The sequence below is a fragment of the Theobroma cacao genome, chromosome 3, assembly GCF_053813885.1.
Source record: "Theobroma cacao isolate CCN51 chromosome 3, ASM5381388v1, whole genome shotgun sequence".
Taxonomy (NCBI): Eukaryota; Viridiplantae; Streptophyta; class Magnoliopsida; order Malvales; family Malvaceae; genus Theobroma; species Theobroma cacao.
The window spans coordinates 36499546-36642232 of NC_142641.1; the positions used below are offsets into that span (position 1 = coordinate 36499546).

Consider the following 142687-nt stretch of genomic DNA (forward strand, 5'->3'; position numbering starts at 1 on the left):
CAAATACATAGTTATTGAAGTAAAATTTTTTTAAAGTTTAAATATGTTTTCCTTTGAGTAATTTTGTATAATTGATTTTAACTTGAATGAATCAAACAATATTGATTAATAATACCAAATTAGGGTAATGTTATATTATTCCAAAATTGAAAAAAATAATAATGTAAAATTTTATATTTTATAAAAAACCATGATAAGATATAAAAATCATATAAAAAATATATATTACTTTATTTACGTTTTAATTGTAATTAGCTAATATATGTAAATTAAGATTGAAGTTTTATATTAAACTTATTAATATTTGTGCTTAAAAAATATCATTTTATTATATCTATGTATTCATGCAAATCTGACTGAGAGCTATAGAAAATCTATATAAATTTATATATATATAACAAGTATGATTTAAGAATAAAATCAATATCAAATTGTATTAAAAATAAAGTACAAGTTATATTTTTTAATTGATATAACTTTATAACTGAATATATATATATATATGAGATATATTAAATAAGGGTCTGCATAAATATATTAATATATAATTTATGTAAGATTATAATAAATTTTATTTAGATGATTATAATTATTAATATAATAGGATCCAAATCATACATATATATATATACACACACTTTACAGTTACTATAACTTGTAATGTCTTTTAACACTTTCTATTATATATTATGTTTATTTATAAAGAATATAATTACTAGTATATAAATGAATTACTAAATAATATATATACCTTTGTTTATATAAATTTACAATATATGAAGTTAATTATCTAAAAAGAAGTTGTGATATTAGAATAGTGGAGAAATTTAGTTATTTTTTTTAAATTCCTTGTAACTAAGGCAAATAATTATAAATAATTAAATTAATTAATAAAATTATGATTATTAATTAAATTGTAATGTCTTTTAATTTTTGTACTGTCTTTATATACATTGGGTTCATTTATAAAGAATATAATTACTATTTTGTATATACACTATAATACTTTTAATATACATACTTTAAATATAAATATATTTATATTTTATTTTGTGTTAATATTATAAATATTATAACTTATAAAATTGTTAATTGCAATATATATATATATATATATATATATATATATATATATATATACACTTTTATAGTATATAACTTGTAATGTCTTTTAACACATATACTTTATATTATATATTATGTTTATTTATAAAGAATATAATTACTATTGTATAAGTTAATTACTAAATAATATATTTTGAAACTTAGCTATTTTTTTAAATTTCATGTAACTAAGGACAAATTCATATAATCAATACAATTATGATTATTAATTAAATTATAAGGTCTTTTAATAACTATGTTTTATATAAATTCGATTTATTTAAAAAAAATTACTATTTTGTATATTATAACTTATAATATAAATATATAATTACTACAATACTTTTAATTACTATAATACTTATAGTTACTATAATTATATTACTATAACTTATAATTACTATAATACTTTTAATATACATACTTTAAATATAAATATATTTATATTTTATTTTGTGTTAATATTATAAATATTATAACTTATAAAATTATTAATTGCAATATATATATATATATATATACACTTTTATAGTATATAACTTGTAATGTCTTTTAACACATATACTTTATATTATATATTATGTTTATTTATAAAGAATATAATTACTATTGTATAAATTAATTACTAAATAATATATTTTGAAACTTAGCTATTTTTTTAAATTTCATGTAACTAAGGACAAATTCATATAATCAATACAATTATGATTATTAATTAAATTATAAGGTCTTTTAATAACTATGTTTTATATAAATTTGATTTATTTAAAAAAATATAATTACTATTTTGTATATACACTATAATACTTTTAATAGATATTTATTTTTTATTTTATATTAATATTATAAAAATGATAATTTATAAACTTATAAAATTTATATAACAAAATGTGTTTTTTGCACATTAATCTAAATGTGAAATGTTTATGTAATAGTAATTGATGTTAAAAAAAAGAAAAAATGAATAAAAAAAAACCCTAGCCACCCCTGACCGCTCTTTTTTCTTTCTTTCTTCTCTTTTAATCGGTGGTCGCTCTTTGCCTCCCTCAGTCGACTCCTTCTTTTTCCCCTACCCTAGTTGTCGGCCTACCATGCCACGCTCGTCAACTGCCGACCTACCACGCCAAGCTCGGCTCCTTCATCGGTTCAGCTTTCTTTTCTCTCCAACCGCCTAGCCACAGCCACAGCCACGCCCTGCCGACTGCCTCGTTGTCACCCCAAGCCCCACGCCCTTGTTCTTCCTTACCTACCGGCCTACTGTAGACACTCAAATAAAATAAAAAATTTAAATTAAATTAAATAAATAAATAAAATAACAATAAATAAAAAAAATAAAAAAATCGGGATGGCTGGGCGTACGCCCAGCCATCCCGTCACCGTCCCATCCCCCACCCACATTACGCGGGATGGGGGGTTCTGGCCACCAACTCCAGGGGGTGCCAGAACTCCCCCTCGCCGGGTTGTCCAAAAAATTGGACAACCCGGCTCTTAAAAACCCTGCAAAAACAAAGAAGCCAGGAGTTAGACACACAACAAAAAAAAAACACAAAAGAAAAAGAAACAAAAAAGAAAAACAAGGAGAGGTGAGAGGTCGACGGGAGACTGAGATCTGGGAGGAGAGAGGTCGATCGGAAGGGAAGAGGTGCAAGGAAGCCGGTGAGATCTGGGAGGAGAGAGACCGACGGAAGGGAGAGATTTGAGAGGAGTGAGACCGCCGGCGAAGAGAGAAGAAGAAGATTTTTAGAGAGAAGGGAGAGGGCGCCGCGGCTAGAGAGAGAAAGTGAGGAGTGAAACTGAAGAGAGAAAGAGAGAAAAGGGGATTAAATACCTAGGGTTCGTGGGCAAAACGGCGTCGTTTCGGAGAGGCAAACAGAAGCTGGAAGGATCAGGCAAAACGGCGTCGTTTTGAGCGGCTTCGCAGGCATCAAAACGGTGCGTTTTGGACTTCACCGTGCGGGCTTCCTGAAACAGGCCGGGGTGCTGGATTTGGGCTCCCACGGGTCGCCGAGTTGGGCCAATTGCAGCCCAACAAGGTATAACCCTTTTTGTTTTGCTTGGGTCTAGCCCATTTTTAATTTAAATGCATTTATTTTTTTTTAGGGAATAAATATTTGTATAATATGGACACTTATATTTAATATTAAAAATCTAAAAATAAAATAAATAATAATAATAGTAATTTATGATGCAAATATATATATATATATATATTATATAATATTAAGATAAAAAAATAAAAAAATATAAAATATGAAAATTAAAAGATAATAAAAAAATAAAAAAATAAATAAATAATAATAATAAATAATATAATTGGAAGAAAATATTTGAGTATTACCGCCAAAAAGGGGGCAAAGAGTTGCCTCTTTCGGGCGGATGTTTTCCGAGTACGAAATTCGAGACGGATTTTCACCGAAGCGTCGGGATAAATCTGAACTCTAAATTTCAAAACCCATTAAGTCAAATAGTCATTATTAAAAAATAATATATGTAGAAAGATTTTGTTAATTCAAATAAATATTACTAAACAAAGTTAAATTAATCGTTTAAAAGTTAATTAATTAATTATTTAGATAAGCTTTGTAAACAAGTAAAAAAATTGACCAACAACAAACATGGATTTAAATAACCAAAAAATAAAGTATATATAAAAATATAAATAATAAATAAAAAATAATAAATAAATAACCAAAATTTTTTAAACAATCAATAAACGCGTGCATATAGATACCATTATTTTATACTGTCATTGCATGCCACTCATATTTTGCAAATGGCGCGGGAATCCCGATGATGGGATTTCCCCGAGGAGCTCGTAGAGACGAGTTCTTCCGGGGATATCTCTAGGTGAGGAGAATTTCGAGACTTCACCAAAGCGTTGGGATAGTCTTCGAATAATTTTCCAATAAAAGATTACCGACTCCATCATTTAAAATAAACAAGTCACGACATCATTCTACGCTTGCATCATATGCATACGTAAGACCAAGAGAATAACTCAGTCTGACAATCCAATAAAAATTTTTAATAAAATAGGGATTAAACTAAGAAAAGGCTATATTAAGATAACTTAAGATTAAATGGTACCGTTCGTAGAACGGGCGTCACGGAGGTGCTAACCCTTCTCCGTGCGTAACCGCACTCCCGAACCCATCTCTAAAAAAACGTGGACCAGTTCTCGTTCTTTCGACGGACCTAAAATTAATTTAGGACTTCGTCGATTAAGAATCGGGTTAATAGGTGACCAATCACACCTAGATAAAAAAAGATTGGTGGCGACTCCCACACTTTGCGATTTTAATTTTCGCCTCGCGTCTGGCGGACGGGTTCCCGGACCCGCACGTCACGACACCTACCACACCACGCTCGGCTCCTTCCTCGGTTCAGCTTTCTTTTCTCTCCATCCGCCTAGCCACAACCACGCCTTGCCGGCTGCCTCAGTGTCGCCCCAAACCCCACACCCTTGTTCTTCCGTAGCTGCCAGCCTACCACGCCATGCTCGTCTCCTTCCTTGGTTCAGCTTTCTTTTCTCTCCAACTGCCTAGCCACAACCACAGCCACACCATGCCAGTTGCCTTGGTGTCGCCCCAAGCCCCACGGCCTTGTTATTCCTTAGTTGCCGACCTACCACGCCACGCTTGGCTCCTTCATCGGTTCAGCTTTCTTTTCTCTCCAACCACCTAGCCACAGCGACAGCCACACCCTGCCGGCTACCTCAATGTCGCCTTAAGCCTCATGCTCTTGTTCTTCCCCAATTGAGATTTTGGTATAGGATTTTGTTAAACTAGGTTCATTCTTAATAATTGTTATGCAAACAAGATTTTCTGCTTCAATTAGTGCTGTCTGTTATTGAAAAATGATATTAGTTTATTAAGTGCTTCAGACAGTTTTTTGGAGTTGATGTGTTACTATTGTTGTCTATTAATATCTTAATGATATTAGTATTGTCTGTTACTAAAATATGATACCTAAAGAATTATTCAAACATGCCAATGTCAATGTTGTCATCAGTTTACTCGAGAGTTTTCCATTACCTTATATTACAATTAGTACTTTCAAACTTAATTTTTGGTGAAAATGTTGATTTTTGGTTCCCCAGATGTTTGTTTTTAGTTATTTAAGTTCATGTTTAAGATTTTTGTTTTCATATATTTCTTTTTAAATTTTATTATTTTTATTTTTATTAATTTAATTAGTAGTTAATTTTATGAAATACGTAGACACATATTATTGTATATGTATACGAATTCGAGTATACATTGAGAAATTTTATGAAGAAGATTTTAATAATATGTATACGAAATTCTAATTAGATGTTAGGACTTGAATTTCAATTTTGTAATGTGTTTTTCTTTTATATATTTTACAGTTCGAAATGCGGAATTAAATTTGGTGTTGGAATGAAAACTGATAATTTTTTTTGAAAATTTATTATAAAAATAATAAGTCAAAATATTTCCAACGAAAAATTCTATTGGAAATGTCAAAATATTTTTCCGTTGGAAATAATTTTTCCAACAAAAAAAATTCCAACAGATTTTTCCATTGGAAATAGGATTTCCAAAGGAAATGTCCATTGGAAAATTTTTGTTGGAATTTCCTTTTCCAACGGAATTTTCATTGAAAATTAATTGGAAATTTCCAACGAATTTTTTAAAAAAATTGACAAAATTTCAAATTTACAACGAATTTCCAACGGAAAGTATTACCCATAGAGCTTGTACCGACGAAATTTTCAACGGACTTTTTCGTTGAAAATCCGTTATAAATAAACATTTTCAACGAAAAAAAGTCTATTTTCAACAAAAAATTTCGTTGAAAATAACCAAATTTTTTGTAGTGAACCCTTTTCTTCAAGGTTCTAACGTTAATGAGATTTTAATATAGCAATAGTAGACAATTATCAATTATACCTGAATTATGCATTATATGTCAAATTCTTCTTCTTCTTATTATTATTCATTAAATACAAAATATTTCTTTAATCCTCGTTCTAACACAAATTTCGTGAGTGAATAAACTTAAAATTTTGCTTGCCCTTAATCTTGCACAAATTAAGTGGTATAGACTTCAACTATCTTGCCCAAGCCCAAGGTTGTCTGGTTTTGTTAATGGAGCTTATCAGTTTGGCTACAAAAGGCCGTAAATGAGTTCACAGAATGTGAGAATCAAATAGGAAATAGCTAGCCAGAGCCAAAGAAAATCCATAAGAAAACATAAAAGCTAGCTACAACTTGTGCTTGTAATTGCCTTTCATTTTGTCCTTACCATTACAGGAGGAATCAATGCACAGCCGATGGAGCAAGAACATGATCAGAAGGGATCACTTGGAGTGATAAAATTACCTTGGTATAACTACATATCTAGAATAATTTTGATTTTAAGTGGCATATGGTAAAAGTTGAGAATTGTTCAATTTTTATGTTGCTCTTCGTATGCAATGATGCATTTCATTACCAACCAATATCTTTTTGCCGTCCACGTCTCAAAGTTCTCACAATTTCAACAGGCACACCACATTGCTACCTTGCCATAAACAGGCTCTTGCTTAATTATTGTTAAACTAAGAAAATTTAATGATTTTAGGACGCTTGAAAGAAAATGTTGTATTAGGTAGTTGTGGTAGGTGCAGGGATAATGAAAACAATTAGCCAGCCATCTTTCTTGTTTTCTTGATTGATTATTGCCCACTAACATTTTGAGGTTGCTTTTTATTGTGGGGGGGGTTTAATGTATATATAATAATAAGTAATAAACCTAAATTCTAGAGATTCTTGAATATTATTTTGAGAGAAATTAATATGTATATTTGTAGATAGTAATGTGTGTTGGTATGATGTATTTATAGAAAGCCATTTCTACAATTAGTGCCTGATCATTAATTAATTGTCATAATGTGAGTTCAACTTTTCCACGTGTTATTGAGAAAATGACGGCCAACTTCTCCACTTAGGTTGCTTTGGAAAAAGAAGTAGCTCTCCGATTTTTATGAAGTACCGGACATTTTTTTTTTTTTGTTCCAAATTGTAGGTGTGTATTGAATATTACTCTGTTAAGCATTACTTATAATTTCTGATTGGAAGCTATATGAGCCCCATCACCATCAACGGGTTCCATGGTGTAGTGGTTAGCACTCTGGACTTTGAATCCAGCGACCTGGGTTCGACTCCCGGTGGGACCTGTGCAATTCTCCTTTTCAAGTTCTCAAAGAGTACTGGACCAGGGTTCCAGTAATGGATCTCATTTGCCTCTTTTTTATGGCCCAGAAAGGTAAAACATTTGCCCAGTTCAAGGCCCAATCATGCGAGAAGTTCAACTTATGGTCCACTCCTTAATAGAATCCGTACTCTCTTTTTTGATAAAAGAATCTGTGCTCTCTTGAGCTTGCCAGCCAACCCTTGCAACACCTCGTTGCTGGCCATAAAATGCCCACCAACTGTTTTCCATTGATTTCTTAAGTTCGGAGATTCATTTAGATTAGTTACATAATAAAAGATATACAATGATTTTTTTTTATTTCATATGTCCTTAATTTGAAAATTCAAAGTTGTAATCATTGGGTACTTTCCCACCTTTTCACATGTTGTACGAAAACATTCGGCTAACAAAAGCATTAATCATATCAGTTTTTTTTTATCTATTAATCATATCAAATTAAGTACGGATTAAGTAATGGTATTGAAAAACTCGTTATCGAACGCATAATTTTAGTTTGCAAAATTTTATATCTTACTTGTTGAAATATTTATATTACTAAACATTTTTATTGATTTAATTTTGATGAATGCAAAACACAAAGTTTACTTTAATCTAATTTTGTTATGGCTTTTGAGCGGGTCGTGCTCCTAAATTACCAACTAGTACTAAGTTATGGTTTGACTAAAATTGAAGCCACTTATACGAGTCAGAGCTGAGTAATTCAAAGTTAGCAAGTATCCTACCTATTACCATAGCCATAGGTATTGGTACTGGGATTGTACCTGTCAGCTCTCATTTCTTAGTATGAATATTGTGGGATAATATGTGGATTCCATATTTGTATAGATTCTCCCCCTTTGTTGAACTTGCTACCTCTACCTGTCTTGTTCCCTAAGGTCAACGGTATATTTTATAACACAGACAAAAACTTATTACTCTTAGAATACACAAATGAAAAAAAAAGAAAAAGAAAATAAAATATGTCATCATTCTGTGTTCGAATTTGTTGCTTAGAATGCCAAAGCCGTAATCATGCCTTGGTGCAAGTGGCATCGAATCCTCCCCTTGGGTGGGCCTTGACTCCCTACCATCAGTTTCCCTCCCTTAATTGTTTCCATTTTTTTCAAAGAAAAGAATATTGCTTTTTTATTTAGTAAAAAGAGGGACCCATTATTAAGGCCACGTCATGAAGCACGGGGGAGAATCATTGGAATCAGCCGCGGGACAGTAACTGACCCTGTCGGAAACAGGAATTTACGTACAGTATCCATCAATCTTAATCTGCGCTTGTGTTTTTTTAATTGTGATGGCACTAGCTAAATAAAATGAATTTTTGAAGCAATTTTGAAATTGTTGACTGGCTCGACGGTGGACCATTATTAGCCAACTAGACGGCGGTGGCTGATTGGCTAAGTTATAGGGGGAGAGAGACGATCATGAAAGTAGAGAAAAGTCAATGCCTACTGCTGCCTCCAATATCAAAATAAATAATAAAGTAAGAAAGTGAGAAGGAGAACCCACAAAAAAGAGCCGCCTTTTCTCATTTCCTGGCTGCTTTAGCCAAAAAAACGAACTTGTTTTTTCACTACTAATAATTCTTCAATTCTCTGTACCCAATTGTGAGAGAGAAAAGTAAAAAAAAAAAGATTGAATTTTTAGAAGATGAATGGTTTGCAGCCTCCTCCACCAGATTTGGCCAATGAAGCCAACCATGGTGATGGTTTCATTCAAACTTATAAAGCTTGGAAGGGCAGCAATGTAAGCAAAAAGGCTTCTTTTCTTTTATCTGTTTTTTGTTTGGATTGTTGATCCAAGATCTGAATCTTAGGGTTTATTTGATGGGGTTCAGAAGTGTATGCTTATGGGTTTTTGTTTCTGTAGTATGGGAAAGTTTTCGTTTGTAATTAAAAAAATGGTGTTTGGCTTATTGGGTCATTTTCGTTTTAGGTTTTTGTTGCTTTAATGCTGGTCCAATTATCTTGGGAGTTCAACAGGTTGATTAACATTTGCCAATAGGTGAATAGGGATCAGTTTGCTAGTGAGGGAATTGATTAAGCCTGACCTGTATCTGTAGTTCAATTTGGTGAATTAATTGAGATGTTGTAGTCTGACCCAACTTTAAGCATATGGAAGATCACTTAAATCACAGTCTAAATCGATTTTGTGAAAAGAATTGTGGGAGAATTGACCTGTAATATTAGTAATGCATTTTTTGTATCTATGGTTATGCCAATAATTTCTGGGTGCTCTTTCTTTTTGCAGGTATTTGTTTTGGGGGGAAGGCTTATATTTGGACCTGATGTGAGATCCCTTTTCTTCACCATCTTCTTAATTGCTGCTCCTGTTGCTGTCTTCTGTGTCTTTGTAGCAAGAAAGTTGATGGATGATTTTCCTCATCACTTGGGAGTTTCCATAATGGCTGTTGCTGTGGCTCTCACTTTATGTGTGAGTTCCTTTCCCTCCTGAAACCATTATTTTTATCAGGCATGCTTCTTGTCACTGATGTTCTGCATCTGCCCATCCTTTCAGTATTATTTAAGGTGATTTTACTATCTTCTCCAAGTCTGTAAAAGTGATATTAAAAGTCAGTGCTAGCTTGCCTGTGAATATGAATTCTACCATCGTATGACAGATATCATGAATCATTTGGAGTTGCTATTAAATATTGTATACATTTGGAGTGCTTTCCTCTAGTTTTCAGATCGACATTCAATTTTATTCTCTTTATATATAATATGTGGAAGAATTACATAAGTAAGAAGTTCATTTTGTCTTTTCAATTCATATTTTGATCTTCAAACTTTTTCCGCGACAATTGGTTTTATTAATTAATGTAAAGAATAAAGTGCTGAAATAAATTTCATAATCACTGCAAATCTAATGAATAATGGATGCACTTTGTTTCCCCAGGATATAGTTCTTCTTCTCCTAACCTCAGGAAGAGATCCTGGTATAATTCCACGAAACTCTCACCCTCCTGAGCCAGAAGGTTATGAAGGAATTTCTGAATTTCGGCCTGGCCAAACTCCACCATTACGTTTACCCCGTACGAAGGATGTGGTTGTCAATGGTATAAGTGTAAAGATCAAGTATTGTGATACTTGTATGCTGTATAGACCTCCCCGATGTTCCCATTGTTCAATATGCAATAATTGTGTGGACAGATTTGACCACCACTGCCCTTGGGTTGGTCAGTGTATTGGACTGGTAATACAAATTGTTTTACATTATATTTTCTGCTCTCTTCATCCAAACTTGTGGTAACAGCAGTGCTATGTTTTTCCAAAACATTTTTTGGTCTATTTGTTTATTTCTTTCTCTATCTGTTAAAAGCCCTTCCTCTTCCAGTCATTTTGATATGTGCTATTGGCTTTTCCCAGCATGTTCTAGAAGGGCCAATTCTGTGGTGAATAGCGATAGAGATTCTTTGCACCTTAAGAATAGTTCAAGCTAATTATCAAAAAGAAAAAGAATAGTTCAATTTTAGCTAGTACTTGCTTCATACATTCACATGGGAGATGTATGAAGATGATGTCTCTGAATTCCTTTTCTTGGTTGGTGCAGCGGAATTACAGGTTCTTCTTCATGTTTGTCTTCTCTGCAACTCTTCTTTGCTTATATGTGCATGGATTTTGCTGGGTGTATATCAGGAGAATCATGGATGGCGAGGAGACAACAATATGGAAAGCAATGACTAAAACTCCTGCCTCCATTGTGCTACTAGTCTACACCTTCATTTCAGTCTGGTTTGTTGGTGGACTAACTGTCTTCCATTTGTATCTAATCAGTACAAACCAGGTAACATTTTTGCTGGGTCATTATAGCTTTGTGATGATAGCTAATTCTGGCACTTTGAATCTGCGTAGACTTGCATTATTTTTCTGGCAAATGAGGGAGACTACTTCCTCACATGTGACATGTAGTGATAAATTTATGCTTGAATCTTTTATTCTTTTTTTCTTAAGTGTTCTGTTTCTTCTTATGCTTCTAACAGCAGAGCTTCTTTTCCGTTCTTTGGCAGTCTACTTACGAAAACTTTAGATACCGGTATGATTGTCGTGAGAATCCATATAACAAAGGGGTAATTGAGAACTTCACGGAGATATTCTGCACCAGTATTCCTCCATCCAAGACAAATTTCAGGGCAAAGATTCCAAAAGAACCTGCAATCTCACCTAGAACAGTGAGTGGAGGTTTCATCAGTCCAAACAAGGGGAAAGCCGTTGGTGACATAGAAATGGGGAGGAAGCCAGTTTGGGATGAAGCTTTAGGAGAGGCAGGTGATCATGAAGGACAACTTAGTGGTGATGGTATGGACAAAGACAGTGGATTGCCTGATGTGTCTCCCGACTTAAGCAGGATCCTTCCCCCAGAGAGCATAGAGGGACGTGGTGTCATGAATCATCCTAGGCGTTCTAGTTGGGGAAGAAATAGTGAAAAATGGGAAATATCACCTGAGATTCTTCCTTTATCCAGAGTTGGAGAGTCGAAGAGGATGAATGGTAGGAGCAATGCTGAATCCACGAATGGGAATCAACAATTTGAAACAAAATCCTGAAATGTAAATTAAACAGGAGGAAAATATTATAAAAGGTTCCTTTTTTTTTTTTTTCGTTTTTGTCTCTGAAAGAAGACGAAAATGAAAAAGAAGGGGAAAACGTGGTGTGGGTTTGGGTGGGATGTTGATTGGAGACTAATGCTTTTAGGTTGTTAATCTTTCAATTTGCTAAACTGTGTTTGTAGTGTGCCATTTGTTTTGTTAACACGAGTTTCTGGGGCAGTTTTATTCCTCCCCTAAGAAAGAAGAATCCCTGCACGAGTTTTTCTTTTATCCCCATTTCTATGTTTTCCTCTCTTTTGGGCTTGCAATATTCAGCCACGGCTTGTTGCTTTTCTTTTTCTGGCTACATAAGGCTTTACCTATACAAGGATCGTTGCTATACGTACAATTGATTAACAAAGATACATGCTTCACTCCTTGCATTAGGAAGTGGCTGCGGTGACCGTGATTTGTGAAAGCCCTTACAAACCTGCTGAGGATTCTCAAATCAGCAGTAAAATTATGCTTAAATCGATGTTGCTCGTGGTTTTACGACAGAACCATGGGGATGTCACTCAGGGTGGGGGTTAATTCTTGCTAAATCCTTGAGTTTATAGCCTCTTGTTGAGGTACTTGATGCTACAAAAGAAGGAAAGTGCTGCCAGTCATTGACCTGGCGTTTAGCAGTAGTAGTTAAAGTAGACCTTACATTGGCAAAAATGCACACGAATAACTGTTCCTGGAACCTACCTGTTTATAGACATCATCGGTAATTAAGCCATTGCTACAGCCTCAAGGGGTTTTCAGGATTCACAATACCACCCAAACCTTGATAGATTCACAACAACGCCCAAACCTTGGATAAGTTTTAGAGCAAATTCTGCTTACATTCTGTGATTTGAACTTTCCTCACATAACAATTTGTGGTTTGTTTTCTCATTTAGCATATTTGTAGATATCTACTAATTTTCTACTTTTTTTTTTTTTTCAATAAGCACCCCGTAAATAATTTTATTTTTGCAAGATGCTAAGCTGTTAATCAAAATCAACTTATTTGTTCACATTGAAAAGTATTTTGTAATTTTACTAGACAATTAACAGCTTAAACTTTTATGAAAATATAAGTTATCTACAATATAGTAATTGAAAATATATATATATATATATATATATATATATATATGTATATATCCACAAAGTACCATATGAGAAAAGTCAAAATTAAAAAAAATATAAGTGAAATTTACCTTTAATCTTAAGAACCAAATAAGCACTTGCATGAGCCCTTGGCGCTTACTATTGACTAATTATCACCATACCCTGGCGCTATAGGCACCCTGGCATGAAAACTAGTAATATTGGCAGAATAAAATGCTTTTAGATTGATCAGTCATCATTAACAACAACCGTCTGGCTCCAAGCATGCTAAAAGAATTGCAAAGACCAAGAGCCTGATGCCAAAGCATATATTATTTTCTAATCAAATGAAACTCAAATGATTGACTTGTAGAATACTCAACTTACAAAAGCCTTCCTGGTATAGGAGTTTTAACAGAATTAAAACGAGTATCGGTTAAAAAAAATACAGCAAATTTTCAGTCAATAATTAACTGTTGAGATGCAAGGAAAGGTCACAGCTTGTAACCAGGACTGCAGGCAACGTCTCCTTAAGCTTACTGCATGGACTGAAAGCGTTTCATGATGATAAGGCTCATATCCATGTATCGCTGAGCACAATGAGAAAGGCAAGCTGATTCACTCGAGCTGAATTTGCTCCCAGGAGTACTTGTGATACACTTGTCCCAGCACACACTGGTAAGCTTTGCCACCATTTCATTTACCATGGCTTTTTCCTTCTCTTGCTGCATAGCCACAACAAAGTAATCAGGAACCAAAAGATGCAAAGATTCTAAGCTTCTCAAGGTGATGGAAAGGCCACATACTACTATTACAATAACAATAATTGAAGCGAAGGTTGTCAAATATATAACCAAAGATCCTCTCATTTATTTTTCTCGGTTTCTTTAAATGCTCCTTGCTGTGCTATATGCTAAACTCTCATTCACACAACATATTGGTATATAACAATAACATTAGTACAAAATCTCCCACTGCAATTTAAATGGTTCGACCTAGACAATCATACACACAGTTATGATACAAAATGCTGAAATTATTCTATAAAATGGATAAAAAAGAGAAAACCTTTTACCAAAAAAGGGAATTCTTCAGACTATTAACTTCTGATAGAGAATTTGTAACTAGAAACATCTTTTAAAGCAAAGGAATGGGATGAACCCATTAGCCTAATTTACCACCATGATTTTGTTTCAAACTTTCTTTGATCCTAAAGACTCTACACAGGAAAAACGCAAAAGCCTAACAGTGTACCACCCATCAACTCGTCAAACCAAAAGAAGTGAATGCACGATGAATGAATAAAATCCAGAGCAATTTACAGATTGCTACTTGTTTATATTCTCAGAAATGAAGCAAAAGAGAGAAAGCATACATTGAGGAATCGTTGCAATTCAGCAGAGTTGAGAGATGGATCCATTTGGAGAAGATTGAATCTTAGCACTGCTTCGCAAATGGCAGCGAAAACAAAGTCTAAAACCCTCTTTCAACCCCCAAAAACTTATTATCGAAGTCCCACCCCCCCAAACAAAAACCCTAAGGCAACCCTGCCCTTACAAAACGCAGAGCAGAGGAGCAAGAAAATCATAGCAAGGCACACCAAAGGACCATAAGGCCCCAGCATACCTACGGTAAAAAAGATGGATTGGACTATTGGATGACCAGTTTAGGGCCATCAATCCTTCATCATGGGCTAGGTTTTTTCTTCTTTGAGCCCAAACAACGGTTACCCTATTGCAGAATTAAAATTTCTATTCAAGGACAATACTAGCACGTTTGGTTCAAAAAATAAATATGAATGAAAAAAAATAATTATTACGTGATAATAGAATAAGATAAAAATAAAATAAAATATGTATTACGTAATTTAGTATGACGAATGAAATAGAGAATGAATGATTATTATGATTTATTGCAGTGTTTGGTTGATAACAATAATTTTAGAATAAGAAAGAAATAAAAATAAAAAGATAAAAATACCCCTTATTATATATATGATTATTTTATTTTATTTTATTTTTAAATATTAATATTTTATTTATAATCTAATCATTAACATTATAAAATACTAATATTTTATTTATAATTTAAATGTTATTATGATTATTTATTTTTAAATTATTTTATTTTTAAACATTAATAATGTATAATTTATTTAAAATATTAAAAATTGATAGTTTAGATATTAATATTTTATTTATACTTTAATCATTAATATTAAATGTTATTATGATTATCTATTTTTATTTTATTTTATTTTTAAATATTAATAATTTATATTTTATTTATAATATTAATAATATATCATTGAAATATTAATATTTTATTTATAAAGGAATGATTAATTTTTTAAATATAAATATTTTATTTATAATTTAAATTTTATTATGATTATTTATTTTTATTAAATTTTATCTTTTAAATATTAATCATTTATATTTTTTTAAATATTAATAGTTGATTATTTAAGTATTAATATTTTATTTATAATTTAATTATTAATATTATAAAATACTACTATTTTATTTATAATTTAAATGTTATTATGATTATTTGTTTTTATTTTATTTTTTAAATATTAATAATTTATAATTGATTGAAAATATTAATAATTGGTAATTTAATTTATAATTTAAATATTATTTTGATTAAAATATTAATACTTTTAATTAATTTTTAAATTCAAAATATTTTATAATATATAATTAATAACTTAACCTTTTTATTATAATAAGATTTATTTTTCTCTATTTGTATTTTTCATTTTTAATTTAAATTTCACTTAATAATTTAAAAAATAATATTTTAAAATATTAATTTTTTATTTATAATTTAAAAATATGAAAATATTAATATTTTTTAATTTAAATTTAAAATATTAATTTTATAAGTTTAAATCTGTAATTTTTAAAAATAAATAAAGATATTTTAATTCAAAATATTTAAATTTTATTTTTATAGGTGTGGAATAGCTAATACCATAAGAGAATGTGGTATTAGCTATTCCAAGCTTTTACCCAATTTTAAAGAATAGTCATTCCTTTTGAAATGGCTATTCCTTCTCCAAGAGTAAACCATATAAGAGAATAAAATTTTGTAAAGAATAGAGGGAGAATGGCTTAATCATTCTCTTAATCAAACATAAACCATTTCCCCAACCAAACATGACCTACCACTCTTATTAAAGGTTTTGCGTGATGAAAGCAGGTCGTAAAAATCATGCAACTTTTGTTGCTGTGGTCGAGTCGAGCAGTAATGAGTTTCGATGGCTATCTTTAATGTAAAGTAGGGAGGGAGGGGGCTGAGTTCCTGATCTTCGGAATCAACATTGCGTGGAAAGAACAAAAGGAACATCTTCACTATGAAGAAAAGCACCAAAGTCCACGTCCATCATGGGAAACCTTGTGCTTTGACAATTTTGCTTTTGTTATCCCAATAAAGCATAACTTTCTGTTCGTTTATTTTTCCAACTCAACGAATCTTCAAACCAAAGATACAAAGTTTCCCCCCAAAACAACTTTGGTACTAGTATTTCATTTTTCTCAATTCAACAAATTAGTAGGATAATTTATCTTGGAGCTGTGACAAATTTCTATTTTATATCTCCACATTTTTATGTACTTTTTTTAAAAAAAAAAAAATTCAAATCCTAACTCAAGTCAATGATTGTTAAAATTTATATAAAAATTTAAGTTAATTATTACTAATAACTTGAATTTAAATTTATGAAAATCATATGATTTAAATTTCAAAAAATTACATTACGTGAACCTTATAAAAATGACTTGCTTTACTAATTTTGGTCTTGTAGGTTTTGGTGAGATCTTAATTTCAAGTAAGTCTTATTTGTAATTTGATTTGTAGTCCTATGATAGTGTATTTTAATTCAGATGTAAATGTGATTATTAAAATTGATATAAAAATTTGAATTAATTATTACTAATAATTTGAATTTAATTTTTTGACAATCACGTGATTTAATGAAGTGAACAGAGCATCAGTTAAAAAATAAAAATAAAGCTTTGCTCTGCTCCTAATTAATTAAACATATTCCTAAGTACATATGTTAAAGGAAAGCCGCATACCATTTTTAATCTGTTCATATAATTCAAATTAGGCCACCCTGGAAAAGTTGAAAAGCTTAAAATGCTGACCATGGAGTTGATATTTTTTACAACAAAAAGATGGCTGAAAGCCTGACCGAACCACTAAAGAAGAGAAGGCGGAGAGATTAAAAAGAAGAAAATATAAAGAAATATAGAGACCACTGCAGTTTGAAACTTACACATTAAGTAACTATTTTAATCTCACCTGCTGCCCTGCCATTGGTGTGTGCCATGGATATTAATTATTAGCACACAGCAATAATGTTTGGAACTTGTCAATTCAAATTATACCCAGGAAGCGACCTGGATGAAATTAAGACCTCGCAAAAAAACATGACCAAAATAACTTTCCCATTCACAAAGGGCGGGTCTTTCCTTGCATATTTTTTCTTTTGGCATGTAATTTTAGTATAAATTTAAATTTTTGAATAAAGATAATAAAAAATAATTATATTATATATATAGATATTAAGTTTTATATTTATAATAATAATAAAATTAAAATTTGAGGAGTGATGACCGTCACCTCTGTGGCTCGGCCTCTACATGTAAATCAATTAATTATGGATTTCACTTTCTTATATGATAATTAATATTTGCACGGAAAAAAACAAACTATATGTTTGGAAATAGGCCAAACATATATAAAGTTAATATTTCATTATTTAATAAAAAATAATGATTCAAAGGACAAATCTGGTCTGCTTTAAAAATGAGAGGCCAATAGATCCCGACCCGAGCTCTTGTCCAGCTTGGCCATGGGCACCTCTTGATCTTATGATAGGATTGCAATTATTTGATTAATATATATTGAAAATTATTAAGTATATATATATATATATATATATATATATATAGATGTAAAATTAATCATTTGCTATTTATCAAAGAACTAAAATATAATTAATAATGTTCACTCTGAAATTTTATCAAATAGTTGCCCCCATCTCAATTATTAACTATGTATGTATTTCACAGGGTAAGATAGACTATGGGGTATTAGTGAAAAAACTATGTATCAGGTTTTGCTCTGCAATAATATATATATATATATTTGAAAATTCACAGTTAATAAAATATTGTTTAGTGTTTAAAAAGGTGAAACCTCCATGACATCATTAAATTATACAGGAGTCGTGTACTCAAAGAACATTCTAGCAAACTTAAAATGAGATAAATAACACAGCAATTGTAAGTAATAGTTTTGACGATTGCTATAGAGGGCATAATATAACTATTAAAATCTAAGATTTCATTTTTTTTTTTAAGTTTTAGGTTCGTATTTTAGGAGGAATTTATTAACGAGAGAAGGTTTATCTCTTTTTAATTAAAAATCTCAATAAATTTTTACATGAGCATTAAATTACACAAATGACAATTTTTGTGAAGAAAAAAAGATATATAGAATTATCAATGTGAGAATAAAGAATACAAATCAAGGTTTCAAAAAGATCAGATATATTGTTGCAAATTAATTCATAATTTCAAAAAAGTATAATTCATATTGCATACTGAAATCATTGAATAATCAAAATTTTAGTTTCGATAAAATCAAAGTTATTTGTGTGTTGCAGGATCAATCTTGTTATGCAAGGCAATTGTTAATTTGTTTATCATTAAGAAATCATTCAAGAGATAAAGCTAGTGTAATTTAGCTAGGCAATGGATGGTCCAATGACGTTAATGTTATAAGTCTTTTTAAGTTAAAAAAATAATTTGAATTTTACTCTTTAGATAAAAAATTATGCATTAATCAATAAATTAAATATTTGAATGTCATTAATATCATAAATTTATTTAAATTAATTTTTTTATTAAGAAATCGTGAGAAAATAATGAGTGATTGTTTCCAACTTATATCCAACTGGATCTTAAACAGAGATGGGGGGCCATGCTATCAAATTTAGGTGGGACCAAAAAGTGTGAATTTGCATCACAATGGTAAAAATGCCATTGGAGAGCAGCCCTCTTGTCAGCCCCAAGCTTCACCCCTGCCAAAGGTAGGGCGTCCTTAACCTTTTTCTCTTTTTGGTTAATAGTAATAGGGTAGGTGTAGTACCACATATTTCGCTGTAAACTTCGTCCATGTAACCCTTATCTACAAAGATGCCAACGTATTGAATTCGTCTACCCTTAGCTTAACCTCTTGGTTTGTTTTCTATCCCATGTTCAAACGTTTAATTCAGCAATTTCCCTTTAGCTTCAATTAATCACAAAATGCAGTTAATGTTTGACTTGTTTTATTACATTTTTTTCGTCCTATGACATTGTCAATATTACCCTAAATTAATTGTATCTTAATAATCGAAACATGAAAAAAAAAAAAAAAAAACAACCAATTTGGCTTTTACTTTTCTTTAATTTTAATCTGTAAATGGTCGATTATCAACGTTGACACACCTATGGAATCCTCCTCTCTCTTGTTATCCTCTTTTGCCTTTTTATCTTTCGCTCTCTCTTTTTCAAACCCTTCGTTTCTTCCTCCCATCTCACAAATCTATTCGTCTTTTTATCTCTTCTTCGTCACAGTAAGATTGCAAGTACGAATAAAACTAAACTCAATTTAACTTCTAAAAAAATAAAACTAAACTCAAGATGCTCCGAATCTTGATTTGATGTTTTTCTTTAATTCCCGACTACACAACCCACTCACGCAAAGTAAGATATGTAGTTCTCTCTGTCACTCGTGTACACATACTTTATATTGATTTTTAACAAGGGAAAAAAATAATCTTTTAAACTTTTTAAAAAATTATAATTTTGCATGAATACTTGAATGCATATCTTTTTTGTTATTTTACGATAATCATTTAAAGACGAAAGATCCATTTATATGTAAAATTAATTAAATTTTATATCCTCTGGTGTTTTGTAATATAATTTACATTTTGTTATTCTAACTATTAGAAATCATGCTCAATTCATGTAAATCATGAATGTTAAATTTTAAATTAATTTAAAATATTTAACTATTTGTTTGGTAATAATAAAATTTCAATCCTTAAATATATGTATTAAATTTTCAATCAATATGATATGAATATAAATATCAATTTAACTTAAAATTTTACATATATGACAGGTGCAAGTAAATATGCGACAAAATTTCTTAGAATATTGATCATGATATAAAATTTAATTAATTTTACCTTAATATAGTTTGATCTCTTCTGGTTATTGATATTTGATAAAGCAAGCAAATCTCTTTGTTACCTGCAAGCAAACAAAATAGTAAAAGCAACAATTATAAAGAAATAATTATTTTAAAGGAGGGGGCGCCAGCACCGTTACAGTAAAAAGCATGGATGGTTAATAGCACTTAAAAGATATTATAATAGATTATTTGTTACCTGCAATCTCTTTTAAGTTTCCATCAAAAAACGAAAATCTCTTCATGAAAGTTTATTTGTTTAATTAATTATTCATTAATTTGATTGGATATACTTTAAGAATCCGTCATAGCGGCCCCTAATACGAGTGACCGATTTCTTTCTTCTTTTGCCCCTATAAATACTTTAGAGGGCATTTCCTTGACTTTTGCCTCATCAACTGATCTCAAGTCTCAGCCTTTCAGGGAGAAAGACATTATCAGAATGAACAAGCTCAATTTTGTTAGAGAGGGAATGACCAAATTGCCGCCTGGCTTCCGTTTCCAGCCAACAGATGAAGAGCTTGTTTTTCAGTATTTGAAATGCAAGGTCTTTTCCTTCCCTTTGCCTGCTTCAATCATTCCCGAGATCAATGTTTGCAAGTATGATCCCTGGGATTTGCCAGGTTAGTAGAAATTTGTTCTGAACCGGTAGACTTTTTGTTTAATATTAGCTCTTGCTGGCATGCATTGTCACTGCAAAGTTGCAACTTAAACTAGGGATATGGTTAAGAAATAATATTATCTGTATATAGTATACGCATATGGATTTATGGATTACGGTTTTGGAGTAGGAGATACCTGGTTCATAATTGGGCTGCAAAATGGGCTAGTTTTGTAAAGTTTTAATGATCCCTACTTATTTCTCTCTAGGTGAGTCGGAGCAAGAGAGGTATTTTTTCAGCAGTAAAGAAGCCAAGTATAGAATCGGGAACCGAATCAACAGAGCGACTGCTTCTGGTTATTGGAAGGCAACCGGCTTAGATAAACAAATTACATCGAGGAGATATCAAATAGCAGGGATGAGAAAAACTCTAGTTTTTCACATGGGGAAGCCTCCTCATGGGTCTAGAACTGATTGGATCATGCATGAATATCGTCTAGTTACTGTAGCAAGCAAAGATTGCAACTCTCCACTGTCAAAGAACCCAATAATCCAGGCAAGTATAGATATATTTATACCCTCGCTAGCTGCATGTATTCAATTCTGAATAATTAATGTTGTTTTCCAGTTTTTGACATAATTTAATTCGATATTCCGCAGAATTATTTAAATCATCATATGGAAAAGTGGGTTGTCTGTCGTATATTTTTGAAGAAAAGAAGTGAGGACGAGACTATTCAGAGTTTTTGCAACAATAACCACGAGGAGAAAAAATATATGGCAGTTCCTCATGAGCCTAAATTCTTTTATTTTATGAGAGAAAAAACTGGAATAACTCCTGCGTCTTCTTCCTCATCTTCTTCAAGTTCGAGCAGTATCACAGAGGTTTCTTCAAGTGGAGCAGACCTTGAAGAAAGCAGTAGCCACAATATTGTGCGTTGAACTTGTTGAGCACAGAGCGCTAATTAAGCAGGTGTTAATCCTTCCCTGCTTGCAGTTGGTTAATTATATATCTTGTCTAGCTTTCCCTTTTGTTTTGCTGTTGATATAATAGTAGTTTATTGTTATTTAACCAAGTAGTCATGCAACTCTATTGCAGCCGTATTGACTTCTGAAAAAATTCCATATGTTTATATAATATATATTGATCTTGAACAAGAAGGAGAAATTAGTCCTTCCAAACAACCTTTTATGAAAAGGCATATCATTTTCCCAGAGAAAACGAAATGAGAAGGGAATAAAAAGAAGCATAGCGTACGTCAACTTTGCGCAAAAGAAAAAAAAAATCTTTGGGCCAAAGCACCAGTAAATAAAAAGAAAGAATATCTGCACATGGGATTCACTTGATCGGCTTTTTCCCTGGTCCTGTGTAAAGTGGAATGTCTTAGAAAGAACAAATGCCCATCAACCCTTTTGCACTTCTTTACTTGTGAAAGTGGATTCGGAGCCCAAAAGTACCGGGTTCAGGTTAATTTATAGTAAAATTAATGTAGTCCCATATGTATATATATATACAAACACATCACTTGTAAGTGAAGAAATCGGTTTATGAAATAATATTAATTTAGATATTGCCTTCATAGAGTGGAAGTGAGAGGGAGGGTGTAAAGAACATTTTTTTAAATATTATATATATTATGCATATCGAAAATGTAATTAAAAATATTTACATTATCTTATGCACCATGCATTCTGACTTTTCATTGTCAAGAACTGTTGACTTACGCACCATTTTGTTGTAAATTTGCATTATCTTAATTGCTTGCAATTATGCACCAAGAGATCACTCTCAAATCTTGTATCAACTATTGAAAGTTGCACAACCAATCAAGATAATCAAAATCAGAACCAGCAGTAGTAGTGAAAAGAATAATGCATGGAGGGTAGCCAAGTTCAACCCTCGATTTATAATTTGCAAACTGATAAGAGAATTCGAAATAACTGAGCTGATATCAGCTGTAGCACCATCTTTCAACGTCGAATGGCAGTGGTGTTTCTGTTATATACAACCTCTTTTCACATTGTGATCAAGTCTGGTCATTTCTTGAAATTAGTACAATACTTGTTATTGATTTAGAGGATATTTGAGAAAGGAAAATGCATGTTTCTTAGAGAGAGAGAAAGTTGTATTGATCATAATAAGTTTTACACGTGTAAGCTAGCAATTGATGTTTGATAGACATAGTTGTTATTATTCCACGGCAGATGCTTGTCCAATTGAGTAAAGATTTCTGAAGTCCATTAGGGCCCTAGCTAGAGACTGAATTGCATGTGTTGTTCATGGTGGCGTACGTTTCTAACTTAAAATGTAATTAGATATGGGGCATCCCAGTCCAGGAGAGCTAATTTTAGAATGAAAAACTATTATTGTTGTGCATGCGGTGTGCTTGGCAGCTATCTAGAAGACTAGATAATAATCTGGATTTTGACCTCTAAATGTAGAATGATCAGGTTGAAATACCAAACATTTCATGATATATTATTTGAAAACAGCTTGACTCTTAACGAATCGACAACTTATCAGCATACCTGCTTGATAAAAGAGAAATAGTAAATTTTCACAAGATGATGTGGCCAAGCTATGAAACAAATAATCAAATGTATGCATGTATATCTGTAATGTGCCAGAGTTAATTACCTATGCAAGCCAATTTTTCATGGTGTTCGCCTAACCACCCTTGAACCCTTTGGTTAAAATCCTCGCCTTCCTAACTATTAAATCCCAATTTATCTTTGGAATCCTTCCTTCCCTAACCATCCATTTGGCTCCCTGTCCCCATCTCTCTCTCAGCTTGTTATTTTCCCATCTTTCTCTTTAATTAATTAATGGGGCGTGGGGCGTCGAAACTAGACCACCGAAAAGGGGAGATGCTGCCTAAACTGCCTCCTATCCTCGGCCGAAAGCTCGAGGAGATTAGGAGACGCAGGGCAGGGGCAACTCTTTCCAAAAAACAGCTCCTCAAGGATGGCGATGAGGATGAATGTGCATCCATTCATCACAATGAACGCAAAAGCTTATCATCTTTATCATCTCCGGAGCCTGATGAGGATAGCATAGGGTCCGCCAAGGTAGCACCAGAGCCAACCGAGCCCAAGGAAATCTTTTCTGATCAGGAGGTTATAGACCAAGAAAAAAGCACAGAACAAAATAATAATAAAGATAATAACAATGCTGAAGAGGAAGATAAAGAGAAGGTAGAAGAGTTGGCCTTGGAAGAAACAGAAGATGAAGAATATGGCAGGTTCAGCAATGTAGAAGGCTCTCTTATCTGTCCAGGATCACCAAGTTTCAGAGTATATTACATTGAATCACTACAGAATAAGGAGGATAATGGTGAGTACTTTCACTTTTCAGGAAGCATTATGAATTGTTTTTATCTAGTATATTTTTCATTCTATCAAACAATACAATAACTACAGCAGTACCACAGCTCCGAAGTGTCACGTAATTTATTAACCTGCCAAGTACCAAATAAGATATGTAAATTCCTCTTTTTTTGGTCCTTCACAAGCCATAAATTGTTTGTTTGGATGCATCCAGGCAAGGATGATTACATGAACAAAGGCTCGCTGAGTGATACCGATGTAGATGCTGTTGAGACTGTTGAATCCGGGAAGTCCACCGAGGTAATTGGCTTAACAATGCTTCGGAACAAATAGTTGATTCCGATTCAATTTCTTTTTAAAAAATGCAAAGTAATTAATCAAGTACATAGAAACATATATAGAGCATGAAGAGTATTAGTAATAATTTTGCCAAACAAAAGGCTGATATCTGAAATTCTCTCTTATTCTCTTCGTTCAGGAATCGGTAGCCAAGATAAAGAAGAGAGGAAGGAAAGGAATGAAGTTTAGGAGGGTTGGTAGACCTGTCAAAAACTTCCTGAACGTCAAGTCGTGCTACTATCCGTCTTGTGGTGGTCTCGAGATATCCCGTTTGATTGCTGCAAAACCGGCAACAACGTAGGCTGTTCTGCTATTGTTAAAGAGCGCTTATCCCTCTCTTTCTTTACTTTTATGACTTGTGTAATTCTATTCTTTGCAAAGATAGGAACCGAATGCATCAAATATTGTACCATATGTAATAGATAAAAGAATTTGATAGCTAAAAGCAAAGTTATTTTATCTAACCGGTACTGACACAAAATAAGCCGAAATACTATGATTAAATCCATTGGTCTATTAATTAGTACCAGTACTAGTTCTATTTTTCACGTCAAGGGAAAATGCTTCAATAGCTGAATGCTTTTACATGTTGATATTAGACAGAGATACGACGTAGATTGAAATTAACTACCCTTGCCATTAAAATATTTGAAACCATGCATCAAAGTCCATATCATGTCTTTTGAGAACATCATTTGTTATGAAACTAACTCAGAAGTAACTAGTAAGCCTGTATTTTGCGTTTGAAATACATGGCGGCTAGCTCTGACCTCTGGGTTAAACACTGCACCAGTTCTAAAGGCATTAAACGTAGCAATAGTCCCTCCTCAACCCCTGAATGGATAACAACTTGAAAGTTCATCGTGCAAAAGAAAGAACATGAGTTCATTATCCAAATCATGCCTTCCATTTGAGTATACTTTATCCCACGAAGCAGATGAAATTTGGGTCCTATCAACTATTGCTTTGAAGGGAACTTGCAAACTCTGTAGCAAATATATATAGTTGATTCTGTTCCCAATATTTAAAGTGACAATAATCAACCAAAAAATCCAAAAATTTGAACAGAATAAAAAATATGCCTAATTCCGTACTGCAAGATACTACATGTCACATACTTGCACATCATGCATACAAATAATAAACTGACCCTTAAGTTAATATAAAAGAATAAGAAATCGAACAGAAATAAAGACAAGAAAAACAGGTCGTAGCAAACAGAGCATACCTATAGTCATAGCAAACCAGTTCTTACAGTTATATCAATGTTAAAATCACACACCATCTTATGCTTCACAAACTATACTTTAATCCAGACAAACACTTGTCATGGTAGAAAGAGAAAAAATAGGGAAAATGCGAGGGGTGGGGTGAAGAGAAGGCATACATGCACATTCCAAATAGTAGTAGTTCATAGTTCATATATACCATGCCCTTATTCAGAAGGGAAGGCAGCAGAGAGCAATTCCTCGTCCTCCACAAACACTTGCAAATTCTTGGATTTCATCAAGAAACCCACTGCCTCTTCATTGAATTTCAGAAGAAAGGCCAGCTTGATTAGTTCAGAGAGTGAACTAATTTGATCTTCCTTTTCCCACAGTACCCCTTCAGCAATTGCTTCAGCGAAGTAAGTAGCACATTCAAGGAAATTCTTTTTCCCAGCCGACTTGTCCATCTTCTGAATGAAAATCTTCGAGCTCTCTTTATCCCAACGTATCATTCGACTTGCTCTAACTTCTTGGGTTTCACCCGAAGATAAAAACAAAGTATATCCCACTGTAATCGGTTCGGAAGTCTCAAGGACAGTGAGATTGAGGAGGCACTTAACAGCTTCATGCCTTTTGTCTGATTCCATTTTTAAAGAAGAACCTGCTAAAAAGCCAAGAAGAAGTCGAACCAGCTCTTTTCTTATAGCACCTCTATGATTAACCTGCTTAAGTTCCAAGTCATTTTTCAATGATAATTCTTTCGTCTGTACAGACTCGGAGATCATGCGAACCCCAATTTTTCTGTATAATTCAAGTAGCATAGTTCGAGGCAAAGAAGGCAAGCTTGGCTGAGGATACCAGACAAATAGCGGACAAGAAGAGGACTGGACAAAAAGATCCTTAAGCTGAAGGTCATCAGCGATAAACACATCATGCTTATCAAATAACATAATTCCATCCGAACCTGAGTCCACGGGCAACTTTACCAATCTTTCAGAAAGAATTTTCTCGTTCTTTGAACTCTGGTGCTCCACAACAAACCTCCAGAATGCACAACACTCATCATGTGACAATTGCTGTCTTGAAGTTTCCCAACCTTTCCAAAGATTGCAATAATCATCAAGTGAAGGATTTGATTTGACACCAAATGCACCAGAGAAAAACTGCAGTGGTAGTTTGTTCTTATAGTGTTTCTCCAAAACATTCAACTGCAAACCAAAGAGACCATCTTTGTCATGTAGAACACATTCATCAGGTTTGACCCACCTTCCATTTTCATTTCCATCAGGGATCCAGATTTTCCGTGTAGCTTCACTATCAGGCACCCATCCTACTTCTGCCAAAAATTTATATATTCGAATGATTGTGGCAAAATCAGAATGGAAAGCAAGGTGGCTGGCTAGCAATGTGCTTCCCTTCTCAACATCAACAGTAACTCCTATTGAATCGAGCTCTTTTCTATAGGTTCTAATCTCAGAACCATAGAAACCTTCATCAATGAATGGTCCATCTGTTGGCTTTAAGCCTGATCTCCCATCGAACAATAAGCTCTTACCTGGACTCCTATAACCAGTATAGGTTTTCAACCATTTTTCTGAAACTTTTTTCAAAAACGCTTCTGAGAAGGTGTAATTCTTGTCTTTCAACAAAATTCTCAAGCATTTGAGCAATGAAAGTGCATTTGTGGGAGCTATCATGCTGCTACTCCGAGGAAAACAGAGACAACCAGGGACAAACTTCACACCATGTTCGAATTCAACAACAACCCCAATGCTCATCAACTCGTCTCTATACTCGTGAATGTCCTTTCCACAATAATTATCGGTATCATCAATAAAAGGAAGGAGAGTAATTGTGGAAATGGACTCCCACTTCGGACCAAAGAGGATGCAATCTTTTGGAGACCTAAAATCACCAAGCCGAGTCCGCAACCACTTTACTTCATGGATGCAATTCTTCAAGTCAGAGGGAAATTTATGCAGTGTTCTCTTAAATTGTCTATAGCATGACAGAAACGACAAAATATTATCTTTTGTAATAGAAGATAATGATGCCTGTTGCCTGAATTTGCTAGCAAAAGATGTGACTGCAGCCCCAAAATCCACCACAGCACCCAATCTCCTCAACTCACATTTGTAAGAGGAGATGGTACTTCCATAGTATGCACAATCAATTATCGGGAAACAATTGAAAACCTGTAGGAGACAACCCCACTCTCGATCATATAGAAAGCATTCAGACGGAGGTTTGTGACCAAGATTTGTCTTCAAACACTTCACATTTTTTAGTGCCGTAACAAGGCGCTCAGATGATTTTGCATAATGCATACATTCCAGCGCCAAAAGAAAAGCATCAGCTTTCAAAGAGGTCAAGCATGAAGAAGATTTCAAGCTTTCAATAACAAGCTGATAACTCCCACTGAAGCGAACTATAACACCAAGCAACTCAAGCTCTGCTTTGAAGCAAAAGATTTCATCACCATAGAATGTGTGATCAATAAAGGGGACATCACAGATTTGTGTAGCTGTTTTCCATTCCTCATCGAACAAAACAGCTCCAACTGGGGATCTGTAGTCATGAGATGTCTTTAGCCACATTCCTTCTTTGATGCTGCAGATAAATTCATCAGGAGGGAGCAATTTTGTTCTCAAATATCTAATGAAACCAAGAATGGAGAAGACACGGTCTCTACCTAACGTTGATGAAGATGCTAGTCTCATGAGATGCTTCCCAATAAATGCACATGCTTCTCCATATTCAAACATGACTCCAATTATTTTTAGCTCCTCCTTATACTTACTTATTCTGTCTCCATAAAAGCTCTGATCAATCAGCGGAATATCTACAAACACTAATCCATTCTGCAAAAATCTTCCCCATGAAGAGGAATGAAAAAATGATTGTGATGGTGGTTTGTAGCTAGAAGAGCCATTTATTGTGACTTTCAGCCAGCTTCCATTTTTTATGCTTGTCAAAAACTTCTCTGGAATTAGAGTTCCTCTATTTTTCATGTTCTGAATCCAATCCAACAGCAAGAAAGTGTTTTCCTTTGTGAGTGGCGAAGAGACAGCAGGGATGGCAGCATTAGGGGGAGATAGAGAAGGAATGTCTGAAGCTGCAACATTTGATCCTAGAAACTTCAATAGCTTCTTTTCAGGTGTGATTTCACCAACAAAATTTCCAGGACGTAAGTAGTCTTCTCCTAACTCAATATAGCCTTCAGCTTTCAGTGGATTCGAACCAATCAAACTCACCCATTTGCTTCCATTAGCAGGAACAAGAACCCTCCTCCTCGTGGTCGCAGTCACATTACCATAGTTATCTACAAGTGGCATGATGCCACACAAATAACGAACATTTGGTGCTGATATGAAATCCTTCAATAATGAATGATATAAGAAGTGAGCATAGGTGACAACAAGCTTCCTCTCACCACCTAGATAGCCAATGAGAGCTGCTGCATAGTCATATACACTTACAGGAACAACCTTCACCTGGTTTTGAAGCCATTCCAAAATTGTTTCTTTCTCAAAACATGAACGAATGGCTTCTTGTGTGCTTTTGGGAAGAAAAAAACGGTTGGCAACACCTCTGAATTCCGCATTCCAATCAATCAACCATGAAACATGACGAACTTGATTTGACAGGCATATTACCGCCTTTTTTTGTTGTGAGGATTCACTGATACTGAACAAAGACACACCTCCAAAAGAATCCACATATTTGACAAGTGGTATGTTCTTGATGTCGGTACTGAGGAATATGTTCGACCAATTCTCAGCAAGGAGGAGAAGAAGGTCAAGATAAACGCCCTCAGAAACCCCCAAGACAATATTGGAACTCTGAATGCACTTTGCATACCATCCATTCTTGACTGGTCCGACTCCCAAAAAATTTAGAATGTGATCATACTCAACACGATCAAATGAAGAATGTAAGACATATGTTCCATGAGATGAAAGATTATGCAAGCCTACCCCCTCCTTTCTTGCCTTCTCCACAATATCCCAGAAAGCAGGCATAATTCTGCCCACTTCACTGGGTTTATGAAAAAATTTCTGCTCCATGCATGACTCATCACTTGGAAGAATATCTTCATCAACCAGTTTTAATCTGATGGATTCTCTAATGGCATTAAACTGCTGATACGAGGAACAGTTGACAGGCAAGAAAGTGAACATCCGAGGCAAACTTGATACTGGAGCATCCTCTGTCATTTTCACCAATGAGATGAACGCGTTGACAAAAGCAGAGGGCACACAATCAAGAATCCCTTGGTTCCATTTGTTGTCTAAAAGTATTGTTTCCCTTGATGACGATAAAACAAAATCCGCTTGAATTATGAAGGGTAAGTTGGTCACCATCTCTGTTGGAAGAAATGCATAGACCCCAGGTAAGGTCATCCCTCTATGGAGACGCTCTTCATTTGGAAAAGCCAATGTGATTACCAACTCTTCAACATCCATCCTCCTTTCCACTTTGTTTTCCTGCCTAACTGGAAACTTTTGCTTCCACATGAAGTAGCTGCATTCCCTTCCAAACTTGTTGCCATTTTCCTCAGCAGCAAGACGAAGGGTATAGGACTCAGCATCAATGTTCTTCCTTGTCATAAAATTAGTCTCACTTGTAATAGCTATTGCACTTACAGTGTTGAGCCTGGGATCTTCATTGTCCTCCCTGACAGAAAGACACTTAATCTTTGAAAGGAATAGCAAAACTTCAGGATGAACACTAGAGAGCTGCTGCTTCACAGGTTTGACCTTGTCAGGCTTCAGGGGCAGGACAATTGTCGTGGTTGGAAGTGCAGAAGACAATCCATATACCTTTCTAATGTCAGAAAGGGTTGGCTTCTCCTCAACCCACTCAGGAACAATGTACCCAAGACTGCAGTGGGGGCAAGGTGCTTCATTGAACCGTATCTGATAGCCATTGCTGAATATGTAAGGCTGAGCAGTGATCAGAAAGACACTCTTGAATCCAATTCCTGCAAGGCAAACATATTACAACTGTGGTTATCAAGAACAATCACACATATTACTACAATAACCTCTGTTTTACATTATAAGTGCTCCTTGAAAGTGATAACAATCTCTTGCTCCAAAATATTGTTGCTTTGGAAATTGCTTAGTACAAACTTTTATCCTTCAAACTCCCTATATTTTTATGAGATTTCCAAGCCTTATTCAATACTCAATGCTTTACTATGATTTGACTTTCAGTTCAAATCTCGCTACAATGTCAAATGCAATTTCTTTTTGGATATTCAATGTGATACTAAAATAGCCAAATTTTTTGTAACTAAACAGAAGAATCAAACAAGTTTAACAAAGTAACTTACTAATACATAATAGAATTTGAGGCATTCGAATCAGCTCCTATATTTCATTGAAATATTTTAACATGTGTTACTCCATTTCTCCATTTTTTTTCCCAAAATATCATAGGTTACGCAAATGCCTTGAACACTTGAAAGCTGATACAGATATTAGAATGAGGGCAATACAAAGTCTAAGCAAAAGAGGTCTTATGCTTGTGGTAATATCAACATCAACTAAAAAAATTTTATGCAGCCAAGAGAACTAAAAATTGTATTGTCAGTAGCAAATATGTGGATATAAGCTTCAAGAGAGTCGAGTGGGACTATAACATGTCACCAAAGAAAATTGCCATATAATAACCAGGCAAATGCAGACCACCAAATAATTGAAAAATTAAACAATGCAAGGCTAGCTATTCTTGATAAGCTCCCTACTCTGCAAACAATCTCTCAATGGGGATATCCTCTTGTAATGAGTTAATCTATTTTCTAATCATCATCTACAGGAAATAGATTTTTTTTTTTTTTGAAAATTTCATATGTATTGATAGAAAGGGGAACCTGAGTTCACCACTTACAGAAATTTTGCAAAGCTATGCCCCGACAGCAGGGGTATACCATTACAAAATACTCACATTTATCTACTGGAGATAGATATCATCTGTTTTTTGGTTGTACTTTCTATAAACAATAATGGTCGGTTACCGTGCTCAAACATTCATAGAACTGCTATTGATTGGTCCATTGAGTGTGCTTGGATTAAGATCCTAAACGGAAAATTATTTAAGGTTTTGATTTTGAAAATAGCATGTAGTGGCTGTATATATTATGTCCGGTCTGAAGGGAACAACAGGCAGCATGGGAGACAACCTAGCGGTGTTGAATGAATTGTTAACTGCATGTTTGATACAGTAGATTTCAGCTGGGAACCTTTTCATCAGAAACAAAGGCTAGCAGCACCACTCGTTGTCGAAACTGGAGAATTTCTTGATTTTTACTGAATGATGTTTCTGTAGTTATTCTTTGATTGTTTCATTTGTAATGTACAAAGTGCTGAACAGTTTATGATGTTGCAGCTCTACCCTGCTGTCACTGGATAAATAAAAATGCCATTTATTAAAAATATTAATAATAAATGATGAAATATACCTTTCTCCCCAATATAACCACGTTTCCTGTTCCCTTTCTTAGTGGAACGTCCAACACTGCAAATGGATTCTATGTTTTTGGAGGAAAACCCTTTCTCATTATTGAACATCAGCAATGTGGCTGTAGCTCCTGTGGCTGTGATGTCTCGGGAGGTTATAACAAACTCAAGTGATGGATCCACCCCTTCCAAGTAAACATTGTCTTCTGCATTCTGTGACACAAATGTCCTAGTATTACTAACTTAATCACCAAGGACAAACTTAAAAACAAGGAAAAGAAACATAACTGAAACCTTGTACTAACTTACAATGTCCAGATTTACTGTCTCTTTTCTTAAAAATAAGGGTCAAATATCCACGTATCTCTAAGGTTTGATTAAAATTACATAGAGAGAAATAAACATTCTGTCTCAAAAGTTTTAAAAGAATGTCTGTTGATTGACACAAAAGTCCAACCGATAATTAACTATTAAAATTTTCGTTAATTTACTGACATGATAATATTTTTTGGACAATCTAATCTCAAACATGTCAAAAATTACAACATTATATAAACCTTTATTTTTCATTTTTCACTTTTTTCTTTCTTAAAAAAAAATCTTACGTTCTTCTCCAGCCACATCCGGCTGGATTTGGTGTTCTTCGGCCAAATCCAGTCGAATCTTGTTTGACTCTTGAGCTCCCTTGGAGGGAGCCAGATCTGACACTCTTTAAAGTGTCAGATCTAACCTGATCAGCAGGTGTAAGGGAGCGTCGCCAGCTGATCAATAAAAGTTGAAAAAAAGAGAAAAGGATATTTTAGTTTTTTTATTTTTTATATTAAAGCTTTTGTGATATATATATATCAGTAATAACCATTCAAAACAGGTTACTTAGAATTTAGAAACACTAAATTATTCAAACCAAGATCAAAATCATAATAACAACAAAATAAAAATTAAAGACATAGAAAACAAATGATATAGTACGTTTCATATTCCTTATGTTAACATACATAAGAAAAAAGATTACGATCTCAAGTCATTCGACTAAGATGTTTACGTGTTATCCACTTCCTTTAGGGTCTAAAACACTTGATATCAATATGACATATGGACTTTAAGTAAGAATAGAAAGACCTGGATGAGCTCCATGAGGAAATGGACATCTTTGGTATACAGCTCAGCGGATAAATTCCTAACAGCTTGATGAAGGTCCTCAGTCAAAGGGTTTGGTTCTCCTCCTATTGAGAACTTTGTTTTTCTTATCTGCTCAATGTGTTCTTTAGGTGTAACCATTGCTAACATTTTTTTTCTTTTAGAGAAAAGGAAGTTAGAGAGAAGAGAATAGTGAGCTTGAATGAAAAAAAGGCTTTGTTACTCTAGTGAAGCGAAGACTATACATATGGTGTAGAGGAAACCAAGGTGGGAAGGAAACTTCGTGAAGAAGGGAACGCTTTAATTAGAAAATAAAAGAGCATCTGACAAGAGTGGGAACGAGAAGATGAAAAGTTATTTGTACGGAGAGACGACTATTGGGAATGCTTGTGCTTTTCCACTCTGCTTTGGACTAACACTAAGTCAGAAAGTCTTGGTCTTCTCCTTTTCCACGAACAAGCTTGAAGCTTTTTCATGTTGGATACCTCAAATTTGGATTTAGTTGATGAAATGGGATGTTTTAATTGGATTGTTATGCGACGGAGGTGGTGCATGGTTTTTATTTTAGAATGAAAGAGGCGGAAATCACGCCTTTCTCTGTCTCCTGTGACCTATCTACTGGTTGAAATCAGAACTAGAGCTGAGACCGTAATTTTCAATGAACAGATCATAATAATGGAGGCACGAGGGAGGCTTTGATTCACCAGGAACGGCTCAATTTCATAGATTAAAATGAAATATTCAAACGAAATTTTTTTTATTAAAATGTTATTCTTTTAAAATGTAAAATTTTTAATTACATTTCTATAATCAAATTCTTCTATTGTTTCTTTTTTAATTGGTAATATAATCAGTTTATTTAATCTTTATTAAAATATTATTGATTTTAAACAAGATTTTATTAATTTTAGTTTTGAAATTTTTTTTTATTCTAAAGCAATATTTACAAAAATTATTAACTTTATTTTAAAAATAATATATGCATTTGAAATTTAAAAAGAATAAAAAATTTATTAGACACATAAATATCTGAGTATGTGTTAGTTTATTAATTATAATTGATTTTTACATATTTTTAATAACCAATGACATAAATAGTTAAGAATTAATAACGTGAGAGTGAAAAAAATATATTTATTAGACATAAGATAATAAATAAATATTTTATTATTTATTTTAATTTTTACATATTTTAATATAATTAATTATATTATAATTATTCTAAAATTATGAGACCTCTCCAAATTTAAAACTTAAAGCCCTTACTTGAGTTATCCAATAACCGACCTTAGATTTAATTTATAACTCTTTAAACCATGATTTGAGCGCCTAAAGTTGTCACGTTAACTTTGCCAGAAGATGAAGGACCATACAACTTGTTAATGTTTTCCTTTTTCTTTTCCTTGGAACGAAATTATTAATGAGACGCAAGAACCAAGGGATATAGTTTGAGAGAAGATAAAAATAAAGTAAAACTTTTATAAATTAATAACTTCGATTAAATAATTTTTTGATTGGTCTTGGAACTAACGTGATAAATTAATAATTCATTAAATTTATAAGATAATATATTTATAAAAAAATACATAAGTCTCATTTGATATATAAATTAATAATCTCTTTATGCATCAAAATTATATATATTTATATATAATATTTAATTAAGAAACTTTTGTAAAATATGACTTCAATATTACTTGTTTTTTCTTAAAATTGGATCTCATATCTAACTTGTCTTAGTGCATTAAGCAACCATAGAATAGTATTCTTATATTATAAGAGAAAATTATGTACAATACATGCATATTAAATTTATAGAGGTTTAATTTATCGAAGTTATTAATTTTTCAAATATTATGATCCATTTGATAATCGAAAAATAATTTACTGAAAGAAAACTTTTTCTGTGTAAAATAATTCTGTGAACTTAGAATTTCACAGTCTAGACACATGTTTGAGTCCATAAAGTGACTTGTGAAGTTACACACTAGTTTGGAACCTACTGGATGCTCCCCTTAACTGTACACCCTGGTGACAACTCCATATAAACATCCTCCTCAAGTTCACCATTTAGAACGGCATTATTGATATCTAACACCCTTTTATAGCTGCTAATGTCAAGAATAATCTCAAAGTTGTTTGTTTATAACTGTTGGACTGAAAATTTTCTGGTAGTCAAGCCCTTCTCTGACTATACCCTTTTGCTATAAGATTAGCCTTGTGCCTTTCCACACCATCATATGTAAGAACCTTTATTTATAGACTCACATCCTATAACATTTGAACCAATTGGTAAAGGAATAACAATTTGTGTTACATTATCTTCCAACGCATCTAATTAAAATTTCATGACATCTTGTCATTGAATATGTTGAGCAGTTTAATGATATGTATGAGGTTCAACTATATGAGATAATGAAGTGGTGAATGCCTCGTGATAGTAAAAAAGTCGATTGAAACGTTAATCGGGCACTTTATGATCAAATATAATTAAGGAAGCATCAAATCTAGAGTCCATAGCTAGTTGTGGAAAGTGCTAATGAGCTTGATCTCACATAATAATTCTTTTATCCTTTATATATTTTATTTCACGAACAAAATATGTTATAAAAATAATGTACTGAGAAAGTGTTATTTTATTTTTTTTACTTTAAACTTTAACATTTGATTCAATTTTAAATCATAAATGAATGCATTATTTGTTTGAAAAGTTAAAATTGAATATTTATTTTCTGAAAAAAAATAACAGACCAAAAGAAAAAGAAAAAGAAATGATTGAAGAATTACACCTTTCTTAATTTTTTTTTAGTCCAACAATAATAAATTTAATTTAATTTCACCGAACCCAAAGAATTAAAAATTAATTTCGTTGACAAATTTTCCAGCGGGAAGAATTACTAGTGCTATGCTAGTCCACTACTGCCTCATTGGCATTGGGTACCCGTCGTTTACTGTTTTGTTTTCTCTCATTGGCAATCGTTTTCGCTTCATTCACCTTCAAACTTTGGTATCGCCGAAACAGCCAATCCTCGCTGCCCAGGTGGATCTTCTAAATCTTACTTTTGTCCTGATTTCCATTTAAATCGTCCATCCAAATATACGTCTCCTTTCAAAAATCTCAAATCTGTCATCTTCACTTATTTTTTCAAATTTGTGCCGCTCCATTTGCTTCCTTCACGAGACACTGCCGATTCGTTTTCTTTGCTCACCTACTTTTTATGTAATAATTTTTTATCAGATTTTTCCGAAGACGAAGAGGAAATGTTGGGGATCACCAGGCAAAGTGTCAGCAATGGAGCGTTGGTAAGAACTAATTTTCATATCTCTTAAAAATGAAATATCATCCTTCTTGAATGCAGCGTTATGTTTGCTGTTTTCTTTTCGCTGTAGAGGATTCGTCCTGCATTTTACGCGTCTAGAAATTACTCCGCCGCCGCAAAAGAGGTAAATATTGCAATTGTTTTTTTTTTCCTTTTAAATTTTGTAAGTTGTTAATAGTAACACTTCCTTTATGGTTGATCATTTAGGCATGTGAACATATTTTGAACTGGAAAATTTATTTTAAATTCCGTGAATTTTTGTCCGATTATCCTATTAGCTGCCGTGGAACTTTGCTTTACAAATCTGATTCATGAATGCAACATTATGCACTTTTTGTTTATATTTAAGTCCAAAATATGTAAACAAGTGTTGTGTGTGTTTGTGTGTATGTATTATAATATCATGAGAACTACGTTTTCTCATTCTAATACTTTTATGCTGGCGATGTTGTTCCAGAGGACAGTCCGAGAAGCTCTCAATTCTGCACTTGATGAAGAAATGTCTGCAGATCCCAGGGTCTTTTTAATAGGTGAAGAGGTATTAATTATTGAAGCACTATCTTCTTTGCTTGTTGAACCTAATATCTAAATAATTTTTTTTTGCCTTGTCTATATGTACTTATTATTTTTATTGCAGGTTGGTGAATATCAGGGGGCATACAAGGTTAGGATGTTTCTTGTGATTAGAAAAGTTCTTCATTTACTTTGTTTTTGCATTTCTATTAACACTCCACCTTGGACTAGATTTCCAAAAGCCTTTTGGAGAAGTATGGCCCTGAGAGGGTTCGTGACACCCCAATTACAGAGGTTGCTCATTTCTTTAACTGACAAAGCCTTATTTTGTTTCTTGAATACTCTTTAACATTTCCATTTGCTGTTTACTTGCTTTGGTTTTGCACTTGATCATGCAACAATGCTCACAGATTATTGTTTTGTAGGCTTGTTTTGCTGGCATTGGAGTTGGTGCTGCTTACTATGGCCTTAGACCTGTTGTCGAATTTATGACCTTTAACTTCTCCATGCAGGTCAAATAAACTCCTGACAGTTTATAACTTTGGAACCATGCTGTATGCAAATGTCTTCCAATGTTTTTGATAGGAACTAATTTTCTGATACCTTTGCAATTGCAGGCAATTGACCAAATCATTAATTTTGCTGCAAAATAAAGTTATATGTCTGCTGGTCAGCTTTCGGTACCAATTGTTTTCAGGGGACCAAATGGTGCTGCTGCTGGAGTTGCTGCTCAGCATTCCCAGGTCCATTCATATTCCACCGTGTTTAATCTTTTCGTTTCCCTATCAAATATAGTGGATACCTCTTTGCCTGCTGTGAAATGTCTTAGGCTATTCTTCACTAAATACTCGAAGATTGTTCTGAGGTTTTGGGTGTAGAAAGATTGTTAAATTATCTCTTTTTCAACCTTAAATGGAATTTGAACTTATGAAAAAGTTTCATGGTGCTTTTCTGTACTAAGTTGTATTGGCATCCCTCGGTGGGGATGGGGTGTTATGAGTAGTTGGTTAGCTCTTTCCTCAACCTTAAACCATTTCTGTCTGTTGAGTTGAACCAGACTTCTTCCTTTTAGAGATATAGTGTTTGAACATTTGACCATAGGGTTAGTGGTGACTTCAATATGAATATAGATAGTTCTACATAGGTTTTGAGCAACGAGAATGAGAAATTAAATACTGATCGGAAGCCGGAGTCTGGTTTTTATTCCAAAGTCCGGAGAAGGACATTAAGTGCACTGGGAGTCGCTATTGCAAATTTCGGAGGATGTAATTCATATTTATTTCTTACCTGATTATATTTGGTCTTTTTGACAGCCTAATAGGTGCATATTAAAAGTAAACAAATTAGGATGAGAATAGAAGCTTCTTTTCACCTCTTTTTTTGTTCAGGTTATTTTATCTTTTTCTGAAGAGCTGGTAATGAAGCATAAATTTACATGCTCAGGGTGTTGTCCGTGAATGCATGGTTGTTAATCTTCTTGTTGAGAAGCCTGGTTGCGCATGCATTTGTATCTTTATTTCTGTGTTAAAATAGCAAATTCTGGTATTTTCTGCAGTGTTATGCCTCATGGTATGGAACCTGTCCTGGTTTGAAGGTGCTTGTTCCATATTCATCAGAAGATGCCCGGGGCCTGCTAAAGGCTGCTATAAGGGACCCTGATCCTGTTGTTTTCCTTGAAAATGAGTTGCTGTAAGTAGTTTTATGGTTGATGGCATTATTGCTGAGTTTTGCCAACAGGTTTTATGCTTGATTAATGTTTGTTTTGCTATTCTTGATGTTTATGTATGCTGTGGATATGGTCAGTCTTTTCCTGTTTCAGCAGAAGCTCTTAATTCCAGTTTTTGCCTTCCCATAGGGAAAGCTAAGGTACTCTTTCTTGAACATTTTCTTTGACGTTAAGTTTAATTATCAGTAATATTAGTGATAGTTGTGGCTTTATGCTGTGACAGATAGAACGAGAAGGAAAGGATGTAACTATTACTGCTTTCTCGAAGATGGTTGGTTATGCTCTCAAGGTTTGTCATTCCCAACTTTTTTCTGAAAAAGATGGTCAGACATGAAATTGTAGATCATATGAATGTAGTGTGCTAATTATTTCTCATTTGTGTTATCCATGCAAATGACTATGTCTTTTCTCTTCTGGTACTAACTTAAGTATAATGGGTTTTAGGCCGCTGATATGCTTGCCAAGGAGGGAATAAATGCTGAGGTAACTAGAAGTAGATTTTTTATAGTAGCGGATTTACTTGACTAGTTGAGGAAGCATAGATCATTATATATGAATGTATCTATATATGAATGCTGTTATCATAACACAGGTTATAAATTTGCGCTCAATTCATCCCCTTGATAGAGCAACAATTAATACTTCTGTGAGGAAAACTAACAGACTGGTAACTGTGGAAGAAGGGTTTCCTCAAAATGGTGTTGGTGCTGAGATCTGGTAATTAACCTCCGTTTGCAATACATATATGTGTTATGTTTATCTTTTTCCCCTTTCCTTGAGTTGTCTTTTAAGAGGTGTTTCTGCTCTCGTAGTTTTGTACAGGCACTTCATTGTAAAACATTGTACTTTCTGCAGCGCATCTGTTGTTGAGGAGAGTTTTAAGTTACTAGATGCACCTGTTGAGAGAATAGGTGCTGCTGATGTTCCCATGCCTTATGCTGCCAATCTTGAGAGGATGGCTGTTCCACAGGTCATGTTTAACATTGACTCTCCTTCAATAATTCCTAAGACTGTTTGTTCTTTAAGCTCCTGTGTTGCCTTTAAATATTGTTCAAGATCTCATCTCAGTGAGTTTTTCTGATGATAAACTATTATAGAACCACAAACACAAACATTAGTGGAGATTGGAGATTTTCCTTAAGATGGCTTACTCTGAATTTTCCTGTTGATATTTTTTAGTGCATTTTGATCTATATGTCTCATATTTGGATTGTTAAGAATGTTAAAAGTAAACATAAAGAAATTTCAACTCTAGATGCCCAGTAGGAAAGAAACCTTCAAATAAAATGATTGGCTCTGACGGGCATGTCAGCCTAGAGGTAACCTGAATCTGAATGCGACATTAGAAGCAACCAAGAAATCTTTTAGCTGGAGTATGTTCTTGTTAGGTTCAAAACAAGATCTCTTTTTGCTGCACTGATGTATCTATTTCTTGCTGGCTTTAGCCACAGAAGTTGAAGCAAGTGTAATCAGTAAACATTCCTCTGATATTCTCTCTCTGTTGCCTTTTACAGGTTGAGGACATAGTACGTGCGGCAAAGAGAACTTGCTACAGATCAGTTTGAATGGCATCAACTTCATTTGGGATTTGACATCCTTTGCTAATTTCTATATATAAAAACCACTGTGAGTCTGGGTTATTTTTTGACCTTCAAAATTTTTCATTCAGAAAACTCTAGGTAATTCAATATAATCAGGAAACAGCAATTCAGGAAAATAAAACAACGTAACACATTCTTAACAAATTTAAGAGAGAATAACTGTAACTTGGGGGAACACTGTATTGCTGGATGCTGAAATGGACATGGAATTAATGATTTTTGTGTTTACAGAAGTGTAGCACTTGATGTCGTTGTACCGGTTCGATACTTACATCTCTTGATACATACAATTTGTTGATGTCTCTCTACTTTGACAATCCCATATATTTATGTTCATGCCTTGGGGAGAATAGAGAGCATAGAGTTCTGCAATTAATGAATGGAGAACCTTTTTGCAGGACGTATAAATTTAGAACACAAACTAGAAAAGACGCCGACTTTTTACTTATATTTTCTTGATACACGATCCGTACAAGAGTCGAGCTGCAGAGTCAGCCGAAACAGCTTTAGATATGAAGAGTCATTGGAACAGAAAGAAGTCCAATCTCCACTACGGTACTCAATTCCTCCCTGCAGATGGCGTTCTTTGGTCAGTAGTTTCTTCGGGTTTAGTTATTCAACATCACCACGCACAATGAACACACACACTCGAGGAAAAGCTACTTCCACTCGAGAAAGAAGTAGCACTACCATCCAAAAACTGTACAACAAAAAGTGGAACTGCGATGGCAGATTATACACCAAATCATTTGGGATGGCGGCGGCGTGGGTTATACACCAGATATTTATATGATCAGATACAAATAAATGGGTGGGGGGAGGAAAATAAATGGGAAAAATTCACCTTCAGTTACGGGGAGAAAATGAACACCTCCACACAAAAAGGATTTTATAAACTTGTAATACTATTCTAATTCTGGCTACGGAAGACTTCAGATTTACCCCTAAATAGCATATCCACGGATAGGCCGATTGAGGATGGTTTGAGACCTCGGATGAACTTTCGAGATGGAGCCCTCTGGGTGTCTCTCTTGGCTTTCCTTCTTCTGGAAGGACCGCTCCCAGGCTCAGAACTTTTCACAGATCCTGATGACTTGGAGGTGAAAATTGATGAGCTAAAAGAGGTGTCACTCGCATTAAACGATATAGGCCCTTTCTGTGATGTATCTACTGGATGCCCAACAGCTCCATCTTGATGGGGAGGTGGGAATTTCTCACTCTTGCTCTTGACGTTTGTTTGTGTCATGACTCTCCATTTCTGTAAAACCAGCAAACAAACAAGTATTCCCATCAAATTCAGAGTGACCGAAGCTTGTAAAAACCATGGCCAAAAACAGAACAAAGGCAATCAAACAGAAAGGTATTTCAAAATTCAACAGGATCTAACAAAGCCAAAATTAAACTGAGGACCATAGGTTTAATGCTAAGCAACTAATACTTGTAGGTTTACGGCACATAAAAACTAATGCAACTAATAAAACTAATATACAACTAATATTCATAATTGGAGTAATTTATTCCAAGGCAAGAAATATGCAGCTGGGAAACTTCATTTGTGAGAAATTCCAAAATCAACACAACATGCAACTTGAACTTAACAAGGTGCAATTTGGCAAGTATACAGTGTCATTTGAAGTTGGATTAGAGTGTCTTTCATAGTCCAGCCCAATTTTCAAGCAAGTGATAAAAAAATAAAGCAGTTAAATGCATTAATAAAAGATCAGAATAAGAGGAAAGCTCCCACGCACATCTAAGTTGGCTTGAATCTCAGCATTTGCTTCAGGGGCTGGGATTGCCCGACTAGCACGTTCACGAACTTTTATTCTCCTGGTTCCATCAACTGCATTAACTTTGCTGGCTAGACCCCTTTGTCTATACAGGAAAAATGTTTATCAGCTACCAGCATATAGCCAAACTGGCAAAAAAAGAAAAGGTGAAAAAAGAAAGCCAGCCAACCTTCTTGCTTCTTCATCTCTCAATTTTACGTCCATTTCTTTACTGGGAGGATACTTTGGTAAACTTGATGACTCACAAGCATATGGTTCAGTGGTGAAGAACTGCAAATGGGAAACCAAATATTTCACAAACTAGTTTATAGATAACGCAGCAAGCGAATGGAGAGAACAGAACATCATGTATTCCACAATAGATATATGATAATGCAAGATAAACATCATGCAAGTCGTTGGAATGCACAAATATATACTTAGTCTGGTTATCTAGCAACGTAATTTATAAAGCTATCTTCAAAAAGATAATAAAGATTAAAGGTACAACACAATATTGATTTGCTTGAGAGATGCATTAACTAAGCTGATACAACTCACATCACTATTAAGAGCTGCAGTGGCGGTACTTCGCTCTTCAGGGTCTATTGTAAGAAGAGTTTCAATTAGAGGTAAAGAAGAAGATGGAAAATCCTTGAAAGTTTCTGCTATACAGCATTTATATGGCTGCTGTGGCTTAAAGAGTGTTGCATTTGGCAATTTGGATTTCTTCCAATATTCCTCAGAAGGGGATCCACATAACTTGAATATCTTATGCAGTTGTTCAACCTAAGCAGGAGATAAATCTGATGTGAGCCAAAAAAGAGAGAAAGAGAGAAAGAGAGAGAGAGAACTCTATATCAACAGATAGAAAAAAAATATACTACATAATCATACCAACTAGAAGCAATACTAGTTATGAAACAAATACCAGAGTATTTCGATTTTAGACTGCCCAAAGAGTGATGTACTCTTAAATAATCAGACATCATAACCAAAGAATATATTCATTCAACTTGATAATGGCAGTTCTCCAACAACGCTCATCATGAAATTGGGAAAGGGAGGAAAAAGAAAAAACCACCTTGAGATGTATACTTTAAGCAATTCTAAAAAAAAATGCTTAAAATAATTCTAGGCTAGAATTATCGCAAGCATTATTTTCTGTTGTCAATTGGCACTAGTTACTGAAGAACAAGCCAAGACCATTCAGAATTAGCTTATTAAAAGCTGCTACATGTTCAATTTTCAACAGCTTTATCAACAGAAGTCCCAATCCAGAGCATAATGTGTTTCTAAACATCTAAAACTCAATCCATACTGGGCAGTGAATGACTATATGCATTACTATACTACAAACTGAAATCTAATACAGCAAGCAACACAGAAGACCAAATCTTTCTAAGAATAGTTTCATGAGGGCTTGCACCGCAGATAACAACTCACATTCCACCAGATTCACAGAAAACGAAAGATCTGTTAGGATTAAAGAATAACTGAGACTTTTAAGAGAAGATCAACAAAAGAGAAAGAGAAAATTAGTACCTCTGTCCTTCCTGGCATTATTGGCTTCCCAGAAAGTAGCTCTGCCAAAATACAGCCAGCACTCCAGAGGTCTACCCCAACACCATAATAAGTTGCCCCAAGAAGCAGTTCAGGTGGACGGTACCAGAGAGTGACTACTCGACTAGTCAGGGGCTTCTTCTGCTCAGGATCATAACAGGTAGCCAGTCCAAAATCAGCAATTTTTAGAATCCCTTCATTGTCAATAAGCAGATTAGAACCCTTGATATCACGATGCAAAACACCTTGTTTGTGGCAATGCTCTAACCCAGAAAGTAATTGCTTCATATAGCACTTTACCTGCCAGAGGGAAGATGCATCAAAACAAATTGATCATCTAAATTTCACATCTACAGCCACATAAACATCATTACAGAAACACTGACAATTACAAATGCATAATGCCAGAAGGCAAAACCAGCCTTCCATGAGAATTTCTATCATCCTTTCTGAAAGTTGCTAATTAAACTCAATTCCATCTTGAAGTTAAGCATTTAATTTGAGATTATCATTCCAAGGGTTGATTATTTCTAATTCACTCCTAGAAGTACTTTCATACACAGCATTATAATTACAAACTAATGCCATTTCTCACAATTTCTCAAATCATGTAACAAATAATCTAATTTCAGCATAACAGACCTTCTCAAGCAAACAACCAATGATTAAACCCTTATATGCTTCTAAATTTAACTAAATAGAAATATTTATTTCCAAGGAATTTGTTTCATAAAGGTGGCAAATCACCATGTTGGAGGAACATCACAATTGCAGCCTTGCATAGTGTGAATCATGGCCATAAATATCTGAAAAACCAAGATAGTCATGAACACAATTATAGGAAACAATTACTATTTCCTGTTTGCTGCCAAGGGAATGGAGGATGAGAGGAGTAAACTGGTAGTGAGTCATCTGTTTACAACTTTACCAGTTTGTTCGATTTCCAGAAACAAGAAGATAGTTCAGAGCTATACTGTTAACTAACATTTGAAAAAATGAATGGAGGTTTCAGTTCACTTAGGCATCTAAAAAAGTAGCCTCTTTTCTTTCCTTGTCATTTCTCATTCATTCCATCTAGAAATTGTCCAAATACAGGTATAGTTTAAAAGAATTGGAAATCAACTCCAAAAATTGATGTAAAGCACGAAATTTCCATGAATCTGCATACCCAAAAATAGTACAAAAAATAAGATATATAAAAAGCTCAAAAGACACAAATTTGGATTTCAAAACCACTAGGTATGGGACCCAAGTAGCTAGAGGAATACATAAGAGTAACATCAAAAGCCCACAACAAGCAAAACAAAAAAGTACAAGAATTATTTAGTCCCAAAATCTTAGTTAGACAAGCAACAGCAAAATACGGAACGAATCTAAACCTCCAAAAAAAAAAAACAACCCTCAAAAAGCACCCACCTAAATTAACTACAAAATCCACCACAAATCAATATTAACAATAAAAACAAGCAGCAATCAGCGACAACTAACAACCCATTTGGAGAAAGGATTGTACCTGAGGCTCAGTAAACTTGATTCCTTGGCAGGCAGCGAGGCCGGCAAGATCATGCTCCATGTATTCAAAAACCAAGTAAAGACTACAAGACATTCTTGAAGTAACTAAACCTTCAAGCTTGATTACATTGGGATGGTCAAGCTTCCTTAAGACAAGAATCTCTCTCGCCATGAACTTTACACTCTCTGGCTCCAAATTGTCAAACCTAACCTTCTTTAATGCCACTATTTTCCCTGTTAGTAGATCCCTAGCTTTGTACACGTTGCTATAAGTCCCTTGGCCAATCTTTAAACGCAACCAAAAAAAAATTAACAACCCAAAATTGTTCAAATAAAAATGATTATTGAAAAAGAGAAGCTTTTTAATTTAAGTTGTCAAAAAGTTGATACCTTGTCAAGCTTCTCAAAGGTGTTGGCACGTCTTGGGGTCCAGTCACGGATGGCATCGCCAGCGACGGCCATCAGCCATGAAGGCCAACCTTGTTGGTTCAGGTCAGGCGGCGGTCGCCGTCTCTCCGGAGCCGGAATTCTCACAGCTAAATCACCGGTATGTCTTGCTTTTTGCTGCTGTTGCCTCGGTATCTCTGGCTCTTTCACATCCACGACGCCGTCAACAGCGTCAGTGACTGAAACTATCGTGGGTGACTCGTCGGAGCTCCGGCGACGACGAGTACGAGGAGGAAGTGGTGGAGCTGCGGTGTTGATCCGCCGGCGACCCGATGATGATGATTGTGATTGCTTGCCGAAGACGCAACCCATTCTCTCAAGGCAAATGCATGGGGGATAATATACTCCGATAAACGGAAAACTACTAGCGGTTTTTAGCTAAAAAAAAAGCCTGACACTAAAAGCGGCGGTGCATAGAGGAGTGAGAGCACGAATGGTAGTTTTTGTTTCTAATTTTCAGGCGACTTCCAGAGAGAGATACAAAAAAAAAAAAAAAAAGAAAACCAAAAAGAGAGACAAGCCCGCGAACAAGGCAAAGGGAGCTTTAGCTTAGCTGATACACTGAGGCAAGTGAGAGTCCTGGTTTATTTGTTAATTTCAATTTTTCAATATTTATTTTAGGCTTTGGAAGTAGGGCTGTGACTTGAGACAAAACTACGAAATCGCCACTAGCGGTAAAAAAAAGTGACGTCATGGGGTTGAAAAGTCAAAACAAAGAAAATAAAGAAAGGAAAAGAAAAACTTTTTTAACTACCAATTGCATTCCATGATCCTGCCAGAGCAAAAGACGTGGGGGAGTCCTCATTTGCAGTCCTGCCCTTTTTTTTTTTTTGTTTTTCCTTTAGAGCAACCATCTCATGGAAAGTATTGTCCTTTTCTTCTAAAAATTGAATTCCAAAAGTATACTGTTAATCAATAAACAAAGGAAAAACTTTTCATGTTATTTCACTTTTTTACCTCATTTTTATAAATGTGATAACAGGTCCGAGAATTCGATCATTCAACGTAAAATGATATTGGCATTAACTTTTTTCACCAGAGTATTAATCATTTATATGAATTATTTCTTTTAATTCATTAAAAAGCCCGGACAAATGAAGTGTTTACGTTAAAATTTAATTCGGCTTATTGAGATTTGTAAGGGATAATTTTTGAAAATACATGATGATTGGTTCAATATTCACTCTCAAGTTTCTCACTATACATTAGAGATAATAAATGTACTAAATATAGTTCTTATCACAATAATCACTTGAAAAGACAAAATGGATATTATGGCCACTTTCATTATTATAGGGTTTTAAATGTGTCTCAAGTTCATTACATTCCAAGTGAGTGTCCTTAATTATACCCTTCTTTCTTATAGAATATTAGTTACATTGCTAATTCCAAGATAAAAAAAATTACATAGAGAGAGTAAAAGAACTCTTATTTTCGTACTTTGTTTACTTAAACAAAATAATAAAGTGAGACTTAGAAATTCTAATAAAGAAAATGCTCCAAAGAGAATAGTATTAAGAAAATTGCAGTTGCTGTCAAGATGGTTGAATTAAGACTAAGTAGTGGTTTTTGAATTAGTTAGAGTGAGAGTTAGATAATTAATACGGTTTCATCAACTTTAATAAAGGTAACTAATGATTACTTTCTAGTGGGTTATGCCTTTTTATTTTCTTTTCTTTGCCTACTTGTATAGAAAGGGAAAACAGTAGTCAATCTTCAAGAACTGCCAAGCTCCATGCACAACTTTTTCAATCAAGCAGAATTATTAAAGGGAAAAAGGACCCAAATTACATGCCAAGTCCTCAACTATATGCAACAACTAAAAATGAACATCATCTTTCAGACATCAAAAGTGCGAAAAAAAAAAAAAAAAGCATGTTGGGATAATTCTAGTGAATGATGTTTGGTCAAAAAACATTGAACTAGCTTGAGCTTGGGGTTTCCAGGTTCAAAGTAAAAAAAAAAAAAAACAAATGAAGTAATAGCAAATCAGGGTGCGGAGAGGAAAAAGTGTTGTGGTCGTGGCTACACCTACCACACTGAACCTCTTTAAAGATGGTCTAATTTGCATTTATTGTGAGCTACAGAAAACATGTCCAAAAGTCACCACTGCCAGCCAGGGGATGGCACTGGCAGCATGCTTTGTTTCTTATTATGTGGCAAATTCACTGAAATATTTCAGTGTAGATTTCATTCATGTCCACAGAAGACTGGCATTTGGTCGTCCCAACTCCCAATTCTATGCTTCCGTTGCATTAGCTATACCTGATTAAAAAGAGTTGAGAGTCGGAGACATTCTTTAGTAGCCTTTTGGCTAGCTAGCTTGGATTTTCCCCTTGGAAGTTGCGTGTTTGTCGCCATGATATGAATGAAATTAGAACAAACTGTTAAAAAGTTTAGTCAATAAATATAGAGAACTTGTTTAGATTTTTTTTCTTCTTCTTCCAAACCCAGCATTTGTAACATTAACCCAGCTAATGTTGGAGAAATTGGAGCACTTCTTGGAAACGAGTGTGATGTTGGGGCCATGATATGGAGCTTGCTTGCCTGCTAGAAATAATGGAGTTAATGCAGTAAATAATGAAGAATGATGGTCGTCTGAGGTACTCGCCCCTGACAACAATTTTAACTGGATCTAAGAACTTCTAAACCTATCTCTGGCTGCTTGCCGGATATGAAATGATATGTCCAGGGAAATTGTCAGTACTCCTTGGAGCAGAAAAAAAAAACAAGAGCGAAAGTTCTGTGTATCTTTTATGGAAAATGTATCATATAATAGAGTTGATATATTTTTTTATAAATTTTATTTTAATTAATTATTAAAAATTTTATTTTTTATTATTTTTTGAGTTGAGATATGAAAAATTATATTTTATAAGTTTTAGTTTTTAGATTTTAAATAAAAAATATTTAAAAAATTGAATTCTCTTTTAATTTTAACATGATAAATGTTTTTTATTTTTTAATTAATAAATTAATATAAAAAATATTATTTAAAAATCTATATTATTAAAAAATATGTTAAAAGTTTAAATTAAAAAAAATCATATTTTCAATTTACATCTTATAATCTTCAATTTTGTTAAAAATTATAATATTTTTTCATTTTTTTATTTTACATGTATAAATATTATTTATAATTAATTTTAAATTTTTTTATTATATTTTACGATATAATACGATACTCAATACAAAAAAAAAAAAAATTTCGATACATGATACGAATCTCGATTTAACAACTATGAATCAGTCATTTTTCTCTCATAAAGTTTTTACATGGCTCAAAGTTAAATACCTTAAAAGATCAAGGAGCCAAAAAGATAAGGACAATTGTACATTAAATTACTGCAACCTTCTTCTAGAATTCAGCCATTGACACACTCTGCTTTAGAAATAAAATTTTAGTAAGTTAGGTAGGATGGGAGCATATATATGTTTCCTTGCTTCCCAACTTGAGATCACCAAGCTACCCCAAAACTTAGGCTTTCCGCTTTTATATATATAACTATAACATCATTACAAAATAAAGCAATCACAAATGATAATCTTAAGGTTGAAGATTTATATAACTATGTGTAAATAATGAAGTTTTATCACATAAAACTAAATGGGTCCTTGATATATAAAAAATTCAGATCAGAATATAATAAAGAAGGGGTCGGATAATTGTGGTAAACCCAATGAGCATATCATAGTGGCATATGCGTGGTTTTATACAAAATCCAAGACTAATATATACTCACAAGTCACAACATTAAAAGTCTAATTTTGGAATCCAAAAGTCCGTTGCAGGATGATTGACTAAGTAAAAAAAAAAAAAAAAAAGAATGCCGTAATCAGAAGGAAATGAGACTGACTTTGGTGATTCAGAATCAAAGGTTTGATTTTCTGGGAAGCTGATCTAACCAACATTGGTCAAAGCGTCAAAACTCAGAAGCACGTTAGCTCCGAAATGTTGAACTGAATCTGAGATCAAAATCTAATAAATAAAATAAGGCTTTCAATTCTTCTCATCCTATTAAATAAATGCCTTCCTTGAATGAGCTGACCTTCCCCTTTGCTGTCCCTTTTATTGACACCTCCCCACATTAAATGTGCCCTCCCCCACTTCCCCTCTGCTACAGTCTTCAGAGTTTTTACACTGTACCACTGTAGAGCTCAATGACCACCATTTCCTCTCGTTTTAAAAATTATTATTATATAAATTATAATTTTTTGTTATTATTTTTCAAAAAAAATTCTTTCCATCCAGTCACCCGCGGACAATGACACTCCCTAAGGGAGCATTGATTTAGGGCTACCCAAAGGAGTCCAGAAAGATCCAACCAAATTTGGCATTTCATGATCAAATCCAATTGCAAGGTAACCGACCAATGTAAGGGAGTACCATTGATCAATCCGAAAGAAAAAAAAAGAATGAAAAAAAAATATTTTAAACATTTCATATTTAGATATTAACACCATTTACATATTTTAAGTAAAATTTTCATTTTGTAAATTAATAGATTTGTGCGTAATTATGACAAAAAATTGAAAAAGTCAGTATATTTTATCCTTAAAATATTATTATGAGCCTCTTCATTTCCATGTATATCCAAGAGAAACAATATAATTGTGCTTTATGAATAAAATACTACTGATGACCACTTTTGTCTAACTACGACCTTCATACTTGTACATTTTTTTTGTTTTAAATAATTATTATATTATATTTAAATACAATATTTTGAAACGTAATCTTTGAAATATGAACCATTGTAATTTTATAATATTAATTATAAATTATTCAATGTCATTAATAAAATTAAAGTATACATGTTTTAGTAATGCAAGTTATATATTCAATAATATTAGAATTCAATTTACACATGGGATAAATCTTATTAATGTTTATAATAAAATATTTAAAATGACAATCTAAGAATATAATTGAACTAATATATCTATTTTGGTCAATTAAAAATTTTACCAACGTCAACTCGTTTATGTAAGGGTGAACTCAGAATTTGCATGACAAGTAATCTTACTATATATATATATATATATATATATATATATATATATATATATATATCAAGTTTTATACCTATAACAATAAAAAAAATTAAAAATTGAAGGGGTGGCTATCGCATCACCATCCGCCGTCATCTTAGGCAAAGACAAAGGGAGGGGGGGCTAATAAGGGCCCCGTCCCAAAGTTTTAAAATTTTATAATTTTCTCTTATTTTTTTTAAATTTATAATTTCATCCAAATAAATATTGAACTTTTTGTTTCGGTCCCTTTAACATAAAATCTCGATTCCCTCTATAGTCTTGACTTCACTAGTGCTTGCATGGTACTACTATGTAAAATTATAAATATTATTTATATAATAATTAAATATGATTTAAAATAACGAATGTTGATATAACAGTAGAAATATAATGAGTAAAAATATTCATTTTTTTCAATTAAAAAAATTCTCTAACATGGATATTTTCATATATATATATAGATATATATATCATTAATTTAGATTTAAACAATGTCAAATCAGGCCCTAATCCCCTGACCGCGACTCCTCCTTCACCTTCGTAGCATTAAAGATGGGGGTTTGAAATCCAAGTTGGAGGGTGAGGATGGAAGTAGGGGATGGCAACGGAAATTAGGTCTCATCTTGTACGTGATGTGCACATGTATATGAACAAGCATGTTACATAACATAATTCAATCAATTATTAAAATAATTCTCATTTTTTAATAATGATATATAAGAGAAATGTTTAACTCTAGAACAGGAATTCAATTGACAATATTTTTTTTTGAAAAGTAAAATCAATTGACAACATGTAGGATTATTATTATTATTATTATTATATTTATGTCTTAATTGATGTGGAATTTTCTTTATCACCACTTTGGTAAATGTTACTGAAAAATAAAGCTTATTAAATTTTTTGAATTATAATCTAATTTATTAGATTATTTAATTAACTTTTCTTTATTAAGTTAGGTTGCCTGAGTGTAAACATGATAAACTGAATAAGATAGTTGATTAAAAGGGTGTGGGGATGGGAGGAGAAACCCTCTCCTAATGAAGGGTTGGGGATGAGGAATTAAAGGGACGATCTGAGGAATCTAGACTCCCTCCCGACCCTGCCCCATATCTACCACCATCACTACAAAAATTCTTAGTATTTTCAACGGATTTGTAACGGATTTCCAACGGAGTATAATTAAAATTTTTAATTGCTTGTTCCAACGGATTTCCAACTAATTTCCAACAGACTTATACTGAAAATTTTTCAACAAAATTTTTCGTTGGAAATTTGGCTTGTACAATATTTTCAACGAAAAATTTCGTTGGAAATCCGTTGGAACTATAAACAAAAAAAAAGTATGTAATCTTTACAGTTTGCAACGAAATTTTCAACGAAATTTTTCGTTGAAAATTTTTATTGAAAATCTGTTAAAAATTTCATCTTCAGGACACAAGTGTTACTGTGTATTATTTCCAACAAATTTTCAACGAAAATTTCCGTTAGAACCCTAAATTTTTCTTATGTTATCTTTATCTTTTCCAAAGGAATTTTTCGTTGAAAATTTCTAACGAAAAATTCCGTTGGAAATCCATTGGAACATTAAACTTTAAAAAAAATTGTTCAATCTTTTTACAGTTTCCAACGAAATTTTTCGTTGAAAATTTCCAATGAAAAATTCCGTTGGAACATATAAAGAGTCAATGATATATTGAAAAATGTAACTTTCTAACGGAATTTTCCGTTAGAAATTTCTAACGAAAAAATTCCGTTGGAAATCCATTGGAACATTAAACTTTAAAAAAAATTGTTCAATCTTTTTATAGTTTCCAACGAAATTTTTCGTTGAAAATTTCCAATGAAAAATTCCGTTGGAACATATAAAGAGTCAATGATATATTGAAAAATGTAACTTTCCAACGGAATTTTCCGTTGAAAAGTAACTTTTTAGTGCATAAAAGTGTTAATGATATTTGTAACTTTCCAACGGAATTTTCTGTTGAAAAATTCCGTTGGAAATAATAATAATGTTAAAAAATTATAAAATTTAAACTTTTTTAAAAATTTATTAATTATTTTTAAAAGAATTAGATATCTCTTTAAACAAATACATAGTTATTGAAGTAAAATTTTGGGCTCTGTTTAAATATGTTTTCCTTTGAGTAATTTTGTATAATTTTTTTAACTTTAATGAATCATACAATATTGATTAATACTACCAAATTAGGGTAATGTGACTTTATTCCAAAATTGAAAAAAATTACTATGTAAAATTTTATATTTTATAAAAAACCATGATAAGATATAAAAATCATATTAAAAAGTATATATTACTTTATTTACGTTTTAATTGTAATTAGCTAATATATGTAAATTAAGAGGAGTAGTTTTATAATAAACTTATTAATATTTGTGCTTAAAAAATATCATTTTATTGTATCTATGTATTCATGCAATTCTGACCGAGAGCTGTAAAATATATATATATATATATATATATATATATATATATATATATATATATATATAGATAAACAAGTATGATTTAAGAAAAAAATCGATTAATAATTGTATTAAAATTAAAGTACAAGTTATATTTTTTAATTGAAATATCTTTATAACTGAATATATATATATATATATATATATATATATATATATATATATATATATGAGATATATTAAATAAGGGTCTACATATATATATTAATATATAATTTATGTAAGATTATAGTAAATTTCATTTAGATGATTATAATTATAAATGTAATAGGATTCAAATCATACATATATATATATATACACACATTTTATAGTTACTATAACTTGTAAAGTCTTTTAACATACACACTTTCTATTATATATTATGTTACTATAACTTGTAATTACTATTATATAAATGAGTTACTAAATAATATATATACCTTTGTTTATATAAATTTACAATATATGAAGTTAATTATCTAAAAAAAAGTTGTAAGATTAGAATAGTTTTGAAACTGAACTATTTTTTTAAAATTTCATATAACTAAGAGCAAATTCATATAATTAATAAAATTATAACAATTAATTAAATTGTAATATCTTTTAATATCTATACTTTATATACATTGAGTTAATTTAAAAAGAATATAATTACCGCTTTCGTATATACACTATAATACTTATAATACATATACTTTATAATATAAAACTTGTAATGTCTTTTAACACATACATTTTATATTATATATTATGTTTATTTATAAAAAAATATAATTACTATTGTATTATAAAGTAATTACTAAATAATATATATACTTTTGTTTATATAAATTTATAATATATAAACTTATTAATTTAAAAAGAAGTTGTGAGATTATAATAGTTTTTTTACTTAGCAATTTTTTAAATTTCATGTAAATAAGGACAAATTAATTCATATAATCAATAAATTTATGATTATTAATTAAATTATAAGGTCTTTTGATAACTATGTTTTATATAAATTTGATTTATTTAAAAAAACATAATTACTATTTTGTATATATATATATATTTTATTTTATATTAATATTATGAAAATGATAATTTTAATACTTATAAAATTTATATAGCAAAATGTGTTTTTAGCACATTAATCCAAATGTTAGATGTTTATGTAATAGTAATTGATGTTAAAAAAATTAAAAAAGGAATAAAAAATAAAAACCCATCCTACCCCCCGACCCCTCTTTTTCCTTTTTTTTCTTCTTTTCTAATCGGGTGCCACTCCTTCCCTCATTCAGCCGACTCCTTCATCTATTGTTCTTCCCCGACCCACAGCTCTCTCTCTCAACTCCTTCATTTTCCAGCCGGCGACACAAGGCCGAAGCCTCAGCTCTCTCTAGAACCGACGGCACAGGAACCCAGATCTGGTCGACTCTCGCTTTTTCCTATTCTAGTCGACGACAGAAGCCTGAAGTCCTAGCTCTCTCTAGAACCGGTGGCACAGGAACCCAGATCTGGTCGGCTCTCGCTTCTTCCTTTTCCAGCCGACTACAGAAGCCCGAAGCCCCAGCTCTCTCTAGAACCGACGGCACAGCAACCCAGATCTTGTCTTTCTCCCTTTTTCCTTTTCCAATTGACGACACAAGCTCGAAGGCCCAACTCTCTCTAGAACCGACGGCACAACAACCCAGATCTTCTCTCTCTCGCTTATTCCTTTCGCCGACGACAAGCCCGAAGCCCAAACACTCTCACTAAAATCGACGACACAAACCCCAAACTCCCTAAACTCCCACCGACGGTTGGCAGCCCTTCACCCAAAGCTCTCTTTCTCCATGTATATATTTTTTTGATTCTTTTTTTTGGTATTATTTGGTATTTTTTGGTTTGTGGATTGAGGTTTCTGGCTGCTAGACTAGGGAATTAATTTTGGCTTTCTGTGTTTTTGAGTTGTTAGGGATTCTTAGGAATTTTTTTGATTGAGTTTTTGGCCCCTGGATCCCCTGTGCTACACTTGTACAATATTTTTGGAGTTGATGTGTTGCTATTGTTCTACATTTACAATATCATTTAAATGTTACTGTATTGTATGTTTTTGAAAAATGATATCCTAAGAATTAATGAAACATGCCAAAGTTAGATTTCGGTTTTGCTATACATGTTATATATCAAATTTCCAATGAAAAGTATTACCTACAAAACTTATACCAACGGAATTTTCAACGAATTTTTCCGTTGAAAATTCGTTGAAAATAAACATTTCCAATGAAAATTTCTATTAGAAATAGCCAAATTTTTTGTAGTGCATCCTTAGTCCAAAACTCCAAATTCCCCAGTTTACTCTATTTGTTTTTTCTTTTTAAAGGTCAATTTTCTCAGCAGATTCTAGTACGCCACAAGGGCTTTAGCCTAAATGATTTGTTGGTAGAAATTTATAATAAAAGAAAAAGAAATTAGAAGGATTGACATGTAAGATAAGGAGTGGTGGGAAAGCATGCCAAACTAGTATCTGGAACTTGTCAAAATTGGTTGGTCTGAACTGGAAAGTGTTACCATTGAAAATATTAAGAACATACCAAGGCAGAGTAACAAATCATCGGCTTAATTGTCTGCATTAATCCTTCTTAGACACGTGGTCCATTTCATAGAGCTTGACCCAGTAAAGAGGAATTACAGCTTTTGAATAATCTTCCCTAAGTTGGTGAAGACTGAAAGTGATCATGAGAAGGACATCGAATGCTAGTTCATTACCTACTTTCGCTTACTGGTCAGCCAGCTGGGCCTTTTTTGACCTCTGAGTAGGCTAATTAAGCTTCACTCCAGGAATATATTTCTGCTAATGAAATGAAAAATTATGTAACAAGAAGAACATGTCATAACAAAGCTTTTATGTCATGTGGCTACCAATGGCCTAAACTAATGCTCATTTTGTCGTCCTTGACTCCTGTCCTTAGGTTAGGGGAAGAGAAAAGACAAAGCCACAAACAAGCATCCAAATGAACACAAGAGTGAAAGAGCCACCCTTCCAAACTATCGTGCCAGTTTTCCATTGGCTGTTTATCAGTGCGGTGGATAGGGAGTCCATGATTCATTCTTCTCGTTTTTAACTTCCTAAGACAGCTATCTCAATTCAATTTTTCGGTCACTCCATTCATTCATTTCATTTTCATTTTCATCTATTCTCAATTGGTCTTATCTTACCTCGTTTTACCACTGCTTGGGTTGAAAATTTTCGAGGCAACTTTTCCATTATTGGAAGACAAAAGTTGACATGGGAAGGTGCTGTTCAGATACTGATGAGTTCCTGCTGCTGGGGTTGGTGCTGGCTTTGGTCATGGCAATGATGTTCTTTGTCATTTGTCAACCCCATCCCGGGAGGAGAGTCGCTGTCTACCACTGCTACTGAAGTCTTTGAATCCCATTAGCAATTTTCAGCTGATTGTGCTTGTCAACCACCTTAGGTTTTGAAATTTGCACACCGCTTTAGCGTACTAAATAAATAAATGTGAGTTTGCTCAAGATGGTGATCCGTTTCTTCTTCTTTTCTATTGTTCGCTTTTCTTGTCTAATTCAGAGTCAATTTATACTACTATCTAGTTTAGTAATGTTCAACTAAAGGACAATGGTCCACTTGTAAGAAGCATTCAATTTCCCAGATGTAAGCCTTGTAATGGCCAGGCGAAAGATCCTATTGAAATAAAGTCCTCTCATTTTTAGACTTTATGATTTGTTTGTGTATTACAATGATGTTTGTGGCTATAAGAGAGATCCAGTTTTAGCTCTTAGGCGTCAAATATTTGCAGATTAGGAACCAGGATTGTAAATGAAGGTAGATTTCGAGTAGACATTGAACAGCAGCAAATGTAAAAAGAGAAGCAAAGAAAAAACACTGTCCAGTACTGCAGTATTAAATAGTAAAAATTACACAATAACGTCTCTAGGTTCTGATTGAAGTCCCCTACATACATTCTTCCTTTTTTGTTTAAATTCTTTTGGGGTGCCAAATAACCATAAGCCTTTGCAGACTGCAGTGGTCTCCCACAATGATGAAGTTTATGTCGAGTCTTGAACATTCGTGAATTATGGCCTCAAACTCTCTTTCAGAGTAGTGAGATTCATACGGTCAATATTATACCACCCATCAGGTTTCCTGAGCCATAAAAATCTTCCTTCGTTGTTCATCTATTGTTTTCTGGACTTGTGGGGGTTTCCGAAATTATTGAGGAGGTACATTATTGATGTCTTAATTGTCTGGTCTGTGATACAGAATTATAGGCTTGCTAATTTTGTGGCCACATCCTTGTCAAGGGGCAGTGACATACTGACATGTAGTTTTGTGGGGCCATTTCCCATCTCCCTCACACCTGTTACTGTGCCTTCTGCTGTGGGGCAAAGTGGTGCTGTCCTTGTCTCTCTGTTCCTTGGTGCGACTGTTCTTGCTTGGTCCTTCCATGGCTATCTTCTTTCCTTTTGCATCGGACTCCTTTCCTGTGATCCATGAGTCCCGCACTACGTTATAGCAACCCCAAGCATCCCTGATTGCAACATAAATAATGGCCTAAATTAACGACCTGCAAACTTATTCTGAACAGCGCCCTTCAGCAGATCAGCGTTTCGCAGGGTTGCAAAGATCCCAATCTCCTACCGCCTACCCAGTGTCATAACGACCCTCCAACTTACTAGTTCCAGAATTAAGACCAATGGACGATTACAGGCGCAAAATCTCATACAAACCTGCAAGCAAACATCAGCAAACTTCTGCCTAATTAACAGGTTTCCATCCTTGTGGCTTTCTTTTCCTAACATCACTTGATGTATTCAAGTTTTGGAGCACCATCATACATGGAGAATTCCGGAAATATTGAGGACAATGTGGAGAGAGCCCAGTCTACAGTCTTCTTGATACATCCACCCATCATTTGACACAAGATCATTAGGATATCTGATGAGTCACGAGATCTACAGTATAATATGCTATCTTTCTATCTTCATCAACCTCCCATTGAGAAGAAAAGAGTCGAGAGTCCAGGATAGACATATCGAGCAAGGTTCAGTCACAGGTTTCTGATGAAGAGCCATGTCTGTCCGCTGTACACCTCATTTAACAGCGTATCATGCAATATCCACTGTGCAAGTCAACGAACTGGGAATGGAAGGCAACATAATTTTGAGGAAGAGAAACAAGTTGACGGTGCAATTCCAAGTAATACAGAGACATTGGCACTCGAGCAAGGATGGCTGCTACGGATAACGTTGCTTCAAGGTGATTGAGCATAGCCAGTGTTTGGCAATCAAATTTGAAGCATGGAGGAGCTAACGAATGCAATTTTACCTGCTGGAACCTGATTGTGATAGCGGAGTATATTTTTGTCAACGCTGCACATTCTCCTTTGATTTTGCCTTAAATGGCAGGTTCACGTACATCAACCTCAAATCCTCATCCTTCAGAGAGATAGGGATGATATTACTATATACTGAACGCTGAAAATGGTTTTGAATCCTTCCGAATTATTATAATTTCCACTTACCAGGGCTTGTGTTCTCCTCTCCCATGCCACCTCTTACTTGTTCTTCTCTCCCAGTTACAAAAGTCCTTGAGTTTTGGGCAAAGAATTGTTGAGGTTTTGTGCAAAAGTAAGAATGGCAAAGGGGGTCTGGTTGCCGGTGGTGGAGGGAGCACAAAACACCCATTCCCTCCTCTCTCTCTCTCTCTCTCTCTCTAGTGCATCCTCCTCCCTGTACGCCTGACGTTCCCGGTTCTCTTCTTCTCTCCCTTTCCTTCCCTCTTTCTTTCTCGCATTCCCTCCTTAAGGTCCACTACGACAATGTTTTGGACGTAACTTGGACAAATTAAAAACACAGCTGAGTTGGAAGCTGCCACGTGGCTATCACACACAGGTTTCCAACCCAGTTTTTACGTAGATGTTAGTAGTATAGATTACAGATATGCATGTACAAACAAGAAAAGTTCCTCATTGAACTTCAATCCTCACCATTCTTTGCCAGTACAATTTCAGAAATTTACCTCATTCCAAGGTTCAATAACTGCTATCTTTTTCACCAAGTCATTAATTGATCAGACAAAGTTATCATATAAGTAATCTTCAAGAGAGCCACCACTAGCAGCTCCTCAGCACAAGGAAGCTGCTAATCAACAAATTGCAAGTAGAACATACATGTCCAGCAAAAGCTAATAAGCACAGTCCACGAGAAAGTTGAACTTTATGGAATCATATCTTCAACTAAATAAACAGCTTATATTCAGATATAATCCTTTTTGTCATTGTATTGTGTTCAGATTCACCAGGTCAGTGAAAAATAACTTAAAGTAGGAACAATTGGCAGCTCCAGCACAGATCAGCTGGATAAAAGCTTTTCAAGAGCCAGGTTTTCATCACCACCAACAGCCTCTAGAGTACTTCTCACCAAACCAACAGCAAAACCCATTTCCACAAGTCGTTGCACCTGAACCCATCGAATTCTAGATTAGCAAATTTAGCTCATTAAAACTTAAGATTGTCAACAAGGACCTGTTACCAAGAACAATTGAAAGAATGTGTCTGCTACAGGGCAAATGTCTACTGTTAAAAATGATGCCGCCTCTGAGTTTGCTAAGAGCATACTTAGTAAGAAAATATTGGTTTGCTTCAATGAATATGTAGATACACAAGGAATACAAACCTTTTCCTCAAGGCCTAAAGAAGAGGCCTTGGCAAAACTTTCTGTCCAGTAACGAGCTGTACCAACAAAAGTCTGATATTCTCTAAGATACTGCATTATTTAGGGAAAAAAGAAGTCAATAACTAGAGTGATAAAAACTTCACCGCAAATGATTAAAAAAGAGGCATTAAAGCTGGACTGACAGCATACATAGGCATAATAATCTACAAAGTATTGCACTTTCAAATAGAGCCAATAGAAAGAAACAAAGAAGAGATTTTTTGGTTAAGAAGCATATAGAAAACCCATCCAAGAAACCAAACCTGTTGTGCTACTACAGCATCTTGAGGATCATCAGGTTCAGGTGCAGAAAGCAAAGCTTGAACAGAAAGAAGAGCCGTCTTAAGAGTGAGCGCAGGGCTCCACTGGTCCTTCAAGATATCCAGGCATATCGCCCCACTCTGACTGCTAATGTTCGGGTGCCTTTGGTGGGTAACAGAGCACAAGGAAGTTTCAATTAATCACCGTCAGAAAACAATTGATCACTTGCCATTTTATGCTCATGTATCACGCACAATATGTATAATTTGCTAGACACGGACTCCTAAAGGCAGAATATCATTTCAAACATAAAATTTAATCGCATAATGCTCTCTTGAATTATTTAAGATAATTCAAATAAACGTTTATTCTTCCATTAAGTTTAATCAAGCCTCTATACTTTCATTTTGAATAAAAAAAGCCCTTATAATTAAATGTTGACTAATTGCAATTCGTTAAAATGCCACTTGTCATCTTTATACCCACGTGACACTAAGGTGGAGGGTGAAAATGCCACATGGCTATGTCATTATGTCACATTAGCAAACCACATCACCATCTACTACGACAAGTCAGCATGCTAAGTCAACACCACAAGACATAAAATGACATGTGACACTTTGACTAATGACAGTTAGTCAACTGTTAGTCATAAGTGCCAATTTAGTCTAAAATAAAAGTATAAGAACTTGATTAAGGGTTTATTTGAATTTTCCTGGATAGTTCAGGGATTTTTTAAGTATTATGCCAAATTTAATCAACATACAAAAACTGTAGAAAAAACCATAAAACCTTACACTCAACATCTTGGTTATGTCACAGTCAACAAAGTTTTGCATCTGAAAATTTAAATACAAAACATATTCAAGGGGAAAACAAAGCCAACAGCCTTTTCCAATAACTCAAAGTAGTTTCAACAGCATGAAATCAGCAACATTATACATTTTGTTTTTCCATTTCTCCTTTCAGGCATACCTATCAGGCAGTAAAAGACTGGAAACCCTTTATACAGGTTATCTAAAGTGCTTACTGCATAAATGACGGGAAAAGAGAGAAGAAACAACTTTGATGCAAACCTAATGTATTACTACAACACAAAACCATGAATTTCAAATACAAAAAAGGGTTCAATCAGTTTTAGCTATGCAATGAGTAAGAGAAAGAGAGAAATAAACAATTGTGCATAGTCAGGGTTAGATCCCCAAGTCAAGGTTCATCAAATTATTTCATCACCAAAAAAAGATAAATGAATGTGTTAATCATGGATAGTTTCATCCAACCAAGTCATAAGGGACCAATGCACAGCAAGAATTGATCAAGAAAAACAGAACCTAGAAACTAGGATTGGGACCACAACTTGCATAAGAGCAATGAACCAAGTCTTCTGCACTCCCCTTATGCCATAATAAAGTACAGCCTTTATCGGTGCATCAAGCTCAGGCACATTGTAATACACTAAAACCAGTTTGACTGTCATGCGCAATTAACAGATGAAAAAAAAAAATGCAGATAAAATAAGACGATGCATATTTTTCCTACCAAACTTTGGTCACAAACTTCATTTTGGGAGGCTCAAACGGATACCCATCTGCAAAATAGAAACCAATCACAAACAAAGATCAGTAATCAATTATCCGTTCTATTTCAAACACAGCTAAATCTCCTTAAACTATCAGCCAATTGATAGTATTTACGTACATTCCAGTCAAAAAACAATCCTTTATCACTTTATATGCAAAGCTTAACTTCCCCACTTCATAATATAAGCTCAGTTGAAAATCAAAACCTGGATAATAATTTCATCCTTTTTCTGAAAAGCTAAACCAAAAAAAAAAAAATCTTTCCCATAAAAAAACCCAATACCCTCAGCCCAATTCTCAACTCAAAAATAAATAAATAAATAAAGGTTTTCACTTTTAAACAAAAAATAAGACATCTTACCAGAAACCAAAACAAACCCATGAAAGTTAATGTAATGAACAAGATGAAATTGAGCAAGATAAAAGATTTGAATTGTAAATTACCAGGCAATGTGATATCGATTTCAAAGGAGCCTCCTTCATAGGGAGTGCCGAGAGGGCCAGGAATGATGCCAGTCAAGCGAGCAAGATTGTCTGATTTAGGAGAGACCTTAATGCCCGAAGTGTCTTTTTCTCTGCTACATTCTTGTAGCTCCTTTTGCACTCGAGCAAAGTCTATCATCTTTTCAATTTTCGTTCTCTATCAAACCCTAAACCCAATAATAATAAGGGAGAAGAGGAAAAAAAGAGGCCACCAAATTGAAATGGGAAAAGGGAAGAGCCAAAGAATAATTAAAGCGTTTCTCTTTAGTCTTTAGTCTTTACTCCCTCTGGCCCCCTTTAAATACGTTTATTTTTTCTTTTCTCCTCCTGCCCTTTTGTTGAGCAGAATAAAAAAAAAAAAGTGAGAAAGAAAATTAACGGCAGCTGTTTTATTTGCGCCAAATCTTAGCGGTAATTTTATCCTCTCCAATCGGTTAAAGTATTTTTAAACTTCTCAAAACCATAACAGTAACTTCAATTTTTTTTTTTAAAAGGCAAACTACAATCCTTTTTGAAAATAAAATCTAAAAACCACCGCATGATAATATATTTAAAATATTAAATTTTTTTCTTGATATATCTTAAAAAATATGAATTTTCAATCTAAATAAATATACTTTTAAATGATAAAATTTAATATCATTGTTTGTCGATACTTAAAAATTCAAATTTATCGATGATGAATTATAAAGATATTGTTTTGAATAGAGATGACAATGGGTATGTTATTTTTGATTACTTGAGAATATCTAATTAGATTACGTGTGTTCAGATATCTTATATTAGGTTTTGAAATAAGTTTGAATAGAAAATTTACTGCTCATTTTGAGTTGAGATATCATCCCTTTGACTCTAAACTTAGTTAAATATATTTTATATTATAATATTTATAATTAATATCAAAATTTTGTAAAAAGAGGGATTTAAACTTGGGGGAGGAGAATAATTTAGAATATTGATAATGGAGTAAATTTAATTTATTTTATCAAACTATCAATAAATAAATATATTTGTTCTATTCTCTAACCCTTACCAATAACAAAGTCCAATCTTTTTCACTTTGCCAAAGCTATTGCTCGTCGTTTCTCTTCTATTGTCTGTCTCTTCCTTTAGCTTTCCCATTCCTCTTCAACTTTTCTCTTTTTCCATTCCCCTCACCAAAAACCCAAAATTGTAAATTTGATTGCCACAATTTGATCTCTTTCTTAAGTTACCTTAAAGCATATCAACCAAGAACATCAACTCAGATCATGAAGAATAAAGAGTCAAGCTGTAGTGAAATAAGTATAAAAGACTCTTTGCATAGAATGACTGAAGTTGCTTAGTAAATAGCAAAAGGAATAAGGTTGAAACGCACTATCTCGTCACAAGACAAAAGAAAGAAGAGAAGAAACATAAAGTGCACCGTTTCATTAATAGAAGAGCGACATCGTTTTAGCTTGATTCAAAGTTACTGTTAATAATTCTTTAAGTGATAGTTAGTTGGTTAATTATGTTAGTTAGGTAGGCTCTTTTGTCCATTTCCTATTCTTTTGTAAAGACTCTGTAAATAAGGCCCTCCTTTGTACATTTTCTGATGATGAATGAATTAATCATTCCCAAACATTCTTTACAATATCTCTCTCTTTTCATCATGGCATCAAAGCCATTAAAGGTTCTGCAAAGGTAGATTTGGGAGATCATAGTAGTTGCTCAGTTTGTTATAGCCTTCCTTCATCAATCATCCTTCTTCAACTCTTCAATAAGTTGAGTCATCTCTTCTTTTACACTTTGATCTACATATTTCTTAGTGAATCATGTCAGAGTCGACTGAATTGAGATCTCAAGTCTCACAAACTTCTACTGAATTAAGATCACAAGTATCTCTCATTGCAGATCCACAATCCTCATAATACTTGCATTACATTGATCACTCATGATCAGTTGTGATCATTCCCAAACTAACCACAAACAATTATGTTGCTTAAGGTCGATCATTTCTATTAGCGTTGTCAATTAAAAATAAGATAAGGTTTATACCCTATTTACCCTTTCTAGATCCAATGTAACAATTTGTTGGTGGCATAGCTTCTAGAATCTACCACACAACCTATAGCATCGACAATATTTTATATGGATTCTGCAATGGAGACCTGGAATACACTTAAGCAAAAATTTTCTTAGTCTGATGACATTAGAGTTTGTAACTTGCAATACACATTAGGGAGCATAACACAGGGGTCAAAGACTGTTGATGCTTACTTTATAGAACTTAAAGGAGTTTGGGAAGAGTTGAGAAGCTTTGGACCCTTACCATATTGTGAATGTGGTAAATGCAATGCAATCGTTTGAAAAGATACATTGATCAATATCATAAAGACATGGTATTTCAATTTTAAATAATCTGAATGACTTTTTCTGCCATGAGGTTACAAATCATTCTTATAGATCCTATACGAAGTTTAGATAAAGGCTATAGCTTGGTTTTAAGGGAGGAAACTCAAAGAACTTCGATCGTTCAAGCATTACCTACCTTAAAATCATTTACTATGTTGATTGTCAGTGAGGCAAGCAAGAAGGCTACAAAAGACTTACAATGTACACATTGTGGCAAAAAAGGTGACAACAAGGAGAAATGCTATAGGTTGGTTGGATTTCCTGAAGATTTCAATTTCACTAAAACTAAGACAAACTTCAAGAAAGGGAAAGCTATGGCAAATAATGTTACAAACATGAATTACAGTCAATTGTCAGGAATATAGTCAAAATAGGGTGATGAATTCGTTGGCAATGATCCTATGTCCCAATTGTCAGCAATCAAACAACAAGTCAACAAACTCAATGGAGCTCTTTAGTGAGAATGGGATCACTTGCAATGATGGTAAAATCTCTTCACCAAATAGTCCTCAACACAAACCATCTTTGATCAACTTTGCTTTTGCAGGTATTGTCTCCAATTATCCATGTTTCATTACTCCAAATAACTTACCATATAGTTTAAAACATGTCAATAATTACTTAAAAAAAAAAAACATGTAAGTAACCTTGTAATTAAACAAGATAGTTGGATCATGGACTTTGGTGCTACAAACCACATTTATCACTCTTTAGACAGATTCATTTTAGCTAAACCAATAAATAATCAATTTATACACTTGCCAAACAATGGTGAAGTTCCTGTTACTCACATAGGAACTGTTAGGATAACACCTTTGTCGATACTTAAAAATATTCTATGTGTTCCTAGTTTTAATTTTAATCTCATGTTAGTGAATGAATTAACCAAGTCAAAGAGTTCATGCCTTTTTTCCATTGACACATATTGTGTTATTTAGGACCTTCCATCATGGAGAGTGATTGGGTTTACTAGGGTGTCTTCAGGCCTCTATCTAATGCAGGATAACCAAGGTGAACAAGACTTCTCTCATTTTTGTTTTAAAAACTTTGTTAAGAATCTTTTGTCTTTTTTATAAATTCCTCCAAGCCAAGATACACAAATTTTGATGTTTGACATTTTAGATTGGGGCATGCTTCAATGGAAAGAATTACCGTATTGCATCAAAGTTTTCTAGAAATTAATTGTTCAAGTGATTTGTTGTGTGAAATTTGTCCAATGGCAAAGCAAAAGAGACGGTCATTCCCAGTTCATATTCAAAACATCAAAGCAGCTTTTGAATAGTTCACATGGACATATAGGGACCATACGAAGTTCTTACTTTAAATGGTAATAGATATTTTTTAACTATTGTAGATGATTTCTCATGTTTTACTTGGATATATTTGACGAAAAACAAGTTAGAAGTTTCATCAATTATACTTGTTTTCACTAACCTTGTTCAAAATCCATTTGATAATTTTATAAAGTGTTTGAGATCAGACAATGGTAAAAAATTTGAATTCATTGATTTTTACAATAAAAATGGAATTGTTCATCAACTATCCTGCATTGGTACACCACAACATAATGGTGTTGTGGAAAGAAAACACCAACATATTCTAGCTGTGGCAAAAGCTTTAAGAATTTAGTCAAATGTTCCACTTAGCTTCTAGAGGGATGCAGTTTTAACTACTATACATATAATAAATAGAGTACCAACCAGAGTTTTATAAAACAAGTCACCATATGAAATACTTTTCAAAAAGCCTCCTTCATTCAACCACTTCAACGTATTAAGATGTTTATGTTTGTTTCCACACAAACACAGCATAGAAGAAGTTTAATAACAGAGCTAGTAAGTGTGTTTTTATAGGGCATCCAAACCATGTCAAAGGGTACAAAATATATGATCTTAAAGCACAAAAAGTACTAGTATCCAGAGATGTTTTTCATGAGGATCCTTTTCCTTTCCACTCTTTAAAGCATGACAAATAAGATATTACATTTCATCAAACACGTAGTATACATGTTACTTTTTTTGACATTTTTGATTCAAATCTTGCAAATTCACATTTCCTTGACCAAACTCAAGTTGAATTGTGTCCTAATGAGTCTTCACCAACTGTAGAACAGCTTTCCACATCAATAAATGATGAAATTTCTCAAAATTCATCACTTGGTAGTAGTGTGCCTGATAATGACAGTACTAATCAACCTAAAACAAACCACACCATTGATTCAATTCAGCCAATTAGGAGAAGTATAAGAATGAAAAGCATACCAAAGTACCTAGAAGCATATCAGAGATATCTACCTTCTCATACTAGTATCGTTAGCTCACATCCTATATCCAAATTCATTTCTCTTCATAATCTGCCACCAAAACATAAAGCATTCACTGTATCATTGTCAAACATACAAGACTTTACATCTTATCATCAAGCAATGACTCATTCACACTGAAGAGATGCAATGGCAGTTGAATTAAAAGCTTTGGAAGAAAATGACACTTGGAGTGTAGTACCATTACTTGTTAATTATCACACTGTTGGTTGTAAATGGGTGTATAAGACCAAGTTGAATGAAAAAGGTGAAGTAGAAAGGTACAAAGCAAGATTGTTACCAAAGGGTACAGTCAAGTAGTTGGTTTTGACTATTAAGAAACCTTTAGCCTTGGGGCTAAACAATCTACAATGAGGATTTTCTTTGCACTTGCAGCTGTAAACAACTGGATGCTAACTCAGCTACATGTAAACAATGCATTTTTATATGGAGATTTAAATTAAGAAGTTTTCATGGAGCTGCATGAGGGATATATAGTTAAGAGGGAATATCATAATGGATCAAAGTTATCATGTAAACTCCACAAATCTTTGTATGGGTTCAAGCAAGCTTTAAGGCAATGGAATGCTAAATTGACATCATCCATTATCCATTATGGATTCAAATAATCGTTATCAGACTATTCATTGTTCATTATGAACACAACTGATGGTGATTTTGAAGCTTTGCTTACATATGTTGATGACATTCTAATTGGCAACACCTCTGCTCAAGCTGTAGCTGTAGTCAAGGAACACTTGAGTTCACAATTTTAGCTTAAGGATCTAGGCACAATAAAATATTTCCTTGGTTTTGAGATAACAAGATCACCACAAGGAATTTCAATATGTCAGAGAAAGTACAGACTTGATTTGCTAGAAGAACATGGCCCATTTAAAACTAAGCTTGTGTCAACACCTATTGATTACAATGTAAAGTTAAAAAAAGTAAGCAAAGAAGATGAGTTAGCAAATCCCTCAAAGTATAGACAGTTGGTTGGAAAGCTTCTTTATTTGGCATTTACAAGGCCTGACATATCCTATGCAATGCAAACTTTAGCTCAGTTCATGGACAAGCCAACACATGAGCATTATACAACAACTTGTAAGGTACTAAAGTACTTAAAGACAACACTTGGTTAGGGGATTTTAATGAAAGCAAAATTTGATTTGAGGATTTTAGTATATTGTGATAGTGACTGGACAGGTTGTCCTAATACCAACAAGTCTATCACTAGCTATTGTGTGTTCATTGGAAAGTTACTAGTAAGCTCGAATCCAAGAAACAATAAGTGGTAGCTCGAAGTTTAACTAAAGTAGAGAGTAGATCAATGGCAACCACATGTTGTGAGGTAATCTGGATAAAAAGCTTGCTTAATGATTTTGGAATTAAACACAAAGGTACAATAAAGCTTCACTGTGATAATCAGTCATCCATCTATAACAACAGAAATCCAATTTTTCATAAAAATACAAAACATATAGAGATTGACTGTCATTTTATCTGAGGAAAGATTTTGAATGGTATGATTGAACCAATTTATGTACCAACAGAATTACAAGTTGTAGATGCATTCACTAAGACTTTGCAACTTGGACAGTTTCAAAGATTATTATGCAAGATGAACATTCACAACGTTTATGGTTCCTCTTAAGGGGGAGTATCAACCAAGAACATCAACTCAGATCATGAAGAACAAGGACTCAAGCAGCAATGAAATAAGTACAGCAGACTCTCTGCATATAAGGACTGAAGCTGCTTTGTAAATAGCAAAGGGAATAAGGTTGAAAAGCACCGTCTCGTCACCAGACAAAAAAAGAAAAAAAGCACGAAGTGCACCATTTCATAATAATAAAGCGGCACTACTTTAGCTTGATTCAAAGACACTGTTAATCATTCTTTAAATGATAGTTAGTTGGTTAATTATATTAGTTAGGCTTTTTTATCCCTTTCTTATTCTTTTGTAAAGACTCTATATATAAGGCCCTCCTTTGTACATTTTATGATGATGAATGAATCAATCATTCCCAAACATGCTTTGCACTATCTCTCTCTTTTCATCAAAGCAAGCGTAGATAAGCTTAATTCTTTTACCTTACTTGGCAGCATGGCTAATTGTTCTTTGGACTCTTGCCTTAATGCATCCATACATCACCTTACATTGTCCGTAGAGAATTTTCCCTTTAAAATTTATTTGAAGAATGGTAGAGAATTTTCCCTTTAAAAGAAAATGACAATCGAAGCAAGGCTTTTCTAATGATTTCTGTTTTATTTCTTACTCGAGTTCGAATAATTAATCGGGTATCCACATATATAAATAAAGTAAAATCGAGTATTTAATGGGTTTAGGTATTTAACAAGTAGTGTTTAGGGAGTTTGGGTACTGATTTGGCTAATAATTTTAAATTTAATTTGGTATTTATAGGGTTCTCGTATCTTATCAAATAATAAAATTCGAGATAAAATATTTCAAAAATAACATGTATCCTACTAATTGACATATTTAGTTTTGAATTTAGAAAAATAATAAGTTAATAATCGAAGTTAAATATCTACACTTGTATTACACAATTTTTTACAAAACAAAAAATTACCAACCAAATTAGTTGGTGACACTTAAGATTCTCAATAACTATAATGAAACATTATAATATAAGTTGTACTTACCGAATATGATTATAAACTAGTTAAAATTTAAGATTAATATGCTATTAAATTTAAGTATAGTATCTAAAAAAATCTCTTAATTATTTAAAAAATTTTAAATAAATTTTTATTTTTTTATTACATTCAATCAAGTCTTAGTATTTTTATTTTGAATTAAATAAATTTTTATATTTTTATTTTAAATCAAATAATCTTTTATAACATATGGTTAATTTAGTTAGACTATCAATTGTTATTATATATCACATGACATGGATGTATTATGTTGATATATTATAATAAATAATGACATGATATGATGATATAATCACTTTTCATATCAATGTTATGTTAGCATCATATTAATATAAAATAACAAGTGATATTTTGATTAATAATAATTATTTAATTATTAATTATAAAAATTTATTTAATTTAAAATAAAAATATATAAATTTAATTAAATAAAATAAAAAGTAAAAATTTATTTAAATGTTTTAAAAAATTAAAAAAAAATTTTGAATATTATACCTAAAATTTATGGTATCAGTACACATTAGCTTTGTTGTAGTAATGAAGAGTGCTAAAACCTTGTCCCATAAAGCAAAAGAAGGAAAAATAAAAACGCGGGAGTCATAAGGAAACGTAGCAGACAGGAAGTGGAGGATTAAGCCAAGGCGTAATGGCGGTATAGCTAGAGGTAGAGCCCGCCTAGGGAGGCTGGCATCCAAAGTTGACACGTCGTGACATTAAACTAACACGAAGAAAACAACGTAGATAAAGACATGTAAGAAAAAAAAAAAAAAAAAAAGGAGAGCCACAAGCTCGCAACTTGAACCAAAAACGCCTAATAAGAAAAACCCAAAGCCAAAACTAAAAGGAGAGGAGCATGTGAGTTTTGCCAAGATGTGGTTTTAAAGAAAAAAAAAATTATAGCCAGCCAAGAAAATTTCAGTTAACTGATGACACACATTTCTTTTCTCTTTTTTTTTTTTTCCAATTTTGGGAGGCTTAGAACAATTCACCAACACTGTACACAGGAAAAAGAAAAATGATTACGATTAGAGATTGCTGTAGAAACAGATATCAGGTATAGAAAGACAGATAGGTAAGAGAGAGAGAGAGAGCCTCTACATGGAAATGCGAAGAGCCGCAAAGAGAGCTGAAGAGAGTAGAAAGAGAAGGAAGAAGAAAAAGCGGTTCTTGGAATAAGAAAAAGAGATTTGGGTTTCTGATTCTTTTGCTGTCTCTTTGTGTTTTAGATTGGTTGGTTTGAGTTTTGAGCTGGGTTCTGCTCCATTTTTATGTTTGATGATCAGGAACTTTACTGGTGCGTTTTCTTATTGATTTTTCGGTTATGTGCTTTTCATTTATTTTAGATGGGAATTTTGAAGTTTTGGCTTTTATAGTTTTCGATTCCATATCTTCTTCAAAGTTGGATTTTTGAAGCTGTGTAGTGCTCTGAATGATCATTTATTTGATTGGTCTAGAAGGTGGAGAGAAGAAAGAATTGAATACTTTCTGATTCTTTTATCTGGTCAAATTGATGAAAGTTTTTGATTGTCATAAATCTCTTCATCTGAATGGAAGCAATCAACATAATCTAAACCAATAGTATGATTGGGTTTTGTTGTGGCTTAATAGAGTTCCTTTCGAGAGAATCCGTGCTTTCAAGGAATGCTCTTTCTGATTGTGTAAAGGGTGGAGGAACTGATTTGGGGTTTAGATTTCTTCTTATTAACATTGCTTTGATCATGTTGCTGGTGATTGCATTGTTGTTGAATTATTGTTCTGTTGGAGTTGCGTACAAGTAACGTTGAAGCTTTTCAGTTCTAACTGGGTTTGGGAGTTTGACAAGCAGAATTGATCTTGTTTCTCTTCTTGTCAAATTAAAAAATAGTTTCTCTTCTTGGGGGTATCTACTTCTCTATTGTTCCTTATGGTAAAAGATTTTATTCTGACCATTTCCTGTTTATTCTTAGCTTCTTGTCTATAGAAGCTTGAAATCAAGATAGGAGGTGACAAATTCCATATATATAAATTAAAGTCTCTATTCTCGCATTTTCTTCCATCACTGGTTGATTGTTGGAATGTTATTGCAGGATGGTATATTGGAGTATCGAAAAGCCTGAGCCAGAGCTACCTATTTCTCTTTCCTTGCCAGGCTGCCAGGATGAAAGTAGATATGGTGATTTGCCCTTCTGTTCAGATAGGGAATTCAGCTGCACAATTCGGTGAAATAGGTGCTGTTGAAATGGGGGTGGATTTAGTTTATAGATAACGATACTTATGCCATGTATTTACAAATGCAGTAGCCAAGATTGCTTCTTTTCATCTGTGAAAGTTTATTAGTTTGATAAACACCGGGCAAAATGAATTTCATTGTTTCTTTAGTAAGTTAAGCATTAATGCACATAAGGAATCCAGTGCACAAGAGTTGATAATAAAATAACTAAAAGAAGAGCTCTCTTTAAAATTTCAAAGGAGGATATTTAAAATGGGCTTGCCTCAAGTTTCCTCCAGTGGTATTGCCGAGGAAGTGGCTGCATCGCTGAGCACATTTGTGCAGACCCCACACAGAATTGTTGGTGTGAGCAGCTGTGATTTAATAGGGGTGCAGGGAGGAATCCTAGGAAATCGAATTCAGGTGGATTTGCCACGCTCTTCATTTGGAGATTTGCAAAGAAAAACCACAGGGGAGCATCCAAAGGATCCTGAGACTTTGAATGTGAATAAAGATGGTAGATCCAACATTTATAGGCTGAAGATTGGCACTATGGAACAAAATGGCTGGCTCGCCCATAAAAGTGGACATAATATTCAGAAACCTGTTCCTCGAATTCTTGGTTTTGAAACAAGGGCATTGCATTCTCCAGTTGATGTGTTCAATGGAGTCCAAACTTCATCCACTGTTGTCAGCATCACCAGTAATGCAGCTGAGTCTAATGGCTCACTAGCAAGGAAGCGCTTATTGTCTCCTTTGAGTGGAATGCTCTGCCCTGATGAATTTAATGGCGATGCTTTGGATATTGGTGGTGGTATCAACCAAAGTGGTTTTGGCAGTGGAACTGAGAACTGCAGTATTTATGTGTCACAAGAGCATAAAAAGGCTCATATTGGCAACTCTAGCTCTTTAGACGCTGCAGTCTGGTCGACATCTTGTTTTCCAGAATGGAAGAATTCTCCAGATGATAATTGTGGAGCAAACTCAATGTTCCTCTCTGATGGCCCTCTGCTAAAGAATAAGGAGCTGAAATCTGACAATCATTTTGTACCTACTACCCCAGGGCTCAATTATTCCGGGGAAACAAATAAAAAAAGGTACCAAACACTGGCTATAGCAATACCCGTTAAGAAGGCAGCCTCACCTCCCTTGTCTTTGTCTCCTCTTGGTCCAAAATTTACTGAAAGAATAAAACATGCTAAAGGATGCAGGGATGTGGCAGAAAAACTAGATGATGATTATATGACCTTCAAGGATATGGAGCAGTCTCTTAATGGAATGGTATCAGTACAGACAGATAAGGATTTTAGGTTGTCAAGTAAATCATTTCGTCATTTTGAAGATTTGCAGAATAGGTTTGATCCATGTTCTCCTGAGCTTACCTCTGCCGTTGGTCCTAAAACTGGCAAATTAGTTAGAAGTCTTAGTGGACACTCTGTCAGAAGGTCCTTGGTTGGTTCATTTGAGGAGTCACTGTTAACTGGTCGGTTGTTATCTGGAAAAGTTAGTCAGGTTAGCAAAATTTTTGTAATGTAAGGTGCTATTCATGTTTGATCCCAAGACTTCTCCTAGACCAACAATTAATTTTAACTTTTTTATTTTTTCTTGTATGCAGAAAATTGATGGCTTCCTCGCAGTTCTCAGTATCACTGGGGGGAATTTCTCCCCACAATCACAGAAACTTCCATTCACAGTAACTAGTGTTGATGGAGATAACTACTTGCTCTATTATTCATCAATAGATCTTGCTAGGCATATCTCAACAAACAAGTGTAGGGGCTCAAAAATGAAAAGGAGCTTGAGCATGGATGATTCACAAGCTGAAAACCGCCGCCTTCGCGTGCCCATGAAGGGGCGGATACAATTGGTAATGCTAGCTTAGCAGCAACCCCTTTGTCGTCAATCATTCACCACATCTGTCATTTTATTGCAAAATGTTATCAGTTAATGGCCATTTGATGATGCCTCAATGATTTGAAGTCACAGTTTTATGCTTTTAAGTTTTGTGTGATACTGTATGCGTTTTTAGGCACATTGCCTTTCAGAGGTATATTGCATGCTATTTGATGTTGTTAACTGCTAATTTATAAGTGTTGCCTAGGGGTCATTATATACGCTTATATTTACAACAGTTACTGGTTGGTTGTATAGTCCAACAGTCATGAATAACTGCAGACTGAATTGGTATCCACAGGTGTTAAGCAATCCAGAAAAGACACCCATTCACACCTTCCTTTGTAACTATGATCTGACTGACATGCCTGCTGGTACAAAGGTATATCTGGATTAGAAATACGTAACCTTGTAATTGTCAGTTCCAGAATTATTAAAACTTTGCTATTATTAACTGATATTCTATAATGACCCTTCTCTCTCTTGCTGGCACTTTATGCATGTTTCAACAGACATTTCTGCGCCAAAGGATTACTTTGGCACCTGCTGCCGCAACTAATATACCAGGGAAAGAAAGACATCAAAGTTCGGAGGTTAAATATGATGTCAAAGCATCTCCCATCCAGAATATAAATAATTCTTCTCCATTTAGCGGAAAATTTCATACTACCAGATATCCTGATCAGAATATGAAAGATATAGAACGTGAAACTGCCGGACGTGTTGGGAACCTAGACAATGATTCCAGTGGTTTGAACATTAGTGAACTTATACAAACTGACAAAGACAACAGCCCATTAAATGCTGGCAATGTAAATTTAAACAAATTTGTACATAGCTCATCAAGGGTCAATGAGAATACTATTGGTACTGGTGTTCTGCGCTATGCTCTTCATGTCCGTTTTTTGTGCCCTTCCCCCAAGAAATGTTCAAAGTCTGTCCGAAGGTGCAAATCTGATCCTCTGTCTGAGCCAGCGGGAACCATGAACATTGACAGGGAGAGACGCTTCTACTTGTATAGTGATATGAGGGTGGTTTTCCCACAGCGCCATTCAGATGCGGATGAGGGTCAGGTATATAAATATTGCGTGCATGGGTGTGTGCAGTCCTAGTACTACTTAAGTGCTTCAAGCTTCATTTTGTTTTCTGGCATTTATTTTGTTTTCAGCATGCATTGCAGTACCTTATTGGATATAGGACAAATTTCTGTTTTCCATCTTCATCAATCAAAATGTGAAGATTTAGAAGATTTTGACATATTCCTTTAAGTTTTACATTTGGAAGAAAATAGCTTAGAATTGACTTACTGATTTTGCTGATAGCCATCCAGCTAAACATTAAGCATATAGGCTCCATTTGTTACACAGAAAGAAATTAATTGACTGATGATTGAGGTTTTGTGATGCTATGATCTTGTCTGATAAACAATGAAGGCTAAAGGAATCCGGCGGAGGCATTGCTTCCCTCACTCAATAAAAGACCTTCCCTTATTTCTTGAATTTGAGTATATAAGTTTTCTCGAAACATCCATTTCTGCTGCTATCACCAGAGTTGAGGAATCTTAATGCTTCTATATTTGTTTCTGAACATGAATTTGCTCATGGATGATGAGATCTCTAGCCTGAATTCGATTCTCACTGTGCCTAATGAGATACATTTACGTTGCAGTTACATGTGGAGTATGATTTTCCATCAAATCCAAAGTACTTTGACATCAGCAGCTAAAATGGCCCATGGGTTCTCTTCCCTAAACTGCCGGTTAACATTTCTGTACGTATCTGTAAATGCAGTTTCTCTCATTTATCCGTTTGAGTCTGATGGGGGCAATAACCCCATTTCTTTGTACATAATTTTTGTTTTTATATTTGAATAATTCAATAATTAGACAATTTCATTTATTGAATCATCATGATCTTTTTTTTTTCCCACTCTTCTTGTTCTTGTCAATAGATCAAAGCCAAAAATTAACAGTATTAATTTACCAGTGCAAAGAACATCCTTTCTTGTGATAATGGGAGAAAGAAAGAGTATCATGATTTCACAATCAGTAATGACTTTGTCCATTCTTATCAAAAACCCACCATGGGGCCTACTAGCAGCAACAGATTATTTGCTGGTTCTTCCCATTTGACATCCTGTGTTCTTGTCTGAAATCTGATAACCATTTAGTCAGACTTGAATTATTTCAATTATTTTGATATAATATTTTAAAAAATTTAAAAAAAATTAAATAAATCTTTATATTTTAATTGTGTTCAATCAAATTTTTATATTTTCATTTCGAAACAAATAAGTTTTGTTAATTGTTCTTTTATGTTACATGTTATTAACGTGATATGTTAATATATCATAATTGATTATGACTTGATATCATGATATATTTTATCTTCTACGTCAAATGCCATGTTAGTACTATCTGAATATAAAATGATAAGTAATATTTTAATTAATGATAATTAGTTAATCATTAATTATAAAAGTGTATTTAATCTAAAGTATAAATACAGAGACTTAATTAAACCTAATAAATTTTTTTTTGAATTTTCTTATATATTTTACAAATTTATTTGATCATTGTGTCAAAATAATTTTAAAAAATATTTTTTTCTTTATTATACATAGATATAAGAAAAATAGTGTTTTGAATTTGTATTTTAATCTTTTTTGAAAGGAGAACAGCAATGGATAAGTCAAACTTGAAAATAACTTTGGAGTAGTTGTAGAATTTAGGAGGATGGACGTTCAAACAGCTACAGCCAGACAAATGAGTCTGGAAAGCTTTTCCTCCGCAGCTTGTCCCACAGATGGCAAGTTCCTCACGTTCATTCAACTTTTCCTACTTTCAAGCCAATTAGGTCAAAACAATTTCCTCCTCAAATTCAATTAAAAATGATTCCCCGTCCATAGACATGGCATTCAATTTCCATGTTCACTTTGGACAATTTCGAGCAATGGTATGGGCCATGAAGTGGAAAAGAGCTCTCAGTTTGGCATAGCAACAGATGATGGAGTCTGTCAGAACTGGGAACCATGTTTCGCAGATTGCCTCTTACCTCTGGGAAAAGGAATCCCTATCCACCAACCAAACACAGACGTCTATCGCTAGCAAATGTTCATTATTATTCGTAACTAAACCTTACATCTACTCCACGTGGGGTCTAGCTAGGAATTTTCAGTTTGTAGACGAAAAGAAACTCAGCTGAATTCAAATATCTTTTATTTATTTTTGTTGGTTTCACGGTGTGAAAGCAGTGAAAGGTTACCTCTTGTTGCCGTCTATGGATGAACGCGTTCTGGGCTCAAAATTTCGTAATGGACCAGTCAGCTGTTGGACATATTGAATTATCGTTTTCAACTGTCCTTTTCGCTCATCATTGTCCTGCATCTGTTGACGTTTAGGGTCATGGTTAGGTCCATCGTCAACAAAATTATTTACATGCAACTTTTTGGAGCTTTATCACCTTTTACATATTGTCCTAGTTGCTTCATTCTGCCCCATGGGAAAAGATCCTGTCAAGAAAAACTCAACCAGAAACCCTTCTCTTTTTCAACGGAGGAGAAGGAAGATTCAAACCTACTTTTTTAATTAAATTCTCACAGGATGCAAATTTTCCCCAAAATGGCAGAATTTCCATGGGCTTTTATTGGCTAAATGAAGACTGAAAAGTATACCAACCATGCTAGTTTTATGGGATGTTGGCTGTGTAATTAAGAGATGGTTAGCCATGACATTGATAGCAAAAGTGATTCCTAGAAACTATAGGATTGGTGCTACTTGACTTTAAAATCTCGAGTAACACTTGCAATTAAGAGTCCTACATATGGTTTATCAAACTAATAATTCACAATTTAATTAGAATTAATCAGGATCCAGCAACATAATTACCAGTGAAACACCTGATCCTATATAGAAGATTTTGCTAGCAGCTGTTCCTAGGTAGTATATATATTTTTGCTAGGCCATTTTCTACGATGAGTTCTGTCCATTTTCTATGAATTGTTGTGATACATATCTTCAGACAAAACAATATATGACCATGCTACATTCCTCATAAACATGCATTTTGGACATCATTGATATATGTGAATACAATATCCGTGGAGCAAAATCTTGAAAAACAAGTGGATATGGATTATGGAAGTTAAGACTTCTTGTCTCGAACCACTGTCGGGAGGATAAGGTTGAACTTAGTTCAGTTTGGATTTGGTACAATAAGGAGATATATATATTTAGTTCAGTTCGGATATGGATTATGGAAGGTATAACTTGAAAGCTTCTATTAGCTAATTGCATTTGCATGCGTCAAGTTAAGACTTGAAGAGGATGGGTATATGGCAGAAAGATGAGGCTAAGGATACCTCAAGTAAAAGTCATTTGAACGAGACACAATCAACTATTGATAAGCAAGAAACAAAGAGATAGAAAGAAAGAGAGATTGCTTGACAAGGACTTCTGCTACTTATAACAGAACGTACTCCTATGCAAAAAAGGAAAGGCAGACAGTTTGTATACAAATAACCCGAAAGTGAATGCCTGACCTTCTCAATTACTACCGGTTTGTTTTCTAGTCTCTTGGAGACGTGTCGTGTCAATCTCCTTTCTGGAAAAGCCAGCCTTCTTTTCTGCAATCTTGGAAAATTAGATGAAATTTGCATGAATTTGAGCAATTTCTTTACAACACTTTAAACTATTGAAATCTGGCGACTTTGGGTATACATATATGGAGTATGTGCAGAGTGATCAAAGGTAAATTTTGCATATTATTTTATCTGAAACATGTTAAATCAATTGGAAAGAAGATATCCTCTTTTCTGTTGAAACAAGTTTTCAGAGTTTCAGTTTTAATTAATGTTCTTTTTCCAAATGAATGGAAGACATTAATTCATGGATGCATGGAAGGTATACATTCAATTGTGAATAATATATATATATATATATATTTATTTATTTATTTATTTTCATTTATATTATCAATCATTACCAAATTCGCAGTTTTTATTTCGAAAATTTTAAATATTCATAAAATACTTAGTTATATTTACAAACAAAAAGAAAATATCGACAGAGATATCATGTTTTTTTAAGTAAAACAGAATTTAGATTTCAAAAAAGAAAAAAAAATAAAAAAGGGGCAGATTTATCAAAAATAAAAAATAAAAATTAAGCTTCACATGCTACTAGCATTAGTTCCGTAATCCATAATTAGAGAGATTTAACTTCTCATGTAAGGGCACTGAAAGCTCTTAAACTTCCTTGTGGGTGCGTATACCTTCAAGTAGAGGAAGCTTAGAGATGCTTAGTAGTAAAGTCGTGAGTAATTAGACCTCTTTTTCCGCACTAAAGCGTTTATGAAATGCAGCCAAATATAATTTAAGGATTTTGTATGGATCTCAAGAGAAAGTTTGTTGTATTTAGAGCATCTGGAAGACTGGGATATCAGTTACCGAGTTCAAGTCAAATCCTCAATTTTTCATTTTTTCTTTGAATAAAACAAATGGGTGAAATGAAGCAAAGAACAATGCCGAGTACCAGACTGCCAAATGTGTTACAAGTTCTTTGTTTGTAGAAGCTTGCTTTTATTAAATGATGGGACAGCAGCATTGTCCATTGCCCCAGAAACCACTCAAATACGTTTCAAAATGATTTTACATACAATCCAAATCACAGGCTTTCATTATGTTTACGTCTTCTCTCTGTAGTATCTGATATTGATAACCTAGTCCACTCACTACCCGAATGTTTAGCCTGTTTCCAGGAAAATTTTGCCAGTCAAAATCAGCTAATGGCCGATATTAGTGGCAACTCTTATCAGTCCAAACTCTGTACCCAATTTCCAAGAATTTAGCCAGCTTTATTTATTTTATTTTTTTAGAAAAAAAAATGTGTGTTCTAGACTGAAAGTTGAGACACCACCGTTTTCGGCGCTTAAGCAGATCATCAAATATATTATAGTTGTGAGTTGTGACATTGAAAGATTCCTCACTTTCTTTCTTCTATAAATACCCTCCTTAGCTTCACTTCCGTTTTCCTATAACAGTTACGTCTACTATTTGCTTTAGCATTTACCTTCCCTGTTTTCTTCTCTGTATTTTGTTCTGTTTCTTGCAACGCAATGGAAAGCATTGAAGCCAAGTTTCCAGAAAACCCATCTCTCAAAACACACAAACTTGTCCTTGGAGCACAAATTTGTTTGAGAATTGTGGCGATTGCGACCGCATTGGCTGCCACATGGGTGATGCTCACTTCCAAGCAAACAGTTATGGTTTTTGGCATACCATTCGATGCTCGATATAGCTATTCTTCTGCTTTCAAGTAAGAAAAGGAGAGACTCAATATAACAAATAAAATACATGCTACAAAATTTTAGAGCTCGTTTTTTTGTTGTATGTGAAACTGCCCGAGTGCTAAATCCTCCATTTTTTCAGGTTCTTCGCCTTTGCAAATGCCTTTGCATGTGGCTTCACTGTTCTCTCCTTGTTGTTTGTGTTCTTCTTCAGCCGCCGTGGCCTGACTCCTGCTAACTACTTCTTATTGTTCCTGCACGATTTGGTATTGTCGGCTTTATACAAATCCACAAAATAATATATTTAGCAACAGGTTTTTGTTCACCAAGATGTTTGATAATTAATATTCCGGGTGCTTGGCCATGGCAGTTGATGATGTCGCTGGCGCTTTCCGGTGTGGCGGCTGGGACTGCAATCGGATACGTAGGCCGCTTCGGTAACATCCATGCTGGTTGGTTGCAAATCTGCGACCGTTTGGGCAAATTCTGCCACAAGGTGACCGCTTCCTTGATATTCTCTTATCTGTCAGTCCTATGCTTGCTGGTTCTTACCATCATCTCCGCTAGCAAGTCTAGACAAATTAAGGTTTAGAACTCCTTAATTTGGGTTGACAGACGGATGAGATGAGAGACGGGCGACCATGACGATGACTCAATTCGCATTTCTACAAACTTTGTTTACTCTTCAGTGGGAAAGGAAACTAATTAAACTTTCCTTTTTACTATCTTTCCTTGCCATCTGTTGTAACAAATACAACGATGATATGGTAGGTACATGTTGATCTTGAAATTCGAAATTTAGTAAATGGATGGATGGCTTTAAATTCCTTAATAAGAGAGTGGGGAATATATGGAATTAGAAACCAGTTTGGCACAACACCTATAATTTGTAAGAATACCATATGTGGGCCATTGTTTGAGTAGCTAGGAAATGTCAGGCTTAGACTTGGTACGCTACTAAACTAGTGACTGACATAAATAATAAGGAAAAAGAAAAGGTTGGATAAGTAACTCCACTCACCCCAAGCGATTGAAATGGAAAGATGATCTACGAAAAGTTTGCCTCTCTCATCCAGCTTCCTCCCGACTTTTGCTATCAAGGATGACCTTTTCCGTTTCTTTTCCCTTCTATGATACTCTCCACATTATAAAGTATTTAATACATGCTTCATAACTTGATAATCACAAAAGTTTGAGAAAATTTTTTATATTGATTACTAACCCAACTCTTCTCCTTTATCCTAGCTAGCTACCCAACATTAAAAAGGGAAACTCTCGACGTCCATACATATACATACATGCATATAAATAAGTAGAGAACATTGCCATCCTCAATTCATTTTTTTAAATTTTAAAAGCCAAAGAGGAAAATAAACGCCTGATTTCACCAGCAACTTGGGTAAAAAGAATAACACCTTTCTTCTAAACAAAGATGGTTGAAAATTGCCTGCTCAAGTATTTGTAACTTCTTCCATTATTTGTTTTATTCTCTCATCTATCTCCCTGATCTTCATGGGGGGTGGTCTGGCTGTGCGAGAGGGATGACAAATGTGGAGAGCCCAATCTTTTACGCACAAGACAGGGTGAATTCCATCAAACCCACTTTTCAGGATCCAGACTCATTTATGATTTTCGTACTTCTCAGAAGCGGGCTGGGGCTTGTGGAACAGAACGTGGCCTGGGGCAGGGCTCCAAGTTAGAGGCACCAATGTTTTGAAGTCCAACAAATGCCACCAAGGGTAGGAATCAGTCCTCAGTTGGTTTATTAGCTTATTTAAGAAAAGTAGGGTTGATTTTGGTAAATACCAAATACAATTGTTTACATAATAATTTAAAGTAACCTTCTCCAATCCCCAACATGAGAGTATTCCTCTAATACAATGGGTCTTATAAGTAACTATTTTCATTCTTATAATATATTTTTGCTTTCCTCTTGTTATTGTGTTCTTATGCAAGAGCGACTAACTGTGACTTGAAATCTCTTTTTCTTAGTCTCAATTTGCAATGAACCCCTTGGTATGCTAATATCACAGAAGCTTCCTTCAAGACCTTTTTTTGTTTTCCGCCAACCATTACCATATCCATATTGATTATTGAACTATCCTCTTATAGTGTTTCCACATGGCGTAGAAGGCAAAGGCGTCCCTCTCTTTGCCATTTCACAGGCCTTTAATCCAATAATACTATACAATATCGACAACCCAAATTGCTCCATCCTTCATCTCTAAGTTTGAACAGCTAAGCACGCTTGTGCATTTTCTTCCCACTGTTCATAATACTACTACTTTCCTCCAAATGATTGTTTATTCTTTCTTTCCTTAAAGTCGGCATTGATAAATTTTTAGCATTCCTTCTACAACAAGGTTCAATATTAAAAAAGATAGATTCTCTATGTAAACAGATAAAATATAATGGATCACCAAATTCTACGGTTCACCAGACACACAGCTGTGTATTTCCGTGCCCCTTTGCCATAGGCAGGAAGGTTTCAACCAAGCAGGTTTCACAACCTCTCCCGACCCTTTCCTTTTCCTTTTATCCAACAAGAATCCATCAATATACGGGCTAAGTCAATTTTGCAAACAACTTTAGGTAGGTGCTTACCTGTTAAGGTAACAGCCAGCAGAAGATTGCGAAAGAGGCGTAACATGGAACAAATGCACATGGTCAAGAACAAATGCACGTGGTTTATACCCACCATTATATGGATATAACATCAGCCAGACATCCAAAGAACTAAACAAAACTATTTTTCAAAATAAACTGTGATAATATAGTTTTGCTAATTATATACAGGAATTGAATGAGAAGGATTGACAATGATGGAGTAGATCCTTCTGGGACCCCAGAATATTGACAGCAGAAGATTTAGAAGAGAGCTGGAAAGAGGAAGTGCTTGCCTGTTTAGGCAAGGATCAGTAGAAGTTTGCAGTGGTTGGAGAACATGGACGGAGACTAAACTTAGAACAAATGCAGCCACATCCTTGCACACAAAACACAGTCACTAAATTGGCTTGCAATGATTAGCAAATTCACTCCTGTAAGGCCTATGTCTAGCAGTGAAACGAGCTACTCCTTGTGGAATGAAAAAAAACCAAAATTTAGTTTCCCTGATGCAAACTCTTACTGAAATTTCTGAGCATCCTACACTGGCAGAAAATGGTTAATTGGTGTATCAAACACCTAAGAAATGAGAAAAGAAAGCAACCAGCTAGCAGAGTCAATATAATATAACTTAATTCAGTTAGGACTCAGTCATCATCAACAACCTCTTTGTGAAGTCAATAAAAACTCCAGAAAATCGTAAAAACAGAAACATGAGGTTCATACATGACAGAGCTGCAAAATGCGAAATCATTGAATTTTGGGTAATAAAAATTGAACACCGCTCTAATTAGGTCACCAAACCAAGATTATGTCTCTACACTAAAAAGAAAGTTTTCTCCACAAGCAATTACACTAAAGATATACTCTAACTCTAAACAAATCAACATCCACTACGAACAAGAAAACTAAATAAAATAACAAGAAATCAAAGTAAAAACACAACTATTGTACATACAGTTAAATGCCCCCATTTTGTAGATATCTTCCGTTGCTATGGTCTGGCGAAAACACCCCAAATCTTACCCCTACCAAGACTCTCCAATAGCTTCTTAGCCCCTTCAACATTCATCTCAACCAGTTTCTGCAAGTACACACAAGCACCAGCAGCAACCATTTGCTTCCTACATTTCTTAGAATGTACAAGCTCTGACAAGATCAAAACAGGGTATTTTTTATCCAAATTCTGTATCAAATGATCCAATAACTGCACCGCATTTACTATTCCTCTTTCATCCTTTTGAAAAACCTTTCTGTTACCGGCGTACAACATGAGCGTGGACAGTGCCATTGCAGCAGCTTCTTTTTCTTCAACAGCCTTGCCGTCCATCATTTTAATCAATGCCACGGTACAACCACATTCACCCATTTCTTTCCTTGTTTTCGAGTTAAACCCAAGCTCATAAACAGCTCTAGCAGCAGCAATTCTTACCCCTAAAACCCCACAGTTCAAAACAGCCACGAGCCTGGCAACGAAACCATCAGCAACCAGAGCTTCTGCTATAGGGGAACAAGAAGCTAAGCGCCTAACTAACTCAACCGCAACTTCAAGACTTTTTGGGTTTGGAGATGAATCCCAGAAATTCTTCAAACATTCAATCCCACCTTCCTTAACGATCAAAAGCCTCAAATTTTCATCATCAGAAACCAAATTACACAAACACCCAATCGAATTTTCTTGTGCTAAGGCAGTCCCTGAAGCAGCAAGCCCGATTAAAACAAAAACCGCGTTTTCTTCAATAAAATTCTCTTTAATTTCATCAACAGAAGCTAAGTTTTTCAAAACCCCGGCTGCAAAAGCTTGAGAACCCGGTGTGCCAGCTTGGCAAATCTCTAAGAGAGACGAAATCCCACCTCTGGAACCAATTGCTCTGGCGTTTTCTTTTGAAAAACTTAAAGCTTGTAAAGCAATGCAAGCTTTTTCCTTTGCGAAACCGCTTCCGGATTCAAGAACTCGAAGCAGATGGTTCAAAAGCAACAGACCTTCAGCGATCAACACGTGTTTGCTTGACTCCACCGTTGAGACCCTCGAGATGGCGGCGACAGTCTTTTCTTTCATTTCTAAAGAGCTCGAATCCAGTAAGCGCACGAGCACGGGAACCACACCCTGCGCCACGGCTATCATCACGTTTTTGTCGTCCTCTTGGAGTAATCCTAAAAGCGAGTCCATGGCCGAGCTTTTAGACTCGGTGGTTCCGATTTGTAACCGAGTAATCAAGTTTCTAGACTCGACTCGTACGGCTTCTTTCTTTGACGAAGAAGTTGAGACGGCGCCGTCTTGGAGCACTCCACTCCGAATCAAAATCTCGCTATCTTTGATATGTCGATCTAGTTTAGCCAAAACGGCGTCGATGTCGCTCTGGGTCTTGAGTTTTCCCTCAGTCAAATCGGCGAGCTGACATTTCTGGGAAAGCGAGACGGCGTCGTTCAAGGTTTGGGTGATGGAATAAAGTAGGTCGACGGCGAGAGGGTTAGAGGAAGAAGCGGGAAAGTCGGAGAAGTCAGCGAGTTGAGCCTGGAGACCAGAAAGCTTGGATTTGATCAAAGCCCATTTGCCTTTGAAATTGTTGATGTTTGGGATTTGTTCCGAAAGGGAAGCCAAGAGATGATTCGAAAGAGAAATCGGGTCGTTTTCTGGTACTTTCATGGTGGCTCTGCTCAGACCGATTTTTCCCTCGCTTTTTATTTTTCTTTCCTGATTTTCTGTTCTGCTGATTAGAAAGTTTGTGCAGTGAAAGAGAGAAAAAAAGGAAAACAGTGCATAAAATATAAAAGCAGAGAAAAAGAAAAGACTTTAGGGTTGAGAGTCTACGACTCTAGAGAGAGTGTCAAGAGTGTTGGGAAACGACGGAGCCGAGATGTACTGGAGGAGATATACTGTGAGAGATGGGAGGCGTTGTTGAGTATCAGACGCAATTCAGAAGCGTGAAAACACGGGCTTTTGACTTGTACATTATTGGAATTTGGAATGGATGGATGATTATTAATAGGATTAATTGCGGTTCCCGCCGGCAGTAAAATTATATCCCTACACTACTTCCATTATTGTGCTAGGCTCTATATTATAAGGACGACGTTGTATTTAAAGATTTTAAATGGTGTTGTGATTGCCTAATGTTTATAGGTGAAACACTTGACTTGATATTAAAGTGTTTTTTTTTTTCGTTTCTATTAAGGAATTTAAACAAGGGAATTAAAGATGGATGGGCATTTGTTGGATCATGAAATTAATGCAAATAAATTCATAAGTTCAAACCATGGTTTTGAATTTGAATCATTGCTTCAAATGCATAATGTTTACCTTAAATGAGGATTTTTTTTTTTGAAATTGGGTTCATCATGAAATAAATTTCATTGTTTTCTCAAACTAATAAATTTTGAACTAAGTAATTGTTGTCTATTTTCCTTTCACAACCTAATAGACAAACATCATGTCCATTGGTAGTACTATATTTAATTAATACATTATTTATTAGAACATGATATTATTCTATGTGATCATCTATATCCCACTTGTCTATCTCAAATGTTTTTAACATGCAATTAGTGACATTTGCTTGATTCCACTGCTACTATTATTTACGTCCGTCCCTCCATTTGATAAAAAGTGCTTTCTTTTTGTTTGATAGTATTTTGGAAGAGGTTCAAGCAAAAATGCTGTTACTAACCCAAAATAATAATAATAAAAACCATTATTTTATGTTTCCCACCAAAAAGACCGAGTCAAAAGGGGAAGAGATGCTGGATAGGAGAGTGGAATACACGGCACAACAAAATCGAGAGATAATAAAGGGTGAGGAGGTTTCTGTGATGATTGGAAATTGAGCCGAAAAGGATAGCAGTCAGAGACACAGAATCGGAGGGCTGACAGAAATTCAAAGACTTAAAGCGGTGGGATCCAGCCCTTTCCAAGTAAATACCCTATCTGCCCTTTCTTTTATTTTATTGCAAATGACAGGTCGGACAGTGAATTTTCCTATTCTCAGTCACATCAACTTTCATTTTTACTGTCACAGCCCTTTTACGATCGTCAGATTGTCCTACCAACCATTATCTACCTTGAGTGATGATTAATTTCTGACTCGGTGGGCCTTGACGAAGTTATAAATGTCTTTGGGGCCCATTAACATTTGTTCATGGGCTTGGATTCGTGCGTATCAACTACACCAGCCGACGGAACAGCAGCTCCTTCGGTTTTGTAGTTTGACTAGATTGGAAATTCATGCAGCAATATTGAATTTTTTAACCCATTATTTGAAATTAGAAGAATTACATTTATTAAGTTTAGCATCAAAATCAGGTAGGTATCTCATTAAAATCTGGACAAATAGAAAATTTCAATTCTAATTTAACAAATGCATTCTCATTCTCATCCTAACTGAAAAGTCTATGCTGATTTCATGCTAAAAAGAATTATTTATAATTAATTAATGTGTTAGTCTTTTGCTTTGCTCAATAACGGCATTAATAATTTGGTGCATAATTTAACAACTTTGGTTATTAAAGCATAAATAAGCAAGTTTTGAAGTGACAGGATACATCCTAAAAGCAGTTGAGAGGAGAGTTGACAATTTGGGTTTTCTAAGTAGTAACTTATAAAATAATTTTCATCAAGTCAAATGTTGGAGACTTTTTTTGTATGCAAAGTCGTGAAATTGGTGGGCATCTTCCTATGCAGAGATATAGCAAAACAAAGACGATGACTTGGTCAAGCTGCTAGACATCTGAACGGTCGAGAATTTTTACGGCATTTTTATTCAGTTATTCATGCTAAGGGTTGGAGAAGTAGAAAATCTATTATTATATTACTAATATATATACTCATATACCATTAAATAGAGACCTTAAGCATTATTTAAAGACAGATATATGATTAAATAATATATTTAAAATATTTAATTATCATATAATTGATACAATCATATGTGAATTTTTTAGTTAAAAATGTATCTATAAACTATTCGTTCTTGATAATAAAAAATAAAAATATATAATTAATTATAATAGAAATGTTCAAATTGATTTAAAATTTTTTTTTCTTCCAAAAAAAATTAACTCTTTTATTTTTATATGGTAAATGCAATACGCTTAAAATCTTGCTTAAATAAATTAAAAAAATCATTTATATCATATTATTGTTTTTATTATTTCAAAAAAGAAAAAGAATGAAATTGAATAATGTGTAATATAAAAATAATATACTTGATTAAATAAAATATAATAGGATTAAATAATATATTTGAAATATTTACTTACTTTACACATAACATACTTATCTTATAAGAAGTGATACAATGCATAAAAATCATATATATTCTTAACTTTATTTTTTTGTTAAGTAGAATGATTTAGTCTAAACATTAGGAACCAATTTTTTTTATAAAATAAGGCATAAATTTATCATTAAACAAAATCTTTCAGTACTAAGTTCATCTTTTGTCTTACATTTCTTTCTATCAACAATATATAAAAGTGAACTCTTAAAGAAACTAAATTGTGCTAGTGTTGAATTGTAAGCATTGGGCCATGACAATAATGACAGCCCAATAATGCATCATCCACGTTTTGGTTCGGTCTATGTCATGTGGGAGAAGTTGGGAGGAGTTGGTTTCTTGTCATATCAAAGGCAACTAAATCATTTATGGCACGTTTGGTACGGTGAATAGTTATGCTATTTCTCCTCTATTCTCGATCATTTCCTATTCCTTCGTTTGATACCAAATTGAAATACGGAATAGCAATTTCGCAAGAATAAAAATTCTGTCAAATAGGTTAAAAGTCAGTAATAGCTATTCCCTTCCCCCTCCCCAGTAATAGCTATTCCATGGCTCATGGAATAGTTTTCAAATATATAATGACCAAAATAGCCCTTATAACCTAAAAATATTACAACCCTATACCTATAAATACTTTTTTTCTCTCATTTTCCCTTTTCTTTCTCTCTCTTCTCCCTCTCTCATTCTCTCTCTAACTGGAACTCAACACCGACGACGGCGACGGCAGCAACCGAATATGATCGGAAAATGTCGATCTAGTCCTTTTCGATAATATTGAACCGAGATCCAGCCAGATCTGGCACTCCACGGCCAGATCCAACCGTGGGGAAACGCCGATCTGACGCCATAGTGGCCAGATCCGGCCAGATGGTGAGCCAGATCGGCGTTTTGTTACACCGGTTGCCTTTCCGGCGACCGGCCCATGAAAAAAAAAAGGCAAAAATAGAATAAAAAAGAATAAATTATTTGTAAAATTTAAAATATTAATATTTTATATATAATTGAAACATTATTAATATTAATATGATTAAAATATTAAATATTTAATATTTTAAATTATTAATGTTTTATTTATTAAATTATTAATATATTTAATTTTTAATGAGTATAAATAAAAATAAAAATAAAAATTATTAATATTTTAATCAAAATAATAGTAATTTATACATAAAATATTATTAATTAAAATATAAGTAATTAAATTATATTAAAATATTGATATTTAAATTATTAATATTTTAATTAATTATAAATTATTAATATTTAAAAAATAAAATAAAAAATAATTATATATAATAAAAGGTATTTTTGTTTTTTTATTTTCTATTCCTTTCTTATTTCAAAGCTATTGTTATCAATCAAATACTGTAATAAGTCATAATAATTATTCCTACTCTATTCCATTCATCATATCAAACTACATAATACTTATTCTATTCTATTCCCATCTCATTATATTTTCACGTAATAACTATTCTATTCTATTTCTATCTATTTCGAGAACCAAACGTGCTGTTAAGGAAAGAAAACGCAGTAGTAGCATTGCTTATTTTAGGCAGTCAGACGGTGTCGGCAATGGGTGCAGAGGTACAATGATTAGGCAATGATGTATTATACTATCCCCGCCGGTGCTATTATCTTTTATTAAAAATTTTAAAAGAAAAAATATGGGAAGGAAATGGCCATTCTGAGAAGCCCTCGTGTTTCCGGTTTGGGCCAACAAGAGCTAAAAGTGAAAACCTTCGTTGTTCCCATAATCTCAGCAATCAGATCAAATCATCCTAATCACTCGTCTTGTCATCCTTAGGCCTAAAGTGAAAATCCAATTCAATTTCACACCTTATATGTATCTATTCCCTTTTATTTATTTTTGAATAATAATTAATATAAAAAATACCAATATTTTTTAATTGTTTATCAAAAATTAATTCAATTATAATTGCAAGGGTTTATATATAAAAGATAATTAGCATTTTAATTATATATAATATTAATTTTTAAATTATGTTATACAATTAGAATTAAAAAATTCATTCAATACAATTAGAATTTAAGGAAAATACTCTATGTAATTAGAATTTTTATATATTTACAAATTAAATAAATCTTATTAATATAATTAAAAATATTTAAAATAATAATTTAGAAATACCATAAATAAATATGATTTGTTTAATATCTATTTATTTAGTCATGTTCATGTATTAGATAATTATGTTTAGTACACAATTAAGACTAGTTTATTGATTTATATAAATATTAATATTTTTATAATGATTAAGATTTATTGATGTTGAAGTTTATTATATTTGATAAATATTATGATATTTATAATTTTTATTATAAATTAAAATAACAAAATTATATTTTAATTGTATTTTAATTGTGTTATAAGTCATATAAATTTTAATTGTATTAATCGTGTAAATAAATCTTATAGTGTCATGTCGTATAAAATTTAACCTGATATATTTAATAAATATATTAATCATGCTATGTTACAAAATTATTAAACATAACAATATATGTATTTTATTAATAAATCATATCATTTTCATATTTATCTAAATAATTCTACTTTATTAGAAGTCCTTGTTCATGTCAAGTTTGAGGGCCAGCTCATATTTCTTATTTTTTGTTTTCTTCATCTTTAAATGATGGAAAGGCTTCACGAGAAATGATAACGTTATCAAGAGTACGCCTATTAACCACAAAAGCACATTGGTTTTCTGTGTTCAGGAGACTTCTTTAGAAATAACCTTCTAAACAGAGTTGCAGAGTCTTACTGGCCCAAAGGGAGAGGCCAATTCAGGCCCTTTCTGTTCTGGTATCAGCCACATTTACCTTGATACTGCTCCAAAATCTTTGAAAGAATATTCCACTGAAGCCATGAGGATATGGTACTTCATAAGCAACTAGTTGAGGAACTTTTTTAACTAGAAATGCATTCATTTCCTGTGTTACCACCTGAGGAACGTGATCAAGCACTGTACCCAATCGACATTTGAAGTTTATTTAATAATGGTATTTCTAATGTTTACATGCCTACATTAGTTGGGTCGTAGGATTGCCCTACTCTGCTCCCAACTTAAGAAATACAAGCAGTATTAACGAGGACATAAAAAGAAGAATGTGGCTTGTTGGCTTGGCAAGCAGAGATACGTCAATCCACTTTTCAAGTTACAACAATACCTTGAGATTCCATATGAGAACCCAAAGGGTATAAAGTCGTATGCAAGTGAAGGATTGATAGGTGTTGCTGGGGCGGTACTTTTGAACCCAAGAAGCTTGGAATAATGAAAAGAGATTGCCAAAAATTATGCCACGTATTTGAAAACCAGAAGTTGAAAGAGTCAAATGATGCGATGTTGACACGCATTTGAGTCAAATTGGAACAAATTAATAAAGCTTTATTGATTCGGGTAATGGACATTGAAAGGCTTTTGACATTTATCATTGATATTGGAATTAAGCGAATGTTATTCGCTGATAAAAAATCCCTAAAAAGGGACGTCAAGAGCTGACTTTGAACCCACCCTGTTTTTTGTTCAAAGACAAACATCCATCAGACTCTGACTTTCGTCACTGAATTCAGAATCGCAGCTTTTGTCCTTCTTCTTTACTTGAGGGATAAAAATTACTCTTCAAATAGTAAGGGAATGCTAACGTGGCAATGAACTTGGAGCTTAAGGCCTAAACATGCTGGAACAACTAAAACATGAGAATCATTAAACATCGTTTTCACCCTTTGAAAGTCTTTGAAGGTCAAATGAACTGATTCAGTGCAAGTTGCTTAACCAACATGTCCCATGGACATTGCTAGAGGGCTAAGATTTTTCCCTTTCTTGCTCAGTTCCTTTCTTTTTAATAATATTTCTTCCTGGTACTCTGTTTGACCTCAAATTAAGGGTATTTTCAATCATGCTGGACGGTAGTGAAAACAACAGATATAGCCAGAACGAACGTTGATGATATGGTTGGACCTTTAAATTCATTGGAATATATTCTGTCATGTCCACGTTTGGTGGTTGAATTTTGCGATGTGATGACAAATAAAGCTAAGGATAAGGGGAAATACAAAGGCTTAGCGCAAGGAAGCTAATTTTGCAGCAATTGGAATCCAATTTCTTTTCACTTGTCAATGGCTATAAATAGAGCTTTCTCAATGCTTGATTGTGCATATCCAACACCCAAGTAGCAAATTGAGGGAGGAAGAGCGGTCTTGTATGGAGATTAAGAGTCTTGTTGGGTAGCCAAGGATGACTTGCCTATATCCAAAAAGGATTTTGAGGAAAGAAAAGCTGAATCTGATAAATCTCATCAGAGTCCTTTTAATGGTTTCTGGGCAGTCTCCTTTGGCTATCCTGACTGGCTCTTATCTTTCATGCTTGACCTACATCTCTTCCATGCATAAAAAAAAAAAAAAATCAATGCAAGTTCCCAGAAGTTTCCAAATATGTGTTATCTAAAAGCATGTACCATCCCCGTCAGGCATAAGAAGTATTGAGTTTGAGCTTCAAATTTTGCTTAGAGCACTTATTTATTCGTTCTTTGAGGTGAATTGGGTGAAGGATATATGGGTAGGAAAAATTAATTATCAAGTGCTTTAATAGAGGTCTTTAATTTCAGTCTCATTAGTGATGGATGGTAACCTTGTGTCAGAATAATGCCTACTGCTCACACTGCATTATACTCTTGTTTGCATAGTATGATTTAACCAAGGGATTGCTGTGGGGTTTAATAATGGGGTCCATTACTTAAAAAGGGCTTGAGATTCTTTTCGTTAATTATTATTTGCTTCTTATATTGCACTAAAAGAAGGCAAAAAGTCTTCGCAAAATTACTAATTAAGGTACATTCCTAGCAACAATATGTATAAATAGTAATTAAACTACATTATTAGCTGTTGATGTGCTGCACTCTTACCCGCCTCCATGTCTCATGTCTACAAACTCGAACTTATAGCAATCACTAAATTGTCCACAGTAAATCGATTTTAAACTGGCTTAAGAAAGAGAGATTGGTAGGCAGAAGGGATCATCCCCCTCCCTTTATTTCAAATCATTTTTCATCTATTGAGTTTCAATATCTTGAGTCTGTGTTTGGTTTTTTGCAGGTAGCATATTCAAATCACGGTCTTCCATTGGGTATATATCTTTGCTGATTGAATTCCCAGAGGACAATTTTGAACGGGTAAACTCTTATTGGAACTTAATCTGTTGAATATGTCTAATCGTGTCGAATTTACTGATATTTTCTCCATTCAATCATTTATCATGGTGACCCAAATTTCAGGCGGAGGTAAGGATTGTTCTTGCCATTTTCTAAATGTTGTTTCAGGCTTCATGTATTAGATATCCTCTTTAAATATTTCTTATCCATATGACGAAACGACCTGTGGCCTACAAGCTAGCGTTTCCCTGATCTTTGGAGTAGAAGTGTCTTGTTCATTATTGGTTTTAGATGCTACTTTAACAAGAACCATAAACTGGATCACTGAAACAAAATGATTGCATGAGTGGTTCAGTTTCTTGCCATGTTTTACATAAAATAAATTTAATTGGTTTAATGCTTGTTGAAAAAGGGCCAATTGAATTTATTGAAACTCGAAAGCACAATAAACTTTCAGATTTATAACATCATAATGAACTTATTGTGAGCGAGAATTTTTCCTAGTAAAAAGGAAGTTTTTCTATAAATTTACTTCCTTCTCTGCTTCACTTTTCTTCCTTCCAATGTGCAGAGTTTATTGACAAATCATGGGCTTCAGGTTTCTGTCATCTCCACTGTTGTTCTGTTGGCCTACCCAGTTGCTTCACCACCTTCAAAACCAGCCGCTGCCAACTGCCAAGGGAAGCAAGAACTAGATTTCACCTTGGAGACTGAAGGAGCCCATTTGTTTTCCAAAGAAGGGCCTCTGCTTTTTCGTAGAGTAGCTCTTGAGCTTGGGACCAGACCTTTCAAATTTGTTTCATTTAAGGTTTAACCAGAATATTTGATGTACACCTAACAATATTTATGAGTTACCATCGACCATTATTGAGCAACATTTTTTGTCCTAGGTTCAACTTTATGGCATTTATTATCAGCTAACAAACAAAAAGGATAGCAGATAATGATTTTCCTAATCGGAAGCTTAGCAAATTCTCGGTTTGGCAAGGATTTGAATAAGGTTCATGGCTTTTTGTTAACTGTGATTTATGTGTCTGAAACAACATCCAACTAACCTATTCTCTTAATAGAAATGTTGTTCTACTGCTTTTAATACATATATTGGTTAATTAGGTGGGACAATTAAGCAGGAGACAAATGTAGGTTTTGGCTTTGGAAGCATATAGGGTTGCAAAGAGATTGAAATGTCGATATTTCCATCGTGGGACAGTGTGTTTCGCATGTTAGGCATGTTCAATACAAAAAAATTTGGTGCATGGATAACCTTAATTAAATAAAGACGAGGAAAAATTATATATGATCTTGTGTCTCTCAAAATGTCAAAGAACAAAGTTCAAAGGAATAATAATCAGAAAAGGTCTGGCCCAGTCCATTAAAGGCCTTTTGCCCTTTGATTAGAATTTTCTTAACCTAAACCCATTATATTTAGTCGAGAAAATTCCTCTTGCCGCGATTTTCCCTTGTTTTCTACAAAACAAGCGAATCGTCCCTATCTCAAAACCAGAAGTCAAAATTCTTTTCTTTCTTTCTTTTTAATGTTTGGAAGTTGAAAATTATATCGTGGAAGAGAGACTGGTCAATTCAATTCTCTCTCTCTCCCTCCTGGTGAAGTTCTTCTTTGAATCTCTGTGATCTCATTTTCTCTCTCATTTCAAGCATAAATTAATAAATAAAATCTTTAAAAATTCTCATTTCCAGATCTAAATTATAGTTTGGTTTCCCCTTAATTTGGTGAAGAGAGATAAAAAGAGAAAGGAGACAGAGAGATTAAAAAAGCTTCGAAAGGAAAAAATGATCACAATTCCGTATTTGACCGCTTTAACCACCTACTTCAGCTATGGCCTTCTCTTCGCGTTTGGCCAATTCCGTGATTTCTTCAGGAAAATCTTTGATTGGTGGCATGCCAGCAATCTCCAGGTTCTTTTTTTTTCTTTCTTATTATTTGTTTTTCATTTTTTAGAATAATAGTATCGCCATTATCAGAATATATTTTGTTTGAAAATTGCGTAAATAGAAGAGAGTTGCGTGACGATTTTTTTTTTTTGGTATTATGTAGGGATATGCTCCGATCTGTTTAGGACTTGAAGATTTCTACTTTCGACGCTTGTATCATCGCATTCAGGTATTTTCTTTTTCTTAATGATTTCTTGATTCATTTAAGTTTCCTGGAGATGTCTGAAGACAAATTATCAAATTAAGCTTTAATAGAGATAATTTCACTCGAGAAATTAAATGCTTGAATCCTAAGTTTGGTTCCTAATCGTAATTTATTAATCCGTTATGCGTAGAAGCACTTAAATGTTGTTCATTTTGTATCTTTGAAGATCAAGGTAGCTCCATTTTGATCCTAGACGGTCTTTTGTGCAATTTCTTCCTATGTAACTTGTACATGACTGTCTGTTGCGTAATAATGCTGGTAACATGTTTTAAATTTTCACCTCTGTAGGATTGTTTTGGAAGACCGATATCAAGTGCTCCTGATGCATGGTTTGATGTTGTTGAGCGCTACTCCAATGACAATAATAAAACAATGAAGTGAGTCCTCTGTTATGCTTTCACTTTTCAATCCTATGTCAAGCTCACTTTCATTTATTCTACAACAGTTTTCTGTATATTCTGACTTTGTCTTGTTATTGCATTTATACAATATTCAAAAGAAAATTTGGCATCTGATCATTGCTCACTTCTTAGGTGAATGATTGAGATAAAAAGCTTGATTGCTAAATATTGATGTCACAAGCTTATGTTGATTAATTTTCCTGATTTGCATCTCTTACAGGCGAACTGACAAGATAAATAGGTGTCTGAACTTGGGATCATACAATTATCTTGGCTTTGCGGCATCTGATGAATATTGCACACCCCGTGTAATTGATTCATTAAATAGATTTTCAGCAAGTACCTGTAGTACTCGCGTTGATGGAGGTGTACTTTTTAATTCTGCCTTGCAGTCCATCTGGTTACATTCCTGGTTATCTGAAATCGTCCACTGCCTTTTCCCCACCAGGAACTACGACAGTGCATAAAGAACTGGAGGAATGTGTTGCAAACTTTGTTGGGAAGCCAGCTGCTATAGTCTTTGGCATGGGCTATGTGACAAACTCTGCTATCCTTCCTGTCCTAATGGGAAAGGTATGAACTCAATGGTAGCATGAGCGTTCTTCATGTAAAATGTTTATATCTAAACTTTTTTTTGGTCATTGCTCTGTGACTATTGTCATTGTTATTTTTCTTTGCATGTATCTACAGGGAGGGTTGATTATTAGTGATTCATTAAACCACAACTCAATTGTCAATGGTGCTCGAGGCTCAGGAGCTACTATCCGAGTTTTTCAACATAATAGTAAGTTGTATGTGGTATTTTAAACTGAATTAATTAATTAACTGACTTATCACTATGCTGATATAAATAAATCACTTTTGTCTTTTTAATTGTAGCACCTTCTCATTTGGAGAAAGTTCTCAGAGAACAAATCGCTGAGGGACAGCCCAGGACACATAGACCGTGGAAGAAGATAATTGTTGTTGTGGAGGGTATTTATAGTATGGAAGGCGAACTTTGTAAACTTCCTGAGATTGTTGCAATATGCAAGAAGTATAAGGTGATGCAGTTAATATAATAATCATGTTCTCCTGATAATTCATTCTGGGTTGTCCTAAAAGTAATCTGCCCTTGTCTCTTTTTTTTTTTGCCGCTTGGTTAATGATCAAGTAATAATGGGAAAGAAAAGAAAAATCATTGTAACAACTGCTAAAAGCTAAATGAGGTTGAGTTACCTTAACCCATAAACTTGAATACTATGTATGTCTTGTTTTCTAATGATTTCCTCTCATTTTTTTTTTTTTTTTTCCAACAACTTTATAATGTATTTTCAGCCATAATGTTTTATTTCTTTAACTGAAAGTTGTGTCTATTTCCCATTTGTTTCAGGCATATGTTTATTTGGACGAGGCTCACAGCATTGGGGCAGTTGGGAAAACAGGAAGAGGAGTATGTGAGCTCTTAGGAGTGGATACTGCTGATGTGGATATCATGATGGGAACTTTTACAAAATCTTTTGGGTCTTGTGGTGGTTATATTGCTGGATCGAAGGTTTGTTGCTTTTGCTAATCGCTAACTTTCCTGGATCTTTTAAAGTCGCCTTGCACTGTTGTCATTTTTGTAATGTTCCATTTGTAGTTTAGCTTGATATGTCTGGTATCAGTTACTGGAGGGTTTCTATAGTGTGATGATGGCTGGTGATTTCTTTGATTGGGTGTGAAAATGCTGGATTGGATTAAAAGATATATATGTTGATATGCAATATAAGTCTAGGTGGATAGAGTAGAGCTTAGGTTTGCTGTTTGTCCCCCGTGATTATGTATAGGACTGGGTGGACTGTTCTTGCTGCTGCTTTTGTTCTTTTGAGGCAGGGATGATTCTTTTGAATGCCTAATCATGGGTCCATTACAGGGGCTATTGGTAAAATATGTCCAGTCATAAGGGAGGTATGTTGACCAATATCCTCTGTTTTTTAAGTTCATGTTCTGTGGCCTGTGTTCCCACAAAGGGATTTCCTGCTCCCTTATTTTAATGAATTCCTTTTCTCTGCTCTTCAAGAGAAAAAAAAAGTTTAGCTTGGTTCTGTCGATCATCCATGATTCGTTCTACAAATCTTGTAACTAACTTGTTCCCATGTCAATTTCAGGAACTTATACAATATCTCAAGTACACTTGTCCTGCTCATCTATATGCAACATCAATATCGCCTCCAGCTGCACGGCAAATTATATCTGCAATAAAGGTTATTCTTGGAGAGGATGGTTCTAGTAGAGGTATGATGTTTTCTCCTTCTAAGACTGTTGAACTTCCATTGTGATTTCACATTTGGATCTTCAAATCTTTTTGTCATGACTTGAGGCTTTTTTGTGTAATATTTAGGGGCTCAAAAACTTGCAAGGATACGTGAGAATAGCAACTTTTTCAGGTCAGAGCTGCAAAAGATGGGATTTGAGGTTCTTGGAGATAATGATTCTCCTGTGATGCCTATAATGCTTTACAATCCAGCAAAGATCCCGGCATTTTCCCGAGAGTGCCTCAAACAAAATGTGAGATTAAAGCCAATTTCAGCTGTCCTTTTAACTTATTTGGACAGTATAGTTCTGCCATTCATCATATTTATTTTCACAGTGCATGTATCTCTCTGTCTAGTGTGTACTGACCAGTTGCTGAAAATGTAATCATGCTGTATCAGATTGCTGTTGTTACAGTTGCTTTCCCTGCCACCCCACTACTTTTGGCCAGGGCACGTATCTGTATATCTGCCGCACATACTAAGGAAGACCTTCTTAAAGCCTTGGAGGTAATTATTGGCTCTCTGCTTCCTTCTGCCCTACTCTATTGCCTTGGTTTAGACCTAGCAATTCGTATTTTCGTATCTTAAACGTGTCAGACACGTTTAGACACACGTTAACGTTAAACACGAACACGACACGTTTAATATTCGTGTCTTAAATTTAAAACACATACACGTATACGTTTAATACACGTGTAACACGATACAAAACGATTTACACGTTTTATACGTTTATTAAACGTGTCAATATATGACAGGACACGATTAAAAATACATTTAACACGATTAACACGTTTAACATGATTAAAAAAAAATATTTATAATTAAATATAATTTTATTATTTAAATTTAAAATTTATAATTATAAAAATAATTATAAAAAATAATAATAATATCAAATATAATAAAATTTAATATAAATAATATACATAAAATTCATTATTATATATAAAGTTAAAATACACATCAAATAATTATTAAAAATTATTTATATAAAATTAAAATAATTTTTAACTTTTAATGTTTAATAGAGTAATAAACGTGTCATGTATACACGTTTAAACACGTATATATGTTTAAACACGATAACACAATTAAGTAAACGTGTTTAAACGTGTTTGATACGTTAAGATACGAAAATTTTCGTGTCTTAACATGTCAGACATGATTAGACACGAAACACGTTAAGGGTAAACTCAAAACTTGTTTAATCCGTGTCTTTTTGCGTCGTGTTAAAAAATATCAGGTCTACCTTGGTTATAATGTGGATTAGAAACTGCTACTGGAGTGATCAATTAGTGTGCACAAGGTGATGGTTTCAAGGGTTAATTGTAATTGCTTTCTTCATGACAGGTTATCAGTGAGGTCGGGGATATGGTGGGCATAAAATACTTCCCTGCAGAGCCTAAGAAACTGGAGCAGGGGAAAGACACAATCAAGTTGGAGTGAAAGGTTGAAAAGTTGCTTGGAATTGCTTCCCGTCTGTAGATTTAATCTAACAAGTGATTCTTCTTCAGCGGTCACTCGTTTGTAGTCCCAATAGCCCCGGTATCCTAAGGTTCCTACGTTTTGTGGTTTGCGCATGATATTCTTGGGATATTCGCTACTTAATGTATAGGTGCTAATTTAATTCATTTCATTGTATGATCATTTTCTCCTTCCCAACCCGCGACAAGTCTCATCTTTGAAGTAGAAATAGGAGACCTCAAGACAACGAAAACAGGCTTCACCATCAACTTCTACATTATCAGCAAACTTTTCCAATTTTTCTTTCTATAGAAAATATTTTGACAGAGTATCGGTCTCTTGTCCCTCTCATCATACATTGCTCATTCTTTCTTTTATCTGAAGAAAGATGCTAGGTTCGCATCACACGAATAAGGGAGCAAGTTAACCCCCGAGTCATTTGCAACTTAAAACACAGTTGGCCACGCAGATCAAGCCAATATCTAGTAATCCATAAATTACGGACAGGTCAAGGTCAAGGTCAGTCAACCATTGACAGTGTGTAAGCGAAAGATATTGGCTAAAATGCAGTCGAGTTGAGAGTGTAATCGAATCATTAAATAAACTAAGAAAAATCATCATCTGCCAAAAGAATAATTTAGATGATTATGATCGGCTCACTAACAAATTTACAGCAAATTTTATTACATGCACAAGCACATGAAGAAGGAAATTCCTTTGAGGCAAGAATTTTGTTACTGGACTCGAGAAACATTGATGCATGGCGTCTCCTTTCATGTTTTGGCTAGCCTCAGCCTACTCCATTCATTGGCTCCCATTGGCACTTGCGTACAATTGGAGCTATACTACTTTGCCAAGCCACTATGCAGGAACCAGTTTTAACACTGCCTCACCAAGATGGAGATTTATGGACAATTTCCTGTCAACACATAATCCTTATATGTTTATGTTTTTTATATATGCTACAACAATGCCAGAACCATTCATCCCTGCATCTCATTCCCAATTCTAGACAATTGCACATGAAAGAACCCAATGAATATAACAAGAAACAATCATGCATATGCTCCTAAAACAGATCCACCAAAACTGGATTTGGCTTTAATTAATTCAAATCATGAGCTATATGCTTGACAAATCCCTCAATATGGGCAGCTACATCACACTGGCAAACAATTCATCATAGAAGAACAATAAGCATGAGAGGTTGGACTTCAAAGTCCAGGAATAATTCACACAACTATAAATATAAAATTATCAAGGGTAAATACTCGTACCTCCCTAACTTTAGATCATAATTCACCCTAGATTCATCAGTATTGAAAATGAACACTTCACCCCAAAAATATATATATATATCATTAGACATATACATCCTACCGTCAATGTTTTTGGCTTTTCAATAATACGTCACAAACTTTATAACCATTTTACCCTTCTGTGTACTGTTCATCTTCTCCAATGGAAATACAATTCTCATGGAATTTGTACCAGGACTTAGCTTCCATTGAGCATCTAATATCTCAAGACTCAATTGATATCTCAAGACTCAGTTGGATATTCATCCTTCAACCAGAATTATCATTAAAATCAAACCACAAATGCAATTTGATGAGACCTCAATTATCGGACAAATCAAACCAAAAAGAACAAGAACAATGACTAAAACAATTGAATCAACCAAACAAATCCCCCAACCCAAACTCGTAATCCCACTCTCCAAAAACCAAAACCCCAGATTTTCAGAGTCTTTCATTTTCCCACAGTTAAAACTTTAAATCAACCCAACAACAATGACTTTTTTTTTTAAAGCTGGGTATGTATTGCTATAAAAATAATTACCAAAAATGTCTACTGGAAGAAAGATACATAATAAATTCTTCACCTCAACACTGGACAATACAAACTCAGTATCACAACCAGAACAACATTTTGGCTTATCAGTCCTCTATACAAAAACTCAACCTACCATACACCCAAAAACCCAGATCAAAACAAAAGCATAGTCCCGAGATTAACCTAAAACCAACAATAATGAATATCTAAGTAGCTGTTGTTGCTCTTTTTCAAGTAACCGGAAAAAGAGGGACAAGCCTAGACTCTGAATCTCACTTCATAGATGTCGGTGACAGATGTTGAGAGCCAAAGAAGGGAAGTCAAGAATGCTAGGGGAAAGTTTTTCAGGTTTTCGGAGAGAAAACCCAGAATTGTATGAGCCAAAATTTGGGTTCAACAATTTGGTCTTGAGGTTCTTGGGAAAGCTTCTTCGCTTGTAAAGCCTGAACCCAGAATTTTACTTGTATTTGGGATGGATTTGATGGGAGGGATGTGGGTTAGGTTCAGAATGTGGGTTCTTGGCAGTAGTGGGTTGGTGCTTAATCAAAGTGTTGCCAAATGTTTTGCTTGATTACCCGAAGCTTTGAAGTTAACTAACAAATTGGTAGAAAATCCTTGATAGAAATATATAAAGAAATGCTGCAGAGTCTTGTCAACCATTCTAAACAAACAAAATGATTGCTCCAAAACACAACACAACAATTTAACTAAGTTAATAAAATCAAAGTGAAAATCCAAAGTCACTCAAGTTTAATACTTCGTCTGGCATCTAAATGGTTACTCTTGTAACAAAAAAAATACCTGCAGAATTGGTTCTTCCAAGAAGAACAAGAGAGTTTGAAAGTTCAAGGTGAATTTTTTTGACATTTTTAACTTTTTAATTTTATGGGTATTTTAGTAATTTTATAAAATCCGTTAACGGTATTTAAGATTTTGGGGCGGAGTGTCCATTTTTAATACTAATGGACCTGGAGTGAATTATGATAAAAAGTTGGGGAGGTAGGAGTAATTTACCCAATTATCAATGATCTATTCAGAAAAAGTTTCAGAAAGAGGTAGGACTTGGATTTCCTTCTCACCCCAACAATAGCTTAAAACTCAATTTCTTAATATTTAACACATATGCACATGACCACATAAGCTAAGTTCTTCAAGATTACTCTTCTCTTCGGTAATACCTATCCTCAATTCATCAAGTCACGCAATACAAAAATACAATAGTGTTAAAGAAGCACTTGGACATGTAATCCCTTCTGCACCAACTCCTATTTTGTTTGTTTGTTTTTTCTTTCCCTCCATCTTGCCAAGTTCTTTAATAACTAGAATATACTTGACAAAATCACTAAGTAATGTGAGGGACTTAATGGAATACAAAAAATATATTAACTCATGTAGCATACAAAAATGGCTACACCTTTTTCTCAGACTCACTGTTTCAGAAGCACATATATTAGCAAGGCGTGCCCAGGACAAGAGAGAAGGAAAAATTTCTAATGGTCAAATTAGAAGCAGATATCCATACCACAAAGAAAAATTATGATGTCTTCTGCATGTTGAAACCTTCAAGAATATGAGCATTGGGAATGAATGTTGAGGTGACTGGCACTAGGTATCTGATTGCAGCAACTAAACATTTACATTACCATGATAAAACAAAAGCCCACTAAACACCAAAGGGCAATTCAGGCAAACAGAAACTCAAACATCATCATTGATCCTAAAACACAATTTGCATAGTGAGAGGTAACCTCTGGATGACTAAGATAAAGTACTTTAGATGTTAATACATATATTCCCAAAGAGATGCACAAAGAGCACAAAACTAACAGATGGAGTGCAAATATCTACAGCCAGTCCATAGTAATTCAAAATAAACAGTTACAAGAGTTTCCTCTTAACAACTTCTTAAAATAAGAGTCTTCAATAACCAGAGTAAAGAAACACCTCTTGAGTGATAGCTGCAACTGTCAGTATGAATTCACCATGATAATCACAATACAAAGCAGTTCCATATTATCTAATTGTGAGAATAATTTCCATTTCATAATCATAACGAATGAGAAAACCATAAGAATATGCTTGAAATTGCCTTATTTTGTTAAGCACTTTCCTTTAACCAAAAGAAAAGCTGATATTCCCTCTTTGTTTTTCATTAAGGTTCTCAACAATAGTAAGCACTACTTTAACGAAAGCACCATAAGCACAATGCACTGCAAAAAATCTGCACCAGACTAAAATTCATATAGTGCAACATAAAAAGAAAAAAAAAAAACACTAACAAAGGAACCTACTCATTCTCCTACCACCACTACATTAAAAGAAAGGTAACATAAAAGCTAATAAGGTTCAAACTCTTACATTGCCATGGCTGATAAGTTTCTCCTTTCAAAAACCCTATAACCATCATGAAAAACCTCAGGAAAAGCCTTTCCCAAGCTTCTGGATCGCACAAAACATTTTCCTTCTAGAACCAACTGCATTTATTCCCATATCCTTCAAATCTTCCAATGTTAACAAAGGCAAAACCTCATCATCCACTTCATGGATCTCGAAAACCGGGGCATACCTTCCTAACCCCAAACTGTTCAACCATATCCTAACCCCATCTTCCCCACACTGCCGAATGTCGGTATCAGACGGCCCAGATAACTCCACCCCGTCCGAAACCCTAGTCCGAATTGGTCTCCTTTGACTACTCCCATGATAAAGAACTTCCCTTTCACTGCCATCGACGCCCAGATTATCCAACGAATGAATCGGACTCCGCTCTTTCATGGGGCTTTCGGAGTTCTCCATGTCGAAATCATCGTTATCTTCTCCGGCACTGTATTTGTCCTCTGTTTCCACATTATTGTTGTTAGCGTTGTTTTTGCTGCCGTTGATGCTGATGTTTCCGCCCCCTCCGCCGCCGGAATCGTCGATTTTGGAAACCCAATTGGATCGGACCCTTTTCGTTGCGGAGCCCCGTTTCTTGAAATCTTTGACTCTCCAGCTACCAATAGCGACGCTATCTAAATTGCTGTTATTGTTGTTAGCATCCCTTTCGTCATCGAGGGTTTCGTTGTTGGTGTTGAAGTCAGTGCTGAGATTGGTTAGAGCGCGAGTTTTGGACGATTTAGTACTTGCAGCGGCGACAGAGGGATTTAAGGAATGATGGGGTTGGTGTTTCCATTGCTTGATGCCGGCCGCGGCGGCGGAAGAGGACGAGGGTCTTCGAATATGAGAATCGTAGGGTTGGTCGCCGCCGATGTCGCCTAATCGAACGCTGGGACGTCTCTGGCGTTTCGATCCAACGGTCTCAGATGAAGCCACCACGAGGGGTCCGACGACGCCGTTTAGCTGACCGTCCGATGGGTTTATATCCGCCATTTTTATTTTTCTAGGCTTTTTCTATTATTTTTTTTCTGGGTTTGTTCTATTTGTGAAGAAGTGAGGAAGGCAAAGTTGTGATTAAAGAAGGTGGCTTTTGGATGGAGAGAGAGAGAGAGAGAGAGTGAAGTAAATGAAGCGAGGAGAAGAAAAGAGAAAGGAAGAGAGAGTGGAATTGGAGTGTGTCAATTGAGATGTTGGGTTAGTGACGCGTGTCCCCTTTTCCTACCGAAAGGGAACAAAAGGTTTTCCAGATTGTCAATATTATTTCAAGTCGTTGGAGTAATTGATTTTCAGATGAGGAAATTGTATGCGGCAACATATTATGGTCTCGAGGACCATATAATAACAAAGCAAAGAGGATGTACTATAAATTCTGTATTCAACATGTTTTGATTAGTAAAAGGACAGTCAAAGCATTAAAAAAACTATCCTATTTATTATACAAGTTTTGGTCCGATACTCATATTAATGCTAATAAAATGAGAAAAGTTAAGAGGACAAAAGAATTATGACTATTTAGCTAAATTAATGATGCGAGTATTTATCAAAATTTACATATCTCCTTTCCAGAAATCTTTGATACTTAATGCAACCAATATTGATTCACACACAAAATTCAGAAGAAAGCCTGATTCAATATGTCAACTAAAAGGGGCCATAGCCCTTAGCCTACTAATTAGGAATCACCGACTTTGCCAAAGACAAGATGAGATTTCAGTAATTCCAGCCAAAGGGTCATCCAGAATCAACACGCTATAGACACTAGAAAGTTATTAGTCATTATGCCTAGGAATTTCAACCATTTAAAAAGGTCCGAATGAAAAATTGCTGTGCCACATACCGACCTGCTCCTCAGCACATGTACTATTAATGCTTTTTGTCTACATTCTCACAAGAAATTTCAAGTGCAAGTTGTGATTTGCGAATCTGTTGTCAACCCTGACTTCTTACTCTTTTGCTTCGTTTGAGTTTCATGGAAAAATTTTAGGCACCAAGCTAATGATAGACATGCTAGAAAGTCAACTGTATGCCTTATGAAATGGGTAAAGCGTCTACATCAGAATCTCATGAATTCATAAATACAATGTAGACCCTATTAGCACCGAAAAATAACAATGAATCTACGCATGAAACCTTGCAAAACTGACTTTCTAATCTACACTTGCTTTTCGACTGAAGGGAGCTTTCAAAAGGCAATGCAGCCTGAAAGCTTTCACTCCCAAAATGAATCTTTTAAGATGAGTATGCCAGTTGCGGCTGCTTCAAGTGTAGCCCAGAGTGGCCTCGGTTTTTTCAGTCTTTAATTTGTCTCTGTGAACTATATCCAGCAATAGTTTCACAGTTAGGAAGGTCAAGATCAAGCGCGGTTACCAACGATTCAATCAACTGGGACTATGCAAAGCTGACCATGTCCAGGACTGTGCTCTAAAGGATACATGGTTGTGCCTTTCACAAATTTTTGATGGTCAACAGCAGCCTTTCTGAGCTTAGAGACCGACAAATGTTTCCTTTTAACTTGCTTCTTTATTACTGAGCACGAACCAAGCAGGTCTTCAGATCCTGCTCCAACCCTCCTACAGAAATAAGAAATTGCATTTATTACATCTTCAGGAACACAGCTTTAAGCTGGAACAGAGTAGTTTTCATTATATCATATGTTATCTAATGCACTGCACTAAAAACTCTACTAACACCAACTTTCAAAAAAAAAAAACTCCACTAACACTGGTGACCACTACAGTGAGATTTCTTGTGGTGAGATCCAATGAGATCTTGCCAATAACTATAATGGTCACTGATTAACACCATACAAGATTCAGGTGACCACTACAGTGAGATTTCTTGTGATGAGATCCAATGAGATCTTACCAACACCTGTAATGGTCACTAATTAACACCATATAAGATTCTTGAGCAACAATATGCCAATATAGGCAAAGCTAAAGGTTTTACATAATTAGTACCTGTTTGTGCAACTTCTAAGTATGGGTGTCAATGAACCAAGCCGAGCCAAGCATCACCTTGTTTGTGCTTGGATCAGCTAAATTTTTACAATCTTGTACATGAGCAGAGCTTTATTCAAGTTTCAAAAATTTTGTTTGAATTTGGCTCAATTAATTTAGCAGAGCGCAAGCTACTAATGAGCTTGTAGCAAAAGCACGATAAAAATGGGTCTTTGAGCTCACAAATGGTAGACTCAAGGTCAATGGACAATGCTAAGGCTCACTTGTGATCCTGCACATTGAGTACCCCTGACAACCATTGGCTTATGGAGGAGAAGGGCATGACTTTGTCTATAGAGCACAAGGACCACCCACTCACATTTTGTCATCAGATGTGGGATGGCAGGATAAAATGACTGGAAAGGAGATTTTGTTCTCTTTCTCAAGTCTTAATATCACAAATGACCACTGTTGGACCACATAAAAAGTTCCCCTACAATAATTATTTTTCAAAAAAGGGTTTTGCTACTGAGTGCCCTGAGGACATTCTTTAAGATCACTGTATTAAGTACTGCATTTAAGACAAGAATATTTCTCTAAATAGTAATTTAACTAACCCTAAAGAGTGCTCTTACAGCACTCTTTAGCAAAAACCTTCAAAAGATTATGTATGACTTTAATATAGGTAATATTTACTTTTCAATGATGTAAATATTAAATTATATTTTGAACTTTATTGAAAGATATTAAAGCTTAAAAATAATGATGTTAAAAAGAATTAAACAAACACTTATCAAGCTTTTTATCAAACTTTGTGATGAACAGCTTATCGAACTTGTCCGTGAACATAAAAGAGCCATGCTTACCTATGTTCAAACTCAGTTCATTATTAATCAAGCTTAAAGATATCGTTTGAACTTATTTGTTAAGTTTCATAAACAAACCTAAACGAGCTTTAACCAAACTTGTTCACAAGCTGCTCATTGAACATATTAGTTCACTTACACCTCCACTTCTAAGCAGTTGTCTACCTCGAAAAGCTAATAATGAGCCAAATAGGTTTTTCAAAAGAGCAACTTCTAGCTTTTATAAAAGCTGCAAATGAACTTTTAGAAGCAATTTGGATCATGGAAAACCGACTTCAGCAGCAATTAACCCATAACAAGAGCAATAATATCTTTGTTTTATAGTATCTTAAGGTCAGATCAGATGTTCTCAAACATTCTATGTGTGCTAAGAGTGATTATCGCATGCAAGTCTCCGCAACCATGAGCATGTCTTATGTATTAGTAGACCCTTGTAAAACCTAATTATTGAGTTAAGTTCTGGGTCCAACTTGCCAATAATTGTGCATGTGATTGCCCGCATGATACATAAGGTGGATAATACAGCCTCGGACTTATCACCCAGTATTAATTACCATATGATGAAAAAGGAAATAATAAAACATTGTTACCTCAACAATTTTTCTGATGCAATTCTAGCAGCTCTTATGGCACTACGACTTGGCAGCCACTTCACCACTCGGCTGGAATCAGCTCGCATTGGAGAATGGATTTTAATAAGCTTAACAATACCAAATGCAAATTTGTCAAAAATAATGATTTCTCTAGGCTAATTATGATAGGACTGCAGTAACATCATGAAAAAGAGAGAATTCGTACTCTTCCAACTAATAGTCACACAAGGAGAACTTCTCTTATTATTAACTCCATGACAGAACTCATGTAATAATTTCAATATAAAGAGGGAGGGAGAGGGAGAGAAAGCATACACCCAAACATTCCATCATCTGGTAGTAAGCCCTGCCATGCAAAGGTGTATGGCCTTTCCGAGATTCTGAGAAATATCTAGTCCTAGGAGAACATCATGAAGGTCCTCTTTGTCAGGTAAGCACAATTAAATTGTTAAGTTGCAGGGAAAGATAGTTAAAAGGAACAATACCATTCTTTATAGCCTGGATCCACTGTGAAACCATACATATCTACCGAATCACATACAGAGAGAGCAAATTCAAGAGCCTTGAGCCCAGTACCTTTTGCAGCTGAACCAAAGGATGCACCTAGCATGAGATATACGGGATTTCTTATTGGAATTTCCTGCGTATGAAAACAACAAAAAAGTTTATGAAGTTTTTGTCAAAAGAAAAAAAAAAGTGGCAGCAAAGGGGAAAAGAGCATGTTGCTAAAAATTCCATCTTTCAGTCTTTCAGACATCAATATTTTAAAGAACAGTTTCCTATAGGATTTTTTTTTTTGAAAAATGTGGTTGAGCAGTCAATTTTGCATAAGAAGCTCCACAGTTTTTACAGGAAAAAAGACACATTCGTTTACATCATTTTGATCAATAAATGCAGGAAGAGGGGGGGTTGAGAAAATGTAATAACAATGACGGGCAATCCACCTACAGATAAAAGGATCAACATTTTCCAAACCAATGCAATGTTAAATCATAGGTGTGTTGTGCGTTAGCATTTGCATGTGTACATATGTGTGTTAAGAAAAACTACTGTTGCTGTATACAACAGCTGTTTCAACAAGAAGTACTAGTTTGAAGAAAAATCAAAACCACAGAAAGGAACTAGATGGAAACAATATACTAACCCGAATCATCTGGCTCATAATGTCATGAATTGTAGTTTTTATTATCAAGACCTCCTGCCTTGTTTCTGTAAAATCCATATATTTAGCATGCTTCTATGACTATGAAAGTATAATAAGTAAACAACAAGTGGGAAAATTCCAATACCATCCAATTCCACAACTTTATCCAGAGCTTTGGCAGATCCTCTATTAAGAAGCCGGAATGAACTTTTTTTGCCCACATATTCAGTATAGTTCTGCAATAGAACATTTAACATATGGAAAAATTGTGAGAAAAATTATTAGAAAGAACCAAGTGAAAGAAAAAAGGAAAGCCAAAGTTAACCTCAATTGGGGCACCATTCTCTCTAATGACAACATCATAGCTATCTATCTCCTTCCCAAACCTTGTTTTCAGAAGATCTCCGGAGTTGCCAATAACAGCACACCGAGCAAACTGCCTTGGAACATAAGGTGGTGTTTCAGGGAGGACAAGTGAAAGCTTCTCCATACATAAAGCTTTATTTTTACAGTGGTTCCTGCAATACAGAAACAAACTCCATAAAACTTTTGCAGCTGTAGTTTATCTCAGAAGCACATACTAATAATCTGCACATCAAGTATCTCTAAGTAAAACATCCAGACCAAAAACCGCATATGAGATTCTATTTGAAATATAAAAGTAAATTTAGCTTTTGAGTAATGTCATATGTGCAGAAATTAGATGTTCTCTGAATCCTAAAAAGAGTGGCATCTGAATTCTGACGGAAAAAATTTATATCATCCATCTTTCTTCAGGAATGTAATGTATATGAGCAGCAACGTCATATTCTCTGTCTTAAACTTATCAGATGTAGCAGTTATGTCATTATATTCTCTTTCATAACCTTATCAGATGCTATTGATGCAAACACTGTGTAGAAGCAACTACTCATATATTTTAGTCACCAAAAAGAGTACTCACAGTAGCACTCCTTTATTAATCCTGCGCCATGCATACTCCTCCCACCCATTTGGTAAAGCATCAATGAACTCCCTAGTGAGTATTGTAGTGCTATTCCTCACCTAAACAATCAACTCACTAAATAACAAATCAACAATAAAGAAATAAAACAAATCTTAAATAAGCAACATTATACGGGAAAAACTTAAACCAAATTGGAGAAACAAATCACCACACTCACCTGTTCCCACGTGGCCACCGCTTCACAAAGATTAAACTCAAAGGATAAACCTTCAACTTCTCCAGTGTTAGGATCCCTCTGTTTACATGATTACATATATGAATTTCAAACAACAATTCCAATGGAGAGAACTAAATTTCTGGAATATAAAAATAAATTCATAGAATTGTTAAAGCAGACACATACCCATTTGGAGTCAGTGTCACTAGGATAGGTTAGTGTTACTTGGCAATAATCTTTACCACTTATAGCTTGTAAACCTAATCCGTTTGCACTCTGAATGAATTATCAAATACACCAAATCAAACCATTAAGAAGAATAGAAAAAAATAACATAATCAAACTAGATTTCTTATATACAACATTAATTCAACAAGAATTTTTTTTTAAAAATAAAATGACAGTACCCAAGTTAAGATTATTGAAGTGAACAAGCAATAGTTAGAATACGAAGAGAAAAGAAAAAGTAGACTGACCACACACTTCTGGAAACCACTTTGCAGAGATTGCAATGCTTCCCAATCTTCACCTGACAGTTGATGATTCTCATCTACAAACAATAACAATGAAAATAAACCCAAAAAGTTTTTTTTAAAAAGAAAAAAAGAAGTAAGGAAGTATGTATATTAAATACGCACAACGATTGGAGAGTCCAGTGATGTAAATGAGAATGGCTGCCACCCCAGAAAACAAAGCTACTAAAAGACCCAACTGCAAAATCCTCATTTAAATGGGATTTGAGGGACGATTATGGAAAATATTCGCTTTCCAAGTTTATTTGATGGATGACAGATTCAGTATGGATCTGAGTAAGCAACCGGATCGATTTTCTAGAGCTAACGAAGTGTGAGAAAAAGAAGAAGTAAAGGACAGAACAAAATGCGTGGTGTACTCTACATGCCGCGTATTGGATTTTTTTTTTCTTTTCATATTTTAGTAGGCTGAAACAATAGGAGAGGCCCAAATGGAATTGAGGCAGGCTGTCTTTGGGTCTTGAGCCCAGCTTCCCACTGTTCAAATGGACCGAAATTGGGTGACTAATAAATTTAATAGCCACGACCACTACTTAACTAAAAGCCCATTTATTGTTACATGAGTCCAAACCTTTCTCCTGTGGGCTGTGAGGCAAATAGCCATAGGATAGAATTTCTTCTGCTTCTTCTTCTTTGTTATCCTTTCCACACCTCTATTTCTCTAGGGATGTGCACAAGTTGGCATTACATTATCTGAATATGAATTATGTTCTTAAAAAAATAAAAAAAATAGCATTCCTCTGCCCTTATTCTAACAGTGCCTTTTTCCCCCTATTCTTCTGCCATATTTTGTAGGGTAAACGCTACATTTTTCTTTTCCAATAAATACCATTAGGTAAAATGACCATCACTCTAAAATAGTACACAAGATAGTTAGTTTAATGGGGTATTAGGTAAAACTTCTAGATTATGCATATACGGTGAGTCAAACTTTTTCCTTTTTTTGACCTTTTGGTATAAGATAAGAAACATAAAGAGATAATTCATTGTCATGGTACTGGACCACCGAAATTTCTGTACAAGACAAGAAACATAATAGGTCGACTTCACTGATTTCATGTGCTAACAAGCGTAGTCCCCTATGATGGAGGGATGGGCACTGCAGAGCCTCCGGGTAAAGCCTAGGAAGCAACTACTACGCTTTCATTGCTCAGGCTTAAATCCCCTTCGCAATTAATCTGCTACCAGCTACGAGCTTTCTCCATTTTGTGATTTGTAAATAAGCTTTCAGTTTTCTGCAAAATGTCACCAAAAATTTAAAAAAAAAAAAAAACGTCGCCCTCTTTGAAAAATGCCAATACCATAGTTGGTTTCGATTTTATCAAATCTAAATTCTAATCTAACATTGCGTTTTCGCCAGTTATGGCTACTCGCTCTACGCCACTTGCCACTTTATGGGTATACTTGATGTGCCTAGCCGAAGGCCTAGAATTAGAAAGGGAAAAGCCCAACTTAGATTGGTAGGTTTTATCATGTTTTTATGGTTGAGTTGGAAAAAATTAAAGGCAATATACTCGATGGACCTTTGTTCATCGATCCCCCTCGACGAGTAATATGGACCAGAGAGTTACATTTTATGTTTGGTATGACATCCTAATCTAACTTATTTATTAAAATTAAAGTCATTTTAATAAACCTTTGTATCGACATATATGACTTAATGTTATATAAACAGCGATAATATATGTGAATTATAATGGTATATTTTACGTATGGGTCAAACTCCTTTCAATGCAAGACAGGAATAATTTAGAGAATTCATTTTCATGGTGTTGGACCACCTATATTCCTTGATCACCCGTCAAATATTTGACTGCAAGGCCGACTTCGCCGATTTCATGTGCTTGCATGTGTAATTCTCTCGAAGGGATGGGCATCGGGCAGCACAGGAAGCAAAAGTTTGGATGCTCAGGGTTACGTCTCCTTCGCAATTAATCCGCTAGTTGTCAATTCTTTTCCAGGCACTGTCTGCTACATTCAATGTTACGAACAAAAACAGTCCTTGTAGGATGAATCTCATCACCGTTCGTTTTCCATTTGGATTTCGTTGTTGAGCTAGCCCATCATGTTGGCAACGACTGACCTTCCCGTCAGCATTTCATCTTTTTGATGTCTATTTCAGTCTAAAAGCATCATGGAAAATGGCAAAATGCTCCTGTTCAATAGGGTTAGTAGCATTTCTCATGTACTTATCAACTAGGAAAGATGCACCTAAATTGGGTGGCGCAGTCTAAACCTAAACCCTTTATTGTGACCTCTGTTTACTTTCGGTGGACTCCTACTGCCCAAATGAACCTGGTTCTATGGTACGGGTACCAACTGCCGCCACAGCCTAACCAGCCAAAGGCCACTGACAGCACTCTTAAAAGTTTCCGATTTAATTAGCCCTACTCCTAATAAGATGGCAAAAGTTGATCTAACCCTTAGGCTGCAATAATGGTAAGACTTATCGAACCAAGACCCACACCACAGAGCCGATTGCAGTTATAAGCCACCCTTAGTGGCCCAGTTGCTCATGGCCCTAAAGCCTAAAAGCCTAATTTCAGTAATCCTGTTGGAATCGTACCGTGTGAAGGGGACCATGAATCCATGATGTTGTTCTCCAGGAAGCTTGCAGAGAAATGTTTTTTCTTGGAGTTTAATGGTTACAAATTAAATTAAACACTCCGTGATATCTACGCTTTTACACACATTCATCTTCTGGTCAGAATCAGACATCCCATGATACTCCAAGGTCGACAATTGTTCAGGTTGCGGTCCCAGTCTACTTGTTGTATTGTTTCATGTAGCTAGATAACAAATGATGAGAGCAATTGGGGGAGCTTCTTATTTCCCCATTTACAGTTGGGAACCTTGAGTTCTAAAGATAAAGGGATAAAACAAAGCCCAGTTGAGATTGCTGATTGGTTTTGCTTCAATCCAAATGCAGCGCACGTATCCAGGAAAACAAGAACAAAAAATCTGTAGATATGTTACTTGTTAGGAAAGAAAAATTTTAAATCGAATAACAACAGCCCTTTGGCATCCTTACACTTGTGTGCTTGGACAAATTGGCAAGTTGGACAGAGATGCCTGCATGAATTGTATAGCTAAGGCCAAACATTGTCAAGTGTTCATTGAGGTCAAATGGACAAGTGTCAATTTGCTCTTGGGGTCGACCTAATTCGACAAGAATCAAGTTCACCTGTACTCTGATTAATCCATTTTTGGCAGGTGTTTAACATTATGACTAGTTATAAAATACATATACATATATATATATATATATATATATATATCTGTATGGTCTGATCTAGATGTTTTCATTTATTGATTATTAAAGAGATCTAACTGTGGAACAGACAAAAATCCAACAAAGTCAAAAATTTAGACATGGTTTTGGATACACTTGTGCCTCAGGATTCGATTAATAAGCGGCAGAAGGTGGCATTTGGTCTTACCAAGTAGTAGTAACTAATTTCTTGATGAGGTTCATGACTTCCAAAGGTTCATGAACTCCTCCTTCTATATGTTTTTCTTTCTTTCCTGTTGACCTTTATTCTCACGGCTAGGATAAGGTCTCTGTTATTTATTCTTTTTCCTTAAATTTAATCTTCACGTTAGCACATTTTAAATGATGTGACCTTTAAATGAAAAGTGACAATAATTGACCGAAACATATTTAATGATAAATATATGTATTTTCTTATTCATTTTAAATTACTTCAATTCTCTTTTTTTTTAATAAAAAATATACTTAAAAAAAGGGGCACAAGAAGCGAAAACAATTAACAACATTAAACATTAAAATAGAATAACATATCATTTAATTCAATAATTAATGATAAGATTCGAATCTTCCCTTCACGTAAGAAAAAAAAAAAGAAAATTGTCGTTGTCATTTACTTCAAACAAAAAAAAAATGCCGACATTAAGCATCTTTTATGTCGACATGGAAGCATTTTTATGTATATGGATTTTGTTAGGGAGTTAAAAACCAGGAATGGAAACAAGAGGAATAGAGAACAGTCTCTGTGCTTTATCGAACAGAATAGAAGATTGCAGGGGTGACCCCAGCCAAGATTTTGTAGAGGGACATCGTAGGTTTTTGTCAAAGATTAGCCCTATAATTACATAATTATCATAATTATAAGCATGGAAGTGAAGTAGCTAAAGTCATGAAAAGATAACCACTTTCCTTTTATGAAATCCAACCAATAGATCAGAAAAGAGAAGCATTGAGCATGCAGCTTTGCCAATAAGTCTTTAACATTTGGAGACAACAAAATTTTCAAGATTCTCTTTTGACACAGTTGCCACCATGTTTTTTAATTTTTACAATAAAGCCAAACTCTATCAATATTCATGATACTAATAATATATCTCTTTTTTTTTTAATTCTTCTTTTATTCATTTTGCATAATTTTGGAAATTTATATATGGTATGGTACAAGATTCATAATTTTGCATGATACTAATAAATTTGGCTTTCATATTTTATCCACTTACTTAAGGTTTTGTTTAATTGTTATTTGTGTAACTTCACATTTGCATCTTGTTTTTTCAAAACTAATTATTTGTATAAAGTAAAATCAAATAATAAAAGAAATCTATTTATGGAAATGTAACATTAATATAACTATATCATATTAAAAATAAAATCATAGTACTACATAATTAATTTTATCGTTGAAAACTTTTTTATATAATTTTAAAAATGTGAACATATTTTTTCTTTTTATACAAAAGCAAAATGTAAATAATAAAACTAATAATTAAACCAACAACTCAACTTAATTTTTGTGTGAGCAATTAATTAGAGTTTGTTCCGAGTTACTTAATTTTACTAGAAAACTAAATTTGTAAAGTTTCTTATTACCTATGGATTTAATCCATTCAAAGATTTCAAGTTTCTCCGCATCTCAAATTTATTAATGTTAATAGAAATTCTCTTTTTTTACAAATTCGTGTTTCTAAAAAATGTATAAACCTCAACGTTTATACTTTAAAATTGTATTTCAAAGGTCTTAAATTCAGATCTCAAAATGATAGAGATGAGATAAAGAAGAGTTTTTTTTTTTTTTTGTATAACTTGAAAAAAAAAACTCTACAAATATGTGTCTCTTTGGACCTACAAAACTGTCTTATATTTTACAGAATTCCGAATATATGGATATATTTTATTTTTCAAAATTAATTTTCATGGTTAAAAGAGCATGAAAAGCAGGCTATACCTCAGAGAAGAATATGAAACAAGTGGGATCAAGAATGATACCAGTCCATTTATTTGGACAGCCCTCGCCTTGCAAACAAATATAATAGATAAAGACATCTCCATATATTAAATCAATGTCGCCTTCCATCTTCTTCAATTCATGCTTCTCTCGCTCTCTCTTCTGTATAGATAGTAGACAAAAGAGACAAGGCAATTCAATGGGGAAGGGACCGTGCCATGCGGGCTTGCTCCTCTACTCGACTATTAACAAGTGAAGCCCCTGGTGGACCCCCGACCCCATTTGGCCGCAACCAGAGGCTGCACCGTCCCAACCATCGAGAGCTGAGGCTGGTCCCTCCCTTCCTCCCCTCCCCAAAGTGGGCCACTGCCCATTGGGGTTGATAATGAATAATGAATGTGATAATCCCCGTTCTTATCTTTTAGCTAAAAGAACAAAAGAAGAATCGAATCGAACTAGTGAAGATTTTGCTTAAATCCGATTGTTAGGCTCTTGGTTATTTTATTGTGAATTCAGCCAAAACAGCCGGAGACACGTCCCCGAAGTGTTTTCTGTCGTGTTTCCAATGTTTCCGGGAAGGACTGGTTGTTTTCAACTTCACATTTACATAACTAGCTAGCTAGGGTAAAAGAACTTGATTAAATTGTATACTAGCTAACAAAATTTCTGCACTGCTAGGATCGTCTATTTATCACTGGGTCTTTCCATGGTGTACTTTGCTTAGCTCTAAACAGATGTAGATACTTGAAAAATATAAAATGATTGAAATTAAAAAGGAAAGCAAAAGTAGAATTGATTTCACCAAGTCGATATAACAAGTTATCTTCAGAGTGCTATCAAAGATTATTACAATTGATTGTACCACTTAAGTAAAATTTTTCTTCTATCATTTTTTTAAGTTCAATGGAGTAAGGGTATATATTTGACCTACTAATTTTAGATAACTTTTGTATATTGTCTGTTCACCACAATATGACACCTTATTATTAAATAAAGATACAATTGTATAATAACTTAAAATTAATTATTAAAAAAATTTTAATGTTTAATCAAATAAAAAATAATTTTTATCATAGATAATAAAATTTTTAACAAACAAGAAATGTCTATCCAGAACAAAATAAAAAGCAATAAAAATCTCAAGAAAGATGTTCTGATTGAATTCATCTTTGTTTTTTATCCCCTTACCTTCAATCTTGATCCCCAAATTAGTTATCTGTTTTGAATTATCATATTTGATTCCTGGATATCATAGCCAATGATTCACATAGTTGAGGCAGGAAATTATTCTATAAGTCATGTACAAAGAGAAAAAAAATTTTGAGAGAAGCGTGGAAGAGAAGAACAAAGAGGGATTTGGGAGAAGTCTTTGGACAAAAAAAAAAGAAGAACAAGAGAGGGGTTTAAGAGAAGCCTGTAAAACAAATTTACTTTTTTATTTGATTGGAAAGAAGCATGGAAGAGAAGAGAGGGTGTTTGTGAGAAGCCAGGAAAAAAAAGAGGGTTTTGAGAGAAGCTTGTGAAAAAGATTATCTTTTTTATCTGATTTGAGAGAAGGGTACCAAGAGAAGAACAAAGAGGGGCTTGAGAAAAGCATGTGAAAAAGAAGAACTAGAGAGAGTTTGAGAGAAGCCTATGAAAAGATTTTATTCTTTATTTAATTAAGAATTAAAATTTTTTAAATATTTATTTTCCAATCCATATGGAAATTTTATCATTGGTTAATAATGAGAGTTTATATTTGATACACTAATCATGTATACATTGCTAGCTCACCACATGTTGTTATCTCATCAATAAGGTAAAATTAAAAATCTTTCCCTCTCTTAATATTAAAGTTTAAGCTTTTAAGAAAAAATATTTAAACTTAAGTCTCCAAAAATTTTTAATTTTACCTCATTAATGAAATAACAGCATTTGGTGAGCTTATAATGTATTATATACTGTCAATGTATCAAATATAAATCTTAAGGTTGCATTTGGTACCTTACAATACAATTCGATTAAGTAATGTAATTGTAAGGAAAATAACATTACAGTGTTTAGTATATAAATAAAATAATAATTAAAATGTAAAAAAGATAATATTACAGTATTTGATTTACAAGTACCTTAATAGGAATGTAAAGTCAATTTTCATAATTACTTCTATTTATTAAAATGCAAGTTTGATATACTTATATTTTTTATTGTTAATTTTTATATAATATCATCTCTTAAATATATTTTAATATCATATATTTTATTTTTATTTCTTTTTATAGTCTTATATATTTTATTTTTATTTTTAATATAAATTTTTATATTATATATTTTATTTTTATTTTTTCCTTTGAAGATAATATAAATTTTATAAACAGCCACCATCCGCCATCCAATAAAAAATGACTGTTAAGAGTAACATAAAGACAACCTTCAAAATCTATATAAAAAAACAAATTCTAAAATTACAAAATATCTTTAACAAAGTAACAAAATTAAAAGATAAAGTGTTTTTAATAACATTATAAAGTGCAATGTAATATGATTATATTAGTTTTAGGCTATAATCACATTACATGCATTAATTTTATACCACAATCACATTACATTCATTAGTTGTTATATGATTGCATTATAATTTTATATTGCAGTGATTTGTTACAAAACTAACACTACAATGTAATTAAATTAAGCACACTGTAAGGCATATGCTCTCACTTTTCTCATATCAAACGTTATCTAATAATGAAGTGACATATTGTGGTAAGTTAGTAGTGTGTAGAGGCTATACACCGTCAGTGTATTAAGGTTATACACTCTCAATGTATTAAATATAAACACAAAATAAAAATATATTATCAGGATGAAAAAACAAAGAGAAAGAAGAAGAGCCAAACTCTCTTTTCCAAATTTCCAACTTTGGTAATGCAACTTCTCGGGGTGAGAGAAAATGCAACAAAAGTATAGTTGAAGGAACGGGAGAAAATGGGGAAGAAATGACGAAAGGAAATGAAGGAAGAAAGGGAGAAAACGGAAAGGAAGATGAGGAAATCAAGAAGAAAGGACGATGGAGAGAAGAAAATTAAGAAGAGAAAAACAAGATGGGAAAGAGGAAATCGAGGGAGGAGGGGAGAGATCGACAATGACAAAACAGAAATGCAGAGTTTTCGTTGTTAAGAGGAGAAGGTGGAGTCAAAGGGGGATGTTGGTGTGCAATGAAAATCAAGGGAGGAAGGAGGGGAGCGTCGAAGAATTTTAGTGGTGCTAATTGAGAAGGAAAAATTCCTCGAAATTAAAAATTTTAACCCTAAACCATTCCTGACAAAATTTTATTGGAAAAAATTTTACAAATATAAAATTAGTGATAAATCCAATTCTTTTAATATATTATACATGAAAGAAATATTTCAAATCGATAATACTACGTAAAGAGCATTTCCAATAGAATTTTTTGTTAAAAAATTTCTCGTCAAATTGATTGATTTGGTATGAACGCCAAATTAATCGATTGGGCATCAAATCTTTACTGAAGTCGAATTTTTGACAAAATTAAATTCATCAAAAATATATCTAAAATATAAAAAATAACTTTGATAAAAAAAATTGATTAAAAATTCATAGATAAAGATACACTTCTAACGAAATCAATTCTATAAAAAATTTGTAGATAAAATTATAACTTCGACGAAATCAATTCCATCAAAAAATACTTATTTTATTTTAAGTGAATAATTTTATTAATTTTATGTAACAAAAGAAGTACAATAATATGTTTTTTCTCCACCCTATCCTTTATCACTTTACCTTGACTAAATTGACATTGATAAGCCATCTTAATTCTTAATTACATAATAATCTTGATCCACATAAGCTCGTGATAAAGAAATTCATTGTAATATTTGCTTTGGAGCATTACGCCTTACCGACTCCTATAGAGATGGAATATCACGTTCCATCAACTGAAAAGATGAAATAAGTCTCCCTTCTTTTTTTCACAAATTCTTTCTCTGTTTTGTTTTGTTTGGGATCAAGCTTTTGATGCCGTGCCCATGCGCCCTTGTTTTCATTGTTTTGATTGGGGTTGAAATCCGGAGAATGAATCTTGCTTTTTGTCAGTTCTATCTATAAAAGTTGATGATTTTTTTGAACAGTGTAGGCAATTATATCAGTCGGTCAATACTTCAACACAATCGTAATTATTTTCTCAATTAATGATGGAAAATCTACTTATATCAAACTCTAAACAATAATTGAGACACTATTTATAACCAGATCATCGTCTTTGCTTAATAGCACAAGAATAAGTTGAAATCACAAAATATCTCGAAGTCAAATTTCTCAATTCTTTGTCTAAAAACACTGTTTGATATTCTATTCCTTTAGTCAAATCATTTTAATTTCATGCGTCCGCACACACAGCTTGTATTTTAACGCAAAGGCATCATCTCTATTTATCCACTAAAATGCAAGATATAAAGTAAAGAAAAATTATACTACTATTTAAATTAGTATAAACTATAAACAATGTTAATATTGTTACTTTAAATACAAATTAATTAAACATTAATCCGGAATAAATTCGTCGCTTGACTTTGGTGTTAGAGCAATCATGAGAAAATTCGAATTCCAAAAGAAACCATTGTTAATTTGTTCTATATTTATTGTTCGATATTATATCTGAATATATTATATAACAATATATACTAAAAAATGAATTTCAAAGGTTATTTTATATTTAATAAACACAATACTAACTAATAAAAGGACTCCACTTTAACATATTAACTTTTATCAATGCGTCATTATTTAATACCTTGTCTCAAGTGCACTATGTTTTAATGCAAAGCATCTTCCTATGATATTGATTTAAATTTGACCTATCTTGCTCATATAATGGATGTACTATCAAAATATGAAAAGAAACTATGTTCGAGGAAATTTCTCTTATGAGCTAAATTAATGCTTCAATTTTCATAACAAGCTCTGATGTCTTCTACATATGATTTGTCACCAGCAATAGGATACATGGTCAATATCAGGGCTACATTCAGGTACTCATGGTTTAACAAGAGGTGGCAAATAATGTGCCTGCATTCACATATATGTGGTGTAGGAATACTTTCAATTTCTTTTATATATATATATATAATATTTCCAAGGGGATCCAATTATTAAAAGTCAATTTCCATAATCTATGGTAATTAAGATTTCTTAGTCGGCCAAAGGACAAGCTTACAAATTTTGAAGTGGCCACGCATTGTTGTCTGTTGGCCAACATTATAGACACGCCATTAATTAAGATTAAACAGAAACCAAAATCTTATGTATATAAATAAATATGCATTCCCATTGACATGTAGCTTTTATTAGTTTCTTTTTGTGGTCATTCATGAAATGGGAACGCGACAATACAAAAACCATTAACCCACGATGAAAAGATTTTTAGCATGGCCATATGACCTATGAAGGTCTCCACACAGACATAAGTAAAAGAAAAGCTGATGGGTTACTCCTTTACTGGCAGTCATGTCCCCTTCATGATTTTGATGGGTCATGCATGTACCGCATCATGATGATAACACCAAAACAACGACAAAAAAGTGAATGAAGGAAGTCTCTCCAGGTTTTCTCACGTGGCTCCTGCGTAAAAACAGATGGAGAGAAAATTAGCTTATACCTTGCTTGAGTCGCTTCATCAATTTGGGGACAATACTAATTAAAATCATTTTTTCTCTTTTTGGTTGTTTCTTTTCTTCTATACCTAACCTAAAACATTTATTTCGTGAATGTTTGACAGGTGTCAAGCTGGTAGCCTGGCGTGCTTGTTGCTTTACCATGCAAGGTTCCTTTTTTATATGCAAAGTTTTCCTGTTATTTTTTTCCCCCTGGCTTTGTCTTCTTGATCTTCGCGACTTTATGTAAACCTGCAGTGATCGATCTCTGTTGTTTGGATGAAGACTTGTCATAGAAAGGATCGAAGATTCAAGACAAATGCTTTTGCTTGCAAGTTCGGGAGACATTCCAAAGTGTTCCATAGCAAGGAGACACTAACGGTAGTGAAAGGAGCAAACTAACTATGTTGGAATTTACATTCCAATTATCAAAGGAGTTGGAGAAATCTAAACAATCTATTTTTGTTTGACCTCAATTAGAATTAAATAGATGAAATGAGTCAAAATCCTAATTACTTAGTATAGTCTTTCGGTGATATATTAAAACTTGAAATTATAAATTGATGAAAATTTTTCTTCAAATGAGAAGCTTTAAGGAAACATTGCCTCCGTTACTATAATTCAAGTAAAAAAAATGGCACTGAGTATGTAAATAAACTTCTTGGGGACTCATCAAAAGCTTAATATGTCCTATTGGTATTAATAAGAAATCACATCAGTTGAATGATGATGTTTCATTAAAGGGAGATAAGGAATATAAACTAAAGGAAGAGGAGCATTTAAACATTTGTCTCATTAATTGGTACATGATTTCTATACCTAAAATGTGTGGTTTAAATCTCTTTTCGTTCAATTATAAAAGAAGAACATTCTCATGGTAATATATAGTAGTACACAATAAATGTCGCTCATATATAGTTAATTTATTATATGTTGTGAGAAGATACTACGAATTAAGCACAAAAATTATGTCCAAGTTTTTTTTGTGACTTTAGCTATATATACGAATCTAATAATACAATACTTTTCTATGATTCAAAGCATAAGATAAGTGTTGAAGAATTAAAGACAACCAAGGATGCGACAAGGGGAGAAAGGTTCTTTGGGTCCATCCATTGGAAGCATCTTCATAAATTATAAATTATAAATCATAATTTTATTCTCTTATTTTCAATCTGAAATTCATAAATTTTATGGCCAAATCACAAGAAATAGAGAGAGTAACGGTGGAATCACTAGCTTAAATTTATTTTTCCAAATGCTTCAATTTGTTTTTGTGGAATCACTAGTTACTTACCTTTTTGCTTCATCAAAATTACTATTAAACAAAAAGAATAGCTGAAAACAAAATTATAATTATTTAAAAGTAAACAAATTGGTAAAAAAATGCAATATTAATTTAAAAGAGAAAAGTTATTCCCTTTGCTGTCAATAAAAGTTAAACATTTCATTGCTAATTCTTCTAAAGTATTGCTTACTTTTTCTTAAAAATGTAATTTTTTTTATTTCTGGAAACAAAAAATTAAAAAAGTAATAAAAGTAACAATTAAAGAAGGTGTTATTTTGTCCAAAACTTTCAAAATTTTACTCTCATTGCAATATATATTTTCAATAATCAACACAATAAAAGCAATGTTTTACAGAAAAAATTAATTCTAAAATAATTGAATTCATTTTAAAATTGTACTAAAATAATATTATATCGGTCTCACTTAAATATTTATATTATATAGTATTCATCTCCTTGAGTTAAATCTTGGCTCCTCCCTGATCATGATATCAAAAACTACCATCACTTCATTTCAAGATATAAAGGTAAAAGAGACAAATTGGGGTAGCTAGAGATATGCTTTTCTTCATTATACATATGTAAATATTTACTTAGATAAAAAGGTGTCAATATCTTCTTTTATTAAGATCAATTTTGAAAAAAAAAAAGAGAGATTTGCACTTAAGTATTTAATTTAATGGTAAAATATATATATCACTTACTCAAAAAATTAAATTCCAATAATTCTTCTTTTAAAAGTCGTATTTAATTAAAAAAAAGAAAACTGAAATTAACATTTTAACCTAAAAATAGGTGTACATATCATCAGATTAAACAGCAAAGTGTTACTCAAGTGTCAATATTATTGATTACTTCCATGTTTAGAATCAGATTCATAGTTTTATGCACTTACTCTTATATATATCTATTCGATATATGTAGGTCATTGGACAAGGCATATACATAAAATCGTAACATCACAGGGAACCTGTTTTATTCTATGATTGACCAGCCCAATATTTTTATCAATTGGCGAGAGGATAGCTTCTACGTCGAATCTAACTTTTCATTCAGGCAATGCATTAATAGTACGATGGCTAGAATCTGGAAGAAATTAATTAATTAAAGCAATGTAACCTAATTAATGGCGACAATTCCGGTACTGTTTTTATACACCGGAAAATGATATTGCCGGGGGTTTTAATTACGACTAATCAACAAAGGGACCCAAAAATTAACTTAAAAGAAAATTTGAAGAACATGAGGGACCCTGGAAACCAATTTGATCAGTAGGTGAGCTTACAAATGTGTGGAGGATGGAATCTGTATGCTAATATAAGCACCCCTTATCCAGATGACAACACTTTCCTCTTCTGGAGACAGTTAACAGCTTTGATTTGAGAAACATCTGATTTTACTTCAAAAAACAATGACAGCAGCCAGGATATGATGATCAGTTGTCATCTGAAAAAATAAATAAGTTTTTTTGTTTCTTTAAAGAGCCAATTGGCAAATATGTGACGGTCCGTCCAGCTTTGGAAAGAAATTAAACTTTAGTGGGCTACCCATCTTGCATTTATTGGTTACCAATCATTTTAAGAATTGAATCATCGTTATCAGCTTGATGTTGTATATGAAAGAAGAAATATATATAGATATATATATATATTTTCTCATGTCTTGCTTTCTTTTTTAAACGTTATCTTCGTTGCAATGAAAGAGTAGAAAGGTGTTTTAGAGGGATAAACATAAAAGGAAATGAAATTCAAAGTGTAAAAAGATCAGACGAAGCAAGCTGCGTCTAGAGCTGAGAATTTTCTTTCACTTTTTCCAGATGGGACTTGAAATGCTGAATAACGATCCAACTTTGTTCTTTGTTTCCTTGCAGCATTTAGAAAAGTTGAGCCACTCCTGCAAGAATTAAGGCATGTGGGTCAGTGTTAAAAACAGGTGGAACACTCGAACCACATGGATTGTCCGCATCTACAACAGTGGAACCTAACACTCAACCAAAAAAAAAGACAGAGAACTGTTTAGTTACTGGGGTCATACAGAGGATGGTGATAATTGGGAACTACATGGTTGTTCCAGTAAGTTTGATTTTCAATCAAATTTCTCGTCCAATAAGGTTGTTCTATAGCTCACTTTTTAATACTATCATATATGGGGCCTGGAAAATAATTGCCAGACTCACCCTTGGTGTAAGGGGCCCCTAAATCTCCATCTTATTAGGGATTAATTAACTTGAATGCTTTAATCAAATCACTTTTTTTAGTCATTGTGATGCTCATTCTGGGGGGGACCTATGGTTTTGTGTTTTGTACTTAATTTCCTGCTTAATCAAATCATAATGCAATCATTAGAAATACAATCCAGTTACCTTGGTAGGTTTTTCACATAACAGAAGAATTAAAAATGTTTAAAGTTAGCCAAATGGCAAGTTCCAAAGTCTTGTCACCAAAAATAAAGAATTCTATTACATTTGCTCTCAATAGTTTGAGGGAACTTTACGGAAAGCCTAAAATCTTTATCCTAAAATCTTTAATCAAATCACTAAAATTAAGACAGTTATAACTTGACTTTCTTTTCATGGAGTAAGGACAACCAAGTCAATGGTTTTTGCTGTTACTCCTTAATCCAGAGTTTTGATTGTTGTCATTATTTTTATAATTTTTTGGGTATATTTATTCTGGTAACAATCTCAAATCAGGATCACCACTTTTTTTCTAATTCCATGACCATTATAGTTTGACTGCCTAGCTTTCATTCTTTCCTCACCCTTTGAAAAAAAAATTCCCATGTTCTTCTAAATTCTCCCCACAATATTCTCCTTCTCAACTAAAAACCAAATATTCCAATACAAACGAATTGCATGCCTGAAAATCTGCCACTCCATCCCGTGGAATAAAATCAGTAAACAAAAATCACTAAAAAAAAGATGTGGTTAAGCCAAATTATCTCCCCCAAATATAGAATTTTTTTTTTTTTGTGTGTGTGTAGGTCATCATTCTTCTATGGCCATCATCAGTCAATGAAAAAAAAAATTCTGGTGCTTTGGACAGTAAAAACATGTTATCTTCAGAATACTGTTGATCCATATCCAGAGATGCTGTGGCTATATATTTGGACATTGTAAATGAAAAAAGGCTAACATTGTTTCTGAATTTGTTGGAATTAAAGGATTTATTAATTTTGAATATTTGTGTCGGAAATGTGATGAGTGTTTTGGAAGAAAGAGCAATTATTAATTGGCACTGTTAGGAAGAGGAAAAGCAAACAAGTGGCTAATACTTGGATCAGATTTGCACGGGAAAAAGGAAGCCTCTGCGACTGCATTTAGATGCTCTGTGTACAACCGTTACGAAAGGGTGGGTAGGGGGGGAAATCATCTCATTAATAAAACACAGCCCCCATAAATGCTCAAACACAAGAAGATTCCTCATTGAGTTGCAGAACCGGTCACATCCACCTCTGGACCACAACCTACCTAGCTATATCTTACTTTAATGTCCACTGTCCAGTTTAATTCTCAAGGGTGGGCTGATATTTGTTTTGACGTTTTCTTCTCGGGGTTAATCACCTTCTTAATTGTACTATTTAATTATTAATTTTGATTAGTCATATTCTCTATAGTCGAAATAAAATAAAGAAATATAACCATCCATCAAAGTTTCAATTGTGAATTTATTAATCATAGATAAAATCAAAGGTACCGGAGGAAATAAGACGGCGGTAAAAATAACTGTAATAACAGAATAACTGTAACAACAGGAAAGAAACTTTATAAGGTCGACCTTTATCCTACTACATAATTAAAAAAAATAAAAGGGTTCTTTTTTTCTAAGCTAAAGCAGTAAACAGGCGTAGGGTCTACGAATTTGTGCATGGGTGACTTAGGGGAGTCAAAATGGACAGGAACAGGGGATCTACAAAAAGATCTGGTCTTATTTGGTCGGTTATATCTGTCCTTTGTGTTCTTCCTCCATTGATGTTGCTGCCCTTTATTCATGTTCAGATGCTGCTTAATTTACTCGGTTGGACTTGGAACTAGAGCTTTAGGGAGAAGCCCCCTCCACTTGAGCTGATACTAGCTAGAAAAAGAGAAGCCTTGTTTTGATTCTCCTTTTCCTGGTGGTTTCCTTTTCTCTAGTTTTGGTTGGTTTTGGTATCTCCCTTTGCAAGCTAGCTGGATAAGATAAATCCACAAAAAAAAGAGCAAAAATCAGGAAAAAGAGTACATAAAAGAAAATTATATGTGAATGCAGTAAATTTCTTGTTGATAAATTAACATGTAAGTTTTTTTTTTATATAAATATTTTATTGCATGAAAGACAGGACATGAGGGCTTACTACCAGATGTTTGTAGGGCAGCTCTCCGTATTAAAATTAATGGAAACAACACAAGTTGTCGTTGAGCCCAGATGAATTCAGAAATTTTTGTCTTTGGTCCTCCACATCCCACAATAGACTACCATTATCCTGAAAAAGATGTGTTGTCAAATAGTTGGAATATATATTTTTTTATTATTAAATATAGTATTTTCTTTTGTAATCTACTTACTACTATACTACTACTTATGGCACACAAAAATGTTAAAACAAATAAAGTATATGTATATATATGTATATACCTGAGAGAAGACATTGGGCCTCTGCCCCTGCTGAAGTAAAAGTGCAGCTGAAGCATCCAGAAGAGGATAGTTATTAGCTGGGACAAAGGTGGTGGTGGTTGTATCAGCAAAAGCTGTAGGCTGAGTGGGGTTGCATTGTTGCAGAGATGGCAGTGGTGATGCTATACTACCGTTCACTCTCTAAAATAATTATGTCAGAGACAAAGATTTCATTGGCTTTTGTAATGAATCACGGCTATAAGAAGAACATATAAACAACTTAAAAAAAATTTCCTTTTTATCCCATGTTTTCTTACCTCTGGTCTGACCATCAATGCTTCCAGGTCCACTCCAAAGTCATAGAACATGGGATTCACAGAAGCAAGCTTCATTGAGAGAAACTGAAGACATGACAACGGAAAAAATATATTATTGCTTTGGTCTTACATTAGAGGAATGAGTTAAATAGTTGGATTACAAATGTAAACACTTGTTTATTGTACCTCTACTTGATTTTGTAGGGACTGAACATAATTGATAATTTCATCCAGCATAAGGGCCTTTCCAGTTACCTATTATCATGCATAACCACATGAAAGCTGTCAGAAATGTACTATGTCGATCTATTACCCAAATGAACTGAAGCAATTGCATTATTTTCCTGTGAAAGACAAAGTCAAGACAAATGTACTGCACCGCACCTTGTCACACCCTGGAACAAGACGCTGCAATATCTTCATCCTCTCACTGATTTTCTCTCTTCTTACCTGCAATCCATTTGGAGATATAGCCAACAAGATATAAATAATAGGTCGGCATGATAAAGTTGTAATCCACAGTTCCTTATGATTAAAAATAATGGCTATTAGGTGGGGGTATAATAGTAAACCAAAGTTTCGTACTTTTATTTCAGTCCAAGGGTTTTTAACGTCAAATGATGATGGTAGCCGAACCCGGGGCTAGCTTGGTCCCATCGTTCACCCACCCTCCCTAGGCGATGGGATTGACCCAGCAGGGGCTGAGGGCTGAGCCCAGCTCCTGCAAAAGCCTGGGATTCTAACTCTCTAACCCCTAAACATTGACTAACTAGAAAAAGAAAAAACAGTGGTGCGGTACCCTTTCTGCTAGACTGTGGCTGTCTGTTGCTTGACCCCTCCTGGCTCTTACATGAATGTAGCCTGTTGGAGGCTCTTCAGTGGCTTTCTTTTGATCCTTCTTATCAGCTTTTGACTCTTTCTTTTCATTTTTCAGGACATCATTGCGCTTCCTTTGCTTCTTGCTTTTCCCTTCCTTTGCATCCTAATGGAAATAAAACACGAAAATTTGGACACACAGCCGGATAAATTGAAAATCAATTTAAAAAACCAATCATCGAAAAGCCGAAGAATCTTGTCTAAATTAAAACCAGCATGCACATGTAATTTGTAAGTTGTTGAATATACATGGGTTTCAAGCAGTATACCTTAGATTGAGCGGAATTCAAGGTAGTCCTACTTCTGGTCTTCCTTTTCCTGTCTGTGAGAGTCACATTCTGAGTGACTTGCTCGCCGCTTTCAAGCTTATCCACCACAGTTGAGTCGTCAGTGCTCTGTTTTTTGGTCACAGAAGGCTCATTATCGCTATGAGCAAGCTTCGAGCTGTGATCAAGACAGCTGCTTTCATGGAACTTAGGGTCAAGAGGGGACTCCTGGATAGGCTCGGGTGGGTAAAATTGAGAGAAACAATTGGAGTTGATGTTTCCTTCCTCCATAAAGCCAGAAACTTTGGTGGGGGTGTTGGGCAAGAAAATGGAGTCAAGAAGAAAAGGGTGAGGTTGGAATGAAAAGGCTGCCATATGGGGAAGCGGTTTTTGCAATTCAAACAGAGGAAAATGCAAGGTTTCAAGAAAGTGATGGGAGAGACAGAGGCTGAGAGAGCTGATGATACTTGAAGGCAGCCAGAAGTAGCAGTCAAGAAAAGTGGGTCTATGACGATCAAAAATGCCAAGGTTTATATAACCATCAGGAGAGAGAAGAGAAGAGAAGAGAGAGAGAGAGAGACGACAGACTCATTAAAATTCAAGTAAAAAACTTTCCTACCTCATTCCCATGCAATGTCTGTATATTTGACTGGTCTTATCTCCGTCACCACCCCTCTCTTAGATAAATAGTTCAATAAAACATGAAAACTGAACAACAAAACAACAGCCCAAAAAGGTAAATGTGAATTTTTTAGATACAGTGCATGTAATTAAGAAAGTGAGATACTAGCTAGAGTTAATAAAGATATAATTTAAAATTATGTTTGACACCACAATCACAATCTTCTAACCCCTCCAGGTTTCTAGTTCAGAGTAGTAAGAAAGATTTTGTTTTTATTTTTCCCTCTTTTGTAGTAGTAATTTATTTTAGGTTAAAATGTCAGTGATTCAGTATTTCAGAAATACTATACCTATTCTTTCTGTGCTGTATAATGATAGTCCATGACAGTGATTTGGCAAACTTTCTTCAGAGAAATTAATTACTTATGCTGTTGAGAAATCAACAATATTGTCAAGCTTACTTGTCAGTCTGATAAAAAAAAAGAAAAAGTTGGTTTCAGGTTTGGTTTGGGGCTTGACATGGCCATTTAATTGAGCCACAGGCTGTGGAAATATGATTTCCTTATCTGGTTTTATTGTCCATTGTTTCTTTCTTTTCCTTTTTCTGGACAAGTTGAAAATGCTTTTTGAAAGATATGTTGAAACTGTTTTTAAATTTCTGTGTACAACAGTAAAGGCATGTTGAAACCTAAAAGCGGCCGATGCGTACTATCAGACAAAAGAAAGTCACTGTCAGCGGAAAAGAACAGAACTCGGATGGGATTGAGCAAAGGATCTAATCGATACCCTTGCAAGTTGCCACCCTCTCAGTTCTGCCTGAGCCTGACCCAATGGGTCAAGTATAAAGTAAGCCCAAAGTGAAACCCGGACGGCAGGAATTGATCTTCGGCCCATCTTTTTTGTTAAAGAAATGTGTACGGTATAGAAGAAATATTATTTACATAAAAATAATTATATACTTTTTTTTATGCGAGTCTTTAAATGATCAATTTTAATTTCTCATATTAACAAGAAATCAAAATTTTTCATCCCAATAATAACTTCTTGAATTTCATTCAAATATCCACAATTTCTTATGACATGTAGCGTTTTTCTTTTATTTTATAATTGAAGTTGTAAAAAGAATGAATCTCATGGGAGAGAACAAAACTACTAAACCAAGTAGAAAGAAGATATTTTTGGAAAGGAAATTACTGTAGGAGGTCAAAAATTGGGGGACAAAGCAAAAACCTTAACTGTCAAACCGAAGAATCACATCAAACTAGTTAGATCTCAATAATTAGTTAATAGTCTAATCTCAGGGAACAAAAGGATGAGTTGATAGGCTAGCTGCAATTTGGCACGCATCAGTTGTCATGAAGATAATAAAAGAAAAACTATGGATACGTATGGTTTTTTTATGTGCAATTGTACCGTTGATATTTCATGGATCCCCAGATCAGACACGGAAAAGCAGCTGGAAGCTGGAAAGAAGACAAATGGAGGAGATAAAGGCAGTGATAACATCGATCGCTCCTTTTGCAGGCAGAAGGTACTGATAGACCCAATAGCTAAACTTGTGTGCCTCCCCCTCCTTTACCCTCACTTTCTAGGATAAGTGATTGATTGCATTTGCATAGCAATTAGGGAAATAATCATTATGGCATTTATGGCATTGTTTCTTGAACATTGTATTGATTGTGGAATGATTACATTCTCAAGGATTCATTAGCACATGTTAGAGAAACTACTTAAATGTAAAGCATTCAAGGACAGTGCTCGAGGATGTCAGAGACTAACTAAAACATGTCCTTGAACTGTACTTACCATTTCCGTAATCGGGATTTCTGACTGTTAGCGTCCCATAATAATAAAGCATTAAACTTTTAAGTTTAAAGGTTTAACATATAACATGAAAACTTTTCGAAATCGTACACCCAACACTTCAAATCAGTAATGCAGTCAAGTTTTCACAAAATGCTTACAGATTATAAATGGGGTCCATATTATTTCCATGTCAATCGACCACAAGCAGCTAGCACAAATTACACATGCTTGAATGTTTTTCCATATAGATTGTAGTACAACAACTTATGAAATCGGAGCCCATGTTTATGGCATGCATTTTTAACTGGGCGGCGACCCCTTTAAGATCCCTTCAAATAGTTTAGTTGAACATTTAAGAACTCAAATCGTATAATCAAAAGATTAGTCCGTTAGCTTTGTGCAAAATTTTATCGTGGAAAAAGCAATACATATATATACACGGAAAGAAGGGGAATGGAACGGTCTCAACGACCCAGCTGCGAATCACTGGCAGATGTCTTTGCCTGATCGAAACCTTTTCGACATATAAAACAGGAGAAGCTGTTAAATGCGCAGCACGTTAACTAGGATCTATCATTTCAGGGTAAATTGAAGTGCCATATGCAGTCGATCTATCACCTCAAATTCAGGTCCTAATGCTGACAAAACTGAAGCTCTTAGAGTGGCCAGATTCTGTACCGAATACAGAGCACCGTTGCAAAAGTTTTATTTATTTCAGAACAGTACGATCCGACGACGATAGGTTTCATGCTTTTTATGTGAATGCATTATTGCTCTAAATAACCACTGGGTTTTGACCGGTTTAATTAACATGCGTGCACGAAGAAAGCATAAAACGAAATAAACATGAAAATTTCAGTTGCAAAGTTAACAACAGCCATGAAATATGTCCTCGTGCATGTTTTTTCTGCAATTTTTGGAACGTTGCACGCATTGCATATATTATGCTACATTCATTAACTTTGATAAATATATATTAATTTTTAATTTCATGACAGTAAAATTCTTTTGTTTTGAAAGACAGAACAATTAGTATGCCACGACAAGTCTGTATCTAATATGTCAGGGAAAACTAGTGTTCTGTGTGACAGCAAAATTCTTGACTTTATCTTCTAGGCAAGATCATGTCACTGGTTCATTTTCATGGTCAAAACTTTTAAAATAGGCAAACATTGAAGAAGTACGTAGTAGTGCATAATTTTGGTGCTGTTGTTTCCAGCAATCTCATAAACTATGACCTAACTTGCTAGCCTTTGTGAGGATGACAATAGACGGCAGAAAATGTCACTTCAACCACACATTTAGTTTTACATGTACGACTTACAACAGTCAATAATGTAATGGCACGAGTAAAACTATAACAGTGCAATCAGACTACGATTCTAGACTCTACATTCAGGGACCCCCCATCCAGATCCAGTGCTTTTTCTCTCTGGCTATGTATCTAGTGCCTGGAGTTGTACGAGCCAAGCACTTTCGTTATATCTACACGAGCGAAATGGAAAAGAAATAAGAGGCTGATGACGGTGAGATGAGAGGGTGAAAAGCGTCATAATTGTACGTAGTCACCGTCGAGTCTTAAACAACAGTTCGTAAGGAACCCACCTTTTCATCAGTTAATTTCAGGGCTTTCAGCCTTTTGTAATTTTATTTTATCTACTGTGGATTGAAAAGGACCACTTAAATTCTAGACTTTGAATGGTAATTCGAGGGCCAACCATTAACTACCCAATTTAAAACTTTCAAAACGTTAGGTGAAGTCCTTTGAAAAGTATTCTTTGTATTTATTATTGGCCGAGTTTCAACGTTACGAAGGAGGGACATTTCCAGGTTCCCGCATTACCGAGACTTACTAAGCTTCACCTATACTTTCTTTCAATCCGTTTCATAGGCCAGCCACCACTCCCCTAAACACAAATCCCTGTTAATTTCTTGGGACGTAGAACCTTACAATAAACCTAACACAGACCACAATATCAGCTTCCCATAAAATCAAACCCGCAATCATATATTCACCATCAGCTATACACGGTGAGAAGATCTTCAGCTCTATTTACACCAGTTTTTGTAAGTGTTAGGATGGTTTTAAAATGTAATTTGATTAAAATAGTTTAAATCTTAAATTTAGTTAGACTGGTATAATATATTCTAATTATATTAGCATAAAATTGTTATGCTTGGCCTTATAAAATTATTGCACTTGGTCCTATCAAAAGATTTTATGGGTTAAAGAATAGTTAACACTTAAATTTAAAGAGAATGATTTTGGTATATGTGGGATAAGAGACTATTTTTTTTAATGGATCTTTTTCTGTTGCTGTGCTCGTAAACATAGGTTATCAAAAGACCAAACCACCTATTCGTGTGGGGATAATTGATTTCTTTCTTGCTTTATTTTATTAATTGGGTAAGATTTTGAATAATTCTTTAGAGATAATTTCGTAATTTCTACAACAGTAAAGTTATCTACAATACCAATTGTCTCTTTAGGAGTGTAGAGGATTTGTCATCATTGAACTTGTTTTTTAGACACTCAACATATGGAACATATTTCCTCATCCTTCAAGAGGACTCAAGCAGATTTTGAACGCATTCATCACATTGATGAAGTCACTTTCAATAATGTCATTTTATACATTTTGACGGCAATAAAAATCATAAATGCCTCCTCAGTGGCAAGGAGTCCAACACTACTTGAGTCTTTTTTTTTTTTTTCCCTCAGCTAACACTATTCGAGTCTTCTCAACATATTTATAAAAATTTTTTTTTTAAGGTACTTGTCTCATTACATAATGCTCCTACAATGCTTGCTTATCCTCGTCATCTCGTCCATATTAAAATTCAAAGACATAATGTTTGAAATTTTTTTTGAATTATTCAAGAAAACTGTAATAAATTCTTATTCCTCTATTGTTTTTAATCAAGTATTTTTATTTTTATTTTAAATTAAATAAATTTTTATAATTAATAATTGATTAATTTCATTAATCAAAATGATGTTTGTTATTTTATATTTATATAGAATTGACATGACATTAACATGACACTAACATGAAATGGTAAAAATACCACATGGTCATGTCATCATTCCACATCAACGTGCCATATAATATAAAATGAAAAGTGACATTTTAACAATAATAATTAATAATTAATTAATTATAAAAGTTTATTTGATTCAAAGTAAAAATATAAAGATTTGATTGAATATAATAAAAAAATTATTTAAACTTTTTTAAGAAAATTTAAAAATCTTTTTTAAGTATTTCAAATAATCTTGTGATGGATCTTCCGAAAAAAAATCCTATGATGGGTTTTTTCAAACTATCACTTTCTTTTGGGCTTTTTCCAGTTTTGTTGCTAAGGCAAGTGTAGAAAATTTAAACAGATCCATAGTTGACGTATTTATTTCCGACCACTTTTCTTTGACCCACCACACTATCCTTACTTATAAAATATCAAAACAATTGCAAGGCATTCCGCCACTAAAAAAAAAACACGTTTTTTTCGACTAAAAAAATTTCGTTGGAAATTTTCCAACAGAATTTTTAAAAAAATTTTAATTAATTTTTTCGATGGATTTTCAACAAAATTTTTTTGTTGGAAATCCCTTGAAAAATTTTCAAGCGACCAAAAAAATTTCAGCCACCACCTTTTCCTACTGAATTTTCAAAGGATTTTCGTTGAAAAATTCCAACGAAAAATTTTTCGTTGAAAATCCGTCGAAAAGTTTAAGGGCTCAAAAAATTTAAGGACTCAAAAAATTTTGAAGCCCGGTAAAGTTTTCAATGGAATTTTCCATTGGAAAAAGTTATTACCAACGGAAATTTTCCAACAGAAAATTCCGTTGGAAAATTTCGTTGGTAATAATATTATTTTAATTTTTTTCTTAAAATATTTTGTACTTTTTATAAATTTTATTAATCTTTTATAAAAAATAGATATTAGTAAAAGCAAATACATACATATTGAAGTTTATAATATTTAAAAGTTTAAGTATGTTTTCCTTTGATTAATTTTGTATATTTTTTAAAACTTTATTGAATCATACATTATAAATTAATAATTCCAAATTCATTAATTTTATAACATTAAAAAATTTATAAAAGAACAAAATAAATTTGTTAATTTTATAAAAATACATGATAAGATATAATAATCAATTAAACAAAAAATAATAATACTTTATGTACGTTTTAATTGTAATTAGTTAATATATATAAATTAAGAAGATAGATTTATAATAAACTTATTAATATAATATATTTAAAATATATTAATTTATTATATCTATGTATACAAATTAGAATCATAGCTATAGAAAATATATATAGATAGACAAACCTGCATTATTCACAAATATGAAAGTATAGATTATATTCTTTAATTGAGATAACTTTATTAGTTAATATATATATATATATGTATGTATGTATGTATATGAGATATTAAAACATCTTACATATATATTAATATGTTTTATATGTAAACTTAAAGTAAATTTCATTTATATGTTTACAGTTATTAATTTTATTAGTTATTATCATATTTTTTATAAAATTATATTGATAATTAATTATCTAAATTATATATATATATCAAAGTGTAACATATAATTTATGTCATTAACATATAAAGTACCGTTTTGGTGCTTGAATGGGCACTTTATGTTGCACCCAAAACGGTGCCGTTTAGCATGCCTTTGTGCTTTAGTATATAACCTCTTCTTTTTTTTTTTCACTTTCTTCCCTCATTTTCTCTCTCAGGTCGTTCCTCTTCTCTCTCTCTCTACTCTTCTTTCTTCTTTTTTTTTTCTCTCTCTCCTTTGATCGATGTCTCTTCTCTCTCTCTTTCTTTCCCCACCGACGTCGTTCTTCTTCTTCTATTCTCCCTCTCTTTCTTTTTCTTTTCCTTCATTATCTCTCTTCCCCCACCGGCGTTGCACCTTTCTTCTCTTGCTCTTTTTCCTTTTTTCTCCCTCTTCCTCACCGGCACTGACTTTCCTTCCTGTCTTCTCCCTTTCTCTCACCTCCAGCCACCGATCCACGCTCCTCTCTCTCTCTCTCTCAAACTCCCAAAAGCGTGACCTCCGACTCTCCTTCCCTACCACTGACTCCTATGACAAAATTTTAGATCTAGCTCTTCCCTTTTTTTGGTTTTTTTTTTGTTGTAATTTGTTATTTTGTTTTATTGTGGCTAGGATAGTTTGCTGGTAGAAAACTAGAATATTTTAGTTTTGTGATTTTTTGGTTTTTGAAAGATCTGATTTTTTTTTATTTTGTTTCAATCTAGTTTTTTTTATTCTTGAAAGATCGATTTTTTGAAAAGTTTTTTTTTTTTTTTTTTTCTCTTTTTTTAATTTTATTATATTATTTAATTATTTTGATTAATTTTTATTATATATAGTTTTATTTGAGAAATAGGTGTCTACAAGGGCCACTCTAGTGCTGTGCTATGTTTAGCTGTTAGAGATACAAAGTTATATTCTGATTTTGTGGATCACATTATAAAGGTGAGCTGATTTGCTAAAACCTGGTGCTTTTTAACAACAAACAAATTATCATCCTTTTGGAACTAAATGATTCATTGCACAGCTCTATGGGCTATGCAATTCGAACAATTTATAAATAATTTTGCTTTTTCTGTTTTATTAAATGCTATTCTTTTTTCTCTTGATTAGGTTTGGGATACAAACACATTATAGTGCATTAAGACTTTGAATGGACATGAGGATGCTGTGATGTCTCTTCTTCACTGTAACGGGTGTTTGTTCTCATGCTCACTGGACTGCAGTATAAAAGTTTGGTTTACTACAGAAGGAGAAAATTGGGAAGTGATCTATTCTCATAAGGAAGAAAATATATGCTCTTTTGTCACACTTCCTTTTTGTATTTAGATATGTAATCTAATTGTGTTTAATACTTGGACTTTTATTTGTGTATTTACAATCATTGTTAGTGTGTTTATTACTTGAGTTTTATATCTGCACTTACAATCATGGTTAGTAATGGATGAAAAGCATCACACTAAACGTGTCTAGCAGTCAAAGCATTCTTTAAGAACTAGGAACAAGGATGTAGTACCCCGTATTTTGATACAGTAGCTAATAAAGTTTACGGATGCCAATTGAGGTTGATTACTGAGTTAAAAAGGATAATTCAGAAGAGAACTTGTGAAATCTCGATCTTCATAGGCACATAACTAGAAGTAGACGCGATAATGCGGATCAGGAGTAATTTCGTCATTTCTCTTGAAGAGCCCCTAAAAGTAGTTTTCTAATGTTATTAATGTCCAAGTAGGCCTAAAGAATAGTTTGGGATAAAATATTTCGCATGCGAGAAAATAATAATAAAATAATAATATTTTTATCAGAGAAGAATTTACGAAATAAAAAGTGATTCAGAAGTCAATTGAGGCATAATAAGGTATTTTGGGTGCCAAGGAGACAGGAGGAGACAATAGAAAATTTTTGAAATAAAATAATATTAAAATATTAATATTTTATTCAGTGTCAAAATTTTTCATGAAGGAGGAGTATATGGTCAATCTAAGTGGGGGAGAAGAAGAATGAGAGAATTTTGGAGAAAAAATGATGTTAATGGGGCCACGTGTCTTTATTAAGTAAAGATAGCGCGGGCAAATAAATATTTTATAGGGACACCGTGTTGGAGTACAAACTTCATACTTTGTTTGTATATGTGTAGAAGAAAGTAATAGAAGGAAATTGGAGTTAAATAAGTGTTGGAAGGACTAAATTAAAACGAAAAAAAACAAAAAGTGTAAAATGGTTATTTTGCACCCTGAGTCAAAATTTTAAGTTTTCGTAAACCCGAGTAGTTTAGATCATTGTGGACCTTGTCCCAGTGTCAAAAGAATAAAAAGATTGCACAAATGATTGGAGAAGAACAAGTTAACTTACTAAAGGGCATTTTCTTAATTTCTAAGGGAATTAGATAAGTTTGAGCTATAAATATCTTCTCCTTCCAGTAGCTTCTTCAATTTCCTGTAGCTTCTTCTTCTTCCTCCTTCCATTTCACGTTTGTTTCCCCCTCCATGGAAGCATGGTATGAAAACTTCATAACTTTCTCTCTTTAGCTCCAATTTTCATGCCTTTGTGCACTTTTTCATGGAACCCTTGTGCTCTTTCACTCTTTTACTTCAAAACCCTTGAAAATCCCACTTTCATACTTTTTCTCACTAGCTAGGTATTTAGAGAGAGAAAGAGAAAGTAAGCTCCCATAATAGCTTGAAAAATTTATTGGAAAGAATTTCAAAGTTACAAGCTACCAAGGTGAGGAATGAATTAGAATTTATTTTTGTGTTGGGAATGATTTGTAAGTAGACTTGTGAATGTTGTAGTTGAAGTTATCCCTTCATTTTAGAGTGATTAGGGTAGTGAAATAGATAGCCATTTAAATGGCAATTGGTAGCTAGTTAAGAGAAAGCTTTAGACTTTATAAGTATGTGAATTGACAAATTGGTGACGCTAATGTGATGATAGGTTTCAACGAAGCCCCATCATCCCATTTGGACAATTAGGGAAGTTAGAGTCGACCAAAGGTTCAACAAATTACCGGTGAGTGAACTGCATTTCAAAATCGTTTTGAGAATTTGACTGTTTTGTACAAAGCATTTGAATGATTTTATACAACTTTTCTTAAAAATGAGTGCCTTAGGAACTAGCCTTTGATAATTGACCTTATGTTGTGACATGTGGTTGTTATGGATTCGTGCACTACTACATTATGTTGGTATATATATATATATATATATATATATATATATATATATATATATATATATATATATATATGTTGTGCATGATGGTTGATATTGTGTGATGATTATAACCGGGTGTGTGCACGATGTGGGGGGATGCACATGCTGGTGATGGCGTGGTGAGGGAGGTGGATGATGATAGAGCTCGTGTGCACGATCTGGGGGGATGCACATGAGCTGGGTGTGATGATGGTGATATTGGTGGTTATCTATGTATTCATGTATATCTATGTTTATGAAATAAAAGCTTATAATTATGGCATATGATTGAAATGCATGTGAAACTTGACATGTTGAGCTTTGAGAAATTATATGTGTTTTATGTTGTTTTTGTCATTTCAGCAGGATGACCTTTTCTTAAGGAAATGGGGAATTTTTGTTGGTCCTCTGTTTATCACTGCAATGAGATTCATTCTCGCTGCAGCGAGAAACTCTCAGGTTTTGAGGGTTTCACCAGACATGGTTCTCGTTGCAGCGAGAAAGTTTGTGTTTTATGGCTTGAATCTCACTGCAGCGAAAAACTTTCTGTTTCGCTTAGTATCTTGATCGATTGCTGCATTATTTTTCACTTCTTTGGTACCATAGTTGAGCATGGACCCTTTACATTAAGTGATTTAATCAATTAGGGTTTTCTTGAGGGGTTATGATAAGCACTAAGTTAAATTGCATTGTTTTAAAATAAATGCATCATGATTTTCAAATTTTTCCTATTGATTGCTTGTTCCCTTCCTTGTTCACTCACTGAGTTTCATACTCACATTTTTAAAATTCATGTTTTCAAATTTGGAGGCAGTTGGGATCTAGATTGAGTCGCATACCTATGCTCGTCTTCTTGGTAGGTACTATGGCATCTCAATAGCTGTATCTTCACCTAAAGTCACTCCGCTGACAGTCTCGAGTCTATTACTTGTGAACATGAATATATTGGATTGATGATGATAGTACTTTGATATAATATAAATATGAATATTCAGTTGTTATAAAATATTACTGGAACATTTACTTTTGAGAGTTACAGCACTTCATTTTAAAGATGATGGATGGGAATGATAATCGAAATTGCATAAAGAGGCTTGCTTGGACTTTGTGGGCTATGCCCATTAGACTCATACCCCAGTCATGGCCCGAGAATTTGGGCTGTGACGAAGGAAACCAATCACTTCGATTTAAGGACATAAGAAGTTATATTGAAAAAGTTATATCCACTGATTTGCAGAAAATTGGAGAATAAAATTCCTCTTTTAATGAAGCTTTCTGATCTCCAGATGCCATCTTTACGATTAATTTTCTCTCATTTCCTAAATAATTTCGTTGGAATCCCAAATAATTCCGTTGGAAATTCATTTCCAACGGAATTCTTTCTGTAGTGTTTCTCAACGGAATTCTTTCTGTAGTGTTTTTTAACAGAATTCTAATGGGATAGCCATCAAAAAGCAAATTTTTTCAACGAAATTTTTCGTTGAAAATTTCCAACAGAAAGTATTACCGACGAGGCTTTTACCGAGTGAGTTTTCAATAGATTTTTCGGTTGAAAATCCGTAGAAAATAGACATTTTCAACAGAAATCAACTTATTTCCAACGAAAAATTCCGTTGGAAATAGGCTATTTTTTTGTAGTGCACGTCTTACCCTTAAATACCAATTCATTCCTAAAAAATAAAAAAACTCATCTCCATCCCAAGAAAAATAAAACTACCTCTCAAGGTGTCACCCATGTCCAAACTTTCATGATTCCATGCAGTTTGAAAAACAGATGATTGGTTGTTTCCTGTTCCTTGTTACATAAGAGGGATATTGTCGTATTACTACCCAGTACTCCTCTCCTTGTTAACTCATCCTTCATATCCACCCTACCCTTTAACACTTGTCAATAGAATACCTTCACTTTACGAGGGACAAGCAATTGCTTGTCAAGACTATCCTGACGGAATAAGTTGAACAAAATTAATTTATATTTGACATAATGGTTATTAATTGCTATTACTATTCTTTTGTGAAAATTTGAGATTTAAAATTTGATACTATAGTTTAAACATTCTCAAATATGTAAGTTTATTGCAAGTTTCGATATTGCTTCTTAGTATATATGTCCCCTTACACCTAAGCTTACTAGGTTAGAAAATGAGGAAAATCTAAACTCAATCTAACTTTTACATACATACAAAAGTTTACAGCTTTATATTTTGAAAACTTGCTTTCAACATTCTCATGGATGAATACATCCCTTCGTTCCACCCACATACTTTCTCTTATATACATGAAGAAATTCAAAGAAAACATTAAAACGTAACCCACCCAACCAAGGGTACAAGATCTAGACAAAACCTACCATATTTTCGTTTTACTTGCTTATCGCTTGTGAACTTCCAACTCCACAAGTCATCATATTGTGATTTTTTATTAAATTTGATATGAATTTTACAAGTACCTATGGTGCCTATATATATGTGAAAGGAAATAGATTTTAGTTATGTAGCTGCTCATAATTTAATGGGCATATATAAGCGCTAATTGCTTGTTTTAAAAATGTTTTTTTCTTTGTAAAAAGGTATAATATTTTTAAAAATTTGAATTATTTAAATTTTTTAAATAAATTTTTATTTTTTACTACATTCAATCAAGTACTTATATTTTTATTTTGGGTCGAATAATCTTTCATAACTAATGGTCACTAGTCAAAATGTCTTTTGTCATTTTTTATACTACATGATATTAATGTAACATGTTGTAGTGGATAGTGACATAACCACATGATATTTTCACCTTTCACATTAATGTTATACAGGTATAAATTGACAAATGTCTTTTTTACTGAGAATAGAGTCAACCGTTAATTAAAAAAGTCTGTTTAATCCAAAATAAAAGTATATGAATTTAATTGAATGCAATAGAAAAATAATAATTTATTTAAATTTTTTTAAATAATTTAAAAAAAATTAAAATATTATACCTTTTGAAAAAGATAATATGGGGGTAGATTTCAATTATAAGATAAAGTCATTATAGATTTTTTAGTTAAAGCAAAATAAAAACCTTTTGTACGTTGGACAACAAATATCTCAAAAATACAAAAATTAAGTAACTTATGCCACAAAGTGATGTATAAATTAAAGGGCAAATACCAAAATGATTTATGTGCAGTTGTACTGTACATATAAGATGTTAAGTTTTAGGTTGACCAGAATTCTAGATCTTATTTTATTAGAATTTTTGTTTGTGTACAATATTGAGTAGTTGTATGATTTTAAACTTCTTATTCCATATCGAGTCTTAATTACATTTTACTTTGAACTTTTATATTATAAAAGTGGATCTTTAGACTTTATAATTGCAAGTAGTGCTTTGAGAGCTCTAGAGAGGGAACACCTTGTAACTCTGTCTTTTGCTCTAGGTGGAGCTAAAGTGGTTTGAGTGAGTGTTCTTGAAAGGTTATTGAGAAAGAATGTGTAGGGGATCC

At 33.8% G+C, this 142687-nt stretch overlaps 14 protein-coding genes, 1 non-coding gene and 1 pseudogene across 20 annotated transcripts; 8 read left to right on the forward strand and 8 right to left on the reverse strand.

Moving 5' to 3' along the window:
* Positions 1-7213: 7213 nt before the first annotated feature.
* TRNAQ-UUG (transfer RNA glutamine (anticodon UUG)) lies at positions 7214-7285 on the forward strand. The gene has a single exon. It is a non-coding gene; the product is annotated as a tRNA-Gln (tRNA).
* Positions 7286-8792: 1507 nt separating this feature from the next.
* On the forward strand, positions 8793-12133 carry LOC18605166 (putative protein S-acyltransferase 7; annotated as a pseudogene). Its single transcript, XR_016025454.1, has 5 exons — positions 8793-9060; positions 9565-9747; positions 10213-10509; positions 10867-11100; positions 11324-12133. The product of XR_016025454.1 is annotated as a putative protein S-acyltransferase 7 (transcript).
* Positions 12134-13294: 1161 nt separating this feature from the next.
* Positions 13295-14514, reverse strand: TIM8 (translocase inner membrane subunit 8). Its single transcript, XM_018116915.2, has 2 exons — positions 14355-14514; positions 13295-13704 (listed from the first exon to the last, which is right to left on the reverse strand). The coding sequence occupies exons 1-2, from the start codon at positions 14397-14399 to the stop codon at positions 13516-13518; spliced, it is 234 nt and encodes a 77-aa protein (XP_017972404.2). The 5' UTR covers positions 14400-14514; the 3' UTR covers positions 13295-13515.
* Positions 14515-20639: 6125 nt separating this feature from the next.
* On the forward strand, positions 20640-21909 carry LOC18605168 (NAC domain-containing protein 83). The gene is made up of 3 exons (XM_007038020.3): positions 20640-20859; positions 21107-21393; positions 21498-21909. The coding sequence occupies exons 1-3, from the start codon at positions 20679-20681 to the stop codon at positions 21777-21779; spliced, it is 750 nt and encodes a 249-aa protein (XP_007038082.2). The 5' UTR covers positions 20640-20678; the 3' UTR covers positions 21780-21909.
* A 1722-nt stretch (positions 21910-23631) lies between these two features.
* Positions 23632-24904, forward strand: LOC18605169 (nuclear polyadenylated RNA-binding protein). The gene is made up of 3 exons (XM_007038021.3): positions 23632-24171; positions 24379-24464; positions 24643-24904. The coding sequence occupies exons 1-3, from the start codon at positions 23664-23666 to the stop codon at positions 24802-24804; spliced, it is 756 nt and encodes a 251-aa protein (XP_007038083.3). The 5' UTR covers positions 23632-23663; the 3' UTR covers positions 24805-24904.
* Positions 24905-25714: 810 nt separating this feature from the next.
* LOC18605170 (ATP/DNA binding protein) lies at positions 25715-33590 on the reverse strand. Its single transcript, XM_007038023.3, has 3 exons — positions 33295-33590; positions 32178-32388; positions 25715-30695 (listed from the first exon to the last, which is right to left on the reverse strand). Exons 1-3 carry the CDS (start codon positions 33460-33462, stop codon positions 25939-25941), a joined length of 5136 nt encoding a protein of 1711 aa, XP_007038085.3. The 5' UTR covers positions 33463-33590; the 3' UTR covers positions 25715-25938.
* Positions 33591-36234: 2644 nt separating this feature from the next.
* MAB1 (Transketolase family protein) lies at positions 36235-40463 on the forward strand. The gene is given in 15 exon segments (XM_018117730.2): positions 36235-36352; positions 36551-36615; positions 36703-36756; positions 37090-37170; positions 37270-37296; positions 37377-37439; positions 37571-37657; positions 37763-37888; positions 38701-38834; positions 38939-39011; positions 39095-39160; positions 39316-39354; positions 39464-39588; positions 39727-39841; positions 40386-40463. Coding segments are annotated over 14 exon segments (1110 nt in total). The 5' UTR covers positions 36235-36352; positions 36551-36573.
* Positions 40464-40894: 431 nt separating this feature from the next.
* Positions 40895-46337, reverse strand: LOC18605172 (Protein kinase superfamily protein). Its single transcript, XM_018117729.2, has 7 exons — positions 45704-46337; positions 45315-45599; positions 43784-44101; positions 42800-43027; positions 42429-42529; positions 42221-42344; positions 40895-41730 (listed from the first exon to the last, which is right to left on the reverse strand). The coding sequence occupies exons 1-7, from the start codon at positions 46070-46072 to the stop codon at positions 41383-41385; spliced, it is 1773 nt and encodes a 590-aa protein (XP_017973218.2). The 5' UTR covers positions 46073-46337; the 3' UTR covers positions 40895-41382.
* Positions 46338-59482: 13145 nt separating this feature from the next.
* Positions 59483-62569, reverse strand: UBC27 (ubiquitin-conjugating enzyme 27). Its single transcript, XM_007038027.3, has 5 exons — positions 62251-62569; positions 61766-61814; positions 60229-60388; positions 59927-60016; positions 59483-59710 (listed from the first exon to the last, which is right to left on the reverse strand). The coding sequence occupies exons 1-5, from the start codon at positions 62426-62428 to the stop codon at positions 59603-59605; spliced, it is 585 nt and encodes a 194-aa protein (XP_007038089.1). The 5' UTR covers positions 62429-62569; the 3' UTR covers positions 59483-59602.
* Positions 62570-70518: 7949 nt separating this feature from the next.
* LOC18605175 (uncharacterized) lies at positions 70519-75658 on the forward strand. The gene is made up of 6 exons (XM_007038028.3): positions 70519-70943; positions 71716-73349; positions 73453-73704; positions 74032-74112; positions 74243-74803; positions 75399-75658. Exons 2-6 carry the CDS (start codon positions 72111-72113, stop codon positions 75453-75455), a joined length of 2190 nt encoding a protein of 729 aa, XP_007038090.3. The 5' UTR covers positions 70519-70943; positions 71716-72110; the 3' UTR covers positions 75456-75658.
* A 4069-nt stretch (positions 75659-79727) lies between these two features.
* On the forward strand, positions 79728-80800 carry LOC18605177 (CASP-like protein 1F1). Its single transcript, XM_007038030.3, has 3 exons — positions 79728-80043; positions 80157-80280; positions 80385-80800. The coding sequence occupies exons 1-3, from the start codon at positions 79844-79846 to the stop codon at positions 80604-80606; spliced, it is 546 nt and encodes a 181-aa protein (XP_007038092.1). The 5' UTR covers positions 79728-79843; the 3' UTR covers positions 80607-80800.
* A 2576-nt stretch (positions 80801-83376) lies between these two features.
* LOC18605178 (ARM repeat superfamily protein) lies at positions 83377-85573 on the reverse strand. The gene has a single exon (XM_018118011.2). It carries the CDS (start codon positions 85263-85265, stop codon positions 83613-83615), a length of 1653 nt encoding a protein of 550 aa, XP_017973500.2. The 5' UTR covers positions 85266-85573; the 3' UTR covers positions 83377-83612.
* An 8939-nt stretch (positions 85574-94512) lies between these two features.
* Positions 94513-99696, forward strand: LCB2 (long chain base2). Its single transcript, XM_007038034.3, has 12 exons — positions 94513-94983; positions 95123-95188; positions 95513-95601; positions 95846-95991; positions 96074-96198; positions 96316-96409; positions 96505-96668; positions 96998-97159; positions 97755-97881; positions 97988-98154; positions 98301-98408; positions 99255-99696. Exons 1-12 carry the CDS (start codon positions 94858-94860, stop codon positions 99348-99350), a joined length of 1470 nt encoding a protein of 489 aa, XP_007038096.3. The 5' UTR covers positions 94513-94857; the 3' UTR covers positions 99351-99696.
* Positions 99697-99943: 247 nt separating this feature from the next.
* LOC18605180 (uncharacterized) lies at positions 99944-104818 on the reverse strand. 2 transcript variants are annotated; one of them, XM_007038035.3, is made up of 2 exons: positions 103563-104817; positions 99944-100287 (listed from the first exon to the last, which is right to left on the reverse strand). In XM_007038035.3, exon 1 carries the CDS (start codon positions 104571-104573, stop codon positions 103620-103622), a length of 954 nt encoding a protein of 317 aa, XP_007038097.3. In that variant the 5' UTR covers positions 104574-104817; the 3' UTR covers positions 99944-100287; positions 103563-103619. The 2 variants fall into 2 exon arrangements, with proteins under 2 accessions (XP_007038097.3, XP_088660567.1); XM_088804441.1 differs by lacking the exon at positions 99944-100287 and adding an exon at positions 102060-103168 and having other exon boundaries at positions 103563-104818.
* Positions 104819-105585: 767 nt separating this feature from the next.
* On the reverse strand, positions 105586-111177 carry LOC18605181 (Glycosyltransferase family 29 (sialyltransferase) family protein). Its single transcript, XM_007038036.3, has 12 exons — positions 110924-111177; positions 110762-110835; positions 110472-110561; positions 110286-110363; positions 110066-110166; positions 109448-109640; positions 109268-109358; positions 109123-109187; positions 108464-108618; positions 108294-108375; positions 107976-108085; positions 105586-106150 (listed from the first exon to the last, which is right to left on the reverse strand). Exons 1-12 carry the CDS (start codon positions 111009-111011, stop codon positions 105955-105957), a joined length of 1323 nt encoding a protein of 440 aa, XP_007038098.3. The 5' UTR covers positions 111012-111177; the 3' UTR covers positions 105586-105954.
* A 15445-nt stretch (positions 111178-126622) lies between these two features.
* LOC18605182 (basic helix-loop-helix (bHLH) DNA-binding superfamily protein) lies at positions 126623-129618 on the reverse strand. Of its 4 annotated transcripts, none has more exons than XR_016025575.1 (8): positions 129028-129618; positions 128682-128864; positions 128267-128332; positions 128069-128137; positions 127883-127966; positions 127587-127633; positions 127306-127434; positions 126623-127141 (listed from the first exon to the last, which is right to left on the reverse strand). XR_016025575.1 is itself a non-coding variant. In XM_007038040.3 (8 exons), the coding sequence occupies exons 1-7, from the start codon at positions 129397-129399 to the stop codon at positions 127342-127344; spliced, it is 1047 nt and encodes a 348-aa protein (XP_007038102.2). In that variant the 5' UTR covers positions 129400-129614; the 3' UTR covers positions 126623-127141; positions 127306-127341. The 4 variants fall into 4 exon arrangements, 2 of the variants coding, with proteins under 2 accessions (XP_007038102.2, XP_007038100.1); XR_016025574.1 differs by having other exon boundaries at positions 127309-127434; positions 129028-129616; XM_007038040.3 differs by having other exon boundaries at positions 127587-127766; positions 129028-129614.
* Between the last annotated feature and the right edge of the window lie 13069 nt (positions 129619-142687).

Excerpts from the sequence above, each read along its gene's own strand:
- LOC18605178 (XM_018118011.2), bottom strand. The coding sequence starts at position 85,265 with ATGAAAGTACCAGAAAACGACCCGATTTCTCTTTCGAATCATCTCTTG.
- LOC18605181 (XM_007038036.3), bottom strand. The coding sequence starts at position 111,011 with ATGAGGATTTTGCAGTTGGGTCTTTTAGTAGCTTTGTTTTCTGGGGTG. Across the intron at positions 110,364-110,471 it reads GTGACACTGACTCCAAATGG|AGGGATCCTAACACTGGAGA; the intron begins GTATGTGTCTGC and ends TCATGTAAACAG. Across the intron at positions 109,359-109,447 it reads AGAATGGTGCCCCAATTGAG|AACTATACTGAATATGTGGG; the intron begins GTTAACTTTGGC and ends GTTCTATTGCAG.
- LOC18605168 (XM_007038020.3), top strand. The coding sequence starts at position 20,679 with ATGAACAAGCTCAATTTTGTTAGAGAGGGAATGACCAAATTGCCGCCT. Across the intron at positions 20,860-21,106 it reads TGATCCCTGGGATTTGCCAG|GTGAGTCGGAGCAAGAGAGG; the intron begins GTTAGTAGAAAT and ends ATTTCTCTCTAG. Across the intron at positions 21,394-21,497 it reads CAAAGAACCCAATAATCCAG|AATTATTTAAATCATCATAT; the intron begins GCAAGTATAGAT and ends GATATTCCGCAG.
- LOC18605182 (XM_007038040.3), bottom strand. The coding sequence starts at position 129,399 with ATGGCAGCCTTTTCATTCCAACCTCACCCTTTTCTTCTTGACTCCATT. Across the intron at positions 128,333-128,681 it reads GCCACAGTCTAGCAGAAAGG|GTAAGAAGAGAGAAAATCAG; the intron begins GTACCGCACCAC and ends AATGGATTGCAG. Across the intron at positions 127,967-128,068 it reads CCCTACAAAATCAAGTAGAG|TTTCTCTCAATGAAGCTTGC; the intron begins GTACAATAAACA and ends TCATGTCTTCAG.
- LOC18605175 (XM_007038028.3), top strand. The coding sequence starts at position 72,111 with ATGGGCTTGCCTCAAGTTTCCTCCAGTGGTATTGCCGAGGAAGTGGCT. Across the intron at positions 73,350-73,452 it reads TATCTGGAAAAGTTAGTCAG|AAAATTGATGGCTTCCTCGC; the intron begins GTTAGCAAAATT and ends TCTTGTATGCAG. Across the intron at positions 73,705-74,031 it reads TGAAGGGGCGGATACAATTG|GTGTTAAGCAATCCAGAAAA; the intron begins GTAATGCTAGCT and ends TGGTATCCACAG.
- LOC18605170 (XM_007038023.3), bottom strand. The coding sequence starts at position 33,462 with ATGTTAGCAATGGTTACACCTAAAGAACACATTGAGCAGATAAGAAAA. Across the intron at positions 32,389-33,294 it reads TCCTCATGGAGCTCATCCAG|AATGCAGAAGACAATGTTTA; the intron begins GTCTTTCTATTC and ends TTTGTGTCACAG. Across the intron at positions 30,696-32,177 it reads TGGTTATATTGGGGAGAAAG|GAATTGGATTCAAGAGTGTC; the intron begins GTATATTTCATC and ends TTTGCCTTGCAG.
- LOC18605172 (XM_018117729.2), bottom strand. The coding sequence starts at position 46,072 with ATGGGTTGCGTCTTCGGCAAGCAATCACAATCATCATCATCGGGTCGC. Across the intron at positions 44,102-45,314 it reads TCAAGTTTACTGAGCCTCAG|GTAAAGTGCTATATGAAGCA; the intron begins GTACAATCCTTT and ends TCCCTCTGGCAG. Across the intron at positions 43,028-43,783 it reads TAATGCCAGGAAGGACAGAG|GTTGAACAACTGCATAAGAT; the intron begins GTACTAATTTTC and ends TCTCCTGCTTAG.
- TIM8 (XM_018116915.2), bottom strand. The coding sequence starts at position 14,399 with ATGGATCCATCTCTCAACTCTGCTGAATTGCAACGATTCCTCAAT. Across the intron at positions 13,705-14,354 it reads AATTGCAACGATTCCTCAAT|CAAGAGAAGGAAAAAGCCAT; the intron begins GTATGCTTTCTC and ends GTGGCTATGCAG.
- LOC18605180 (XM_007038035.3), bottom strand. The coding sequence starts at position 104,573 with ATGGCGGATATAAACCCATCGGACGGTCAGCTAAACGGCGTCGTCGGA.
- LOC18605177 (XM_007038030.3), top strand. The coding sequence starts at position 79,844 with ATGGAAAGCATTGAAGCCAAGTTTCCAGAAAACCCATCTCTCAAAACA. Across the intron at positions 80,044-80,156 it reads AGCTATTCTTCTGCTTTCAA|GTTCTTCGCCTTTGCAAATG; the intron begins GTAAGAAAAGGA and ends CCATTTTTTCAG. Across the intron at positions 80,281-80,384 it reads TATTGTTCCTGCACGATTTG|TTGATGATGTCGCTGGCGCT; the intron begins GTATTGTCGGCT and ends TGGCCATGGCAG.
- UBC27 (XM_007038027.3), bottom strand. The coding sequence starts at position 62,428 with ATGATAGACTTTGCTCGAGTGCAAAAGGAGCTACAAGAATGTAGCAGA. Across the intron at positions 61,815-62,250 it reads AATCGATATCACATTGCCTG|ATGGGTATCCGTTTGAGCCT; the intron begins GTAATTTACAAT and ends TCTATTTTGCAG. Across the intron at positions 59,711-59,926 it reads CTTTAGGCCTTGAGGAAAAG|GTGCAACGACTTGTGGAAAT; the intron begins GTTTGTATTCCT and ends CGATGGGTTCAG.
- LCB2 (XM_007038034.3), top strand. The coding sequence starts at position 94,858 with ATGATCACAATTCCGTATTTGACCGCTTTAACCACCTACTTCAGCTAT. Across the intron at positions 97,160-97,754 it reads GTTATATTGCTGGATCGAAG|GAACTTATACAATATCTCAA; the intron begins GTTTGTTGCTTT and ends TGTCAATTTCAG. Across the intron at positions 97,882-97,987 it reads AGAGGATGGTTCTAGTAGAG|GGGCTCAAAAACTTGCAAGG; the intron begins GTATGATGTTTT and ends TGTAATATTTAG.
- LOC18605169 (XM_007038021.3), top strand. The coding sequence starts at position 23,664 with ATGGGGCGTGGGGCGTCGAAACTAGACCACCGAAAAGGGGAGATGCTG. Across the intron at positions 24,172-24,378 it reads ACAGAATAAGGAGGATAATG|GCAAGGATGATTACATGAAC; the intron begins GTGAGTACTTTC and ends GGATGCATCCAG. Across the intron at positions 24,465-24,642 it reads AATCCGGGAAGTCCACCGAG|GAATCGGTAGCCAAGATAAA; the intron begins GTAATTGGCTTA and ends CTCTTCGTTCAG.